This window comes from Oncorhynchus clarkii, chromosome 3, assembly GCF_045791955.1.
Source record: "Oncorhynchus clarkii lewisi isolate Uvic-CL-2024 chromosome 3, UVic_Ocla_1.0, whole genome shotgun sequence".
NCBI lineage: Eukaryota > Metazoa > Chordata > Actinopteri > Salmoniformes > Salmonidae > Oncorhynchus > Oncorhynchus clarkii.
In genome coordinates this window covers 84949580-85055305 of record NC_092149.1, presented here as the reverse complement: position 1 = coordinate 85055305, position 105726 = coordinate 84949580, and the positions used below count along the sequence as shown (strand labels likewise).

At 43.2% G+C, this 105726-nt stretch overlaps 2 protein-coding genes across 3 annotated transcripts; one reads left to right on the top strand and one right to left on the bottom strand.

Moving 5' to 3' along the window:
• Positions 1-5802: 5802 nt before the first annotated feature.
• LOC139406189 (interferon-induced GTP-binding protein Mx-like) lies at positions 5803-16926 on the bottom strand. Its single transcript, XM_071148691.1, has 13 exons — positions 16904-16926; positions 16421-16602; positions 15745-15879; positions 14155-14309; positions 13397-13535; positions 13112-13310; positions 12586-12664; positions 12349-12471; positions 11037-11169; positions 10697-10855; positions 7343-7419; positions 6814-7008; positions 5803-6033 (listed from the first exon to the last, which is right to left on the bottom strand). Exons 1-13 carry the CDS (start codon positions 16924-16926, stop codon positions 5812-5814), a joined length of 1821 nt encoding a protein of 606 aa, XP_071004792.1. The 3' UTR covers positions 5803-5811.
• Positions 16927-36553: 19627 nt separating this feature from the next.
• Positions 36554-62484, top strand: LOC139406188 (interferon-induced GTP-binding protein Mx-like). 2 transcript variants are annotated; one of them, XM_071148689.1, is made up of 15 exons: positions 36554-36922; positions 46504-46538; positions 46871-47052; positions 47459-47593; positions 50261-50415; positions 50782-50920; positions 51007-51205; positions 51653-51731; positions 51842-51964; positions 54443-54575; positions 54757-54915; positions 58085-58161; positions 58496-58714; positions 59489-59714; positions 60568-62484. In XM_071148689.1, the coding sequence occupies exons 2-14, from the start codon at positions 46516-46518 to the stop codon at positions 59708-59710; spliced, it is 1845 nt and encodes a 614-aa protein (XP_071004790.1). In that variant the 5' UTR covers positions 36554-36922; positions 46504-46515; the 3' UTR covers positions 59711-59714; positions 60568-62484. The 2 variants fall into 2 exon arrangements, with proteins under 2 accessions (XP_071004790.1, XP_071004789.1); XM_071148688.1 differs by having other exon boundaries at positions 36571-36840.
• The last annotated feature ends 43242 nt before the right edge of the window (positions 62485-105726 follow it).

The following is a 105726-nucleotide window of genomic DNA, read 5'->3' as shown; positions in this document are numbered from 1 at the left end:
AATGACAGGTAATCAGTTCTAACACAGGCAAGTACCATGGCCTTAACCACATATGAGGACACCGAGGTCAAGACCTCTGTCATTTTTTTTCTAATTTGAAGATAATAATAATAATACAAAGATATATTTTGTACACAATAAAGAAAATCAATTTCAGTTCAACATCTAAATAGGCTATTTCTCATTGATCAAAACTCAGAACGCATATATTATAGATCTGACTGAGTTCTATTACCGCCTGCCTCTTTGTGAACGAGTGGAATCAGTGGTTTGTGCATTATGTTTGCCTGAATCCTGGATTGCCATCTGGATTTGTTTCTTAACAGCACACTCACCACTCTCACAAATGGCTGAAACATGAAACGAACTGTCGCATCTCACTGTCGGCTCTGCTGATGTCGGACAAAAGGCCATTTAAAAGCGTCCCATGTCTCCTGCCGTGTCTACATATATCCCCCAAATAAACAAAAAATGACTCTTATAAAATTAGCAGACAACTGATAAATAGTCTCTTATTGATATTCCAGTCAGTCAGGTGACGGCAGACTTCTACTGCAGTAACGTTGAAGGGCTCTGGATAGTATTACTTAGCCAGCTAGAAGGATGAATTAAGAAGCTAACGCTAAACGGAGCCTACCACAACAGGAGCAAAACATCTGACACTAAGTTCTCATAATAACATTTTTTTTCACAGAGTATAGGCTACTGAGACAGACAGTCATGTGGCACTAAGTTGTGAGGCTGAGGCATGCTGCAATGCATGCAGGAGGAAGCAGAAGAGACGGAACGAGAAAGTAAGCAAGCAGAGAGAGTGGTTAGTACCGTGGATCCCTGACTTGGGGTAGGTGGCCATGTATGGTCCCCTGAGAAAATCTGTACTAATCTTATCAAACTTCTTAAAAAGAAGATATGTTTCAATATGAACATCTCCACAGGACCTATCTTCCCTATAGGCCGACATTAAAATGCAATCAACATGCAACCAATACAGTTCTAGCAAAATGCTTGGCGCACAGAATTAAAAAAGTATTGTCAGATATTACTCATTCTAATCGGACAAGTTTTTTACATGGATGAGACATTGGAGATAATATAAGACAAGTACTGGAAACAATAGACAACTATGAAATATCGGGGACACCAGGCCCGGTTTTCATAGCTGACTTTGAAAAGGCTTTTAATAAAGTACAACTAGAGTTTATTTATAAATGCCTAGAATATTTCAATTTTAGAGAATCTCTTATAAAATGGGTTAAAGTTATGTATAGCAACCCTAGGTGTAAAATAGTAAATAATGGCTACATCTCAGAACGTTTTAACCTATCTAGAGGAGTAAAACAAGGTTGTCCACTATCGGCATATCTATTTATTATTGCCATTGGAATGTTAGCTGTTGAAATTAGATCAAACAATAATATTAAGGGATTAGAAATTCGGGGCCTAGAAACTAAGGTGTCATTGTACGCTGATGATTCATGTTTTCTTTTTAAACCACATTTAGAATCTCTCCACGGCCTTATAGACGATCTAGATACATTTGCTAACCAAATTATGAAACGTCTCCTGCCGTATTGGATCACTAAAAAAATGCTAATTTTACATTACCCTTTATTTTACCAATTAAATGGTTTGACGGAGATGTGGACATACTCGGTATACAAATCCCAAAAGAAAGAAATAGAAAGTTAGCAAAAATAGATAAGATCTTGGAACCATGGAAAGGCAAATACCTGTCTATTTGTGGAAAAATCACCCTGATTAACTCTTTAGTCATATCACAGTTTACCTATTTGCTTATAGTTTTGCCCACACCTAGTGACCTGCTTTTTAAATTATATGAACAAAAAAAAATTATATTATATATGGAACTGCAAGCCAGACAAAATTAAAAGGACCTATTTACATACAGAATATGAATTCAGAGGGCAGAAATGATTAAATATTAAAGCATTAGACCTCTCACTAAAGGCATCAGTCATACAAAAGTTATACTTAAATCCAAACTGGTTCTCTAGTAAATTGGTAAGAATGTCTCATCCTATGTTCAAGAAGGGCCTTTTCCCCTTTATTCATGTATTCAACTTTTGGTTGTTTGAAAAGGAAATAATCTCCAAAATATCAAAAAAGCCTTAGAAAGTTGGCTGCAATTTCAGTTTAATCAATAATAATAAACCTGAAAAGACAGAACAAATAATACAACAAATATTGTGGTTAAACTCGTGAATGTATATAGATATATATTTTTAACCAAAAAACATGGGGGATTGGAAATGATGCAAACAATTACATTGATGGAAGCAACATTCTTTCTGCAATATTAAGCTGATCCAGCCCTTTAAAAAATATATATGTATATTTTATATAAAAAAAATAAAAAAAATACAGTTCTATAAATGTATTACATTTTCATTTCGTCGCTGATCCTACGTGTCAGCGTGAATAATTCATCACATTTCCCTCTTTCAGGAGTACAACATTACAATTGCATAGTTAATATGCTGTGTGTTTGTAGATGGACTGAGGTGAATGAACCCACAGCAGCCAAGGCGATAATGGCTGGTGTTATTTTTTAAATTGTTTTTGCTGTTCTACAAGTAGCATTTGAATGCGTTTTTACTGAATAGAAAGGCAGTAAAACAATGTCCTTCCAGTTCTCAGTAAAAGTCAAACCCTGTTTGTTACCAGCCCTGGTTAATTATAAGGTTCTCCATCTCTGCAGGTGATCTGTCTAGCTGGTCAAGATCATGGACACAGGTCCCCCTCTCTCTGGTAATACATATAGAGAGAGCTGGATTCAAATTAAGCCTTTTTTATATTGGCCCCAGAATACCAATACACCAATACACCAATACAGCTCAGTGTAGATTTACAGCGTATCTGGACTGGAGTTTTCTCTGGTATTTATATCATTAGCAGACTTTTACATTGCATTCAGAAAGTATTGAGACACGCTTGACTTTGTTACAGCCTTATTCTAAAATGGATGAAATAGTATTTTTTCCCCTCAATCTTCAGACAATACCCCACGATGAAACTTTTTAAAATGTATTAAAAATTAAAAGCACAAATATCCCATTTACATTGGTATTCAGACTCAGTACTTTGTTGAAGCACGTTTGGAAGCGATTACAGTCTCATGTCTTCTTGGGTATGAAGCTACAAGCTTGGCACACCTCTATTTGGGGACTTTCTCTCATTCTTCTCTGCAGATCCCCTGTGTCAGGTTGGATTGGGAGCATCGCTACACAGCTATTTTCAGGTCTCTCCAGAGATGTTCGATTAGGAACAATCTTAAAATGATCTACTTTGCTTTACAGACAAGCATCATGAAACCTTGAACACAGTACATTCATTTGACTTCGTTAAAAAAAAAATGTTTGGGGCCAAATATACACAATTTCACTTCAATGTCCAAATGAAGACGCAGGGACACATTGTGCCTTCAAAAACGCATCACTAAACTAAGGACCCTGGGACTAAACACCTCCTTCTGCAACTTAGACCTGGACTTATTGAAGAAGAACCTGACATCATCACAACCACACATTGTGCCTTCAAAAACGCATCACTAAACTAAGGACCCTGGGACTAAACACCTCCTTCTGCAACTTAGACCTGGACTTATTGAAGAAGAACCTGACATCATCACAACCACACATTGTGCCTTCAAAAACGCATCACTAAGCTAAGGACCCTGGGACTAAAAACCTCCTTCTGCAACTTAGACCTGGACTTATTGAAGAAGAACCTGACATCATCACAACCACACATTGTGCCTTCAAAAACGCATCACTAAGCTAAGGACCCTGGGACTAAACACCTCCCTCTGCATCTTAGACCTGGACTTCCTGACGGGCCGTCCCCAGGTGGTAAGGGTAGGTAACAACACAACCGTCATGCTGATTCTCAACACGTTTAAAAAAACAGGCATCAAGTTATTATAATGCCATTATGCAATTATTCTCAACATTGATCTGCTCTGACCAATCAGAAAATGGATACAACCTTCATTTCATTTGTCACTTTCTATTATGTTATCAACCATCTTCACATATTTCCTCCGTAAATTTTGAGATGAAAACATATAACAGAATGCAGATATGTGATGATACAACTGTCACATCATTTTCTTTTAAACACATTTTTGATCAAATGTAGAGATGCCCAACATATAAAATGTAGCGATGCCCAACCTATAAAATGTAGAGATGCCCAATATAAAAAATGTAGAGATGCCCAAGATATAAAATGTAGCGATGCCCAACATATAAAATGTAGAGATGCCCAACATATAAAATGTCCTGTATGCTGATAAATGCAGGTATAATTATTGCAGGCTTTGTTGGCTACATCTCAGAGTTTCTGCAATGACAAATTGTCAACCACAGTCTAATAATCTTGTCATTGGCCAGTCAAAGACAAACCGCTTGTCATTGGCCAGTCAAAGGTGATCCGCTTGTCATTGGCCAGTCAAAGACGATCCGCTTGTCATTGGCCAGTCCAAGGTGATCCGCTTGTCATTGGCCAGTCAAAGACGATCCGCTTGTCATTGGCCAGTCAAAGACGATCCGCTTGGTCCCACAACCTTTTACGTTTCCGGCCGAAATCTGGTTTCTCCTGTAGGATTTCACTGGGGTCGTCTCTACAGCATCTCACTGATCTTAGCCGTTCTTATACATTTGTTGAATAAAAAATATACAAAACATATCTTATTTAAATAAATAGCATTTAGCCGAAAGTGACCTTTCCAACAATCTGGTTATACTTCTATAAATCGGTTTAATTTTCAAGATCTCTGAATATTGTAACTGACAAGACATCACCTTCTCAGAGGCTGCTGATTTTGTAACTGACAAGACATCACCTTCTCAGAGGCTGCTGATTTTGTAACTGACAAGACATCACCTTCTCAGAGGCTGCTGATTTTGTAACTGACAAGACATCACCTTCTCAGAGGCTGCTGATTTTGTAACTGACAAGACATCACCTTCTCAGAGGCTGCTGATTTTGTAACTGACAAGACATCACCTTCTCAGAGGCTGCTGATTTTGTAACTGACAAGACATCACCTTCTCAGAGGCTGCTGATTTTGTAACTGACAAGACATCACCTTCTCAGAGGCTGCTGATTTTGTAACTGACAAGACATCACCTTCTCAGAGGCTGCTGATTTTGTAACTGACAAGACATCACCTTCTCAGAGGCTGCTGATTTTGTAACTGACAAGACATCACCTTCTCAGAGGCTGCTGATATTGTAACTGACAAGACATCACCTTCTCAGAGGCTGCTGATTTTGTAACTGACAAGACATCACCTTCTCAGAGGCTGCTGATTTTGTAACTGACAAGACATCACCTTCTCAGAGGCTGCTGATTTTGTAACTGACAAGACATCACCTTCTCAGAGGCTGCTGATTTTGTAACTGACAAGACATCACCTTCTCAGAGGCTGCTGATTTTGTAACTGACAAGACATCACCTTCTCAGAGGCTGCTGATTTTGTAACTGACAAGACATCACCTTCTCAGAGGCTGCTGATTTTGTAACTGACAAGACATCACCTTCTCAGAGGCTGCTGATTTTGTAACTGACAAGACATCACCTTCTCAGAGGCTGCTGATTTTGTAACTGACAAGACATCACCTTCTCAGAGGCTGCTGATATTGTAACTGACAAGACATCACCTTCTCAGAGGCTGCTGATTTTGTAACTGACAAGACATCACCTTCTCAGAGGATGCTGATTTTGTAACTGACAAGACATCACCTTCTCAGAGGCTGCTGATTTTGTAACTGACAAGACATCACCTTCTCAGAGGCTGCTGATTTTGTCATTGGCCAGTATAAGGCGATCCGCTTGGGCTTGCAACTTTGCACGATACTGTCCGATCTCTGAATCCTCCTGTAGGATGTTATCAGTGTCATCACTGTGTAGCAGATCCAGCATTTCACTGCACACAATCTTGGCTGACTGCTTCAGGATGAAGTAACGGATCAGCATGGGTACCTGGTCAGCCAGTCTTTGCACCACAATCTGCGAGAGAGGTGAGGTGGGATGGAGAGTGAGGGCTAGAAGTGATGAGATGGCCACAAGGCAACCAAAAGATTACCAAATGACAACAAAGGCTCAGCAAGGTGAACATATAGACTTCAGAGTTTGATAGGTCTGCAAAATGCAATATACCATAATGCAACCCTGCCACAACAATGTATTTTGGAAACAATTGTCTTATTAAGGAATTAATTACAGATCTGATCATCCCATTGATGATGTCATGGATTCATTGTACAGACTGGAGCAGAGCTATATAATGTACACTAACGTTCAAAAGATTGGGGCCACTTAGAAATGTCCTTGTTTTTGACATTTTTTGTCCATTAAAATAACATCAAGTTGATCAGAAATACAGTGTAGACATTGTTAATGTTGTAAATGACTATTGTAGCTGGAAATATCTACAGAGGCGTACAGAGGCCCATTATCAGAAACCATCACTCCTGCGTTCCAATGGCACGTTCTGTTAGCTAATTCAAGTTTATCATTTTAAAAGGCTAATTGATCATTAGAAAACCCTTTTGCAACGATGTTAGCACAGCTGAAAACTGTTGTCCTGATTAAAGAAGCAATAAAACCGGCCTTCTTTAGATTAGTTGAGTATCTGGAGCTTCAGCATTAGTGATGAGAAAGTGTGTGAGTTTGTCGATAAGCAAGCTACATAACATGCCAGTTTTATGTTAGCTGCACGTTTAGTAAATTATATTTTATTTTTGGAACATTCTATACATACTGCACAGTAGATGTGTTGCATTGTACCTCATAGTATGCCTTGAGCAGCCCAGGGTACTTGCTCCTGGTGTCGTGATCTGAGCCTTCTGCTGTTCCCTCCTTTCGACTCTGTTTGTTGAAGATTTCATCCTGTGTGTAGACCTGCATCTCCATCTCAAACTGCTCCACGATCCTCTCCTTCACAATGTTTGACTGCTTTTCCTGGATTGTTTCAATGTTTTTCTGAGTTCAAACAAAGATGAAGATTCCATGAGAACATAAAGAATCGTGGATGCAGGGAGGCAGTGAAATATTGTTACTGTTTCAGAACAAGGTTCAGTTCGACATGATCTAAGTGTCTGTTGAACAGTTCAAGCTACAATCCAGCATGGGACAACATGTCAATTGTAATTCTTCATAAACATGTATTGTGATTTTTAAGTGCTGCTTTGCCTCATGTTTCTCTCTCTTCCTGCTAGTGCCACTAACTAAGAATTTAATTTTAGCCTAAAATCACAACATAGAGAATTGTATGATTATCATGTCAGAGCGCTTAACAGTTTACAATTGTCATTACCTTTGAGACCAGATGAAGATAAGGATAATTCTTAAAGCTCTCTCTGGACAAATGATCAAATTGCTTTTGCACCATGTCTGAAAAACCAAAACAAATGTATTTGGCAAAGAGATGTTAAAAGAGACAAATGTATTTGGTAAATATATTCCACAAAACGTTTTTATTTAAAGGGATAGTTCAGCCAAATTACAAGTCAATAATCCCAATATTATAATTTGTTTGTGCTTCATGTCCAAACAATCATTGAGTAACTTCATTGAGCTACACAATCAATTTGAGATACATTAGGATCATTTGGACATGAAGAGTGAAAAATGGAAACAGGTAAATTAAACCAAAGCATGGATTGATGTCACACCTTGTCCATAGACTGCTTCCAGGCTAAGGAAACCAATATGTCATTTTGTCATTTGAGTGAACAATCCCTTCAACATGTCCTATTTAGTCATTTAAAGTTAAAATGTCACGTGCACAAGTACAATGAAATGCCGATCTTGCAAACTCTAAACCCAACAATAAAGTATTATAAAAATAACATCAAGTAGGACAAAAACACGAAGAAGAAGAAGAACGCGAGAAATTAAGTAAGCTATATACAGGGACAGTTCCAGGGTCAGTAGCTGTATACATGGACAGTTCCAGGGTCAGTAGTTATATACAGGGTCAGTACTTATATACATGGACAGTTCCAGGGTCAGTAGTTATATACAGGGACAGTTCCAGGGTCAGTAGTTATATACATGGACAGTTCCAGGGTCAGTAGTTATATACATGGACAGTTCCAGGGTCAGTTCCAGTACCATATGTACAATGTGAAGGGATACTGAATTGGTATGGTTAGATACTGTATGTATAGTGGTAAATTGACTAGGCATCAGGGTATATGATAAACAGAGTAGCATCTGTTTGTGTGTGTTTAGAGTCAGTATAAATGTGTGTAGATGTTACGTGGTTGAGAAAATGAAGTGTGTGTGTGTGTATGTGTGTTGGAGTGACAGTGTGTGCATGTGTATGATGGAATGACCGTGTGTGTGCATCTGTAGAGTTCTGACAGTGTGTGTGTGTGTGTGTTTTTGTGTGTGTGTGTGTGTGTGTGTTGGCGTGACAGCGTGCATAGAGATGGTGCAAAGATACAAATAAATAAAGGAGTCGACTCAGATAGTCCGGTAGCCATTTTGTTTGCTAGTTAGCAATCTCATGGCTTGGAGATAGAAGCTGTTCTGGAGCCTGTTCAGGAACCGTTTGTCGTGCAGAAGCAGAGAGAACAGTCTATGGCTTGGGTGGCTGTGGTCTTTAACAATTTTCCGGGCTGCAGCTGGTCAAGATGCTCTCAATGTTGCAGCTGTATAACTTTGTTGAGGATTTGAGGGCCCATGACAAAGCTTTTCAACCTCCTGAGGGGGTGCTGTCTCGCCATCCTCATTACTGTGGGCATGTGTGGACCACTTTAACTCATTAGCCTTTTGGACACGGAGGAACTTAATGCTCTCGACGTGCTCCACTTCAGCCCTGATGGTGTGGTTGGGGGTGTGATTCACCAATACCTGCTTTCTTGGGTGTTAATGCTTAATATAATAGGCATGTTTGTCTTCTCAGAAGTACCATAAGAGACCCATGAATGATGTACAATAAAGGGGCTTTTGGAAGAACACATCGACCCTAGAGCTGTAACGTGTACGCTAATAAACAGGAAGCAAGTACAGGGGGTGAATTTAAAGGAATAAACGAACACGGAACAAAAAAATAAACACGATTAGCGCACAGACATGAAACACAGGAACAGAAACAATAAGGTGTAATAATGAAATAATTGGTGACAGAGAGCACCAGAGAGGCGGAGCGGGAGTAGACATGACAGTACCCCCTCCCTGCCATGCGCTGTTCCAGCCGCAGGACGCCGATCAGAGGGATGGTACCGAGGACCAGGAGCAGGGGCCGGTCGCTTCTGCTGAGGCGCGAAAACCTGTAGAACCGGCTGAGGCTCGGGAACCTGTAGAACCGGATGAGGCGCGGGAACCTGTAGAGCCAGCTGAGGCACAAGAACCAGTAGAACCGGCTGAGGCTAGGGAACCTGTAGAACCGGCTGAGGCGCAGGATCCTGTTCAGCCAGCTGAGGAACGGGAACAAGTAGAATCGGCTGATGCGCGGGAACCTGTAGAGCCGGCAGAGGCATGGAAACCAGTAGAGCCGGCTGAGGCGCAGGAACCTGTAGAGCCGGCTGAGACATGGGTGCCTGACGAGCTAGAGAACCTGTTGAGCCAGCAGAATCATAGAAGCCTGACGAGCCAGCTGAGGCATCCCCAGTAACCTTGGCAATGGAAGCCTGACGAGCCAGCTGAGGCATCCCCAGTAGCTTTGGCAATGGAAGCCTGACGAGCCAGCTGAGGCATCCCCAGTAGCTTTGGCAATGGAAGCCTGACGAGCCAGCTGAGGCATCCCCAGTAGCTTTGGCAATGGAAGCCTGACGAGCCAGCTGAGGCATCCCCAGTAGCTTTGGCAATGGAAGCCTGACGAGCCAGCTGAGGCATCCCCAGTAGCTTTGACAATGGAAGCCTGATGAGCCAGCTGAGGCATCCCCAGTAGCTTTGACAATGGAAGCCTGACGAGCCAGCTGAGGCATCCCCAGTAGCTTTGGCAATTGGAAACCTGACGAGCCAGCTGAGGCATCCCCAGTAGCTTTGGCAATGGGAAGCCTGACGAGCCAGCTGAGGCATCCCCAGTAGCTTTGGCAATGGAAGCCTGACGAGCCAGCTGAGGCATCCCCAGTAGCTTTGGCAATGGAAGCCTGACGAGCCAGCTGAGGCATCCCCAGTAGCTTTGGCAATGGAAGCCTGACGAACCAGCTGAGGCATCCCCAGTAGCTTTGGCAATGGGAAGCCTGACGAGCCAGCTGAGGCATCCCCGGTTGCTTTGACAATGGGAAGCCTGACAAGCCAGCTGAAGCATCCCCGGTTGCTTCGGCAGTTGCACTTGGACCAAATGTCACCAGTAAAAAAGCCCCAGAAAACCCTGTTCCTTCTCTTTGGTGAGGTGTATTTCTATAACATGTACACTAATAAACAGGAAGCAAGTACAGGAAGTGAATAGAATAAACAAATCAACATGAAACAAAACAAGAAACATGAGTAGTACAGACAGAAACACAGAACAGAAACAATAACGCATGAGGAAAGAACCAAAGGGAGTGACAGAAATAGGGGAGGTAATCAGGAAGGTGATGGAGTCCAGATGAGTTTGAGGCGCAGGTGCGCGTAACGATGGTGACAGGTGTGCGTAATAATGAATAAACTGGTGACAACAAGCGCCAGAGGGGGAGAGATGGAGTAGACATGAACATGGGTTTTGGTCACTTACCTCTGATTGTCTGTAGTGTCGACATAGCTGGTCTCTTAAGTTCAGCCACTAGTTTCTGAACAACATGTTGAAATACCCTGTAGTTACTGAATCCTGGCAGCTCACTTCCCCTGTGCTCCTGATCATATTCATCCACCACTTGTTGCACTACTTCGTGGTCTAAATTCAGGAAAACAATGTCAATCGTTTATTGGAGATTATAATCACTGTTGTATGACATAGCTATTAGTAGTGTAATAATTATATCAGTAAATATTATGGATATTTAGAAACATAAATATTTATTGGTTATACAAGGTATCATGATGAGCAATACTTGGGCTATTCAAATTGTACCTACAATGTGATTTGGCATTTTTGAGACATTCCATCCACTCTGTAAATTCCTTTCGCATGAGCTCAAATAGATTCTCCTCAACGATAATATCCCCTTTGGACAGTTGGGTAATCTGCTCATTGAAATCTGTTATGACCTGAAGAAGGAAACATAACACAATGAAACCTGTTAAAATGTTTCATATTTAGGTATTTTAGATGACTGTTTAATAAAATGTCTCCACAAGACCCATACAACCTTACGTCTAATACAGATATTAAAACTTCTTACGTCTTTTACAGATATTAAAACTCCTTACGTCTTCTACAGATATTAAAACTCCTTACGTCTTCTACAGATATTAAAACTTCTTACGTCTTCTACAGATATTAAAACTCCTTACGTCTTCTACAGATATTAAAACTCCTTACGTCTTCTACAGATATTAAAACAACTTACGTCTTCTACAGATATTCAAACTTCTTACGTCTTCTACAGATATTAAAACTCCTTACGTCTTCTACAGATATTAAAACTCCTTACGTCTTCTACAGATATTAAAACTCCTTACGTCTTCTACAGATATTAAAACTCCTTACGTCCTCTACAGATATTAAAACTCCTTACGTCTTCTACAGATATTAAAACTCCTTACGTCTTCTACAGATATTAAAACTCCTTACGTCTTCTACAGATATTAAAACTCCTTACGTCTTCAACAGATATTAAAACTCCTTACGTCTTCTACAGATATTAAAACTCCTTACGTCTTCTACAGATATTAAAACTCCTTACGTCTTCTACAGATATTAAAACTCCTTACGTCTTCTACAGATATTAAAACTCCTTACGTCTTCTACAGATATTAAAACTTCTTACGTCTTCTACAGATCTTAAACAAGAACTATCTTACAGTGGCTTGTCCAAGTGTTTTTGTAAAATAAGCTGTCAAGGTAAAGTATTGTTTAACCTGGTGACAAACATAATCAGTTGCATATAAAGGAAGGAGAGTGGAGGAAGTGGGAGAGGAGAACATTTAAATGCTGTTTTATATATCTTTCTGGACAGTACGTTTACTCTTACACCTGTGTTGCAAATCTGACCAATCCAAATGGCAGAGGATGTGCAACAGAGCTGATGCCTTTACACCAGGTACCATTGCCCAAATTCTCTATAGAACATTATCCTGACAATTTACCAAACCATGACAATAACACACCTGGACTACTGTGCAACAGTATTGCTTCCAACCCTAAATCATACGTTTTTATAGAAATGTTGTACAAAAGAAGAAGTTTACGAAGCTGAAAGACGGAAAGGTGAAAGATGTACTCACCTGAATGAGGTACTTCCTCTTCTCTTCAGGTTCAAGGGGAGGCCCGCCCTCTAATTTACTCAACGAATGCTTTACCTCCCCCAGCTGCTCCTTTATCTTCTCTGACATCTGGGGCAGATATGTCTGACCAGGAGCAAACATACAAGTTAACTATTAATAGGTACCAGACCACATGTTTTCCAGTGTGCACTGGGTGTAGGGGGAACAGATAACCATAGGGTATGTGGTTGGACTAACCTTGATCTGTTTGACCAGGGCATTGCTGAGCTTTTTGGCTAGGCACTTGGTGGTTGCCTTCTCCTCACGCACGAGGGATCTATACATTGTAAGGGAGAGAAATATAACAAACACAGTATTTCATCCCAACAATTGGCCATAATCTGGTATGGTAAAACCTTTGGCCTACAATGGTCACGCCCCCACAGATATCTAATTAACATAATAAATGCAAAAAAATAAGTCCATCTGTTTCAGCTAGAGATATGTGCTAAGCTAACGTATGGAATTGTTTTATGATTATACCAAGGATCATTTAGCCATTTCATTTTGAATGTTAAAAAGTACAATTTGCAGAAATGTAAGAGAAGGGAGGGACTCTCATTCATCAACACTATATGGAACTACTCTCAAAGGATATCTGGAAAAATATTATTTTTCATAAAATCCTGAAATCCACAGTTTGGGGCCCTGAACATTTTCAGATATAAAGCCATCAAAAACAAAGATGCAAGTTTACTTAACACATGGCAAGAACACATTTTACCTGAAGTGCTCGTGATTTTGGAAGAATTCCAACTCCTCCTCAATCGCACGGGCTATTGACATGTTTTCATCAATTTGCTTTTGACCACGACATTTCACAATGACATAGCCCATACTGAGAAAGATGACTCTATTGTGGACAATTTCCAACACATTCTTCTCTGCTCCCGGGTCTATCAGGTCTGGCTTTGTCAGAATGGCTTGAAGACAAATTAAAAAGATTATGATAACTTTACTAATACCAAAACCGTATAAAAAAATAGATCTGTATATACAATTTCTTTACCCAGAGTTCTTGTGCCTTCAGGATCCACTTGTTGTGCCATTTTCAGAGCCTCTGTTGTTGCTATGTCAACATTGCATGGTACCACCGCCAAAATAATGGTTCTCTTATTCTTTATGAATTTCGAAATGAGATTATTGATCTAGCAAAAAAAGGAAGAAGAATGTGACAAAGCAGTCAGGATGCAAGCCTTTGAACGAGTTATGTGATTAATCCACGAGAGGGTATCAGACCGCTTGTTACCGGGATATCGCCCTGTGTGGGGCACTTGGTAGGGCAGGAGATTAGAACCAGGTAGAGGGAGTGAAGGTTATGAGAGGGTATCAGACCCTGTGTGGGGCACTTGGTAGGGCAGGAGATTAGAACCAGGTAGAGGGAGTGAAGGTTATGAGAGGGTATCAGACCCTGTGTGGGGCACTTGGTAGGGCAGGAGATTAGAACCAGGTAGGGGGAGTGAAGGTTATGAGAGGGTATCAGACCCTGTGTGGGGCACTTGGTAGGGCAGGCGATTTGGTAGGGCACTCTCTTCTTTATGGTTCTGACCCTCAACCTTCCTCAACGTCAACACATTCAAAGTGCCTTTCACCAGAATCAACCATCATAGCTACATGTACCTTGCTGCAATTATGGTATAAAGTCTGTACACGTGGCTAAAACAATTCATCCTTAGTGAATCATGAGATGAGAACCAAGAGTCATGAGATAACCAAACAACGTACTGGACCAAGTCCAAAAGCTATACACTCTAACGACAGACTTACTTGGACTCCAATGTCTTCTGGTTGTCCTTTCACTGCCACCCTGGTGATCCCTGGTAAGTCAATCAGACTGAGGTCACACACCATGGAGGATGTGATCTTTAGAGTGATCAGGTCTTCACATATCCCCACTCCCTTTCCAGCTAACGTGTTCTGAGCTGTTAAATCAATGGGAAAATATTGATGAGTTTATTGTTTGTTTGTTTGTCTGTCTTATACCCAGATAGAACTAATCTTATTATAATATATATTCTGTAGTTAAATTATAATAGATATGTCAATGTCAGTGGCAGTATGTGCCGTTTAAGATAAGGGAGAACAATATATATTTATATATATTTCTATTACAACCTATTGCATGACTGTCATTCATATTCCATTCACCCAGTTCAATGTACCTCTGATAGGTTTAGGCTACTACACCATACTCATCATACTACAACCTAGCCTATGAATGAAAGTTTACAACGCAGGTGCAGATGTTGAGAGAATGTTTAGTAGTCAAGGTGACAGACACCGACACATTAAATACCATCTTACACACTCTTGCCTGCATCTAGGTGTTATCATTAGTCCAACAGTTGCAAACGAGAGTTTCTATTGGACAAATTCAGGTATGTTTATCCTTGTTTTGTTTCCGTTTGCGTCCGTTTAAGAAACATTTTTCAACAGAATTGGTGGAATGAAAACACCCCTGATCACAGGCAATCACAGTTCACTTTCAGAGTAGCCAAATACAAACAGCATGATCCCTTTGATCATTGTATGTATACATCCTCCTCCCATCTACGCGCTCCCTTCCTCTCACCTTTACCCTTTGCTTGTGGACTTCAGTGCACAACACATCAGCTGTCTGTGACCAGCCGAAAAAACCTTTCCAAGCCAAACCTTCATATCAGCGCTACACACAGCCGACATCGTTGTCACCATATTATACCATCATAGTCAACATAGCTACTAGAGCTAACACGTTAGTAAACCTGCTACAATCATGCAGTACAACATGCAGTACAACTGACTGAACACAACAGTGTTCAGTCAGCAGCAAGCAGTTTAGCAGTTACATCGGGAGGGAATCAGTGGCTAACAATTCATTAAACTTACCTTGACATGGAGGAGTTACTTCGTTGGATAGCCATAGCCATCACTCTCTGTTTGGGCCTGGTGTCTGAGTGGGCTAAACTAGCTAGCTAACTTCACAAGCTAAGCAAGTGAAAGTGAAAATAATATGAAATATAGCTAGCTCTCTTTCTCTCTATTTCAATAACCTACTATGTTATGTATTGCAGTGCTAGCTAGCTGCAGATTATGCACTCTGTACTATATTCATTCTCTGATCCTTTGATTGGGTGGACATAGGGCTAAATTTAGTATAGTTCTATTTTAAAAAAATATACGTTTTTAAATGTTTCTGAAATTCACTGAGGAGGATGGTCCTCCCCTTCCTCCTCTGAGGAGCCTCCTCTGGTTAATGTACAGTATAGAATAATATGTCTGTGTGTGTCTGTGTGTTTGTGTGTGTGTCTGTGTGTGTGTTTCTGTGTGTGTGTCTGTGGGTGTCTGTGTGTTTGTGTGTGTTCGTTCCCATCTTACCTTGTTCAACATGTCTCACAACTTCTGAAGGTTCGTCAAATTCAATGATTTTCCCTCCGTATGAGATGACAGCATCCCATTTCACTGTCCTGTCGTTACAGAGTTTAAGTAGCAGTGGGCACCTGGTGACAATACCTGGAAACAAGGAAGTACCAATGACAGATCATTATACTGTATTACAGAATAATCAATGCAACAATCAATATGACAGTACAGTCAACAATGGACCGGGACATGAATTTCATGATAAATATATAACTTCTGCAAGGTTGCTCTAATGTTCAGAAAGCATGTCAGACATTTACGGTGTCTGAATAAATGGTTAGAAAACTCATGTACAGTTAACATTTTCTGTAAAGTTTTGCTGTGGTAATCTAGAAAGGTTCAAAACATTTCAGTAATATCCGTGTCTCTGTGGTTCTATTGTACTGCCTGTTTCCTGACCTCGTCTATGGACAAGGACAGTGTGAAAACCTGCTTCACGGTTGTTTACCTAGCCACTGGCATCAATCGCCAACTTCAGCATCTTCGAACCAAAAACGAGTCAATGCCCAAATCATGTCTAAGCTACACAACCACTTTCAGAGACTTTGGGTGATTTAGGAATGACATTTAAAATGCTAATATTGATTTTAATTGTTTTTTTGTATATTCAGAAAACAATACCGAATCTCACCGGTCCCTCTGGGCAGCGCCACCCCAGAAAGGGTCTCAAGCACAGAGCTCTTTCCTGAACTCTGGTCTCCCACCACAGCAATGGTTGGCAGTGGCAGCTCCTTATCTATCCCTATGGATCTCATGTCGTCTATTAAGTCTATGAAGGGCCGGACCTTCTCCGCCAGCTGGTCTTGGAACGTCCTGGTCAGGGGTACAAAACAATACCATTATGAATTGTTAGTTTGTTGATAGACATGCAATGCTAAATTCATTATTTTACACAGTTTTTCTAGTTAGTAACTAACTATAATTTGGCGTACGAGAAAAATTATTCCTTAAATATGTTAATGTTGCACCATTAACAACATTTCACACAATTTCACACTGTATAAATAATCACCATAACATTCAGAATATTAGGATCATAGTATTGTGGTAGAGTGTAGTACAGAGTAGTACTGCAAGGGTGCAATAACAAGTGGAAAATGAATTCATGTCCCACCTCGGTCCATCATCATGAGACATTTCTTTCTCCCCCTGAAATAAAAGAGAATGAAAGCTAAACCATTTCATTGAAAATACAGAATAACAGCAATGTATCTGTATTTTGAACTAAAGTTATTATAATGTAAATCATCACATCACTATACCATAAGAGGAGACAGTCTCACATGCCCAGTTCGGAACCTCACAATTTGCCCAGTTCGGAACCTCACAATTTGCCCAGTTCGGAACCTCACAATTTGCCCAGTTCGGAACCTCACAATTTGCCAACTGTAAAACACTGGGTATACCAAACATTAAGAACACCTTCCTGAATGATATACAGAATTATACACTGATCTCCCAGGAACAGGCCCAGATCCCTGTGATTTTACAGAATGATATACTGCTCTCCCAGGAACAGGCCCAGATCCCTGTGATTTTACAGAATGATACACTGCTCTCCCAGGAACAGGCCCAGATCCCTGTGATTTTACAGAATGATATACTGCTCTCCCAGGAACAGGCCCAGATCCCTGTGATTTTACTGAATGATATACTGCTCTCCCAGGAACAGGCCCAGATCCCTGTGATTTTACAGAATGATATACTGCTCTCCCAGGAACAGGCCCAGATCCCTGTGATTTTACAGAATGATATACTGCTCTCCCAGGAACAGACCCAGATCCCTGTGATTTTACAGAATTATATACTGCTCTCCCAGGAACAGGCCCAGATCCCTGTGATTTTACAGAATGATATACTGCTCTCCCAGGAACAGGCCCAGATCCTTGTGATTTTACTGAATGATACACTGCTCTCCCAGGAACAGGCCCAGATCCCTGTGATTTTACAGAATGATATACTGCTCTCCCAGGAACAGGCCCAGATCCCTGTGATTTTACAGAATGATACACTGCTCTCCCAGGAACAGGCCCAGATCCCTGTGATTTTACTGAATGATATACTGCTCTCCCAGGAATAGGCCCAGGTCCCTGTGATTTGCCGGAAGAGAAGGAGGAGAAAAAGGGGCCAAAGAGCGGGGCTGCCTTCTGATAATTCGTAGGCGATCCAATAAACCCTTATTCCTTCTGTTCTGCAAGCAAACATGCAATCTTTGTACAATAAAATATATGACCTACGCGGAAGATTGAACTACAAACGGGACATTCAAAACTGTAATATCTTATGATTCACGGAGTCGTGGCTGAACAACAACACTATCAACATACAGATGGCTGGTTATACGCTGTACCAGCAGGATAGAACAGTGGTGTGGTGTTGATGTGAGTCATGACCAGCCTTTCAAATAACCCCCCTGTATATAGTCTCGCTATTGTTATTTTACTGCCTCCAACCGCAAGGCACTAATGGTAAGACAAGAGGCCGCAGACTATGTATTTTTGTAAATAACAGCTGGTGCACGATATCGAAGGATGTCTCCAGCTATTGCTTGCCTGAGGTAGAGTATCTCATGATAAGCTGTAGACCACACTATCTACCTAGAGAGTTTTCATCTGTATTTTCGTAGCTGTTTTACATACCACCACAGACAGAGGCTGGCACTAAGACTGCATTGAATGAGCTGTATTCTGCCATTAGAAAACAACCAAATGCTCACCCTAGTAGCCGGGGACTTTAATGCAGGGAAACATAAATCCGTTTTACCAAATTTCTATCAGCATGTTACATGTGCAACCAGAGGGAAATAATCTCTGGACCAACTTTACTCCACACACAGAGAAGCATACAAAGCTCTCCCACGCCCTCCATTTGGCAAATCTGACTATAATTATATTCCCCTGATTCCTGCTTACAAGCAAAAATTAAAGCAGGAAGCACCAGTGACTCAATCAATAAACATATGATCAGATGAAGCAGATGACAAGCTACAAGATGTTTTGCTACCACAGACTGGAATATGTTCTGGGATTCCTCTGATGGCATTGAGGAGTACACCACATCAGTCATTGTCTGGATCGATGACGTCATCCCCACAGTGACCGTACGTACCCCAACCAGAAGCCATCGATTAACAGGCAACATCCACACTGAGCTAAAACGCTAGAGCTGACGCTTTCAAAGAGAGGGACTCTAACCCGGAAGCGTATAAGAAATCCCACTATGCCCTCCGACGAACCATCAAACAGGCAAACCGTCAATACAGGACCAAGATCGAATCGTACTTCACCGGCTCTGATGCTCATCGGATGTGGCAGGGCTTGAAAACCATTACAGACTACAAAGGGAAGCACAGTCGAGAGCTGCTCAGTGACACGAGGCTACCAGAGGAGCTAAACTACTTCTATGCTCGCTTCGAGGCAAATAACACTGAAACATGCATGAGAGAGCACTAGCTGTTCCGGAAGACTGTGTGATCACAATCTCCTCAGCCGATGTGAGTAAGACCTTTAAACAGGTCAACATTCACAAGGCCGCAGGGCCAGACGGATTACCAGGACGTGTACTGCGAGCATGCATTGACCAACTGACAAGTGTCTTCACTGACATTTTCAACCTCTCCCTGCAATACACAGACCACCATAGTTCCTGTGCCCAAGAACACTAAGGTAACCTGCCTAAATGACTACCGCCCTGTTGCACTCACGTCTGTAGCCATGAAGTGCTTTGAAAGGCTGGTCATGGCTTACATCAACACCATTATCCCAGAAACCATAGACCCACCCCAATTTGCATACCGCCCCAACAGATCCACAGATGATGCAATCTCTATTTCACTCCACACTGCCCTTTCCCACCCGGACAAAAGGAACATCTATGTGAGAACGCTATTTATTGGCTACAGCTCAGCATACAACACATCCGCGACGCTGATCCTCATCACAGTGGTTCCTCAGGGGTGCGTGCTCAGTCCCCTCCTGGACTCCCTGTTCAGTCATGACTGCACGGCCAGGCACAACTCCAACACCATCATTAAGATTGCTGATGACACAACAGTGGTATGTATGCCTGATCACCGACATTGATGAGACAGCCTATCGGGAGGAGGTCAGAGACCTGGACGTGTGGTGCCAGGCAAAGACCTCTACCCCAACGTGATCAAGACAAACGAGATGATTGTGGACTACAGGAAAAAGAGGACTGAGCACGCCCCCATTCTCATCAATGGGGCTGTAGAGGAGCAGGTTGAGAGCTTCAAGTTCCTTGGTGTCCACATCACCAACAAACTAACATGGTCCAAGAACACCAAGACAGTCAGAAAGAGGGCACAACAATACCTATTCCCCCTCAGGAGACTGAAAAGATTTGGCATAGGTCCTCAGATCCTCAAAATGTTCTACAGCTGCGCAATCAAGAGCCACCTGACTGTTTGTATCACCGCCCGATATTGCAACTGTCTGGCCTCCGACCGCAAGGCATTACAGAGTGTAGTATGAACGGCCCAGTACATCACTGGGGCCAAGCTTCCTGAAATCCAGGACCTCTATACCAGGCAGTGTCAGAAGAAGGCCTTACAAATTGTCAAAGACTCTAACCACCCTAGTCATAGACTGTTCTCTCTGCTACCACACGGCAAGAGGTACTGGAGCGCCAAGTTTAGGTCCAAGAGGCTTCCGAACAGCTTCAACCCCCAAGCCTTAAGACTCCTGAACATCTAATCAAATGGATACCCTGACAATTTGCATTGCCCCCCCCCCCCCCCCTCTTTTACACCACTGCTACTCTCTGTTGTTATCATCTATGCATTGTCACTTTAATAACTCTACCTACATGTACATATTACCTTAACTAACTGCTGCCATTACACATTGACTCTGTACCGGGAGTGGCACCGGTTAGATGAGGTAATATGGAGATTGCATCATAAATAGAGGTTGCATCATCTGCGGATCTGTTGGGGCGGTATGCAAATTGGGGTGGGTCTAGGGTTTCTGGGATAATGGTGTTGATGTGAGTCATGACCAGCCTTTCAAATAACCCCTCTGTATATAGTCTCGCTATTGTTATTTTACTGCCTCCAACCGCAAGGCACTAATTGACTCTGTACCGGTACCCCCTGTATATAGCCTCCACATTGACTCTGTATCGGTACCCCCTGTATATAGCCTCCACATTGACTCTGTACCAGTACCCCCTGTATATATCCTCCACATTGACTCTGTACCAGTACCCCCTGTATATATCCTCCACATTGACTCTGTACCAGTACCCCCTGTACAGTGCCTTGCGAAAGTATTCGGCCCCCTTGAACTTTGCGACCTTTTGCCACATTTCAGGCTTCAAACATAAAGATATAAAACTGTATTTTTTGTGAAGAATCAACAACAAGTGGGACACAATCATGAAGTGGAACGACATTTATTGGATATTTCAAACTTTTTTAACAAATCAAAAACTGAAAAATTGGGCGTGCAAAATTATTCAGCCCCCTTAAGTTAATACTTTGTAGCGCCCCCTTTTGCTGCGATTACAGCTGTAAGTCGCTTGGGGTATGTCTCTATCAGTTTTGCACATCGAGAGACTGAAATTTTTTCCCATTCCTCCTTGCAAAACAGCTCGAGCTCAGTGAGGTTGGATGGAGAGCATTTGTGAACAGCAGTTTTCAGTTCTTTCCAGATTCTCGATTGGATTCAGGTCTGGACTTTGACTTGGCCATTCTAACACCTGGATATGTTTATTTTTGAACCATTCCATTGTAGATTTTGCTTTATGTTTTGGATCATTGTCTTGTTGGAAGACAAATCTCCGTCCCAGTCTCAGGTCTTTTGCAGACTCCATCAGGTTTTCTTCCAGAATGGTCCTGTATTTGGCTCCATCCATCTTCCCATCAATTTTAACCATCTTCCCTGTCCCTGCTGAAGAAAAGCAGGCCCAAACCATGATGCTGCCACCACCATGTTTGACAGTGGGGATGGTGTGTTCAGCTGTGTTGAGCTGTGTTGCTTTTACGCCAAACATAACGTTTTGCATTGTTGCCAAAAAGTTCAATTTTGGTTTCATCTGACCAGAGCACCTTCTTCCATATGTTTGGTGTGTCTCCCAGGTGGCTTGTGGCAAACTTTAAACAACACTTTTTATGGATATCTTTAAGAAATGGCTTTCTTCCATAAAGGCCAGATTTGTGCAATATACGACTGATTGTTGTCCTATGGACAGAGTCTCCCACCTCAGCTGTAGATCTCTGCAGTTCATCCAGAGTGATCATGGGCCATTGGCTGCATCTCTGATCAGTCTTCTCCTTGTATGAGCTGAAAGTTTAGAGGGACGGCCAGGTCTTGGTAGATTTGCAGTGGTCTGATACTCCTTCCATTTCAATATTATCGCTTGCAAAGTGCTCCTTGGGATGTTTAAAGCTTGGGAAATATTTTTGTATCCAAATCCGGCTTTAAACTTCTTCACAACAGTATCTCGGACCTGCCTGGTGTGTTCCTTGTTCTTCATGATGCTCTCTGCGCTTTTAACGGACCTCTGAGACTATCACAGTGCAGTTGCATTTATACGGAGACTTGATTACACACAGGTGGATTGTATTTATCATCATTAGTCATTTAGGTCAACATTGGATCATTCAGAGATCCTCACTGAACTTCTGGAGAGAGTTTGCTGCACTGAAAGTAAAGGGGCTGAATAATTTTGCACGCCCAATTTTTCAGTTTTTGATTTGTTAAAAAAGTTTGAAATATCCAATAAATGTCGTTCCACTTCATGATTGTGTCCCACTTGTTGTTGATTCTTCACAAAAAAATACAGTTTTATATCTTTATGTTTGAAGCCTGAAATGTGGCAAAAGGTCGCAAAGTTCAACGGGGCCGAATACTTTCGCAAGGCACTGTATAGAGCCTCCACATTGACTCTGTACCAGTACCCCCTGTATAGAGCCTCCACATTGACTCTGTACCGGTGCTCCCTGTATATAGCCTCCACATTGACTCTGTACCGGTGCTCCCTGTATATAGCCTCCACATTGACTCTGTACCAGTACCCCCTGTATATATCCTCCACATTGACTCTGTACCGGTACCCCCTGTATATAGCCTCCACATTGACTCTGTACCAGTACCCCCTGTATATAGCCTCCACATTGACTCTGTACCAGTACCCCCTGTATATAGCCTCCACATTGACTCTGTACAGGTACCCCCTGTATATAGCCTCCACATTGACGCTGTACCAGTACCCCCTGTATATAGCCTCCACATTGACTCTGTACCAGTACCCCCTGTATATATCCTCCACATTGACTCTGTACCGGTACCCCCTGTATATAGCCTCCACATTGACTCTGTACCAGTACCCCCTGTATATATCCTCCACATTGACTCTGTACCAGTACCCCCTGTATATATCCTCCACATTGACTCTGTACCGGTACCCCCTGTATATAGCCTCCACATTGACTCTGTACCAGTACCCCCTGTATATATCCTCCACATTGACTCTGTACCAGTACCCCCTGTATATAGCCTCCACATTGACTCTGTACCAGTACCCCTGTATATATCTTCCACATTGACTCTGTACCAGTACCCCCTGTATATATCCTCCACATTGACTCTGTACCGTAACACCCTGTATATAGCCTCCACATTGACTCTGTACCAGTACCCCCTGTATATAGCCTCCACATTGACTCTGTACCGGTACCCCCTGTATATAGCCTCCACATTGACTCTGTACCAATACCCCCTGTATATAGCCTCCACATTGACTCTGTACCAGTACCCTCTGTATATAGCCTCCACATTGACTCTGTACCAGTACCCCCTGTATATAGCCTCCACATTGACTCTGTACCAGTTCCCCCTGTATATAGCCTCCACATTGACTCTGTACCGTAATACCCTGTATATAGTCTCCACATTGACTCTGTACCGTAATACCCTGTATATAGCCTCCACATTGACTCTGTACCAGTACCCCCTGTATATAGCCTCCACATTGACTCTGTACCGTAATACCCCCCTGTATATAGTCTCCACATTGACTCTGTACCAGTACCCCCTGTATATAGCCTCCACGTTGACTCTGTACCAGTTCCTCCTGTATATAGTCTCCACATTGACTCTGTACCAATACCCCCTGTATATAGCCTCCACATTGACTCTGTACCAATACCTCCTGTATATAGCCTCCACATTGACTCTGTACCAGTACCCCCTGTATATAGCCTCCACATTGACTCTGTATCAATACCCCCTGTATATAGTCTCCACATTGACTCTGTACCAGTACCTCCTGTATATAGCCTCCACATTGACTCTGTACCAGTACCCCCTGTATATAGCCTCCACATTGACTCTGTACCAGTACCTCCTGTATATAGCCTCCACATTGACTCTGTACCAGTACCCCCTGTATATAGCCTCCACATTGACTCTGTACCAGTACCCCCTGTATATATCCTCCACATTGACTCTGTACCAGTACCTCCTGTATATAGCCTCCACATTGACTCTGTACCAGTACCCCCTGTATATAGCCTCCACATTGACTCTGTACCAGTACCCCCTGTATATAGCCTCCACATTGACTCTGTACCAGTACCCCCTGTATAAAGTCTCCACATTGACTCTGTACCAGTACCCCCTGTATATAGCCTCCACATTGACTCTGTACCAATACCCCCTGTATATAGTCTCCACATTGACTCTGTACCGTAATACCCTGTATATAGCCTCCACATTGACTCTGTACCAGTACCCCCTGAATATAGCCTCCACATTGACTCTGTACCGTAATACCCCCCTGTATATAGTCTCCACATTGACTCTGTACCAGTACCCCCTTTATATAGCCTCCACGTTGACTCTGTACCAGTTCCCCCTGTATATAGTCTCCACATTGACTCTGTACCAATACCCACTGTATATAGCCTCCACATTGACTCTGTACCAATACCTCCTGTATATAGCCTCCACATTGACTCTGTACCAGTACCCCCTGTATATAGCCTCCACATTGACTCTGTACCAATACCCCCTGTATATAGTCTCCACATTGACTCTGTACCAGTACCTCCTGTATATAGCCTCCACATTGACTCTGTACCAGTACCCCCTGTATATAGCCTCCACATTGACTCTGTACCAGTACCTCCTGTATATAGCCTCCACATTGACTCTGTACCAGTACCCCCTGTATATAGCCTCCACATTGACTCTGTACCAGTACCCCCTGTATATATCCTCCACATTGACTCTGTACCAGTACCTCCTGTATATAGCCTCCACATTGACTCTGTACCAGTACCCCCTGTATATAGCCTCCACATTGACTCTGTACCAGTACCCCCTGTATATAGCCTCCACATTGACTCTGTACCAGTACCCCCTGTATATAGCCTCCACATTGACTCTGTACCGTAACACCCTGTATATAGCCTCCACATTGACTCTGTACCTGTACCCCCTGTATATAGCCTCCACATTGACTCTGTACCGGTACTTCCTGTATATAGCCTCCACATTGACTCTGTACCAGTACCCCCTGTATATAGCCTCCACATTGACTCTGTACCAGTACCCCCTGTATATATCCTCCACATTGACTCTGTACCGTACACCCTGTATATAGCCTCCACATTGACTCTGTACCAGTACCCCCTGTATATAGCCTCCACATTGACTCTGTACCAATACCCCCTGTATATAGTCTCCACATTGACTCTGTACCAGTACCTCCTGTATATAGCCTCCACATTGACTCTGTACCAGTACCCCCTGTATATAGCCTCCACATTGACTCTGTACCGTAACACCCTGTATATAGCCTCCACATTGACTCTGTACCAGTACCCCCTGTATATAGCCTCCACATTGACTCTGTACCAGTACCCCCTGTATATAGCCTCCACATTGACTCTGTACCGTAACACCCTGTATATAGCCTCCACATTGACTCTGTACCAGTACCCCCTGTATATAGCCTCCACATTGACTCTGTACCGGTACTTCCTGTATATAGCCTCCACATTGACTCTGTACCAGTACCCCCTGTATATAGCCTCCACATTGACTCTGTACCAGTACCCCCTGTATATATCCTCCACATTGACTCTGTACCGTAACACCCTGTATATAGCCTCCACATTGACTCTGTACCAGTACCCCCTGTATATAGCCTCCACATTGACTCTGTATCGGTACCCCCTGTATATAGCCTCCACATTGACTCTGTACCAGTACCCCCTGTATATAGCCTCCACATTGACTCTGTAGCAATACCCCCTGTATATAGTCTCCACATTGACTCTGTACCAGTACCTCCTGTATATAGCCTCCACATTGACTCTGTACCAGTACCCCCTGTATATAGCCTCCACATTGACTCTGTACGGTAACACCCTGTATATAGCCTCCACATTGACTCTGTACCGTAATACCCTGTATATAGCCTCCACATTGACTCTGTACCGTAACACCCTGTATATTGCCTCCACATTGACTCTGTACCGTAATACCCTGTATATAGCCTCCACATTGACTCTGTACCGTAACACCCTGTATATAGCCTCCACATTGACTCTGTACTGGTACCCCCTGTATATAGCCTCCACATTGACTCTGTACCGTAACACCCTGTATATATCCTCCACATTGACTCTGTACCGTAATACCCTGTATATATCCTCCACATTGACTCTGTACCGTAACACCCTGTATATAGCCTCCACATTGACTCTGTACCGTAATACCCTGTATATAGCCTCCACATTGACTCTGTACCGGTACCCCCTGTATATAGCCTCCACATTGACTCTGTACCTGTACCCCCTGTATATAGCCTCCACATTGACTCTGTACCGTAACACCCTGTATATAGCCTCCACATTGACTCTATACCGTAACACCCTGTATATAGCCTCCACATTGACTCTGTACCGTAATACCCTGTATATAGCCTCCACATTGAGTCTGTACCGTAATACCCTTTATATAGCCTCCACATTGACTCTGTACCGTAATACCCTGTATATAGCCTCCACATTGACTCTGTACCGTAACACCCTGTATATAGCCTCCACATTGACTCTGTACCGTAATACCCTGTATATAGCCTCCACATTGACTCTGTACCGTAATACCCTGTATATATCCTCCACATTGACTCTGTACCGTAATACCCTGTATATAGCCTCCACATTGACTCTGTACCGTAATACCCTGTATATAGCCTCCACATTGACTCTGTACCGTAACACCCTGTATATAGCCTCCACATTGACTCTGTACCGTAACACCCTGTATATAGCCTCCACATTGTTATTTTACTGCTGCTCTTTAACCACTTGTTACGTTTATTTCTTATTCTTATCCGTATTTTTGTTAACTGCGTTGTTGGTTAGGGGCTCGTAAGTACGCATTTCACTGTTGTATTCAGGCACACGTGACTAATAAAATGTTATTTTTATTTGAATACTTTGTAGATGCACCTTTGGCAGCGATTAAATTTGTGAGTCTTTCTGGGTAAGTCTCTGAGAGCTTTCCACACCTGAATTGCCGATTAATCTTTCCAAAATCTGTCACGCTCTGTTGAATTGATTGTTGATCATTGTTAGATAACCCTTTTCAGGTCTTGCCATAGATTTCAGTCAAAAAACGTAACTCATCCACTCAAGGACATTCACTGTCTTCTTGGTAAACAACTCCAGTGTAGATTTGGCTTTATGTTTTTATGTTTTTGCCCTCACTGAAAGGTGAATTAATCTTCCAGTGTCTGGTTTAGATACCTTAATAGAAAGTTACTCAAGTAAAAGTAACTCACCCAGTAAAACACTACTTGAGTAAAAGTCTAAAATAATTTGGTTCTGTATATACTTAAGTATCAAAAGTAAATGTAATTGCTAAAATATACTTAAGTATCAAAAGTAAAAGTAGAGTATGAATAATTTAAAATTCCTTATTTTAAGCAAAGCAGATACAACCATTTTCTTGTTTTTTAAATGTATGGAAATTAGATTAGTTTTGATATCAGACCATTTCTTAACTGAACATGTTTCTTAACTTTAAGTTTGTCTTGCCTTCCAGGTTACCCACTTGGTCATTTTGTAAATATATATTGTGTTCTGGAACCATTACATGCACCCATCTCATTGTTATTTACTTATTATATCTATGTATATATAATATAGATACAGTGCCTTGCGAAAGTATTCGGCCCCCTTGAACTTTGCGACCTTTTGCCACATTTCAGGCTTCAAACATAAAGATATAAAACTGTATTTTTTTGTGAAGAATCAACAACAAGTGGGACACAATCATGAAGTGGAACGACATTTATTGGATATTTCAAACTTTTTTAACAAATCAAAAACTGAAAAATTGGGCGTGCATAATTATACTGTCATAACCCTATCATAACATCGTAATAGGTCCACTATTATTCTGCATTATAAGGTATCAGGCTGTGGGTGGGTGTGAGCTGTCATAAGCTGTCATAAGGCTAGAAAATACAGCAATATCTTTGTCATAACACGATCATGACATATTTATGTCCGTTTATGACATGTGTTATGAACCTTTATGACATGTGTTATGAACCTTTATGACATGTGTTATGAACCTTTATGACATGTGTTATGAACCTTTATGACATGTTCAAAGAAATTGTTACCCAAAAGGTTGGCAAGCAATTCCCCCAATTACCAATAATGAAATGTACAGCATTGGACCAATCAGATCTCATTATTAAGTATTACAGAGCTGCGATTATTCTAAAGAAGTGCCTTTAATAATTGAAAACAGACCTCAGCTCTCTTGTTCAGAAAATACTTTCTCAGATTTAAAAAAAAATACCAATGTTCAGTACATGGGCTAGTTTATCTGGACATTTTCTGACAAGTTATAAATAGTTATATGATGACAAGTTATAAATGGCTCTCTAAGGTATAAAATGACTGACATGAGAAGAGTAAAACTGGTGATGCACTCTCCAATATTATTCTACTATTACAACATTCAAGAATAAGTTGAAAGCCAGACTGAGTTAATAAAAATAAATGAACTCCTCCACCGACTGCCCCGCCCCACTGTTTGGAATGCACCAGAGGTGGAATAAGTACCCCATTGTCCTACTTGACTAAAGTCTAAAATAATTTGGTTCTGTATATACTTAAGTATCAAAAGTAAAAGTAGAGTATGAATAATTTAAAATTCCTTATTTTAAGCAAAGCAGATACAACCATTTTCTTGTTTTTTAAATGTATGGATGGCCAGGGTCACACTCCAACACTCAGACATCATTTACAAAAGATGCACGTCTGTTTAGTGAGTCCCCCAGATCAGAGGCAGAAGGGAGGACCATGTGTTGTCTTGATAAGTGCGTGAATTGGACCATTTTCCTGTCCTGCCAAGCTTTCAAAACATAACGAGTACTTTTGGGTGTCAGGTAAAATGTATGGAGTAAAAATTACATTATTTTCTTTAGGAATGTAGTGAAGTAAAAGTAAAAGTATACAAATATAAATAGTCAAGTACAGATCAGTGGAAACCACTGATATAAATGTGCACCATTATTTCTACAGTTTCATTTGGTTTTAGTCCTTTCAATGTAGATTGAGGTAACCCTGCCTTAGATGATAACAACACCACCTTCAATGGAACTGAACAGAGTTAAGGATTCTTAGGGGTTCTTAAACTTTTTCAGCTAGAGACCCACATTAGAAACTGACCGTCATCCCATGACCCAAATCTTCCTCCAGAGACTCAAATTAGGAAGAAATAGTGTGCGATTATATATTTATTTTATATAACTTGCGACTCACCTCTCACTCGCTCACGGCCCACTTTGGATCCCGACCTATAGTTTAAGAAACCCTGATCTTGTCCATTTAAATGCAGACTTACTTTGAAATCGTTGACACTTTCAGACAAGCAGGCTGTGCGTTGAGCCAGGGTCACAGAGCAGTATAGGTCTACAGCTTGAGTCTATCACCTTTCATGTAAAGCAAAATGAAAGTGAAACGTTTTGATGGTCCATTCTGGGAAATCATACCGTTATTCTGAATCTGTTACACAGTGCCTAATCACATCTCAGATACAACCTCATTGGTTCTTAAGGGTCACATGATTTCCCAGAAAGTAAAATGAAGTCCAGGTAGTTTCTCAAAGTGCATACACAGATAGACACAATAAAACGGATGACATCCCACTGTGGACTTTACAATGGGGGAATGTTTACACTGCACAGCCTGGTGGATGGATGGATTGGGAATCCCCATGAAATGGGATATCTCCTCAGTGACATTCACAGGACACAACTGTGTAGAGTTTACACAAATTCTAGCATTTTAGCTGCAGGACTTTGTGAGAAATCAGCTCACTACACAGCCTAATGTGCATATTGAACATACAGATTGGACTGTACAGTGTAAACTAGAGATTGCACTCCCATGAACTGGGTATCAGCCTACTCAGTGACACTCACAGAACTATGTACAGTTTACACACATATTAGCATCTTAGCTCCTATTGTGCCCCTCCCTCCACTTCCCTTTTTTTAATACCTTTATTTAACTAGGCAAGTCAAATTCTTATTTTCAATGACAGCCTAAGAACAGTGGGTTAACTGCCTGTTCAGAGGCAGAACGACAGATTTGTACCTTGTCAGCTCGGGGGTTTGAACTTGCAACCTTCCGGTTACTAGTCCAACACTCTAACCACTAGGCTACCCTGCCGCCCCATTAAATGGGGCTCTGTTGTTTCATCGCCCTCAAATGAAAAGCCCTATACATATTGACCAACTACGGTTTGGACCCTATCGTGCAGAACAGGTGGTTGGAGTTCATCGGTCCCCAGTGCAGTGGTGGTGAGTAAACTGGTAGCTAGACCGTAGACTGATGGTTATGTATCTGGTTGTGTATATTTGAACAGTTGTATTTAAAAAAAAACCTGGTTTGATAAATTCCCAAGCCAAGGAGATACAACTAGTAGAGTCATTTTGGCTGTGAAGTGCATTAGCAAAAAGCTTAGTTCTTTCTTTACAACAAAATGCAATTGACCACTTGGCCGTCTATTGTACCTCCCAGTCACAATCTCATAAGATTGCCTGCTGTAGTTGTTCGAGAGATGTCAAGTTCGCAGCCAAACCTGCAGAATAGAGAGAACCAGCAAGGGGGCAATCATCAGCATCATCTGTGTGTTTGTGACTGAACCGGTCTCTTTAATGAGGGGCCAGCAGCTGATCTACACTGATATACCCATCAATGGGGCTCTGGCCAAAGACTTCACCTCCAGCCTCACCAATGGTCGTCGATGGGGAGATCATAATCGGGTAGGTTTTTATCTGACCTGTTCAATCTTCAACATAATACCTGTTTGTGTGTCAGATATCACCTATCCTAACTGCCATTGGTAATAGAACAGTGACTATGTGTGTATGTGTTCACAGAAACATGTATTGAGCCAGCACATTGAGACTTGCAAGATGATGTGATGAAGTTCAGACTGTCTGACGAGCTTGAAACTGATGTCTCTGAATGGAGAGAGACCTGGCACTCTTGACAGGCAGGCTTGATACTGATGTCTCTGAATGGAGAGAGACCTGGCACTCTGACAGATAGGCTTGATACTGATGTCTCTGAATGGAGAGAGACCTGGCACTCTGACAGATAGGCTTGATACTGATGTCTCTGAATGGAGAGAGACCTGGCACTTGGGATTCAAGAAACAACCAAATCAAACCACACCCCCACGCCAACTCATGTTTGGCTTCTGTCATGGTCGCCAGCATTTCTTGAGGAGCCAGCCAAAAGACAAGGACAAATCAGCAGGTTCAATAACCATTGATATTGAAAAAAAGAAAAATGACTAAGTTAGAAGTAGGGAGTGCGAAGCCGAGTGCCTTCTCTACCCGGGCTCTACCAAGGTTTTCCAGCACACAACTTTGACCTACTACAGCAACTACGTTGGTCTATTGTACTGCAAACAATGTGTGGGCAGGTTGTTTGGGATTCAAACCTTCTCAAAGAGCCGAATTCATACTCTTCAGTTGAATATTTGACTTTACGGTGTCCTGCTATTAAACTAATATACAGTATCATCTATACATCATTAGGATGTATGCATTAGTGTATCTACAGGCCTATTGTAAATGTGTATAATAGTAGCGTCACCATCTTTACTGCAAAAATAAATACAAATATCTTTATTAGAACATTTGAAAGGAAAAATGTTTTTCCCCTAATTTTCCAAAGTTTGGTTTTGGAATATGTTGGGAGCTGCAAAGATCTATGTGTCTATCTACGTTAATGAACCATCAGTACTGTACAGTACTGTGGGAGTTGGACATGAATGAATTTGCAAAAGCAACATTTAATTAATCAATGATAATGATTAATCATACCTGGATAGGCTATCTGGGAATTAAACGTTATAATTAACCTGGGAAGTTGGTTCATCTGGGTTACTATTGCAAAGTTTAAGATGTCTCTTTTAATTGGAAGAACCTAGAAAGATATGTTCGACAATTTAAATACATATATTGAATGAGACGATGACGATACCCAAGTTATTGAGATTGCTGGATTATCATAAAGATAATGTCAGGTACATTTACCACTATGGTACACTTTCCCCTCGGGTCAAAGCCATATGGGATTCCCACTGGAGGCGGGACTGATTGATTGTGCTTTGCAAAAGCAGATTTTACTGATTGATCAAATTTAATGAATAATCAAACCTGTATAGCTTATCTGGGAATTAAACTTTAAATTAACCTGAGAGCTTTGCTTAATCGAAGTTAATGTGGAAAAAGTTCATATTGTCTCATTGTAGAAGCCCAATCAATTTGCATATTATTTAAAATCATTTATTTACTAATTGTAATTAATTCACAGAAATGCATCACACAAACAGTAGATGGTTACAAGGAAATAATAGCGGAGCTTCCCTAGTGGGATAAACCGGCATCGCGGCTTGGTGTACAAAAGGGAAGTGGGGGTCGACTTGAGATAAAACAACACACAGTTGATAATTCTAACAATTGAAATGCTAATCCTTTGCACATGAACGCTCACTCATTCAGGAATAATTGCAATCAATATATATATTTATATATATACACAGTGGGGCAAAAAAATAGTTAGTCAGCCACCAATTGTGCAAGTTCTCCTACTTAAAAAGATGAGAGAGGCCTGTAATTTTCATCATAGGTACACTTCAACTATGACAGACCAAATGAGAAAAAAACAGAAAATCACATTGTAGTATTTTTTATGAATTTATTTGCAAATGATGGTGGAAAATAAGTATTTGGTCAATAACAAAAGTTTATCTCAATACTTTGTTATATACCCTTTGTTGGCAATGACAGAGGTCAAACGTTTTCTGTAAGTCTTCACAAGGTTTTCACACACTGTTGCTGGTATTTTGGCCCATTCCTCCATGCAGATCTTTTTCTTCAAACCAAGCTGCTTACCTATTGCAGATTCAGTCTTCCCAGCCTGGTGCAGGTCTACAATTTTGTTTCTGGTGTCCTTTGACAGCTCTTTGGTCTTGGCCATAGTGGAGTTTGGAGTGTGACTGTTTGAGGTTGTGGACAGGTGTCTTTTATACTGATAACAAGTTCAAACAGGTGCCATTAATACAGGTAACGAGTGGTGGACAGAGGAGCCTCTTAAAGAAGAAGTTACAGGTCTGTGAGAGCCAGAAATCTTGCTTGTTTGTAGGTGACCAAATACTTATTTTCCACCATAATTAGGAAATAAATTCATAAAAAATCCTACAATGTGATTTTCTGGATTTTATTTTTCTAATTTTGTCTGTCATAGTTGAAGTGTACCTATGATGAAAATTACAGGCCTCTCTCATCTTTTTAAGTGGGAGAACTTGCACAATTGGTTGCTGACTAAATACTTTTTTGCCCCACTGTAAATCAATCAGGCTTTTAAGATTTCATATTAAAAGGTAGTTCAAAATTCAAAAGGCACTTGCATATCTGAGCTATCTTTTTCTCGGTGCATGGTAACAGTTGACTAAAATGTGAAAAAAGAAGAAACCCACACACTGCTCTTGATGGTTTCACTGCTCTTGATGGTATCACTGCTCTTGATAGTATCACTGATCTTGATGGTATCACTGCTCTTGATAGTATCACTGATCTTGATGGTATCACTGCTCTTGATAGTATCACTGATCTTTAATAGTATCACTGCTCTTTAATAGTATCACTGATCTTGATGGTATCACTGCTCTTGATAGTATCACTGATCTTTAATAGTATCACTGCTCTTGATAGTATCACTGCTCTTGATAGTATCACTGCTCTTTAATAAGCGTTATGTATGGCCATAGTCAGAGCTTTTGTACGTTTCTTAAATTAGCACCCTTATATAGACCTAGCCCCACCCACATCCGTTCCATGAATTTCATCAACATGAAAATAAAGTGTGTGCATAAAACGTATTAAACACTTCTGTTAAACCACAATGAGGACTTCGACCTACCAAGCAAGTTTTCAAAATTCTAAATCAAGAAAAACGTCAGAGTAATCTGGAATAGGGGCATAATGCATGTTCACATTTACAACATAACATATATAGGCATTTCATCATGAATACCTTTAGGGAATAATATCTGGAAGGTGAAAATCCCCAAAACATTCTCTTTTTCCCAGATTATTATTTATATCACCTCCCCTGTCTGATATCTAGACGTTCTCTATGGCACAAAATCGTAGAATTATCGTAGAAGTAGAATTATGTTTAGGTCATTAAAATGTACTGGGACTGGATAATCCCTGTCGTGTCTCCTAATTTAATTTATGTTCGCATATTCTCTGTTTGAGAGAACGAGAGGTTTTACCTACATAGCACAGCGCACATGGACATTTAATAATGTAGATAACATGGGTGGTGGAGCACGTAATAATGTCATTATTTTGAACCGTTTTCCTGTATGTGGGTGGTAGAAATATTCACTCTTCATGTTGTTGCACTGTGCGCAACCTCTGCATGTTTATCTGCCATTCGGAAGAGGGTGTAAAAGAGCCTGGCTGATTTTCTTTTGTGGCTGGCAGTTGGACAAATGTATCGAGTATATTGCGACCTCTCCTATATTCAATAAGTGGTGGATTCTTAAATTCAGCAGGCTGGGTCTGATGATAAAACATGTCAGTGTTTCTTGACCGCATCCCCCACTTTTCGCGAGGTCAAAGTATATGTGGTTGTGAACATTACACAGTGTTCTTTAGATCTAGTGGGTCTTTTTTTTGTAGCAGTTCATCTCGTGTTTTCCCCGATGCCAAATGAAAAGCTTCATCCACACTTTATGGAGAGTAGCCACTTCTTAGAAACCTATTGCGCATCTCCGCTTCCCTTTTCAATGTAGTCCTCTCTGGAGTGGCATATACGGCGCAGTCTGAAGAACTGGCATCTTGGAAGTCCTGTTTTTAATGGCTCAGTTTGGAAGCTGTCCATCTGTTATAGAGTATTTCTGTCCGTTTATTTTCCATATAAATGTAATCTTGCAAAATCATTTAAACAGATCTACTTTAGTATCACATTGTTTGGTCTGTACATGTAGGTACAAAAGAGAGGCCCTTAGATAAGACAGACTTGCGCGTCAGTAAGCTCTTTTTTGGAGAGGTTAATTACCGCGACCTGCTATAGCTCCGTGTCCATGGCCTGTGTTCCTGGTCCCCTTTTTGACCGTTTGTCTCTCCCACATCGTTTATTTTCTTTCGTGGATCCTTGTTGTGCTGCTGTCAGTAGGTAATTAGCTCTCAGTGGATACCTCTGTGTCTACGTTTCCATGTCCTCCCGCTGCTGTGTTTCTGCGTCCCCCGGTCAGTGGTGCCTGCCGAACGTTGGACTCTCGGTGTTCCCGTCCTTGAGCCTTCCCATGCGTACACCTGGTTGAGCTGGTAGTCCTCTGTGTCTCGCTGATATTTCTTGATCTTTTGTTGCTTGTAGGAAGTCTCAGTATTATTTATCTCACATCCCCTGCTTGATAGCTTAACTTTCTCTATGCCACAAAATCTTTAGGTAGAAAGAATTTTCAGTTGGGGGCGATGAAACAACAGAGTGCCATTCAATGAAGGGAAGTGAATTGCGCGGAGGGGCACAATAAGAGCTAAGATGCTAATATGTCTGTAAACTGTACATTTATTTCATTTTATTTTGTTTTACCAGGCAAGTCAGTTAAAAACAAATTCTTATTTTCAATGACGGCCTAGGAACAGTGGGTTAACTGGTCTAGGAACAGTGGATTAACTGCCTGTTCAGGGACAGAACGACAGATTTGCACCTTGTCAGCTCGGGGTTTGAACTGGCAACCTTCCGGTCCAACTAGTCCAACGCTCTAACCACTAGGTTACCCTGCCGCCCCATAGTTCTGTGAGTGTCACTGAGTAGGCTGATACCCATTTCATGGGAGCACAATCTCTAGTTTACACTGTACAGTCCAATCTGTATGTTCAATATGTACATTAGGCTGTGTAGTGAGCTGATTTCTCACAAAGTCCTGCAGCTAAAACGCTAGAATTTGTGTAAACTCTACACAGTTGTGTCCTGTGAATGTCACTGAGGAGATATCCCATTTCACACAATCCATAGGATAGGCTGTGCAGTGTAAACATTTCCCCCATTGTAAAGTCTATTACATCCACAGTGGGATGTCATCCATTTTATTGTGTCTATCTGTGTATGCACTTTGAGAAACTACCTGGACTTCATTTTACTTTCTGGGAAATCATGTGACCCTTAAGAACCAATGAGGTTGTATCTGAGATTCAGAATAATGGTATGATTTCCCAGAATGGACCATCAAAACGTTTCACTTTCATTTTGCTTTACATGAAAGGTGATAGACTCAAGCTGTAGACCTATACTGCTCTGTGACCCTGACTCAAGCTGTAGACCTATACTGCTCTGTGACCCTGACTCAAGCTGTAGACCTATACTGCTCTGTGACCCTGACTCAAGCTGTAGACCTATACTGCTCTGTGACCCTGACTCAACACACAACCTGCTTGTCTGAAAGTGTCAACGATTTCCAAGTAAGTGTGCATTTAAATGGACAAGATCAGGGTTTCTTAAACTATAGGTCGGGATCCAAAGTGGGCCGTGAGCGAGTGAGAGGTGAGTCGCAAGTTATATAAAATAAATATATAATCGCACACTATTTCTTCCTAATCTGAGTCTCTGGAGGATGATTTGGGTCATGGGATGACGGTCAGTTTCTAATTTGGGTCTCTAGCTGAAAAAGTTTAAGAACCCCTAAGAATCCTTAACTCTGTTCAGTTCCATTGAAGGTGGTGTTGTAATCATCTAAGGCAGGGTTAACTCAATCTACATTGAAAGGACTAAAACCAAATGAAACTGTAGAAATAATGGACCACGTTTATTCCAGTGATTTCCAGTACTTAAGTAAAACTACTTTAAAATAGTACTTTAGTCGCTGTTTGGGTATCTGTACTTCACTATTTATATTTTTGACAACTTTTACTTTTACTTCACTACATTCCTAAAGAAAATAATGTACTTTTTACTCCATACATTTTACCTGACAACCCAAAAGTACTCGTTACATTTTGAATGCTTATCAGGACAGAAAAATGGTCCAATTCACGCACTTATCAAGACAACACATGGTCCTCCCTTCTGCCTCTGATCTGGGGGACTCACTAAACAGACATGCATCTTTTGTAAATTATGTCTGAGTGTTGGAGTGTGACCCTGGCTATCTGAGTGTTGGAGTGTGACCCTGGCTATCCATACATTTTAAAACAAGAAAATGGTTGTATCTGCTTTGCTTAAAGTAAGGAATTTAAAATGATTTATACTTTTACTTTTGATACTAAAGTATATTTTAGCAAACACATTTACTTTTTGATACTTAAGTATATTTAAAACCAAATACTTTTAGACTTTTACTCAAGTAGTATTTTACTAGGTGAGTTACTTTTCACTGAGTAACTTTCTATTGAGGTATCTAAACTTTTACTCAAGTAGGACAATGGGTACTTATTCCACCACTGGTGCATTCCAAACAGTGGGGCGGGGCTGTCGGTGGAGGAGTTCATTTATTTGTATTAACTCAGTCTGGCTTTCAACTTATTCTTGAATGTTGTAATAGTAGAATAATATTGGAGAGTGATTCACCAATTTCACTCTTCTTATGTCAGTCATTTTATACCTTAGAGAGCCATTTATAACTTGTCAGAAATGTCCAGATCATTTATTTTAGCTAGAATTTAAATCAAAGTATTGAAAATTTGATTGGTAATTGGAGAAATTGTTTAACAACATTTTTGGCAACAGTTTAGTAACCTGGTAACCTTATAACACAGCATAATAGTGGACCTATTACGATGTTATGACAGTGTTGTGACAGTGTTGTGACAGTGTTATGACAGTGTTATGATAGTGTTATGACAGTGTTATGACAGTGTTATGACAGTGTTATGATAGTGTTATGACAGTGTTATGATAGTGTTATGATGGTGTTATGATAGTGTTATGACGGTGTTATGATAGTGTTATGACAGTGTTAAGACAGTGTTATGATGCAGAACATTGCTGTCTGTCTGAAATTCAGTGAAACCCATTGCCCTTCAATAAGCCTTGTTATTATAGTCACGCCTATATTAGGTTTAGATCGGCCAATGCATGTTAAAGTGAGTCTTCCCCACTTTTCTCCATCAATACTCAGTATTCCTGAACCACATTTGGGACCTTGGTTGTGGGTCTTTGGCAATGGACAGGGGCAGACCTGTCACTGGGGATGGGGGGACATGACCCAACCCACATTCCGAAATGGCATTTTTGTCCCCCAGAGTTTTTGTAAAGTTTTTTATTGAAACTTTAATTAACGAGGCAAGTCAGTTATGAACAAAATCGTATTTACAATGAAGGCCTTCCCCGGACGACGCTGGGCCACTTGTGTGCCACCCCATGGGACTCCCAATCACGACCGGATTTTTAACAAATCAAAAACTGAAAAATTGGGCGTGCAAAATTATTCAGCCCCTTTACTTTCAGTGCAGCAAACTCTCTCCAGAAGTTCAGTGAGGATCTCTGAATGATCCACTGTTGACCTAAATGACTAATGATGATAAATACAATCCACCTGTGTGTAATCAAGTCTCCGTATCAATGCACCTGCACTGTGATAGTCTCAGAGGTCCGTTAAAAGCGCAGAGAGCATCATGAAGAACAAGGAACACACCAGGCAGGTTCGAGATACTGTTGTGAAGATGTTTAAAGATACAAAAAAGATTTCCCAAGCTTTAAACATCCCAAGGAGCACTGTGCAAGCGATAATATTGAAATGGAAGGAGTATCAGACCACTGCAAATCTACCAAGACCTGGCCGTCCCTCTAAACTTTCAGCTCATACAAGGAGAAGACTGATCAGAGATGCAGCCAAGAGGCCCATGATCACTCTGGATGAACTGCAGAGATCTACAGCTGAGGTGGGAGACTCTGTCCATAGGACAATAATCATTCGTATATTGCACAAATCTGGCCTTTATGGAAGAGTGGCAAGAAGAAAGCCATTTCTTAAAGATATCCATAAAAAGTGTTGTTTAAAACCTGTTGATGCCAGGAGTTCCTCTAGAGGAACGTTACAGAAATCGCACACTATTCCATATGCTGAGACAGCGCTCAGTTCCAAGCTACATTTCCACGTAATGTTGGAGTCAACAGAAACACAGATTTAAGCATAAATATTCCCTTACCTTCGATGGTCTTCGTTCAGAATGTTCTGGAAGGGTTCATACTTACCCAATACATCGTTTGGTTTCAAGTCTTGCGTCTTTGTATTAGCTACTGCTAATAACATCAGCTGAAATGCACCCAAAACGTCCTCCGGTCCGGAAACGTTGCGCATCAAAACTTCAAAATTACATATTATATGTCGACTAAACAGGTCAAACTAAGTGCAGAAGCAAGCTTTATGATGTTTTTAACACACAAAACAAATTTCAATTCAACCGGGCATCGTTTGCTCTTCCCAGGAGTGCTGGAACAAAGGAATGGCTGTGACCAATTCGCGCCCTAACGCACAGGTTTTTTTCTCGCGACACTTACTCCAATCACTCCTATAGGGCCAATTCTCGCGCGATTTGAACGATTGAACGCTCTAAAGAAAGAGGACATCTAGTGGAAGAGATGGAAAGTGTCCCCAGATCCATAAGTGGTCGGGAAGGGTGGGGGGCCATGACGTCAAAGTTGCTCCAACTTTCATGGCCACAAAAACTAGTTTGGAAGAATGCATGCCTTGTGAGTTCTGCTATACTTACAGACATAATTCCAACGGTTTTAGAAGCTTTAGAGTGTTTTCTATCCAATAATAATTATTATATGCATATATTAGCAATTTTTGATAATTTTTTTTTCAGTTTACTAGGGGTACCCAATTTCTCCAAAGGGGGCGTAAATCTGCCATGCCCTCAAAAGGATTTATTAAAGTTTGCCACAAGCCACCTGGAAGACACACCAAACATGTGGAAGGAGGTGCTCTGGTCAGATGAAACCAAAATTGAACTTTTGGCAACAATGCAAAACGTTATGTTTGGCGTAAAAGCAACACAGCTGAACACACCATCCCCACTGTCAAACATGGTGGTGGCAGCATCATGGTTTGGGCCTGCTTTTCTTCAGCAGGGACAGGGAAGATGGTTAAAATTGATGGGAAGATGGATGGAGCCAAATACAGGACCATTCTGGAAGAAAACCTGAGTCTGCAAAAGACCTGAGACTAGGATGGAGATTTGTCTTCCAACAAGACAATGATCCAAAACATAAAGCAAAATCTACAATGGAATGGTTCAAAAATAAACATATCCAGGTGTTAGAATGGCCAAGTCAAAGTCCAGACCTGAATCCAATCGGGAATCTGTGGAAAGAACTGAAAACTGCTGTTCACAAATGCTCTCCATCCAACCTCACTGAGCTCGAGCTGTTTTGCAAATGGGGAATGGGAAAAAATGTCAGTCTCTCGATGTGCAAAACTGATAGAGACATACCCCAAGCGACTTACAGCTGTAATCGCAGCAAAAGGTGGCGCTACAAAGTATTAACTTAAGGGGGCTGAATAATTTTGCACGCCCAATTTTTCAGTTTTTGATTTGTTAAAAAAGTTTGAAATATCCAATAAATGTCGTTCCACTTCATGATTGTGTCCCACTTGTTGTTGATTCTTCACAAAAAATACAGTTTTATATATTTATGTTTGAAGCCTGAAATGTGGCAAAAGGTCGCAAAGTTCAAGGGGGCCGAATACTTTCGCAAGGCACTGTATATATAGATAGAAGTTACTATCAGCCATTAAAATGTACTATCAGCCATCAAATCAAATCAAATGTAGTTATATAGCCCTTCGTACATCAGCTGATATCTCAAAGTGCTGTACAGAAACCCAGCCTAAAACCCCAAACAGAAAGCAATGCAGGTGTAGAAGCACGGTGGCTAGGAAAAACTCCCTAGAAAGGCCAAAACCTAGGAAGAAACCTAGAGAGGAACCAGGCTATGTGGGGTGGCCAGTCCTCTTCTGGCTGTGCCGGGTGGAGATTATAACAGAACATGGCCAAGATGTTCAAATGTTCATAAATGACCAGCATGGTCCAATAATAATAAGGCAGAACAGTTGAAACTGTAGCAGCAGCACGGCCAGGTGGACTGGGGGACAGCAAGGAGTCATCATGTCAGGTAGTCCTGAGGCATGGTCCTAGGGCTCAGGTCCTCCGAGAGCGAGAAAGAAAGAGAGAATTAGAGAGAGCACACTTAAAGTCACACAGGACACCGAATAGGACAGGAGAAGTACTCCAGATATAACAAAGTGACCCTAGCCCCCCGACACATAAACTACTGCAGCATAAATACTGGAGGCTGAGACAGGAGGGGTCAGGAGACACTGTGGCCCCATCCGAGGACACCCCCGGACAGGGCCAAAGCCATAAGTTCATGTTTGTGTCAATTTCAATAAGAAATGCTATAGGTTAAAAATGTATGAAAAATAACCATGCGTCAACATCACATTGTAGCTCGAGCACAATATTTTGCCTTACAATATTAATCAGACTAAAATGGATGACATAATAGCTACATTAACCATCATTTTCTCTTCTTACCTTAATGGAAATCCAGTAGGATATATTTTTTTTTTACAATTTTCAATGACTATTCATGCTTAGCCCAACCAATCAGGTACGCTCAAGCTGTCCTTGTCATGCGCGCTTCTCGGGTCTTGATAGAATTAACCAGGACCGGAGCCAGAACCAATCAGTTGGACGGGCCTTTGTTTTCCCTAGGCGGACATGTTTTTCACGGGATTTGTGTGTACGCGTTTTTCTGCTGGTGTAATAAGCAACTTGTGAATTTCAAGTTTGGGCAAGCTTACAACTTATCCTACTATTTGTACCCATCATACGTGTCAGTGATGATTATTTTTATATTCTCATTTTAATGGAACAGTTTCATTTCAAACTGAACGTTTCCCTTTCTCAAAATCATTGTTACGTGGTTAATCATAAAAATCTGAAGTAAAATTATAAAAAATCTAAAAGTTTAAATTCAACCACGGCGTGAGCGTCAGCCTCTGGCATATGGACACATGGATACACTGTGAAGAAATAAAAGCATAGAACTCAGAGACAGCCAATAGGCTAGAGCAACAGTAGGCTAGAGCAACAGCAGGCTAGAGCAACAGTAGGCTAGAGCAACAGTAGGCCTGGACCTTGCATCATCAACTAAGTAAAATACATAGGCCTAAAACCGACAAATGTGACTCAACCTCCTGGATTCGGTCTTATGTAGTAAAATGTGAAATTGTGTTTTTTACATTGACTCAGACTCAGAGCTACAAAATGATACAACATACACTGCATGTGAGGAACAATGGGAAAGTAATTCTGCTTTGAAAGTTGATGTAACGGTTGTAGACGGTGAAAGAAGGAGAGGACCAAAGCGCAGCGTGGTTAGTGTTCATCTTAATTTAATAATAATAAAATAATAATAAAACAAACTGAACACTTTAAATTACAAAACAACAAACAGTGACAACCGAAACAGTTTTATCTGGTGCAGACACACAAAGACTGAAAACAACCACTCACAAACCCCAACAGAAAACAGGCTACCTAAATATGGTTCCCAATCAGAGACAATGACTAACACCTGCCTCTGATTGAAAACCATCTCAGGCCAAACAAGAAACCCCACATAGAAACAGAAAACATAGACTGCCCACCCAACTCACGCCCTGACCAACACTAAAACAAAGAAAATACAAAAGAACTATGGTCAGAACGTGACAGTTGATCAACTTGTCAATCTACATTTTTTTGAAAAATCTCCTTAGAATGTTTTGGTATCTAATGAACAGCTCTTCTTTGTCTACACCCATTCAGCATCGTTCACATCCTCTTAAGCTTTAGTCCCACGCATCTCGTTTAGTTTTCGTGGCCCACTTGACGCTCTGGCCAATGATTTGTTTACCTCTGGATAACATGACAACAGCCTAACCAGCTCTCCTGTCAACAATTGCATTACTCTTTTAAGCAGACTTTTACTGACACCGGCCATATTCAATGAGTGTTATACACACGTAATGTTAGCTAACGAGCCAGCCAGCTAACGTTAGCTCATTATACAACAATGAACTAAGTGCCAACAATGAACAAAGTGGCAACAATGCCTATTGTTAGGCTCTAACTAGAAAAACAAACAGCTCTGGGGAAACACATAATAACGTCTGCTAGGGAGCCAGCCAGCTAACGTTAACTAGTTAAACAACAATGAGCAACGTTCCAACAATGCCACATTGCTGGCAGCTAACCAACCATGTTCAATGTTAGCTAGCTAACATTAGGCTCTAACTAGAATAGCAAACAGCTCTGGGGAAACAAATAATGAAGTCCGCTAGGGAGCTAGCCAGCTAAAGTTAGCTAGCTAAACAACAATGAACAACGTTCCAACGATGCCACATTGCTGGCAGCTAACCAACCATGTTCAATGTTAGCTAGCTAACATTAGGCTCTAACTAGAATAGCAAGCGGCTCTGGGGAAACACATAATAACGTCTGCTAGGGAGCCAGCCAGCTAACGTTAACTAGTTATACAACAATGAACAACGTTCCAACAATGCCACATTGCTGGCAGCTAACCAACCATGTTCAATGTTAGCTAGCTAACATTAGGCTCTAACTAGAATAGCAAGCGGCTCTGGGGAAACAAATAATAAAGTCCGCTAGGGAGCCAGCCAGCTAACGTTAGCTAGCTAGCTGAAGTACACTTTAGCGTGAAATGAAACCACTTTTCTGTCAAAATTAGAAGCGTAATATCTCAAATAGGTGTATACATGTATACATCATGATGCAAGATGGACACATCTCCCTGTCAGGGAATGCAATACCACGGTTGCTCTTAGTTTGAAGATGTAATCCGGGCACAGGTGTTTTCTCCATCTCTTTAGCTATCATACTTTAATTCCACTGATTTCAAAACTCCAGAACGTGGAGAGCAAGACTTATGCAGCTCCACTACACAATACATTTAAAAAAAGCTGCGTTAGACAGGATTACTAACACAGACTGACAAGCTCAAATAGACAGAGGCCTTCAATATGGCAGACTAATCAGAACTCCTCTCTCGGCATGTCCAGCCCATTCATTACCTCAGCCAATAATGGCTAGTAGGAAGGTCGTTAACTTTTTCTGTGGCTTAACCAACAAGGCTCGTAATTTAACAATTTACTTTGTATTTACAGATGGCATACAAGTTTGTTATTAAGGCACATGAAAGTTCACATGTTCGAGAAGGCCTTTCTGCCCCCCCAAAATATATTTTACATTCAAACGGCTCTCCTGTGAAGTTTCTTGAGGCATACGCCTAGTTTCCTGAATCGGGTCACAAATATGAAAACAGTAGAAAATATCCTGATGAAAATTCTGGTTCTTTCAATCACATGCATCTCTCTACTCCGCCTGTCTGACTTGACTTGTGCTTTTGCTAGCGAACTTGCAACATTATATCAACTAGCCTCTTCCGTGCACCTCAGAGTTTCCTGCGCCAGTGAGCTGGGGATAGACAGCTGTTTTTTGTGTGCCAAATGGATATATGGGATCAGCAGATCATGATATTACTGAGGATCTATCATTCGCAAACAATGTTAACACTTCTTAGGGATAGGCCCCAAACCTGTAATTCTGGTTGTGAATAGGGTTAGGGGTTAGGGTTAGGGTTAGGGGTTAGGGATAGGGATTAGGGATAGGGGTTAGGGATAGGGGTTAGGGATAGGGTTAGGGATAGGGGTTAGGGATAGGGTTAGGGATAGGGGTTAGGGATAGGGTTAGGGATAGGGGTTAGGGTTAGGGTTATGGTTAGGGTTAGGGGTTAGGGGTTAGGGTTAGGGTTAGGGGTTAGGGTTAGGGTTAGGGATAGGGGTTAGGGATAGGGATAGGGTTAGGGTTAGGGTTAGGGGTTAGGGTTAGGGTTAGGGTTAGGGTTAGGGGATAGGGGTTAGGGGTTAGGGTTAGGGGTTAGGGTTAGGGTTAGGGATAGGGTTAAGGGTTAGGGGTTAGGGTTAGGGGTTAGGGTTAGGGGTTAGCATTAGGGGTTAGCGTTAGGGGTTAGAGGTTAGAGTTAGGGGTTAGGGGTTAGAGTTAGGGGTTAGGGTTAGGGGTTAGGGTTAGGGGTTAGGGGTTAGAGTTAGGCCCCAAATCTGTCATTCTGGCACCGAACACAGCAGTTTACCTACTGTTCCTAGGCTGTCGTTAAAAATAAGAATTTGTTGTTAAATATAGGTAATAAAATAGTTTTAAAAAAAAATCATAATTTTATTGAGTGAATTCAGAAGGAATATCGACCGAATTAGCAACGATGTACTGTAGGCTAAGAAGATAAATTGGGTTTTCCATCAAAATAATAATACTTGCGAGTTTAAGGATATGTTCCAATAGAAAATATAATTAGACTTTATTAAACTCATCAAATCATTTTCTATCAATGTCCATTTTAGTTTTTTTGACTGCTATGATTAAGCAATAAGGCCCGATTTAGGTGTGGTATATGGCAAATATACAACAGCTATTGGCTGTTCTTAGGACACATCTTTGACGAACTGGTTTGTTCTTGACTTGCTGGAAAGGTGGCTTTCTATGACGGTGCCACGTTGAAAGTCACTGAGCACTTCAGTAAGGCCATTCTTCTGCCAATGTTTTTTCTATGGAGATTGCATGGCGGTGTGCTTGATTTTATAAACCTGTCAGCAACGGGTGGGGCTGAAATAGCTGAATCCACGAATTTGAAGGGGTGTCCACAAACCTTTGTACAGGCATATATAGTGTACCAAGTTATGCTCCAATAGACATTGACCTGGGGGATAAATACATTCTAATCTAATAGTCTAGTCTAATGTTTAAAATCATATAAGGATTTTACTTATTCAGTTACTGCCCTACTCTTTCATTTTTACTAGATTCTCATCTAGCAACTCAACATCAGGAAGGTGTTCTTAATGTTTGGTATACCCAGTATTTTACAGTTGGCAAATTGTAAGGTTCCGAACTGGGCATGTGAGACTGTATCTCCTCTTATGTTATATTTATGTAATGTTATGATTTAGATTATTATAACTTCAGTTCAAAATACAGATACATTGCTGTTATTCTGTTTTTTCAACAAAATGGTTTAGCTTTCATTCTCTTTTATTTCAGAGGAAGAGAGACATGTCTTATGATGATGGACCGAGGTGGGACATGAATTCAGTTTTCGTTTTTTAAAAGATGAAGGCCTCCATTTTCCACTTGTTATTGCACCCTTGCAGTACTACTCAGTACTACACTCTACCACAATACTATGATCCTAATATTGTTGATGGTGATTATTTACACAGTAAATTGTGTGGTGCAGTATATATATATTTTTTTTGGGGGGGGTTACATTTTCTCGTCCCGTGTTGTCCAAATGATAGTTAACTACTATCTAGAAAAACTGTGTAAAATAATGAATTTAGCATTGCATGTCTATCAACAAACTAACAATTAAGAATTGCATTGTTTTGTACACCTCACATACCCTCAGTATGTTCCAAGACCAGCTGGCGGAGAAGGTCCGGCCCTTCATAGACTTAATAGACGACATGAGATCCATAGGGATAGATAAGGAGCTGCCACTGCCAACCATTGCTGTGGTGGGAGACCAGAGTTCAGGAAAAAGCTCTGTGCTTGAGACCCTTTCTGGGGTGGCGCTGCCCAGAGGGACTGGTGAGATTCTGTATTGTTTTCTGAACATACAAAAAACTATTAATATCAATATTAGCATTTTAAATGTCATTCCCAAAACACCCAAAGTCCATAGACAAGGTCAGGAAACAGACAGTACAATGGGACCACAGAGACTCGGACATTACTGAAATGTTGAGAACCGTTCTAGATTACCACAGCAAACCTTTACAGAAAATGTTAACTGTACATGAGTTTTCTAACCATTTATTCAGACACCGTAAATGTCTGACATGCTTTCTGAACATTAGAGCAACCTTGCAGAAGTTATATATTTATCATGAAATTCATGTCCCGGTCCATTGTTGACTGTACTGTCATATTTTATTGTATTGATTGTTCTGTAATACAGTATAATGATCTGTCATTGGTCCTTCCTTGTTTCCAGGTATTGTCACCAGGTGCCCACTGCTACTTAAACTCTGTAACGACAGGACAGTGAAATGGGATGCTGTCATCTCATATGGAGGGAAAGTCTTTGAATTTGACGAACCTTCAGAAGTAGTTAGACATGTTGAACAAGGTGAGATGGGAACGAACACACACAAACACACAGACACACACAGACACACGCACAAACACACAGACACACACACACACAGACACACACACGCACAGACACACACAGACACACAGACACACACAGACACACACACACACACAGACACACACAGACACACACACACACACACACAGACACACACAGACACATGGACACACACAGACACACACACAGACACACACACACAAACACACACACAAACACACACACAAACACACAGACATCTTATTCGATACTGTACATTAACCAGTGGAGGCTCCTCAGAGGAGGAAGGGGAGGACCAATCCTCCTCAGTGAATAAAACTAAATGTAAAAAATATTTAAAAAATATATATTTAAAAAAAAATTATACTTAAAATATTTACATCACAAAATAATTGAATAATACACACTGTTTTGCAATGAAACCCTATAGTAGCCTCAACAGCACTCTGTAGGCTAGAACCATGGCGTAGCCGGAGGACAGCTAGTTTCCATCTTCTTCTGGTTATCTTGACTTCAATACAAAATCTTGGAGGCTCGTGATTCTCCCTGCCTTCCATAGACTTACACAGAAAGTATGACAACTTCTGGAGGACGTCCTCCAACCTATCGGAGCTCTTGAAATATGAACTGAGATGTTGGCCACCCAGTCAAAGGACGTCTATTACAGAAAGCATAAGCTACAGCTAGCTAGCACTGCAATACCTAACATTTTGTGAGTAGGTTACCAAAATAGAGAAAAAGACAAGAGGAACAGTTCTGAAAAAACATTAAAAAAAAAAAATTAAGGACACTTTCAGTTACTGAGCTAGCTAAGTTAGCTAGCTAGTTTAGCCTACTCAGACACCAGGCTCAAACAGAGAGGGATGCTATGTTAGCTAGCTGGCTATGACTATCCAACAGAGAGGGATGCTATGTTAGCTAGCTGGCTATGGCTATCCAACAGAGAGGGATGCTATGTTAGCTAGCTGGCTATGACTATCCAACAGAGAGGGATGCTATGTTAGCTAGCTGGCTATGACTCCAACAGAGAGGGATGCTATGTTAGCTAGCTGGCTATGACTATCAAACAGAGAGGGATGCTATGTTAGCTAGCTGGCTATGGCTATCCAACAGAGAGGGATGCTATGTTAGCTAGCTGGCTATGGCTATCCAACAGAGAGGGATGCTATGTTAGCTAGCTGGCTATAACTATCCAACAGAGAGGGATGCTATGTTAGCTAGCTGGCTATGACTATCCAACAGAGAGGGATGCTATGTTAGCTAGCTGGCTATGACTATCAAACAGAGAGGGATGCTATGTTAGCTAGCTGGCTATGACTATCCAACAGAGAGGGATGCTATGTTAGCTAGCTGGCTATGACTATCCAACAGAGAGGGATGCTATGTTAGCTAGCTGGCTATGACTATCCAACAGAGAGGGATGCTATGTTAGCTAGCTGGCTATGACTATCAAACAGAGAGGGATGCTATGTTAGCTAGCTGGCTATGACTATCCAACAGAGAGGGATGCTATGTTAGCTAGCTGGCTATGACTATCCAACAGAGAGGGATGCTATGTTAGCTAGCTGGCTATGACTATCCAACACTGGAACTCTTCCAAGTCAATGTAAGTTTTTAGGTTTTATAAATTGTTAGCCACTGGTGCCCGCCGGTGTAACTTCTAAACTGCCTGCTGCTGACTGAATGTTGCTCACTGTACTGCATGATTGTAACAGGTTTACTAATGTGTTAGCTCTAGTAGCTATGTTGACTATGATGGTATAATATGGTGACAACTATGTCGGCTGTGTGTAGCGCTGATTTGAAGGTTTGGCTTGGAAAGGTTTTTTCGTCTGGTCACAGACAGCTGATGTGTTGTGCACTGAAGTCCACAAGCAAAGGGTAAAGGTGAGAGGAGGGGAGCGCGTAGATGGGAGGAAGAATTATATATACAATGATCAAAAGCATCATACTTTTTGGAAGCAAACGGAACAAAACAGGGATAAACATACTTGAATTTGTCCAATAGAAACTCTTGTTTGCAACAGACTAATTGGAATGTATTGGATGTGTCAGTGTCTGTCACCTTGATTACTAAAAATGCTCTCAACTTTTGCACCTGCATTGTTAACTTTCATTCATAGGCTAGGTTGTAGTATCATGTAGTAGCCTAAACCTATCGCTGTTACATTGAACTGGGTGAATATGAATGACAGTAACCTAAACCTGTCACTGTTACATTGAACTGGGTGAATATGAATGACAGTAACCTAAACCTGTCACTGTTACATTGAACTGGGTGAATATGAATGACAGTAACCTAAACCTATCACTGTTACATTGGGCTGGGTGAATATGAATGACAGTAACCTAAACCCATAACTGTTACATTGAACTGGGTGAATGGAATATGAATGACAGTCATATGCTGTAATAGTAATAGAAATAAGGCCATGCTCATAAAAAATACATTATTGTCCCTAATCTTAAATGGTACCAACCGCCATTGGCAAATCTCTTATAATTTATTGTGGAAAAGATTGTATGGCATTTACCATAGAGAACTACATAATATATATTATAATAAGATTAGTTCTATCTGGGTATAAGACAGACAAACAAACAAACAATAAACTCATCAATATTTTCCCATTGATTTAACAGCTCAGAACACGTTAGCTGGAAAGGGAGTGGGGATATGTGAAGACCTGATCACTCTAAAGATCACATCCTCCACGGTGTGTGACCTCAGTCTGATTGACTTACCAGGGATCACCAGGGTGGCAGTGAAAGGACAACCAGAAGACATTGGAGTCCAAGTAAGTCTGTCGTTAGAGTGTATAGCTTTTGGACTTGGTCCAGTACGTTGTTTGGTTATCTCATGACTCTTGGTTCTCATCTCATGATTCACTAAGGATGAATTGTTTTAGCCACATGTACAGACTTTATACCATAATTGCTAGCAAGGTACATGTAGCTATGATGGTTGATTCTGGTGAAATGTACTTGGAATGTGTTTGATTTGAGGAAAGTTGAGCGTCAGAACCATAAAGTACAGAGTGCCCCACACAGGGCGATATCCCGGTAACAAGCGGTCTGATACCCTCTCGTGGATTAATCACATAACTCGTTCAAAGGCTTGCATCCTGACTGCTTTGTCACATTCTTCTTCCTTTTTTTGCTAGATCAATAATCTCATTTCGAAATTCATAAAGAATAAGAGAACCATTATTTTGGCGGTGGTACCATGTAATGTTGACATAGCAACAACAGAGGCTCTGAAAATGGCACAACAAGTGGATCCTGAAGGCACAAGAACTCTGGGTAAAGAAATTGTATATACGGATCTATTTTTTTATACGGTTTTGGTATTAGTAAAGTTATCATCATCTTTTTAATTTGTCTTCAAGCCATTCTGACAAAGCCAGACCTGATAGACCCGGGAGCAGAGAAGAATGTGTTGGAAATTGTCCACAATAGAGTCATATTTCTCAGTATGGGCTATGTCATTGTGAAATGTCGTGGTCAAAAGCAAATTGATGAAAACATGTCAATAGCCCGTGCGATTGAGGAGGAGTTGGAATTCTTCCAAAATCACGAGCACTTCAGGTAAAATGTGTTCTTGCCATGTGTTAAGTAAACTTGCATCTTTGTTTTTGATGGCTTTACATCTGAAAATGTTCAGGGCCCCAAACTGTGGATTTCAGGATTTTATGAAAAATAATATTTTTCCAGATATCCTTTGAGAGTAGTTCCATATAGTGTTGATGAATGAGAGTCTCTCCCTTCTCTTACATTTCTGCAAATTGTACTTTTTAACATTCAAAATGAAATGGCTAAATGATCCTTGGTATAATCATAAAACAATTCCATACGTTAGCTTAGCACATATCTCTAGCTGAAACAGATGGACTTATTTTTTGGTATTTATTATGTTAATTAGATATCTGTGGGGGCGTGACCATTGTAGGCCAAAGGTTATACCATACCAGGTTATGGCCAATTTTTGGGATGAAATACTGTGTTTGTTATATTTCTCTCCCTTACAATGTATAGATCCCTCGTGCGTGAGGAGAAGGCAACCACCAAGTGCCTAGCCAAAAAGCTCACCAATGCCCTGGTCAAACAGATCAAGGTTAGTCCAACCACATACCCTACAGTTATCTGTTCCCCCTACACCCAGTGCACACTGGAAAACATGTGGTCTGGTACCTATTAACTTGTTGTATGTTTGCTCCTGGTCAGACATATCTGCCCCAGATGTCAGAGAAGATAAAGGAGCAGCTGGGAGAGGTAAAGCATTCGTTGAGTAAATTAGAGGGCGGGCCTCCCCTTGAACCTGAAGAGAAGAGGAAGTACCTCATTCAGGTGAGTACATCTTTCACCTTTCTGTCTTTCAGCTTCGTAAACTTCTTCTTTTGTACAACATTTCTATAAAAACGTATGATTTAGGGTTGGAAGCAATACTGTTGCACAGTAGTCCAGGTGTGTTAATGTCATTGTTTTGGTAAATTGTCAGTAGAATGTCCTATAGAGAATTTGGGCAATGGTACTTGGTGTAAAAGCATCAGTTCTGTTGCACATCCTCTGCCATTTGGATTGGTCAGATTTGCAACACAGGTGTAAGAGTAAACGTACTGTCCAGAAAGATAAATAAAACAGCATTTAAATGTTCTCCTCTCCCACTTCCTCCATTCTCCTTCTTTAATTTCCCCTGATTATGTTTGTCACCAGGTTAAACAATACTTTACCTTGACAGCTGATTTTACGAAAACACTTGGACAAGCCACTGTAAGATAGTTCTTGTTTAAACTTCTTATGTCTGGGGGCAGTATTGAGTAGCTTGGATGAATAAGGAGCCCAGAGTAAACTCCCTGCTACTCAGTCCCAGAAGCTAAGATATACATATGATTAGTATATTTGAATATATAACACTCTGAAGTTTCTAAAACTGTTTGAATGATGTCTGTGAGTATAACAGAACTCATATGGCAGGCAAAAACCCGGGAAAAAATCCAACCAGGAAGTAGGAAATCTGAGGTTTGTCGTTTTTCAACTCATTCCCTATTGAAGATAGAGTGGGATATTGGTCATGTTGCACTAAGGCTTCCACTAGATGTCAACAGTCTTTAGAACCGTGTTTGATGCTTCTACTGTGAGGTGGGGGCGAATGAGAGTGGAATGGGTCAGAGGTCTGCCGGAGAGCCACGAGCTCAGTTTCGCGCGTTCACGTGATAGCGAGCTCTGTTCAATTGCATTTCTACTGAGAAAGGAATTCTCCGGTTGGAACATTATTGAAAATATATGTAAAAAACATCCTAAAGATTGATTCTATACATCGTTTGGCATGTTTCTACGGACTATAACGGAACTTTTTGACTTTTTGTCTGCTCTTAGTGAACGAGCGTCATGAATTTTGATTTGTTTACCAAACGCGTTAACAAAAAGAGATATTTTGACATAAATGATGGACATTATCGAACAAAACAAACATTTATTGTGGAACTGGGATTCCTGGGAGTGCATTCTGATGAAGATCATCAAGGGTAAGTGAATATTTATAATGCTATTTCTGACTTCTGTTGACTCCACAACATGGCGAATATCTGTATGTCTTGTTTGGGCGCTGAGCGCTGTACTATTGCATGGTTTGCTTTTTCGTTAAAGTTTTTTTGAAATCTGACACAGCGGTTGCATTAAGGAGAAGTTTATCTAAAGTTCCATGTATAATTCTTGTATTTTCATCAATATTTATGATGAGTTTTTCTGTAAATTGATGTGGCTCTCTACAAAATCACTGGATGTTTTTGGAACTTCTGAACATAACGCGCCAATGTATACTGAGATTTTTTGATATAAATATGAACTTTATCGAACAAAACATACATATTGTATAACATGAAGTCCTATGAGTGTCTTCTCATGAAGATCATCAAAGGTTAGTGATTAATTTATCTCTATTGCTGCTTTTTGTGACTCCTCTCTTTGGCTGAAAAAATGGCTGTGTTTTTCTGTGAATAGGCCCTCACCAAACATAATCGTTTGTGGTGCATTTCTGTAAAGCCTATTTGAAATCGGACACTGTGGTGGGATTAACAAGAAGTGTATCTTTAAATTGGTGTGAAATACTGGTATGTTTGAGGAATTTTAATTATGAGATTTCTGTTGTTTTGAATTTGGTGCCCTGCACTTTCACTGGCTGTTGTCATATCGATCCCGTTAACGGGATCGCAGCCGTAAGAAGTTTTAATATCTGTAGAAGACGTAAGGAGTTTTAATATCTGTAGAAGACGTAAGGAGTTTTAATATCTGTAGAAGACGTAAGGAGTTTTAATATCTGTAGAAGACGTAAGGAGTTTTAATATCTGTAGAAGACGTAAGGAGTTTTAATATCTGTAGAAGACGTAAGGAGTTTTAATATCTGTAGAAGACGTAAGGAGTTTTAATATCTGTAGAAGACGTAAGGAGTTTTAATATTTGTAGAAGACGTAAGGAGTTTTAATATCTGTAGAAGACGTAAGGAGTTTTAATATCTGTAGAAGACGTAAGGAGTTTTAATATCTGTAGAAGACGTAAGGAGTTTTAATATCTGTAGAAGACGTAAGGAGTTTTAATATCTGTAGAAGACGTAAGGAGTTTTAATATCTGTAGAAGACGTAAGGAGTTTTAATATCTGTAGAAGTTGTAAGGAGTTTTAATATCTGTAGAAGCCGTAAGGAGTTTTAATATCTGTAGAAGACGTAAGGTTGGATGGGTCTTGTGGAGACATTTTATTAAACAGTCATCTAAAATACCTAAATATTAAACATTTTAACAGGTTTCATTGTGTAATGTTTCCTTCTTCAGGTCATAACAGATTTCAATGAGCAGATTACCCAACTGTCCAAAGGGGATATTATCGTTGAGGAGAATCTGTTTGTTCTCATGCGAAAGGAATTTACACAGTGGATGAAATGTTTGGAATATGACAAATCAAACTGTAGGTATAATTTGAATAGCCCAAGTTTTGCTCATCTCAATACCATGTATAACCAATGAATATTTATGTTTCTAAATATCCATAATATTTACTGATATAATTATTACACTACTAATAGCTATTTCAATCAACAGTGATTATAATTTCCAATAAATGATTAACATTGTTTTCCTGAATTTAGACCACGAAGTAGTGCAACAAGTGGTGGATGAATATGATCAGGAGCACAGGGGAAGTGAGCTGCCAGGATTCAGTAACTACAGGGTATTTCAACATGTTGTTCAGAAACTAGTGGCTGAACTTAAGAGACCAGCTATGTCGACACTACAGAAAATCAGAGGTAAGTGACCAAAACCCATGGTCATGTCTACTCCATCTCTCCCCCTCTGGCACTTGTTGTCACCAGTTTATTCATTATTACGCACACCTGTCACCATCATTACGCGCACCTGTACCTCATGAAACTCACCTGGACTCCATCACCTTCCTGATTACCTCCCCTATTTCTGTCACTCCCTTTGGTTCTTTCCTCATGCGTTATTGTTTCTGTTCTGTGTTTCATGTCTGTACTCTACTCATGTGTCTTGTTTTGTTCCATGTTCGTTTATTCATTAAATTCACTCCCTGTACTTGCTTCCTGTTTATTAGAGTACACGTTACAGCCCTAGGGTCGATGTGTTCTTCCAAAAGCCCCTTTATTGTACATCATTCACGGGTCTCTATGGTACTTCTGACAAGACAAACATGCCTATTATATTAAGCATTAACACCCAAGAAAGCAGGTATTGGTGAATCACACCCCCAACCACACCATCAGGGCTGAAGTGGAGCACGTCGAGAGCATTAAGTTCCTCCGTGTCCAAAAGGCTAATGAGTTAAAGTGGTCCACACATGCCCACAGTAATGAGGATGGCGAGACAGCACCCCCCCCAGGAGGTTGAAAAGCTTTGTCATGGGCCCTCAAATCCTCAACAAAGTTATACAGCTGCACCATTGAGAGCATCTTGACCAGCTGCAGCCCGGAAAATTGTTAAAGACCACAGCCACCCAAGCCATAGACTGTTCTCTCTGCTTCTGCACGACAAACGGTTCCTGAACAGGCTCCAGAACAGCTTCTATCCCCAAGCCATGAGACTGCTAACTAGCAAACAAAATGGCTACCGGACTATCTGAGTCGACTCCTTTATTTATTTGTATCTTTGCACCATCTCTATGCACGCTGTCACGCCAACACACACACACACACACACACACACACACACACACACACACACACACGCACATGCACACACACACGCACACGCACACACACACACACACACACACACACACTTCATTTTCTCAACCACGTAACATCTACACACATGTATACTGACTCTAAACACACACAAACAGATGCTACTCTGTTTATCATATACCCTGACGCCTAGTCAATTTACCACTATACATACAGTATCTAACCATACCACTTCAGTATCCCTTCACATTGTACATATGGTACTGGAACTGACCCTGGAACTGTCCATGTATATAACTACTGACCCTGGAACTGTCCATGTATATAACTACTGACCCTGGAACTGTCCCTGTATATAACTACTGACCCTGGAACTCTCCCTGTATATAGCTACTGACCCTGGAACTGTCCCTGGAACTGTCCCTGGAACTGACCCTGGAACTGTCCATGTATATAACTACTGACCCTGGAACTGTCCCTGGAATTTACCCTTGAACTGTCCCTATACATAAGTACTGACCCTGGAACTGTCCCTGTATATAACTACTGACCCTGGAACTGTCCCTGGAACTGACCCTGGAACTGTCCATGTATATAGCTACTGACCCTGGAACTGTCCCTGTATATAAGTACTGACCCTGGAACTGTCCATGTATATAGCTACTGACCCTGGAACTTTCCCTGTATATAACTACTGACCCTGGAACTGACCCAGGGACTGTCCCTGTATATAGCTACTGACCCTGTATATAGCTACTGACCCTGGAACTGTCCCTATATATAACTACTGACCCAGGGACTGTCCCTGTATATAGCTACTGACCCGGGAACTGACCCTGTATATAGCTACTGACCCTGGAACTGACCCAGGGACTGTCCCTGTAAATAGCTACTGACCCTGTATATAGCTACTGACCCTGGAACTGTCCCTATATATAACTACTGACCCAGGGACTGTCCCTGTATATAGCTACTGACCCTGGAACTGACCCTGTATATAACTACTGACCCTGGAACTGTCCCTGTATATAACTACTGACCCTGGAACTGTCCCTGTATATAGCTACTGACCCTGGAACTGACCCTGTATATAACTACTGACCCTGGAACTGTCCCTGTATATAACTACTGACCCTGGAACTGTCCCTGTATATAACTACTGACCCTGGAACTGTCCCTGTATATAACTACTAACCCTGGAACTGTCCATGTTTATAAGTACTGACCCTGTATATAACTACTGACCCTGGAACTGTCCATGTATATAACTACTGACCCTGGAACTGCCCATGTTTTTAACTACTGACCCTGGAACTGTCCCTGTATATAAGTACTGACCCTGGAACTGTCCATGTATACAGCTACTGACCCTGGAACTGTCCCTGTATATAGCTACTGACCCTGGAACTGTCCCTGTATATAGCTACTGACCCTGGAACTGTCCCTGTATATAACTACTGACCCTGGAACTGTCCCTGTATATAGCTACTGACCCTGGAACTGTCCCTGTATATAACTACTGACCCTGGAACTGTCCCTGTATATAACTACTGACCCTGGAACTGTCCCTGTATATAACTACTGACCCTGGAACTGTCCCTGTATATAACTACTGACCCTGGAACTGTCCCTGTATATAACTACTGACCCTGGAACTGTCCCTGTATATAACTACTGACCCTGGAACTGTCCCTGTATATAACTACTGACCCTGGAACTGTCCCTGTATATAACTACTGACCCTGGAACTGTCCCTGTATATAACTACTGACCCTGGAACTGACCCTGTATATAACTACTGACCCTGGAACTGACCCTGTATATAGCTACTGACCCTGGAACTGACCAGTTTGCAAGATCGGCATTTCATTGTACTTGTGCACGTGACATTTTAACTTTAATTGACTAAATAGGACATGTTGAAGGGATTGTTCACTCAAATGACAAAATGACATATTGGTTTCCTTACCCTGGAAGCAGTCTATGGACAAGGTGTGACATCAATCCATGCTTTGGTTTAATTTACCTGTTTCCATTTGTCCTCTTCATGTCCAAATGATCCTAATGTATCTCAAATTGATTGTGTAGCTCAATGAAGTTACTCAATGATTGTTTGGACATGAAGCACAAACAAATTATAATATTGGGATTATTGACTTGTAATTTGGCTGAACTATCCCTTTAAATAAAAACGTTTTGTGGAATATATTTACCAAATACATTTGTCTCTTTTAACATCTCTTTGCCAAATACATTTGTTTTGGTTTTTCAGACATGGTGCAAAAGCAATTTGATCATTTGTCCAGAGAGAGCTTTAAGAATTATCCTTATCTTCATCTGGTCTCAAAGGTAATGACAATTGTAAACTGTTAAGCGCTCTGACATGATAATCATACAATTCTCTATGTTGTGATTTTAGGCAGAAATTGAATTCTTAGTTAGTGGCACTAGCAGGAAGAGAGAGAAACATGAGGCAAAGCAGCACTTAAAAATCACAATATACGTTTATAAAGAATTACAATTGACATGCTGTCCCATGTTGGATTGTAGCTTGAACTGTTCAACAGACACTTAGATCATGTCGAACTGAACCTTGTTCTGAAACAGTAACAATATTTCACTGCCTCCCTGCATCCAAGATTCTTTATGTTCTCATGGAATCTTCATCTTTGTTTGAACTCAGAAAAACATTGAAACAATCCAGGAAAAGCAGTCAAACATAGTGAAGGAGAGGATCGTGGAGCAGTTTGAGATGGAGATGCAGGTCTACACACAGGATGAAATCTTCAACAAAGTTATGCTAGAGGCGAAATCACATATTCTAGAGGAGGGGGAAATAGCAGAAGACAAAGAGCAAGACACCAGGAGCAAGTACCCTGGGCTGCTCAAGGCATACTATGAGGTACAATGCAACACATCTACTGTGCAGTATGTATAGAATGTTCCAGAAATAAAATCTAATTTACTAAACCTGCAATTAACATAAAACTGTTATGTTATGTAGCTTACTTATCGACAAACTCACACACTTTCTCATCACAAATGCTGAAGCTCCAGATACTCAACTAGTCTAAAGAAGGCCGGTTTTATTGCTTCTTTAATCAGGACAACAGTTTTCAGCTGTGCTAACATAATTGCAAAAGGTTTTTCTAATGATCAATTAGCCTTTTAAAATTATAAACTTTGATTAGCTAACAGAACGTGCCATTGGAACACAGGAGTGATGGTTGCTGATAATGGGCCTCTGTACCCCTCTGTAGATATTTCCAGCTACAATAGTCATTTACAACATTAACAATGTCTACACTGTATTTCTGATCAACTTGATGTTATTTTAATGGACAAAAAATTGTCAAAAACAAGGACATTTCTAAGTGGCCCCAATCTTTTGAACGGTAGTGTACATTATATAGCTCTGCTCCAGTCTGTACAATGAATCCATGACATCATCAATGGGATGATCAGATCTCTAATTTTTTAAGACAATTGTTTCAAACATACATTGTTGTGGCAGGGTTGCATTATGGTATATTGCATTTTGCAGACCAATCCAACTCTGAGGTCTATATGTTCACCTTGCTGAGTCTTTGTTGTCATTTGGTAATCATTTGGTTGCCTTGTGGCCATCTCATCACTTCTAGCCCTCACTCTCCATCCCACCTCACCTCTCTCGCAGATTGTGGTGCAAAGACTGGCTGACCAGGTGCCCATGATGATCTGTTACTTCATCCTGAAGCAGTCAGCCAAGATTGTGTGCAGTGAAATGCTGGATCTGCTACACAGTGATGACACTGATAACATCCTACAGGAGGATTCAGAGATCGGACAGTATCGTGCAAAGTTGCAAGCCCAAGCGGATCGCCTTATACTGGCCAATGACAAAATCAGCAGCCTCTGAGAAGGTGATGTCTTGTCAGTTACAAAATCAGCAGCCTCTGAGAAGGTGATGTCTTGTCAGTTACAAAATCAGCAGCCTCTGAGAAGGTGATGTCTTGTCAGTTACAATATTCAGAGATCTTGAAAATGAAACCGATTTATAGAAGTATAACCAGATTGTTGGAAAGGTCACTTTCGGCTAAATGCTATTTATTTTAAATAAGCAGTAAAATAAGATGTATTTTGTATATTTGTCTTCAACAAATGTATAAGAATGGCTAAGATCAGTGAGATGCTGTACAGACGACCCCAGTGAAATGTAAAAGGTTGTGGGACTGTCGTGGAAATTTCCTCTATTTACCAAATCATGAGAGCAAACCACACACAAGTCAGAGTTAGTTATCACAAAGTCCATCTTTAATTATATGAGCTCCATCACAACCCTGTGACTCTCAGATCAATTCAGTGTCTATAAATTAATTCTCTGAGAGTCCCTTACACATTGCAACTGAGATCCTTTATAGCAAAGACACACATAGCCAGACAGCATTGGCATAATTTATCGTTCAGCTTTTATTTTCTCAAACTCAGAACCATAAACAAATCCTCCATATCAACAGGCATATATCAAATCCATCCTATCTTGACAAGATCACAGAGACACATTAACTGGCACACAGACATTGTGGAGCCAAGAGATACACGCTTGACCTCTCCCCTCTCTGCGGCCCAAGCAACTTAGCCTTGACAGAGAACAGATAACTGCAACCCCGCCACAGTATTATACAAAAATAAACATTCTGATGAGAAGAAACTTACAAACATATGATGAATATAAAACATCTATGTTACCAACTAATTCTGATTATTCCCCAACAGGGACCAAGCGGATCGTCTTTGACTGGCCAATGACAAGCGGATCACCTTGGACTGGCCAATGACAAGATTAGTAGACTAGGTTGACAATTTGTCAATGCAGAAATTCTGAGATGTAGCCAACAAAGCCTGCAATAATTATACCTACATTTAATCAGCATACAGGACATTTTATATGTTGGGCATCTCTACATTTGATCAAAAATGTGTTTAAAAGAAAATGATGTGACAGTTGTATCATCACATATCTGCATTGTGTTTTATGTTTTCATCTCAAAATTTACTGAGGAAATATGTGAAGATGGTTGATAACATAATATAAAGTGACAAATGAAATGAAGGTTGTATCCATTTTCTGATTGGTCAGAGCAGATCAATGTTGAGAATAATTGTATAATGGCATTATAATGACTTGACGCCTTTTTTATTAAACATGTTGAGGATCAGCGTGGCGGTTGTGTTGTTACCTACCCTTACCACCTGAGGGCGGCCCGTCAGGAAGTCCAGGATCCAGTTGCAGAGGGAGGTGTTTAGTCCCAGGATCCTTAGCTTAGTGATGAGCTTTGAGGGTACTATGGTGTTGAACGCTGAGCTGTAGTCAATGAATAGCATTCTCACATAAGTGTTCCTTTTTCCAGGTGGGAAAGGGCATGTATGACGTTCCTTGTAGTCAGTAATATCATTTTTGTATGTTCTCTATACATACGTACTTGAACATTTGCACACATACCGCTGCCATCTGGTGGCGCAAATCTAAATTGCGCCTAGACTCATATCATTTTATGGCCTTTCTGAGATGATGAAAAAAATTATAATTTGAAATCATGTTTTTTTGTTTGTATTATCTTTTACCAGATCTAATGTGTTATATTCTATTACATTAATTTCACATTTCCACAACCTTCAAAAATGTTTCCTTTCAAATGGTATCAATAATATGCATATCCTCGAAGGTCTGAGCTACAGGCAGTTAGATTTAAAAATTCTTAAATCTAAATGGTACTACAATCAAATGATAGTAAATCAGCTTTTTAGTACCCATGTGGTACTTTATTTAAGGAAACATTTTATATTTTAGTTTTACAGAACATGCAAATTTAACTGTTATTTTGCTGGAAAAAAAAACACTTTTTTAATTAGATTTTTTTTAGGTAACATTATTTACATATCATGATGTTTTGATAAGAATGTTGTCACATGGAATGTGGGGTTTGTTGTCACTATCAGCTCCATTATAACCATATCGTTCCGGAACATTGCCACGGCCAGTATATAATGAATGCCTGTAGAAGGAAAAAGGAAGCCATTTGGGAAGCAGATAAACGTCTCCCCGTGTTCCTAATAATCAGTGTTATGGTGTCTCTGTCACTAGCCACCACTCTGATAGAACAAATATGGCCTTTGAGGACAAAGGTACACTTCAAACACTCATGTACACTTCAAACATTCAAGATTAGCCATCCTGTGTGAGTGGTGCACGTACCCACTATACCCACTCCCACAAGTATGGTAGTATAGAAATGCAATGTGGTTGTGTTGCCCTCTGGTGGTTGAGTTAAGTAAGTGCGGTGGAGGAGAGGAGTTTAATTGAGTGAATGAGTTGAGTCTCAGTTTGTGTATCCTACTCTATGTAATAGAGGAGATTGTATGAAAGGGCAGAGGATTTGGATGAGGTTTTGTTCTCCATGTTAATGCTGGATCTAACTTTCCTTTCCTTTGATTTGTTCTTGTTGTTTCTTCATATTAATCTAATCATTATTTTCACCATATTTGTTATATTTATGATCCTGTATCTGTGTAGTCATGTTATTATTTCATATTATGGATATTTACGATTATTTTATTGTTTTTGTTTCTTATTTAATTCTGTACTATCAGATATTGGCCTAACATTAAAACTAATTAATATACAGGTTTAAATGAGAACACTTCATTGTCATGGTAATGTCACATCATTTGTTTTTTGTCAAAGTATTTCTGCCACACCTTCTTGCATTCAGAGACATCCTCCAACGTCACCGCCACTTCCATCAAAACGCCAGAACCCTGGTTGTTGTTCGAGTTAGTCTTGCCCCAACCAGCTACGGAGCATTTGGGGGATGCTGGGAAATGTTCTTCCTCCTTTGGGAGTCCAATGACCTTCACATACTCGGTTAGACGAGCTGTGGTCCTTAACTATAAGAGGAAAAAAATAAAATAAAATTAGATTAAATTATTATATTCTATTTGTATAATTCAGAATAAACCTTGAATAAAACTGTATAAATATTCATGTCAGTGAAGATAATCAGTATCAATTGAATGCATTTCTTATAAGGCCCTGCATTCAATTAAAGTTCATACGAAATAAGTACTACATACTGTAGAAAGGAGACGTTAGGGGTGTCTTGAAGATTACCTTCAGTAGCATGAGTGGCAGTCATAACTGATCTGCGTTGTATTCTCATGTAATGGATGCCGAAGGTAATGGGACACCTGAACTTTCTGACAACTCTTCTTCCACCTCTTTAAGTCGTGGGCTCCAAGCACCACCGTTAAAGGATAAGCACTAACAGATAATCAAAACGGGTCGCAAGACATAGAATGAAATAGGTGTAGAAGCACGGTGGCTAGGAAAAACTCCCTAGAAAGGCCAAAACCTAGGAAGAAACCTAGAGAGGAACCGGGCTATGTGGGGTGGAGATTATAACAGAACATGGCCAAGATGTTCAAATGTTCATAAATGACCAGCATGGTCGAATAATAATAAGGCAGAACAGTTGAAACTGGAGCAGCAGCACGGCCAGGTGGACTGGGGACAGCAAGGAGTCATCATGTCAGGTAGTCCTGGGGCATGGTCCTAGGGCTCAGGTCCTCCGAGAGAGAGAAAGAAAGACAGAAATAGAGAATTAGAGAGAGCACACTTAAATTCACACAGGACACCGAATAGGACAGGAGAAGTACTCCAGATATAACAAACTGACTCTAGCCCCCCGACACATAAACTACTGCAGCATAAATACTGGAGGCTGAGACAGGAGGGGTCAGGAGACACTGTGGCCCCATCCGAGGACACCCCCAGACAGGGCCAAACAGGAAGGATATAACCCCACCCACTTTGCCAAAGAACAGCCCCCACACCACTAGAGGGATATCTTCAACCACCAACTTACCATCCAGAGACAAGGCCGAGTATAGCCCACAAAGATCTCCGCCACGGCACAACCCAAGGGGGGGGCGCCAACCCAGACAGGATGACCACATCAGTGAATCAACCCACTCAGGTGACGCACCCCTTCCAGGGACGGTATGAGAGAGCCCCAGTAAGCCAGTGACTCAGCCCCTGTAATAGGGTTAGAGGCAGAGAATCCCAGTGGAAAGAGGGGAACCGGCCAGGCAGAGACAGCAAGGGCGGTTCGTTGCTCCAGAGCCTTTCCGTTCACCTTCCCACTCCTGGGCCAGACTACACTCAATCATATGACCCACTGAAGAGATGAGTCTTCAGTAAAGACTTAAAGGTTGAGACCGAGTTTGCGTCTCTGACATGGGTATGCAGACCGTTCCATACAAATGGAGCTCTATAGGAGAAAGCCCTGCTTCCAGCTGTTTGCTTAGAAATTCTAGGGACAATTAGGAGGCCTGCGTCTTGTGACCGTAGCGTATGTGTAGGTATGTACGGCAGGACCAAATCAGAGAGATAGGTAGGAGCAAGCCCATGTAATGCTTTGTAGGTTAGCAGTAAAACCTTGAAATCAGCCCTTGCTTTGACAGGAAGCCAGTGTAGAGAGGCTAGCACTGGAGTAATATGATCAAATTTTTGGGTTCTAGTCAGGATTCTAGCCGTATTTAGCACTAACTGAAGTTTATTTATTTATTTATTTATTTATTTATTTATGCAGAGTAACGCCGAGGTCCTTCACAGTTTTATTTGAGACAACTGTACAACCATAAAGATTAATTGTCAGATTCAACAGAAGATCTCTTTGTTTCTTGGGACCTAGAACAAGCATCTCTGTTTTGTCCGAGTTTAAAAGTAGAACGTTTGTCATCCGCATAGCAGTGAAAGTTAACATTATGTTTTCGAATGACATCCCCAAGAGGTAAAATATATAGTGAAAACAATAGTGGTCCTAAAACGGAACCTTGAGGAACACCGACATTTACAGTTGATTTGTCAGAGGACAAACTATTCACAGAGACAAACTGATATCTTTCTGACAGATAAGATCTAAACCAGGCCAGAACTTGTCCGTGTAGACCAATTTGGGTTTCCAATCTCTCCAAAAGAATGTGGTGATCGATGGTATCAAAAGCAGCACTAAGGTCTAGGAGCACAAGGACAGATGCAGAGCCTCGGTCTGATGCCATTAAAAGGTCATTTACCACCTTCACATGTACAGTCTCAGTGCTATGATGGGGTCTAAAATGAGACTGAAGCATTTCGTATACATTGTTTGTCTTCAGGAAGGCAGTGAGTTGCTGCGCAACAGCCTTTTCTAAAATTTTAGAGAGGAATGGAAGATTCGATATAGGCTGATAGTTTTTTATATTTTCTGGGTCAAGGTTTGGCTTTTTCAAGAGAGGCTTTATTACTGCCACTTTTAGTGAGTTTGGTACACATTCGGTGGATAGAGAGCCGTTTATTATGTTCAACATAGGAGGGCCAAGCACAGGAAGCAGCTTTTTCAGTAGTTTAGTTGGAATAGGGTCCAGTATGCAGCTTGAAGGTTTAGAGGCCATGATTATTTTCATCATTGTGTCAAGAGATATAGTACTAAAACACTTGAGTGTCTCTCTTGATCCTAGGTCCTGGCAGAGTTGTGCAGACTCAGGACAACTGAGCTTTAAAGGAATACGCAGATTTAAATTCCTCAAGAGGCCTAACAAGATGCAACATAACAAACAGCATCTGGATTCATTTGTTGTCTATGACAAAGAAAGACTCACTTCCTTAAGCAGTGTGCTGAAGTCAGGACAAAGTCCTCCCGGATGAGCAGGTGATGAAATGGAGTGGAAATATCACACATTTTAAGTAGGTTGTAAGTGGCCTCAGATGATTCATACCAAAAAGCACCTTTTAAAACAAAGTACATCATCCATATGTCTCTTTAGAATGTCATTCATATCATTCAAGTTCCAGTCAGGACCTCAACAGGAACAGGAACATTAGAAATACCAAACTGTAGTTGGGCAATACGTATAGGGCTTTTCATTCGGGGGCGATGAAACAACAGAGCCCCATTTAATGAAGGGAAGTGAAGTGTGCGGAGGGGCACAATAGGAGCTAAGATGCTAATATGTGTGTAAACTGTACATAGTTCTGTGAGTGTCACTGAGTAGGCTGATAACCATTTCATGGGAGCACAATCTCTAGTTTAGACTGTACAGTCCAATCTGTATGTTCAATATGCACATTAGGCTGTGTAGTGAGCTGATTTCTCACAAAGTCCCACAGCTAAAACGCTAGAATTTGTGTAAACTCTACACAGTTGTGTCCTGTGAATGTCACTGAGGAGATATACCATTTCATGGGGATACAATCCATAGGTTAGGCTGTGCAGTGTAAACATTCCCCCATTTTAAAGTAAATTACATCCACAGTGGGATTTCATCTGTTTTTGTGTCGATCTGTGTTAGTATGCACTTTGAGAAACAACATTGGTTTTATTTTACTTTCTAGGAAATCATGTGACCCTTAAGAACCAACCGCTGTGTCAGATTTTTTTAAAACTTTACAGAAAAAGCATAATCTGAGAACGGCGCTCAGAGCCCAAAACAGCCAGAGAAATATCCGCCATTTTGGAATCAACAAAAGTTAGAAACAACACCATAAATATTCACTTACCTTTGATGATCTTCATCAGAAGGCACTCCCAGGAATTCCAGTTCTAGAATAAATTACTGATTTGTTCCATAAAGTTCCATCATTTATTTCCAAATAGCCACTTGTTGTTAGCGTGTTCAGCCCAGTAATCCATCTTCATGAGACGCAGGCACTTCATCCAGACAAAAACTCGAAAAGTTCCATTACAGTCCTTTAGAAACATGTCAAACGATGTATGGAATCAATCGTTATGATGTTTTTAACATAAAACATCAATAATGTTCCTAATTCCTTTGTCTTCAGAAAAGCACTGGAACGAGATGTAACTCTGTCGGGAGCGCTTCATGAGACCAAGGCTCTCTGCGAGACCACTGACTCCAAGAGATCTTATGAGCCCCTCCTTTAAAGTAGAATCCTCAAACCAGTTTTTAAAGACGGTTGACATCTAGTGGAAGCCCTAGGAAGTGCATCCTCATCCATATCTCAATGTTTATTCGGTAGGCCAAGCTTTGAAAAACTACAAACCTCAGATGTCCCACTTCCTGGTTGGATTTTTTTCTCAGGTTTTTGCCTGCAATATGAGTTTTGTTATACTCACAGACAGTTTTAGAAACTTCAGAGTGTTTTCTATCCAATACTAATAATAATATTCTTATATTAGCATCTGGGAGAGAGTAGGAGGCAGTTCACTCTGGGCACCCTACTCATCCAAATGTGAAAATGCTGCCCCCTATCCCAAAAAGGTTATGCTAGAGTTAATTTGTGCAACGATAACAAGCTAGTAATAAGCTAACTGAGAAACTTGGCTCCCAAAGTAATGTACACAACACCAGTGATGCTCTGTCTGTCTGTGGCCATACGGCCCGAGGAAAGGTCCTCCTCTGTGCTGACAGGGTGGCTGAGGCTCAGTGACGGAGAGAGGGAGAGGTTGATTTATCTATTCAATGTTTATTAACTTCTTCTCTCATTCCTTTGTTCTCCTGGAGGACTGGCACCTATCCAGGGAGCACTAATGGGATGATGTTTTCCGCTCGCTGCACTGGAAGCTATCCATTACATCTTCTCTGTGTGTGTGTGTGTGTGTGTGTGTGTGTGTGTGTGTGTGTGTGTGTGTGTGTGTGTGTGTGTGTGTGTGTGGTGTGTGTCGACTGGTACACTGCTATTCACATTGTGAATCGAGACAACCGAACCGGAAGGCCTCTGGTTTCTCTCTCAGGTCTCTCCTTCTGATGTCTCTCTCTCTGGTCTCTCTCTCTGGTCTCTCTCTCTGGTCTCTCCTTCTGATGTCTCTCTCTCTGGTCTCTCTCTCTGGTCTCTCTCTCTGGTCTCTCTCTCTGGTCTCTCTCTCTCTCTGGTTTCTCTCTGGTCTCTCCTTCTGATGTCTCTCTCTGGTCTCTCTCTCTGGTCTCTCCTTCTGATGTCTCTCTCTGGTATCTCTCTCTCCGGTCTCTCACTCTCTCTGGTCTCTCTCTCTGATCGCTCTCTCTGGTCTCTCCTTCTGATGTCTCTCTCTATCTCTGGTATCTCTGTCTCCGGTCTCTCTCTCTCTGCTCGCTCTCTCTCTCTGGTCTCTCTCTCTTTGGGTTCTTTCTCCCTGGGTTCTCTCTTTCTGGTCTCTGAGCTCACTCCTCTCTCCGCCCCTCTCTCATTCTCTCTCTGTCTCTCTTTCTCTCTTTCACTCTCCTTGTACTTGACATTAAAGGGAGGTTAAAGTGGGATGGAAGGGCTGGAAGGGCTGTCTGGCTGGGAAGGGCTGGCTGGTAGAGCAGGGCTGGCAGGGAAGGGCTGGCTGGGAAGGGCTGGCTGGCTGGGAAGGGCTGGCTGGTAGAGAAGGGCTGGCTGGTAGAGAAGGGCTGGCAAGGAAGGGCTGGCTGGTGGAGAAGGGCTGGCTGGCAGGGAAGGGCTGGCTGGCAGGGAAGGGCTGGCTGGCAGGGAAGGGCTGGCAAGGAAGGGCTGGCTGGTAGAGAAGGGCTGGCAGGGAAGGGCTGGCTGGTAGAGAAGGGCTGGCAGGGAAGGGCTGGCTGGTAGAGAAGGGCTGGCAAGGAAGGGCTGGCTGGTAGAGAAGGGCTGGCTGGCAGGGAAGGGCTGGCTGGCTGGGAAGGGCTGGCTGGGAAGGGCTGGCTGGGAAGGGCTGGCTGGGAAGAGCTGGCTGGCTGGGAAGGGCATTTCACGGTAAAGTCTACACCTGTTGTATTCAGTGCATGTGACGAATACAATTGGATTTGATAACTGTACCAGACTACAGTGGGCTCCCTCTCAGAGAGTAGCAACACCAGGACAGGCAGTGTTGTTGTATCACTCCATTCTCTATAACTTTCTGTCTGGGTGTCTGGCTGTGTTGCTGTGTTGCTGTCTGGCTGTGTTGCTGTTTTGCTGTCTGGCTGTGTTGTTGTCTGGCTGTCTGGCTGTGTTGCTGTGTTGCTGTCTGGCTGTCTGGCTGTGTTGCTGTCTGGCTGTCTGGCTGTGTTGCTGTCAGGCTGTCTGGCTGTGTTTCTGTCAGGCTGTCTGGCTGTGTTGCTGTGTTGCTGTCTGGCTGTGTTGCTGTTTTGCTGTCTGGCTGTGTTGTTGTCTGGCTGTCTGGCTGTGTTGCTGTGTTGCTGTCTGGCTGTCTGGCTGTGTTGCTGTCTGGCTGTCTGGCTGTGTTGCTGTCAGGCTGTCTGGCTGTGTTGCTGTCAGGCTGTCTGGCTGTGTTGATGTCTGGCTGTCTGGCTGTGTTGCTGTCAGGCTGTCTGGCTGTGTGGCTGTCTGGCTGTCTGGCTGTGTTGTTGTCTGGCTGTCTGGCTGTGTTGCTGTGTTGCTGTCTGGCTGTCTGGCTGTCTGGCTGTCTGGCTGTCTGGCTGTGTTGCTGTCTGGCTGTGTTGCTGTCAGGCTGTCTGGCTGTGTTGCTGTCAGGCTGTCTGGCTGTGTTGATGTCTGGCTGTCTGGCTGTGTTGCTGTCAGGCTGTCTGGCTGTGTGGCTGTCTGGCTGTCTGGCTGTGTTGCTGTCAGGCTGTCTGGCTGTCTGGCTGTGTTGCTGTCTGGCTGTCTGGCTGTGTTGCTGTCAGGCTGTCTGGCTGTGTTGCTGTCAGGCTGTCTGGCTGTGTTGATGTCTGGCTGTCTGGCTGTGTTGCTGTCAGGCTGTCTGGCTGTGTGGCTGTCTGGCTGTCTGGCTGTGTTGCTGTCAGGCTGTCTGGCTGTCTGGCTGTGTTGCTGTCTGGCTGTCTGGCTGTGTTGCTGTCAGGCTGTCTGGCTGTGTTGCTGTCTGGCTGTCTGGCTGTGTTGCTGTCTGGCTGTCTGGCTGTGTTGCTGTCTGGCTGTCTGGCTGTCTGGCTGTGTTGCTGTCTGGCTGTCTGGCTGTTTTGCTGTCAGGCTGTCTGGCTGTGTTGCTGTCAGGCTGTCTGGCTGTGTTGCTGTCTGGCTGTCTGGCTGTCTGGCTGTGTTGCTGTCTGGCTGTCTGGCTGTGTTGCTGTCAGGCTGTCTGGCTGTGTTGCTGTCAGGCTGTCTGGCAGTGTTGCTGTGCTGCTGTCAGGCTGTCTGGCTGTGTTGCTGTCAGGCTGTCTGGCTATTTTGCTGTCAGGCTGTCTGGCTGTGTTGCTGTCTGGCCGTCTGGCTGTGTTGCTGTCAGGCTGTCTGGCTGTGTTGCTGTCAGGCTGTCTGGCTGTGTTGCTGTGTTGCTGTCAGGCTGTCTGGCTGTGTTGCTGTCAGGCTGTCTTGCTGTGTTGCTGTGTTGCTGTCAGGCTGTCTGGCTGTGTTGCTGCCAGGCTGTCTGGCTGTGTTGCTGTCAGGCTGTCTGGCTTTGTTGCTGTCAGGCTGTCTGGCTGTGTTGCTGTGTAGCTTTGTTGCTGTCAGGCTGTCTGGCTGTGTTGCTGTCAGGCTGTCTGGCTGTGTTGCTGTGTTGCTGTCAGGCTGTCTGGCTGTGTTGCTGTCAGGCTGTCTTGCTGTGTTGCTGTGTTGCTGTCAGGCTGTCTGGCTGTGTTGCTGTCAGGCTGTCTGGCTGTGTTGCTGTCAGGCTGTCTGGCTGTGTTGCTGTCAGGCTGTGTTGCTGTCTGGCTGTGTTGCTGTCTGGCTGTCAGGCTGTGTTGCTGTCTGGTTGTGTTGCTGTCTGGCTGTGTTGCTGTCAGGCTGTGTTGCTGTCAGGTTGTGTTGCTGTCTGGCTGTGTTGCTGTCTGGCTGTCAGGCTGTGTTGCTGTCTGGCTGTGTTGCTGTCAGGCTGTGTTGCTGTCAGGCTGTGTTGCTGTCTGGCTGTGTTGCTGTCAGGCTGTCTGGCTGTGTTGCTGTGTTGCTGTCAGGCTGTCTGGCTGTGTTGCTGTCAGGCTGTCTTGCTGTGTTGCTGTGTTGCTGTCAGGCTGTCTGGCTGTGTTGCTGTCAGGCTGTCTGGCTGTGTTGCTGTCAGGCTGTCTGGCTTTGTTGCTGTCAGGCTGTCTGGCTGTGTTGCTGTGTAGCTTTGTTGCTGTCAGGCTGTCTGGCTGTGTTGCTGTCAGGCTGTCTGGCTGTGTTGCTGTCTGGCTGTCAGGCTGTCAGGCTGTGTTGCTGTCAGGCTGTGTTGCTGTCAGGCTGTCAGGCTGTGTTGCTGTCAGTCTGTGTTGCTGTCAGGCTGTGTTGCTGTCTGGCTGTGTTGCTGTCAGGCTGTGTTGCTGTCTGGCTGTGTTGCTGTCTGGCTGTCAGGCTGTGTTGCTGTCTGGCTGTGTTGCTGTCAGGCTGTGTTGCTGTCAGGTTGTGTTGCTGTCTGGCTGTGTTGCTGTCTGGCTGTCAGGCTGTGTTGCTGTCTGGCTGTGTTGCTGTCAGGCTGTGTTGCTGTCAGGCTGTGTTGCTGTCTGGGTGTGTTGCTGTCTGGCTGTGTTGCTGTCAGGCTGTGTTGCTGTCAGGCTGTGTTGCTGTCAGGCTGTCAGGCTGTGTTGCTGTCAGTCTGTGTTGCTGTCAGGCTGTGTTGCTGTCTGGCTATGTTGCTGTCAGGCTGTGTTGCTGTCTGGTTGTGTTGCTGTCTGACTGTGTTGCTGTCTGGCTGTCAGGCTGTGTTGCTGTCTGGCTGTGTTGCTGTCAGGCTGTGTTGCTGTCTGGCTGTGTTGCTGTGTTGCTGTCTGGCTGCCTGGCTGTGTTGCTGTGTTGCTGTCATGCTGTCTGGCTGTGTTGCTGTCAGGCTGTCTGGCTATGTTGCTGTCAGGCTGTCTGGCTGTGTTGCTGTCTGGCTGTCTGGCTGTGTTGCTGTCTGGCTGTGTTGCTGTCTGGCTGTGTTGCTGTCAGGTTCAGAGCTGAGTGGTGGGGAGCTGTGTGGTGGGGAGCTGAGTGGTGGGGAGCTGAGAGGTGGGGAGCTGAGTGGTGGGGAGCTGTGCGGTGGGGAGCTGAGTGGTGGGGAGCTGAGAGGTGGGGAGCTGAGAGGTGGGGAGCTGAGTGGTGGGGAGCTGAGAGGTGGGGAGCTGAGAGGTGGGGAGCTGAGTGGTGGGGAGCTGAGTGGTGGGGAGCTGAGTGGTGGGGAGCTGAGAGGTGGGGAGCTGAGAGGTGGGGAGCTGAGAGGTGGGGAGCTGAGTGGTGGGGAGCTGAGTGGTGGGGAGCTGAGTGGTGGGGAGCTGAGTGGTGCTGAGTGGTGGGGAGCTGAGCGGTGCTGAGTGGTCGGGTGCTGAGTGGTGGGGTGCTGAGTGGTGGGGTGCTGAGTGGTGGGGTGCTGAGTGGTGGGGTGCTGAGTGGTGGGGTGCTGAGCGGTGGGGTGCTGAGCGGTGCTGAGTGGTGGGGTGCTGAGCGGTGGGGTGCTGAGTGGTGGGGAGCTGAGTGGTGGGGTGCTGAGCGGTGGGGTGCTGAGCGGTGGGGAGCTGAGTGGTGGGGTGCTGAGCGGTGGGGTGCTGAGTGGTGGGGATCCGAGCAGACAGAGAGAGAGATACTGGTGGAACTGATGAGTTGACAGACAGAGAGAGAGAGACTGGTGGAGGGGATGAGTAGACAGACAGAGAGAGAGAGATACTGGTGGAAGTGATGAGTTGACAGACAGAGAGAGAGAGACTGGTGGAGGGGATGAGTAAGACAGACAGAGAGACTGGTGGAGGGGATGAGAAGACAGACAGGCAGAGAGAGAGACTGGTGGAGGGGATGAGAAGACAGACAGAGGGACAGAGAGACTGGTGGAGGGGATGAGTAGACAGACATAGAGACTGGTGGAGGGGATGAGAAGACAGACAGGGAGAGAGAGACTGGTGGAGGGGATGAGAAGACAGACAGAGAGACTGGTGGTGGGGATGAGTAGACAGACAGACAGAGAGAGAGACTGATGGAGGGGATGAGAAGACAGACAGAGGGGCAGAGAGACTGGTGGAGGGGATGAGTAGACAGACATAGAGACTGGTGGAGGGGATGAGAAAACAGACAGGGAGAGAGAGACTGGTGGAGGGGATGAGTAGACAGACAGAGAGAGAGAGACTGGTGGAGGGGATGAGTAGACAGACAGAGACTGGTGGAGGGGATGAGTAGACAGACAGAGAGAGAGAGACTGGTGGAGGGGATGAGTAGACAGACATAGAGACTGGTGGAGGTGATGAGAAGACAGACAGTGAGAGAGAGACTGGTGGAGGGGATGAGTAGACAGACACAGAGAGAGAGAGACTGGTGGAGGGATGAATAGACAGACAGAGAGAGAGAGAGACTGGTGGAGGGGATGAGTAGACAGACATAGAGACTGGTGGAGGGGATGAGAAAACAGACAGGGAGAGAGAGACTGGTGGAGGGGATGAGTAGACAGACAGAGAGAGAGAGACTGGTGGAGGGGATGAGTAGACAGACATAGAGACTGGTGGAGGGGATGAGTAGACAGACAGAGAGAGAGAGACTGGTGGAGGGGATGAGTAGACAGACATAGAGACTGGTGGAGGTGATGAGAAGACAGACAGTGAGAGAGAGACTGGTGGAGGGGATGAGTCGACAGACAGAGAGAGAGACTGGTGGAGGGATGAATAGACAGACAGAGAGAGAGAGGGGGATGACCTCTCTTACATACAGTATTTGTTTTTTGTAACTAGAAGAAACTGGGTGGTCTATTCCTGTCCCACACAACCACAAGCTACCTATCTCCAATCAATGTCTGTCCTCACTTTAAAGCTAGGATGTAGCCGTGCTGCGGTCGCATCCCCTTGACACACAAAGACACAGCAGCCATTATTCAATATGGTGTTTTATTCATGTGAGGCCCCACTTGTCATGTCGACCCAAGGACACTGTTTTTTTGGGGAGATTAATATTTAATTTGTGTCATACATGGACAAAGGTTAGCGATGGATCTCCTTAACCCAGGGGTTATCACTTTGTCCCTCCCATGGATAATTTCCTGTTAGGGCAATGGGAAGGAGCTGCTCATCGGCGTGACAGTCATCCTGTTTACTGTTTATATACGGTTGAACAGTAAAACTGATTAGTAAAATTGCACAGTGAGACTTACACACACAAACAGGGCCGGCTCCAGGCATAAGCAACATAAGCGACCTCCAGCCATTTTGGGCCCCAGACAAAATTAAGTAAATAAATAATAATTTAAAAAATAATTAAAATAAATAAATATATATATATATATGTGTGTGTGTGCATATATGTGCAGTACAAGTCAAAGGTTTGGATACACATCTACTCATTCCAGTGCTAAACTATGAACCATCATCTCAACTCATAACGTTACTACCATGCATGAATCTGCAGGTAGCTAACCAACCAGGTTAGCTAACCAACCAGGTTCAATGTTAGCTAGCTAACATTATGCTGTAACTAGCTAACATTAGGCTATAGCTAGCTAACATTATGCCATAACTAGCTATGCAAATGGCTCTGAGATACTAATAATATTACTACACAGATCCTATACGTAACGTTAGTTAGCTAGCCAAGTCAGCTAACGTTAGCTAGCTAACATTATGCCATAACTAGCTATGCAAATGGCTCTGAGATACTAATAATATTACTACTACACAGATCCTATACGTAACGTTAGTTAGCTAGCCAAGTCAGCTAACGTTAGCTAGCTAACATTATGCCATAACTAGCTATGCAAATGGCTCTGAGATACTAATAATATTACTACACAGATCATAGACGTAACGTTAGCTAGCTAGCCAAGTCAGGAACCACACATGCGGAGATCAACCGTTCACCTCTATGCGTCTCATAAAGACACAAACCAAAAATCTCAAATTTGTCTCATCAGACCAAATGACAGATTTCCACTTGTCTAATGTTCATTGCTTGTGTTTCTTGGCCCATGCAAGTCACTTCCTCTTATTGGTGTCTTTTAGTAGTGGTTTCTTTACAGCAATACAACCATGAAGACCTGATTCACATAGTCTCCTCTGAACAGTTGATGTTAAGATGTGTCTGTTACTTGAGCTCTGTGAAGCATATATTTGGGCTGCAATCTGAGGTGCAGTTAACTCTAATGAACTTATCCTCTGCAGCAGAGGTAACTCTGGGTCTTCCTTTCCTGTGGTGGTCCTCATGACAGACAGTTTCATTATAGTGGTTGATGGTTTTTGCGACTGCATTTGAAGAAACTTTCAAAGTTCTTAAAATGTTCCTCAACACAACTGATTGGCTCAAACGCATTAAGGAAGGAAATTCCACAAATTAACCTTTAACTTTGAAATGCATTCATATTTCTCTCTGCTGTCAAGAGGGTGGCCACATTAAATGTTTGCCCTCTTGGTGGGGGTGCCCCTCACATAGGAACCCCAAAATGCTAGAGCCAGCCATGCACACAAACAACTGTATGTTTTTTTTTGTTAAGACATTTGGAACCACACAAATAAATAATCATAACATTTAAATACATAATACTATAGTCTCCCTACTATACCCTCCTGTCCTCTCTACTATACCCTCCTGTCCTCTCTACTATACCCTCCTGTCCTCTCTACTATACCCTCCTGTCCTCTCTACTATACCCTCCTGTTATAACTACTATACCCTCCTGTCCTCTCTACTATACCCTCCTGTCCTCTCTACTATACCCTCCTGTCCTCTCTACTATACCCTCCTGTTATAACTACTATACCCTCCTGTCCTCTCTACTATACCCTCATGTCCTCTCTACTATACCCTCCTGTCCTCTCTACTATACCCTCCTGTCCTCTCTACTATACCCTCCATTCCTCTCTACTATACCCTCCTGTTATATCTACTATACCCTCCTGTTATATCTACTCTACCCTCCTGTCCTCTCTAATTTACCCTCCTGTTATATCTACTATACCCTCCTGTCCTCTCTACTATACCCTCCTGTCCTCTCTACTATACCCTCCTGTCCTCTCTACTATACCCTCCTGTCCTCTCTACTATACCCTCCTGTTATATCTACTATACCCTCCTGTCTTCTCTACTATACCCTCCTGTTATATCTACTATACCCTCCTGTCCTCTCTACTATACCCTCCTGTTATATCTACTATACCCTCATGTCCTCTCTACTATACCCTCCTGTTATATCTACTATACCCTCCTGTCCTCTCTACTATACCCTCCTGTCCTCTCTACTATACCCTCCTGTTATAACTACTATACCCTCCTGTCCTCTCTACTATACCCTCCTGTTATAACTACTATACCCTCCTGTCCTCTCTACTATACCCTCCTGTTATATCGACTATACCCTCATGTCTTCTCTACTATACCCTCCTGTCCTCCCTACTATACCTTCCTGTCCTCTCTACTATACCCTCCTGTTATATCTACTATACCCTCATGTCTTCTCTACTATACCCTCCTGTCCTCTCTACTATACCCTCCAGTCCTCTTTACTATACCCTCCTGTCCTCTCTACTATACCCTCCTGTCCTCTCTACTATACCCTCCTGTTATATCTACTATACCCTCCTGTCATCTCTACTATACCCTCCTGCCCTCTCTACTATACCCTCCTGTCCTCTCTACTATACCCTCCTGCCCTCTCTACTATACCCTCCTGTCCTCTCTACTATACCCTCCTGTTATATCTACTATACCCTCCTGTCCTCTCTACTATACCCTCCTGTTATAACTACTATACCCTCCTGTTATATCTACTATACCCTCCTGTCCTCTCTACTATACCCTCCTGTTAACTACTATACCCTCCTGTCCTCTCTACTATACCCTCCTGTCCTCTCTGCTATACCCTCCTGTTATATCTACTATACCCTCCTGTCCTCTCTACTATACCATCCTGTCCTCCCTACTATACCCTCCCATCCTCTCTACTATACCCTCCTGATATATCTACTATACCCTCCTGTTATATCTGATATACCCTCCTGTCCTCTCTACTATACCCTCCTGTCCTCTCTACTATACCCTCCTGTCCTCCCTACTATACCCTCCTGTCCTCTCTACTATACCCTCCTGTCCTCTCTACTATACCCTCCTGTTATATCTACTATACCCTCCTGTTATAACTACTATACCCTCCTGTCCTCTCTACTAAACCCTCCTGTTATATCTACTATACCCTCCTGTCCTCTCTACTATACCCTCCTGTTATATCTACTATACCCTCCTGTCCTCTCTACTATACCCTCCTGTCCTCCCTACTATACCCTCCTGTCCTCTCTACTATACCCTCCTGTCCTCTCTACTATACCATCCTGTTATATCTACTATACCCTCCTGTCCTCCCTACTATACCCTCTTGTCCTTCTCTACTATACCCTCCTGTTATATCTACTATACCCTCCTGTTATATCTACTATACCCTCCTGTTATAACTACTATACCCTCCTGTCCTCTCTACTATACCCTCCTGTTATAACTACTATACCCTCCTGTCCTCTCTACTATACCCTCCTGTTATAACTACTATACCCTCCTGTTATATCTACTATACCCTCCTGTCCTCTCTACTATACCCTCCTGTTATATCTACTATACCCTCCTGTCCTCTCTACTATACCCTCCTGTCCTCTCTGCTATACCCTCCTGTTATATCTACTATACCCTCCTGTCCTCTCTACTATACCCTCCTGTTATATCTACTATACCCTCCTGTTATATCTACTATACCCTCCTGTCCTCTCTACTATACCCCCCTGTTATATCTACTATACCCTCCTGTCCTCTCTACTATACCCTCCTGTTATATCAAATATACCCTCCTGTCCTCTCTACTATACCCTGCTGTCTTCCCTACTATACCCTCCTGTCCTCTCTACTATACCCTCCTGTCCTCTCTACTATACCCTCCTGTTATATCTACTATACCCTCCTGTCCTCCCTACTATACCCTCTTGTCCTTCTCTACTATACCCTCCTGTTATATCTACTATACCCTCCTGTTATATCTACTATACCCTTCTGTCCTCCCTACTTTACCCTCCTGTCCTCTCTACTATACCCTCCTGTCCTCCCTACTATACCCTCCTGTCCTCTCTTCTATACCCTCTTGTCCTCTCTACTATACCCTCTTGTCCTCTCTACTATACCCTCCTGTCCTCCTGTTTGTGTCCATCCCATACCATTAGTATCATTTTAATCCGTCCCTTCCCATGAGGAATTGCGGTGTTGGTAGATTTCCAACATGGCAAATGAGATTCATAGTGATCCACTCCTATCTACTATAGTGATCCACTCCTATCTACTATAGTGATCCACTCCTATCTACTATAGTGATCCACTCCTCTCTACTATAGTGATCCACTCCTCTCTACTATAGTGATCCACTCCTATCTACTATAGTGATCCACTCCTATCTACTATAGTGATCCACTCCTCTCTACTATAGTGATCCACTCTCCCATGCATCGGAGTCCCGGGTTGCTTTCAGTCAGTGGGATACAATCATGTCAGATCTATGGTCAGCTAGACGTTTCTATCAGCATTGTCCCGGATGTCACGGCATGCTCAACGTGACCACTTTGGATCACAGAGCAAGGAAAGGAAATGATTCGTTAATGAAGTCTCCAGGATACAATAAGCCACTCAATAAAGTGTTCAGGATCAAGCTTAGACCCATTTTTTATTCCATCATGAAACAATGTCTCATCGAATTGTCAATGATAAGTTGCCTTTGTTTATTTGTTCCCACTGAGGGCTACCTGATTCCATCGTTTAAGCAGCCTACACTAATGAAACAGTGTGTCACGTTCTGACCTTTATTTCCTTTGTTTTGTCTTTATTTAGTATGTTCAGGGCGTGAGTTGGGGTGGGCAGTCTATGTCGGTTTTTCTATGATTTGGGTATTTCTATGTTTCGGCCTAGTATGGTTCTCAATCAGAGGCAGATGTTATTAGTTGTCTCTGATTGAGAATCATACTTAGGTAGCCTGGGTTTCACTGTGTGTTTGTGGGTGTTTGTTTCCGTGTCTGTGTTTTTCACCACACGGTACTGTTTTGGGTTTCGTTCATTCCACGGTTATTGTTTTTGTATTCAGTTGTTCATGTGTACATTTTCGTTTTAAAAGAACCATGGACGCTTACCACGCGGCATATTGGTCCTCCGATCCTTTTCGCCTCTCCTCTTCGGAAGAAGAGGAGGAAATCCCTTACACAGTGTAATGAATCTAGGCGGTCTATGATCAGGGATCGTGAATCCCTTGTTAACGAAGCTGAGGCTGGAGCCTCTCACCTTCCCTGTGTCTGTCAGTCTGAACTGGTCTCAGCCCACTCTACCTGCCTTGAAGATCAACGGAGAGATACATTATTTTTAGTTCACAAACATCTGCCTTGACAGCCTGCAGCTGATATGTCACAGTGCAGCTGATATGTCACAGTGCAGCTGAAAGGAGGAGAGAGATGCTGGAGAGAGATGGGAGGAGAGAGATGGAGGAGAGAGATGGGAGGAGGGAGCTGGCAGGAGAGAGATGAAGGAGAGAAATGGAGGAGAGAGATGGAGGAGAGAGATGGGAGGAGGGAGCTGGCAGGAGAGACATGAAGGAGAGAAATGGAGGAGAGAGGAGGAGAGAGCTGAAGGAGATAGTTGGAAGAGAGAGATGGAAGGAGAGAGATGAGAGGAAAAGATGGCAGGAGAGAGATGGCAGGAGAGAGATGGGAGGAGAGAGATGGCAGGAGAGAGATGGGAGGAGAGAGGATGAGGAGAGAGGATGAGGAGAGAGGAGGAGAGAGGAGGAGGAGAGAGGAGGAGGAGAGAGGAGGAGAGTGATGGCAGGAGAGAGCTGGTAGCAGAGAGTTGGGAGGAGAAATGGGAGGAGAGAGATGGTAGGAGAGAGATGGCAGGGGAGAGCTGAAGGAGAGAGATGGCAGGAGAGAGATACAGGAGAGAAATGGAGGAGAGAGCTGAAGGAGAAAGCTGGCAAGAGAGAGATGGTAGCAGAGATGGGAGGAGAGAGATGGCAGCAGAGAGATGGGAGGAGAGATGGTAGCAGAGAGATGGGAGGAGAGAGATGGTAGCAGAGAGTTGGGAGGAGAGAGATGGTAGCAGAGAGATGGGAGGAGAGTAATGGTAGTAGAGAGATGGTAGCAGAAAGATAGTAGCAGAGAGATGGGAGGAGAGATGGCAGCAGAGAGATGGGAGGAGAGATGGTAGCAGAGATGGGAGGAGAGAGATGGAGGAGAGAGATGGGAGGAGAGAGATGGGAGGAGAGAGGTGGGAGGAGAGAGGTGGGAGGAGAGAGATGGAGGAGAGAGATGGGAGGAGAGAGATGGGGGAGAGAGATAAAGGAGAGAGATGACAGGAGAGACACGGAGGAGAGAGATGGAGGAGAGAGATGGGAGGAGAGAGATGGGAGGAGAGAGATGGGAGGAGAGAGATGGGAGGAGAGTAATGGTGGTAGAGAGATGGGAGGCGTGAGATGGTAGCAGAGAGATGGGAGGAGAGATGGGAGCAGAGAGATGGGAGGAGAGATGGGAGCAGAGAGATGGGAGGAGAGATGGGAGGAGAGAGATGGGAGGAGAGAGATGGGAGGAGAGAGAAGGAGAGAGATGGAGAAGAGAGATAAAGGAGAGAGATGGCAGGAGAGAGCTACAGGAGAGAGATGGGAGGAGAGAGATGGAGGAGAGAGATGCAGCAGAGAGATAAAGGAGAAAGGTGGCAGGAGAGAGATGGAAGAGAGAGTAGGCAGGAAAGAGATGGAGGAGAGATGGCAGAAGAGAGATGGAGGAGGGAGCTGGCAGGAGAGAGATGAAGGAGAGAGATGGAGGAGAGAGCTGGCAAGAGAGAGATGGAAGGAGAGAGATGAGAGGAAAAAGGTGGCAGGAGAGAGATGGGAGGAGAGAGATGGAGGAGAGAGATGCAGCAGAGAGATGGGGGAGAGAGATGGATGACGATAGAGATGGAGGAGAAATTGGTGTGGTTGACGAGAGGCTCCCAGTGAGTTGATGTGGTTGACGAGAGGCTCCCAGGAAATTGGTGTGGTTGACGAGAGGCTCCCAGGGAGTTGGTGTGGTTGACGAGAGGCTCCCAGGGATTTGGTGTGGTTGACGAGAGGCTCCCAGGAGAGAGATGGGGGAGAGAGATGGGAGGAGAGAGATGGAGGAGAGAGATGGCAGAAGAGTGCTGGCAGGAGATAGAAAGCAGGAGAGAGATGGCAGAAGAGAGCTGGAAGGAGATAGATGGCAGGAGAGAGATGGCAGGAGATAAATGGCAGGAGAGAGATGGCAGGAGATAGATGCAAGAGAGATTGCTGGAGAGAGCTGAAGGAGACAGATGGAGGAGAGAGATGGAAGAGAGAGATGGGAGGAGAGAGATGGTATTGCCATGGTGTAATGATCTAGAGGTCTTGCCTCCATCTTTTGAATGTTTATTTTTTTATTTTTTTATTTGGCTCCTCTTTGTTCAGACCTCCACCTTCCTCCTCCACCTTCCTCCTCGTCTTCTGGCCTGCTCATAAAAGTCACATGAGTTGGTGTGGTTGACGAGAGGCTCCCAGGAAATTGGTGTGGTTGACGAGAGGCTCCCAGTGAGTTGGTGTGGTTGACGAGAGGCTCCCAGGAAATTGGTGTGGTTGACTAGAGGTTCCCAGGGATTTGGTGTGGTTGACGAGAGGCTCCCAGGGATTCGGTGTGGTTGACGAGAGGCTCCCAGGGATTTGGTGTGGTTGACGAGACGCTCCCAGGGATTCGGTGTGGTTGACGAGAGGCTCCCAGGGATTTGGTGTGGTTGACGAGAGGCTCCCAGGGATTCGGGGACACAGGGACTTGTTTGTTTGTACCCTGCCTGCTTGCCACTGTCTCCTGGCCAAATGAGCACAGTGCCTCATCGGGAAACTACAAATTAAGTTGTTTCTGACATTTTCCTGGCGTTTCTCATTAAGCTAGCAGGTCTCTCATATTGTTTAATTCTATTAGTCACAGGTCTTTTGCATTGGATGATATATTGCTTGCCTGGCTGGCTGATTCTAATCAAAGACCAACCTTTGTGGGAGTGGCCTGTGAAAACACAGTTTAATCTTCGCAAACGTCAACAATATAGAGCGATTAGTACTTCAGCATGACCCCTAATGTTCTCAACAGGGTCCTTTCTGATAAAGTCTTGTTTTGAAAGTGTGCGCTTGCTCTCTGTTAATAAAATGATCTAATTAATCCCACCTCATTAAAAGTGAATCGATGTTCTGATCAATGAGTTTGTGGCTAGAAGTATTTCGCAAATAGTTTGAACGTTTTACCCAATCTCAGTCTCGTACAACTTCCTGTATACTTTATGATGTAGCATGGTACCCAGACAACTACAACAGTTACTGCTAACATTTAGTCACGTAGCTAACCAGACAACAGTTACTGCTAACATTTAGTCCTGTAGCTAACCAGACAACAGTTACTGCTAACATTTAGTCCTGTAGCTAACCAGACAACAGTTACTGCTAACATTTAGTCCTGTAGCTAACCAGACAACAGTTACAACTAACATTTAGTCCCGTAGCTAACCAGACAACAGTTTCTGCTAACATTTAGTCCCGTAGCTAACCAGACAACAGTTTCTGCTAACATTTAGTCCCGTAGCTAACCAGACAACAAATACTGCTAACATTTAGTCCTGTGGCTAACAGGACAACAGTTACTGTTAACATTTAGTCCTGTAGTTAACAGGACAACAGTTACTGCTAACATTTAGTCCTGTAGTTAACAGGACAACAGTTACTGCTAACATTTAGTCCTGTGAATAACAGGACAACAGTTACTGCTAACATTTAGTCCTGTAGTTAACAGGACAACAGTTACTGCTAAACATTTAGTCCTGTTGCTAACTGGACAAGAGTTACTGCTAACATTTATTCACGTGGATAACCAGACAACAGTTACTGCTAACATTTAGTCCTGTTGCTAACTGGACAACAGTTACTGCTAAACATTTAGTCTGGTGGCTAACCATAAAACAGTTACTTCTAACATTTAGTCCTGTAGCTAACCAGACAACAGTTACTGCTAACATTTAGTCCTGTAGCTAACAGGACAACAGTTACTGCTAACATTTAGTCCTGTTGCTAACCGGACAACAGTTACTGCTAACATGTAGTCTGGTGGCTAACCGGCTTCATTGGCATGATATGCACCGACCAGCGGCGTCCAGCAAAACAAAACAAAACACCTTTCATTGCACCTCACAGACACCTATCTTTAAGCAATACCACATATTCATCCATATACAGCCATGCTTCCTTCCATATCTTATTCCCTCTACAGGTCCCCTCCTCTGGGCACGGGCTGGGTTCTCTCCTCCCTGATTTTCTGTGGCTGAGTGGATCCAGAGCCAGAGCCAGACTGGGGTAATGACTGGAGACAGGCTGGAGAAAGGCTGGAGACAGGCTGGAGACAGGCTGGAGACAGACTGGAGACAGACTGGAGACAGACTGGGGTAATGACTGGAGACAGACAGGAGACAGGCTGGAGACAGACTGGAGACAGGCTGGAGACAGACTAGAGACAGACTGGAGACAGGCTGGAGACAGACTGGAGACAGGCTGGAGACAGACTGGAGACAGACTGGAGACAGACTGGGGTAATGACTGGAGACAGACTGGGGTAATGACTGGAGACAGGCTGGAGACAGGCTGGAGACAGGCTGGAGACAGGCTGGAGACAGACTGGAGACAGACTGGAGACAGACTGGAGACAGACTGGGGTAATGACTGGAGACAGACAGGAGACAGGCTGGAGACAGACTGGAGACAGACTAGAGACAGACTCTTCCCATCGGCTCTGCCACATATGGCTGCTCCCTGGGACCCCAAGGATAGAATACTGCTTGCAGGAACATTTCCATCTGCCCGCCATCCACCAGGCAGGCAGGAAGTCATGGCATTATCAGATCTCATCATCATTAGTATGAGTTAGTAATGAAGGGTCAGATTCAGTATGGAAAGAGAAGGGAACCAAATAGTTAGTTTGTAAGCGGTTTCAACGCTGACTGATGCATGACCGGAGAAAACAATAGGATGGATGTTTATTATTGGTTCACGTTCCTATCTTCTTTGTGATTGAGGTCTCAGCCAGAAGAGGACTGGACCCAACCCCTCGTTTCATTTCTAGATTGTTCTTCCTTAGGTTCCTGACTTCCAGGGAGTATGTCCTAGCCACTATGATTCTGCATTACTTTCTCTCTGGGTTTTTTTTTAGCCTGGGTATCTGTAAAGCACTTTGTGACAAACTGATGATGGAAAAGGGGCTTTATAAAACAACATTTTATTGATTGAATGGTCTGTGTAGCTGAATAGGCAATAACGTTTAGTAGGAATAAGATGTAGGAATAAGGAGTATTAGATTTGATTGGACAAGTTTTGTGTGTAATCAACCAATGAAACCAGCAGCTGTCCGTCCATAATGATCGGTCCAGGACAAAGATGGTGGACAGGGGAATACAGAAGTTAAACTTCTCTCTCTGTGTGTGTGTGTGTGTGTGTGTGTGTGTGTGTGTGTGTGTGTGTGTGTGTGTGTGTGTGTCATAGTTGATATTTATTATTTATTTATTTAATATGAATCAACGTTCACTATTAATATGAGTCAACATTCACTATTAATATGAGTCAACATTCACAATTAATATGAGTCAACATTCACTATTAATATGAGTCAACATTCACTATTAATATGAGTCAACATTCACTATTAATATGAATCAATGTTCACTGTTAAAATATGAGTCAACATTCACTACTAATATGAGTCAACATTCATAATTAATATGAATCAATGTTCACTATTAATATGAGTCAACATTCACTGTTAATATGAGTCAACATTCACTATTAATATGAATCAACGTTCACTGTTAATATGAGTCAACATTCACTACTAATATGAGTCAACATTCACTGTTAATATGAGTCAACATTCACTATTAATATGAGTCAACATTCACTGTTAATATGAGTCAACATTCACTATTAAAATGAGTCAACATTCACTATTAATATGCCTCTAGACATACATTCTGCCGCCAGACATACAGTCTACCTCTGTACATACAGTCTGCCTCTAGATATACAGTCTGCCTCCAGACATATAGTCAGACAGTCTACCTCTAGACAGACTGTTTAGCTCTAGGCAGACAGTCTACCTCCATACATAAAGTCTGCCTCTGTACGTACAGTCTACCTCTAGAAATACAGTCTACCTCTAGGCAAACAGTCTACCTCTAGACAGACAGTTTACCTCTAGACAGACAGTCTACCTCTAGACAGACAGTCTACCTCTAGACAGACAGTCTACCTCTAGACAGACAGTCTACCTCTAGACACATACCACCACATTCACCAAAACGGTTTGCTCCTACAGACAGTGATTCACGTGGCAGAGGCTTGCTATATAAAGCAGGCAGACAGCCACTGAGGATTTCAGTTAGTGTCCGATTGAACATTAGAATGGGCAGAACGAACGACCTAAGCGACCTTGAGCGTGGTGTGGTTGTCGGTGCCAGGTTCCAGTATCTCAGAAATGGACAGCCTCCTGGGATTTCCATGCACGACAGTGTCCAGGGTTTACCTAGAATGGTGCAACAAACTAAAAACATTCAGTCAGCGGCAGTCCTGTGGCCGAAAACAGTTAGTTGATGAGAGGTCGAAGGAGAATGGCAAGAACCATGCAAGGTAAACAGAAGTTTTAAAAAAACGTTTTACACTGTTGATCCCAGGTGATATTTATTTATATCAACTTTACGACCCTTAGGTCTTCATCGGGCATCCATATCCCAGGTGGGGGTGGAATGTCCTCAGCAGTACTCAGTGACTTCCTTAAACAGGAGGTAAAAAAATACATAACATAGGTTCACAATATTAACATTCAATGTAGAAAAATATAGTAATGTGATCAATATTTACAGTAATATATACAGTAATATTTACAGTAATATATACAGTAATATTTACAGTAATATATAGAGTAATATATAGAGTAATATATACAGTAATATATAGAGTAATATATACAGTAATATTTACAGTAATATTTACAGTAATATTTACAGTAATATTTACAGTAATATATACAGTAATATTTACAGTAATATATACAGTAATATATACAGTAATATTTACAGTAATATATACAGTAATATATACAGTAATATATACAGTAATATATACAGTAATATTTACAGTAATATATACAGTAATATATACAGTAATATATACAGTAATATATACAGTAATATATAGAGTAATATATAGAGTAATATTTACAGTAATATATACAGTAATATACATTAATATATACAGTAATATATACAGTGCCTTTGGGAAATTTGTCAGACCACTTTACTTTTTCCACATTTGTTTTTTCACTACTCAATTTACGCACAATACCCAATAATTACAAAGCAAAAACAGTTTGTTTTTTGGGGCAAATTTATGAAATATAAAAAAGTGAAATATGACATTTACATAAGTATTCAGACCCTTTACTCAGTACTTTGTTGAAGGATGTTTGCCAACGACTACAGCATTGAGTCTTCTTTATTTGTGGAGTGGAGTGTCTCCCATTCTTCTCTGCAGATCCTCTCAAGTTCTGTTTGGTTTGTTGGGGAACGTCGCTGCACAGCTATTTTCAGAGATGTTCGTTCAGTTTCAAGTCCGGGCTCTGGCCGGGCTACTCAAGGACATTCAGAGACTTTTCCCAAAGCCATTCCTGCATTGTCTTGGCTATGTGCTTAGGGTCATTGTCCTGTTGCTAGATGAACCTTCGTCCCAGTCTGAGGTTCTGAGCGCTGTGGAGCAGGTTTTCATCAAGGATTTCTCTGTACTTTGCTCCGTTCATCTTTCCTTCGGTCCAGACTAGTCTCCCAGTCCCTGCCGCTGAAAAACATCCCCACCACCATGCTTCACCGTAGGGATGGTGACAAGTTTCCTCCAGACGTGACGCTTGGCATTCAGGACAAAAAGTTCAATCTTGCTTTCACCAGACCAGAGAATCTTGTTTCTCATGATCTGAGAGTCCTTTAGATGCCTTTAGGCAAACTCCAAGGGGGCTGTCACGTGCCTTTTACTGAGGAGTGGCTTCCATCTGGCCACTCTACCGTAAAGGCCTGATTGGTGGAGGGCTGCAGAGATGGTTGTACTTCTAGAAGGTTCTCCCATCTCCGTAAAGGAACTCTGGAGCTCTGTCAGTGTCAATTGGGTTCATGGTTCTTAGCTAATGTTAGCGTTAGCCACCTAGCTAGTGTTAGCCATAACAAATTGGAATTGGTAATATATCATACATATTGCAAATCTGTAACATACTGTACGAATTGTAACTCATAACATGTCAAACAAAATGGATGATGGACATCCACAAATGAACAACTACCATACGAAACGTAATATATCATAGTAATTGGGGAGACAGATTTACATTTACTATGTTATGTCTACCCATGAGTCCAGGTAGCCTGCCATCTCTGTGCCTGTCATCTCAGTGCCTGTCATCTCAGTGCCTGTCATATATGTGCCTGTCATCTCAGTGCCTGTCATCTCAGTGCCTATCATATATGAGTCTGTCATCTACGTGCCTGTCATCTCAGTGCCTGTCATCTCAGTTGCCTGCCATTCTCAATGTCTGCCATCTCAGTGCCTGCCATTCTCAGTGCCTGCCATTCTCAATGTCTGCCATCTCAGTGCCTGCCATTCTCAGTGCCTGCCATTCTCAGTGCCTGACATTCTCAGTGCCTGACATTCTCAGTGCCTGTCATCTCAGTGCCTGCCATTCTCAGTGCCTGCCATCTCAGTGCCTGCCATTCTCAGTGCCTGCCATTCTCAGTGCCTGCCATTCTCAGTGCCTACCATTCTCAATGTCTGCCATCTCAGTGCCTGCCATTCTCAGTGCCTGCCATTCTCAATGTCTGCCATCTCAGTGCCTGCCATTCTCAGTGCCTGCCATTCTCAATGTCTGCCATCTCAGTGCCTGCCATTCTCAGTGCCTGCCATTCTCAGTGCCTGCCATCTCAGTGCCTGACATTCTCAGTGCCTGTCATCTCAGTGCCTGCAATTCTCAGTGCCTGCCATCTCAGTGCCTGCCATTCTCAGTGCCTGCCATTCTCAGTGCCTGCCATTCTCAGTGCCTACCATTCTCAATGTCTGCCATCTCAGTGCCTGCCATTCTCAGTGCCTGCCATTCTCAGTGCCTGCCATTCTCAGTGCCTGCCATTCTCAATGTCTGCCATCTCAGTGCCTGCCATTCTCAGTGCCTGCTGAAGATAGGCGTCAACCCTTTAACTGCGTGGTGACTTCTCCTCGCTTAATATAGCTCTATAAAATATTAATAAATGCAATTCTTGATCAATACAACCTAACGTAGTTATGATGAGATGTTCTACATACGGTGGCTGCAATGAGCCAATAAACCTGAGAGGATGAACAGGAGAGAGTGTAAATCTGGACTGTGAGTGTGCTCTGTTCTCTGCTTTTACCTGTGCTTGACGCTGGTTTATGGCATGGATACACTTTAGCTCGGTGGTCTGGAAGTGAATGAGATAACAGCTGATATCAGAGAAACCTACTTTAACCACATCTAATTTTACCTCCTATCAAAAACAATACTAATCCAACCCTTTATTCCCTTATATGAATGCAGAATGTAACATCCATTATTACAAACTCTTTTTTTTTCTTAGTGATTTTAATCTGCATCTAACTAAGCCTCTTGTGTATCTTCATTAATTATATCACAGCTGTGCTAAATGGGCCAAAGTGACTGAAGAGATGAGGATGGTCGCGGTCGTTGTTAATCAACTCAGTAGGGTTGTACTGTTAAATGTATACGTGCAGAGGTCATTTAAAGATGCTGAACATGGAGCTGAGAGTGTGTGAATGAGGGAGAGGGAATAACTGAGTGAGAGAGAAGAACAAACTATGAGGTCAGACTCAGCAAGAATTATTAACACTGAAGGCATGGAAAGTTGTCAGGTGTTCTGGTTAGCCTCTCCTCTCCTCTCCTCTCCTCTCCTCTCCTCTCCGCTACCTCTCTCTTCTTCTCTACCTCTCTCTTCTTCTCTACCTCTCTCTTCTTCTCTACCTCTCTCTTCTTCTCTACCTCTCTCAAGAGGAATACCTATGTGAGAATGCTGTTCATCGACTACAGCTCGGCATTCAACACCATAGTACCCTCCAAGCTCGTCATCAAGCTCGAGACCCTGGGTCTCGACCCCGCCCTGTGCAACTGGGTACTGGACTTCCTGACGGGCCGCCCCCAGGTGGTGAGGGTAGGCAACAACATCTCCTCCCCGCTGATCCTCAACACTGGGGCCCCACAAGGGTGCGTTCTGAGCCCTCTCCTGTACTCCCTGTTCACCCACGACTGCGTGGCCACGCACGCCTCCAACTCAATCATCAAGTTTGCGGACGACACAACAGTGGTAGGCTTGATTACCAACAACGACGAGACGGCCTACAGGGAGGAGGTGAGGGCCCTCGGAGTGTGGTGTCAGGAAAATAACCTCACACTCAACGTCAACAAAACTAAGGAGATGATTGTGGACTTCAGGAAACAGCAGAGGGAACACCCCCCTATCCACATCGATTGAACAGTAGTGGAGAGGGTAGCAAGTTTTAAGTTCCTCGGCATACACATCACAGACAAACTGAATTGGTCCACTCACACAGACAGCATCGTGAAGAAGGCGCAGCAGCGCCTCTTCAACCTCAGGAGGCTGAAGAAATTCGGCTTGTCACCAAAAGCACTCACAAACTTCTACAGATGCACAATCGAGAGCATCCTGGCGGGCTGTATCACCGCCTGGTACGGCAACTGCTCCGCCCTCAACCGTAAGGCTCTCCAGAGGGTAGTGAGGTCTGCACAACGCATCACCGGGGGCAAACTACCTGCCCTCCAGGACACCTACACCACCCGATGTCACAGGAAGGCCTTAAAGATCATCAAGGACATCAACCACCCGAGCCACTGCCTGTTCACCCCGCTATCATCCAGAAGGCGAGGTCAGTACAGGTGCATCAAAGCTGGGACCGAGAGACTGAAAAACAGCTTCTATCTCAAGGCCATCAGACTGTTAAACAGCAACCACTAACACTGAGTGGCTGCTGCCAACACACTGACACTGACTCAACTCCAGCCACTTTAATAATGGGAATTGATGGGAAATGATGTAAATATATCACTAGCCACTTTAAACAATGCTACCTTATATAATGTTACTTACCCTACATTATTCATCTCATATGCATACGTATATACTGTACTCTATATCATCGACTGTATCCTTATGTAATACATGTATCACTAGCCACTTTAAACTATGCCACTTTGTTTACATACTCATCTCATTTGTACATACTGTACTCGATACCATCTACTGTATCTTGCCTATGCTGCTCTGTACCATCACTCATTCATATATCCTTATGTACATATTCTTTATCCCCTTACACTGTGTACAAGACAGTAGTTTTGGAATTGTTAGTTAGATTACTTGTTATTACTGCATTGTCGGAACTAGAAGCACAAGCATTTCGCTACACTCGCATTAACATCTGCTAACCATGTGTATGTGACAAATAAAATTTGATTTGATTTGATTGATTTGATTTATTCTCTACCTCTCTCTTCTTCTCTACCTCTCTCTTCTTCTCTACCTCTCTCTTCTTCTCTATCTCACCACCGGGGTGTGACTTGGATGGAAAATTACTGAGGATTATAGTCGACTATATTGCGACTCCTATTTGCCATGTCTTCGATTTCAGCCTACTAGAAAGTGTGTGCCATCAGGCCTGGAGGGAAGCTAAAGTCATTCCGCTACCCAAGAATAGTAAATCCCCCTTTACTGGCTCAAATAGCCAACCAATCAGCCTGTTACCAACCCTTAGTAAATTTTGGGATAAAATCGTGTTCGACTAGATACATTGCTATTTTACTGTAAACAAATTGACGTTCAGCACGCTTATAGGGAAGGGCACTCAACACGCACACCACTTAAACAAATGACTGATGATTGGCTGAGAGAAATTGATGATAAAAATATTGTGTGGGGGGGGCTGTTTTTGTTACACTTCAGTGTGGCTTTTGACATTATCGATCATAGTCCGCTGCTGGAAAAACACATGTTGTTTTGGCTTTACACCCCCTGCTATACTGTGGATAAAGAGTTACTTGTCTAACAGAACACAGAGGGTATTCTTTAATGGAAGTCTCTCCAACATAATCCAGGTAGAATCAGGAATTCCCCAGGGGCAGCTGTCTAGTTTTACAACACCAGGACTACTGTTCAGTCGTGTGGTCAGGTGCCATAAAAAGGGACACAGAGAGCTAACATTAACAATATGTCATGTTAATCTCTGATGGCTCAAAGTAAAGGAGAAATTGACTTCCCTCACTACTTGTATTTATGGGAGGTATTGACATGTTGAATGCACTGAGCTGTCTGTTTGAACTACTGGAATACAGCTCAGACACCCCTCATGCATACCCCACAAGACATGCCACCAGAGGTCTCTTCTCAGTCCCCAAGTCCAGAACAGACTACGGGAGGCACACAGTACTACATAGAGCCATGACTACATGGAACTCTATTCCACAGTACTACATAGAGCCATGACTACATGGAACTCTATTCCACAGTACTACATAGAGCCATGACTACATGGAACTCTATTCCACAGAACTACATAGAGCCATGACTACATGGAACTCTATTCCACAGAACTACATAGAGCCATGACTACATGGAACTCTATTCCACAGTACTACATAGAGCCACGACTACATGGAACTCTATTCCACAGTACTACATAGAGACATGACTACATGGAACTCTATTCCACAGTACTACATAGAGCCATGACTACATGGAACTCTATTCCACAGTACTACATAGAGCCATGACTACATGGAACTCTATTCCACAGTACTACATACAGCCATGACTACATGGAACTCTATTCCACAGTACTACATAGAGCCACGACTACATGGAACTCTATTCCACAGTACTACATAGAGCCATGACTACATGGAACTCTATTCCACAGTACTACATAGAGCCATGACTACATGGAACTCTATTCCACAGTACTACATAGAGCCATGACTACATGGAACTCTATTCCACAGTACTACATAGAGCCATGACTACATGGAACTCTATTCCACAGTACTACATAGAGCCACGACTACATGGAACTCTATTCCACAGTACTACATAGAGCCATGACTACATGGAACTCTATTCCACAGTACTACATAGAGACATGACTACATGGAACTCTATTCAACAGTACTACATAGAGACATGACTACATGGAACTCTATTCAACAGTACTACATAGAGACATGACTACATGGAACTCTATTCCACAGTACTACATAGAGCCATGACTACATGGAACTCTATTCAACAGTACTACATAGAGCCATAACTACATGGAGCCATAACTACATAGAGTTCCATGTAGTTATAACTATATGGAACTCTATTCCACAGTACAACATAGAGCCATGACTACATGGAACTCTATTCCACAGTACTACATAGAGCCATGACTACATGGAACTCTATTCCACAGTGCTACATAGAGACATGACTACATGGAACTCTATTACACAGAACTACATAGAGACATGACTACATGGAACTCTATTCCACAGTACTACATAGAGCCATGACTACATGGAACTCTATTCCACAGTACTACATAGAGCCATGACTACATGTAACTCTATTCCACAGTACTACATAGAGACATGACTACATGGAACTATATTCCACAGTACTACATAGAGCCATGACTACATGGAACTCTATTCCACAGTACTACATAGAGCCATGACTACATGGAATTCTATTCCACAGTACTACATAGAGACATGACTACATGGAACTCTATTACACAGAACTACATAGAGACATGACTACATGGAACTCTATTCCACAGTACTACATAGAGCCATGACTACATGGAACTCTATTCCACAGTACTACATAGAGCCATGACTACATGTAACTCTATTCCACAGTACTACATAGAGACATGACTACATGGAACTATATTCCACAGTACTACATAGAGCCATGACTACATGGAACTCTATTCCACAGTACTACATAGAGCCATGACTACATGGAACTATATTCCACAGTACTACATAGAGCCATGACTACATGGAACTCTATTCCACAGTACTACATAGAGCCATGACTACATGGAACTATATTCCACAGTACTACATAGAGCCATGACTACATGGAACTCTATTCCACATCAGGTAACTGATGCAATCAGTAGAATCTAAACAATAAAAAAAACACCTTATGGAACAGTGGGGACTGTTAAGCAACACAAATATAGGCCCAGACACATGCATGTCTCTGTCTCCCCAATTACATGTCTCTAATACAGCCCTTATTGTCTCTAATACAGCCCTTATTGTCTCTAATTCAGCCCTTATTGTCTGTAATAAAGCCCTTATTGTCTCTAATACAGCCCTTATTGTCTCTAATACAGCCCTTATTGTCTCTAATGCAGCCCTTATTGTCTCTAATACAGCCCTTATTGTCTCTAATACAGCCCTTATTGTATCTAATGCAGCCCTTATTGTCTCTAATACAGTCCCTTGTTGTCTCTAATACAGTCCCTGTTGTCTCTAATGCAGCCCTTATTGTCTCTAATACAGTCCCTTGTTGTCTCGAATACAGTCCCTGTTGTCTCTAATACAGTCCCTTGTTGTCTCTAATACAGCCCTGTGGCTGCTATTTACAGTAAAGAAACAACTTTCTCTTTGACGATGACCTTTATAGAGAGGGAGAGAGGAGGGCGGACCCCCATGCCTTTCTCCGAAGCACAAACAGCAGCCGCTTGGGCAGATTTAATGGCAGTTTTTCCGTTCATGGTGGAGCGTCAGAAGTGAGCACTTTTCCCACCTCCGGAGTGTCGCTGTGTGGAGCCGGGCTGCAGTGTCACGGATCATTATCCCTAAACGGTGAGTCACTGCTGTGGCCCAGCAGGCCCTCCCACCACCCTTACCCTGACTAAGAAGGCAAGACTAATTCTTGTTAAGTGGCTCTGGATAAGAGCGTTCGCTAAGTGACAAGAAAATCCACGTGTGAGACTGTGAGGCCTTGTCTCTGTCTGAGGTCTGAGGTGTGACACAGGGAACACATGTCTGGAGACTGTGAGGCCTTGTCTCTGTCTGAGGTCTGAGGTGTGACACAGGGAACACATGTCTGGAGACTGTGAGGCCTTGTCTCTGTCTGAGGTCTGAAGTGTGGCACAGGGAACACATGTCTGGAGACTGTGAGGCCTTGTCTCTGTCTGAGGTCTGAGTTGTGACACAGGGAACACATGTCTGGAGACTGTGAGGCCTTGTCTCTGTCTGAGGTCTGAGGTGTGACACAGGGAACACATGTCTGGAGACTGTGAGGCCTTGTCTCTGTCTGAGGTCTGAGATGTGACACAGGGAACACATGTCTGGAGACTGTGAGGCCTTGTCTCTGTCTGAGGTCTGAGGTGTGACACAGGGTACACATGTCTTGAGACTGTGAGGCCTTGTCTCTGTCTGAGGTCTGAGGTGTGACACAGGGAACACATGTCTTGAGACTGTGAGGCCTTGTCTCTGAGGTCTGAGGTGTGACACAGGGTACACATGTCTTGAGACTGTGACTGGTGAATGAGCAGAAAGAAGCCTCAGGCTTGTTGTTTTATCAGCTGCTATCTGGCATTGTATCTGAGGGAACCACGGGGGAAATGGGTTGTAGGGAGATGGATTCAGAGAACAGAACTAGCTCTCTGCTATTCAATCGTTATTTGAGAACCTCACAATTATTTTTTGAATTCACCTTTTATTCAACTAGGCAGGTCAGTTAAGAAACAAATTCTCATTTACAATGACGGTCTAGGAACAGTGGGTTAACTGGTCTAGGAACAGTGGGTTAACTGGTCTAGAAACAGTGGGTTAACTGGTCTAGGAACAGTGGGTTAGCTGGTCTAGGAACAGTGGGTTAACTGGTCTAGGAACAGTGGGTTAACTGGTCTAGGAACAGTGGGTTAACTGGTCTAGGAACAGTGGGGTTAACTGGTCTAGGAACAGTGGGTTAACTGGTCTAGGAACAGTGGGTTAACTGGTCTAGAAACAGTGGGTTAAATGGTCTAGGAACAGTGGATTAACTGGTCTAGAAACAGTGGGTTAACTGGTCTAGGAACAGTGGGTTAACTGGTCTAGGAACAGTGGGTTAACTGGTCTAGGAACAGTGGGTTAACTGGTCTAGGAACAGTGGGTTAACTGGTCTAGGAACAGTGGGTTAACTGGTCTAGGAACAGTGGGTTAACTGGTCTAGGAACAGTGGGTTAACTGGTCTAGGAACAGTGGGTTAACTGGTCTAGGAACAGTGGGTTAACTGGTGTAGGAACAGTGGGTTAACTGGTCTAGGAACAGTGGATTAACTGGTCTAGAAACAGTGGGTTAACTGGTCTAGGAACAGTGGGTTAACTGGTCTAGGAACAGTGGGTTAACTGCCTTGTTCAGGGGAACAGTGGGTTAACTGGTCTAGGAACAGTGGGTTAACTGGTCTAGGAACAGTGGGTTAACTGGTCTAGGAACAGTGGGTTAACTGGTCTAGGAACAGTGGGTTAACTGGTCTAGGAACAGTGGGTTAACTGGTCTAGGAACAGTGGATTAACTGGTCTAGAAACAGTGGGTTAACTGGTCTAGGAACAGTGGGTTAACTGGTCTAGGAACAGTGGGTTAACTGGTCTAGGAACAGTGGGTTAACTGGTCTAGGAACATTGGGTTAACTGGTCTAGGAACAGTGGGTTAACTGGTCTAGGAACAGTGGGTTAACTGGTCTAGGAACAGTGGGTTAACTGGTCTAGGAACAGTGGGTTAACTGGTCTAGGAACAGTGGATTAACTGGTCTAGGAACAGTGGATTAACTGGTCTAGGAACAGTGGGTTAACTGGTCTAGGAACAGTGGGTTAACTGGTCTAGGAACAGTGGGCTAACTGGTCTAGGAACAGTGGGTTAACTGGTCTAGGAACAGTGGGTTAACTGGTCTAGGAACAGTGGGTTAACTGGTCTAGGAACAGTGGGTTAACTGGTCTAGGAACAGTGGGTTAACTGGTCTAGGAACAGTGGGTTAACTGGTCTAGGAACAGTGGGTTAACTGGTCTAGGAACAGTGGGTTAACTGGTCTAGAAACAGTGGGTTAACTGGTCTAGGAACAGTGGGTTAACTGGTCTAGGAACAGTGGGTTAACTGGACTAGGAACAGTGGGTTAACTGTTCTAGGAACAGTGGGTTAACTGGTCTAGGAACAGTGGGTTAACTGGTCTAGAAACAGTGGGTTAACTGGTCTAGGAACAGTGGGTTAACTGGTCTAGGAACAGTGGGTTAACTGGTCTAGAAACAGTGGGTTAACTGGTCTATGAACAGTGGGTTAACTGGTCTAGGAACAGTGGGTTAACTGGTCTAGGAACAGTGGGTTAACTGGTCTAGGAACAGTGGGTTAACTGGTCTAGGAACAGTGGGTTAACTGGTCTAGGAACAGTGGGTTAACTGGTCTAGGAACAGTGGGTTAACTGGTCTAGGAACAGTGGGTTAACTGGTCTAGGAACAGTGGGTTAACTGGTCTAGGAACAGTGGGTTAACTGGTCTAGGAACAGTGGGTTAACTGGTCTAGGAACAGTGGGTTAACTGGTCTAGAAACAGTGGGTTAACTGGTCTAGAAACAGTGGGTTAACTGGTCTAGGAACAGTGGGTTAACTGGTCTAGGAACAGTGGGTTAACTGGTCTAGGAACAGTGGGTTAACTGCCTTGTTCAGGGGAACAGTGGGTTAACTGGTCTAGGAACAGTGGGTTAACTGGTCTAGAAACAGTGGGTTAACTGGTCTAGGAACAGTGGATTAACTGGTCTAGAAACAGTGGGTTAACTGGTCTAGGAACAGTGGGTTAACTGGTCTAGGAACAGTGGGTTAACTGGTCTAGGAACAGTGGGTTAACTGGTCTAGGAACAGTGGGTTAACTGGTCTAGGAACAGTGGGTTAACTGGTCTAGGAACAGTGGGTTAACTGGTCTAGGAACAGTGGGTTAACTGGTCTAGGAACAGTGGGTTAACTGCCTTGTTCAGGGGAACAGTGGGTTAACTGGTCTAGGAACAGTGGGTTAACTGGTCTAGAAACAGTGGGTTAACTGGTCTAGGAACAGTGGATTAACTGGTCTAGAAACAGTGGGTTAACTGGTCTAGGAACAGTGGGTTAACTGGTCTAGGAACAGTGGGTTAACTGGTCTAGGAACAGTGGGTTAACTGGTCTAGGAACAGTGGGTTAACTGGTCTAGGAACAGTGGGTTAACTGGTCTAGGAACAGTGGGTTAACTGGTCTAGGAACAGTGGGTTAACTGGTCTAGGAACAGTGGGTTAACTGCCTGTTCAGGGGCAGAAAGACAGATTTTTACCTTGTCAGCTCGGGGATTCAATCTAGCAACCTTTCGGTTACTGGCCAAATACTCTAACCACTAGGCTACCCTGCCGCCACTAAATATCACAACAAGCCGTGATATGTTAAAGCACGTGATATGTTAAAGCATTGGATTTAGTGACAGATTAAAACACAGTGTGTGTATGTTTGTGTGCTCTTGGTCAAGGGGGCGCTCGGTCAAGGTCAAGGGGCCGCTCGGTCAAGGTCAAGGGGCCGCTCGGTCAAGGTCAAGCGGCTGCTCGGTCAAGGTCAAGGGGCCGCTCAGTCAAGGTCAAGGGGCCGCTCGGTCATGTCTGATGTTTTGTACTTTCCTAATTTCTCTCTCTTTCCTCCTCGTTCTCTCCTGTGAATCTCCAGTTTATCAGAGAATTCCCTGCCTGCCCTTGGTAACAATGGCTGTTTGTGACTTGAGCTATGAGGACAGCTCTCTCTCTCTCTCTCTCTCTGTCTCTCTCTCTCTCTCTGTGACGTAGAAGTCCGTCACTGGCCGCGGGCAGCATTTGGTTCTTTAACGCACACACATATTCACCACTCCTCCCTGCGCCATTATACCATAAGTTAACAATGTGGGTCGACACACAAATTAACTTCTGTCTTGGTATATGCATTTCACACTTGTCAATGTTCATATTTGAGAGATACAATAATTATTATGCTTATCAATGTTGTGGATGGGCGCATTGTTTGTTTGTTCTGTTCCTCTCTCTCCATCTCTGTAGCTTCCGGGTATGCTGGAAAAGGACCCGAGCTAAGGGAATTGGGTTGGCTTTATAGTGCCTGTCCCAAATGGCTCATTAATGCATATGGGCATATTGAAAGATATTGTCAGTAGTGAGGTAATGTTGTAAATGTTATGTTGTGATATTGTTTAAAACCGTGTTGCAATGTATATCCTTTAGTATGTTTAGTTCATGGAAAATGTAGGTTTGTATTGTTAATTGATTAATTAATTAGGGTTAATTGTTCTGAGGGGAGGGGCTAGCCCTACAAAAGGAGCCTCTCTCCAGTCTCTAAGGAGGCATTTTTTGGATTGAGCTGTGGATGGGGCAGCATTGTTTTTAAGCTGTCCCATAAGGTAGACGTTGATGGCAGTACTGTTGTTTTTTGTTCCGGAATCACTTGTAAATAAACACCTTTGCACAGAATAACTTTTGCGGTTCCGCCATCTTTTTATTTTGATAGAGGTTAGGTTATCCAGTTTAGCCTTCTGGCCTACTCTACGTGACATATGGTGGCAGTGGTGGGATGGTGTACCGCAAATCAGTGAATTCCAACAAGAGAGGTAAAGGAATGCGTACAGGATTGCGTTCTCAGCAACTGCAGCAACTGTCAGAAAAGGTACCTGAAGTTGAACCGGGGTGGAATACCATGGAATCGTCTGGAGAAGAAGAGGTCAAGTATGAGAAACTAGGAGCCCGACCGTAGGCCAAAGACAACCAGAACTGGGTGAACTGCTGACTGAAGGAGCAGTTGGGGGACCAGAACCACACCCAACCATGGTAACCCTTTTTCAGCAACTTTTCACCTGCCTTGAGAGGAGGGACGAAGACCTCAAGCAGGAGTTACGTGGCCTACGCCAATCTATCCTCACAGCTCCCCACCAGGCGGAACTCGTCAGTGAGAGCCCAAGATTGGGTCTTCCAACACCAGGACGACAAAGGCTCGATGCAGCAGGGACTTCAACTCCACAGCAGGCACCCCAAGCAGTAATGAGGCCAGCACCAGGAGACCAGTCCAGCAGTGTTAACGTCCATCTTCCAGCATTCCTGAGGAAGGAGCCAAAGATGCCCTCATACCAGCAGGGGGAGGACATTGAAAACTACCTGCTGAGGTTTGAGCGCATGGCTAAGACGTGGCAGTGGCCTGAGGTAGAGTGGGCCTGCAGGCTTGTCCCATTGCTCACGGGCAAGGCCTTAGAGGCTTACACAGCAATGGATGAGGGGCTGGCCAATGTCTACAAGGGCTTGAAGGAAGCGCTGCTGGTGAAGTTTGACATCTCACCGGAAACCTACCGTCAACGCTTCAGAGCTGCATCAACGCCATCGGGTGAGTCACCGACAGAGACGTACCACCGCCTCAAGGGTCTCTACCGACGATGGGTTCGACCGGGGGAGAAGACACAGGACGAAATCGGGGAGGTCATCATCCTCGCAACTTCTACAAGTTCTACCACACGACATTCGAACCTGGGTCCGAGAGCACGAGCCCAAGGACGGGCTTATGGCGGTCAAGCTTGCACTGCAGTATCTTAATGCACGTAAAGGGGGCCCACCACAACCTGCAGCACCCGCTCCAAGGAGTCTCAGAGACACAAGGGACATCAGAAACGCCAGAGATGGTGGAGGTAACTCTGGGGGTTATGTGTCTGGGAGGGAGGTAAGGGATCATGCAGTTCGCTCTGATGGGAGGGGTCTGACCTGTTTTTACTGCCGGCAGCAGGGGCACAAAGCTTCAATGTGTCCGCTACGTAAATCCAAGCTCTCAGGTTACTGTTATGTACCCAGAGAGGGGGATGGTGTTCAGAATAGACAGACTCGGGAAGGGTCATGCTTGGTACCTGTAAAAGTGAATGGTAAAAGTCTTACTGCAATGATTGACACCGGCAGTTCCCTGTCATTGATCAGAAAAGGTAATGTACCTGTTAATGACATTGATTATGGTCATCAGACACTGATCCAATGTGTCCATGGTGACCAGTCACAGCAGCCCACAGCTGAGCTCACAGTTGAGATTCAGGGTCAGAAATACCTCCTCAAAGTTGGGGTAATGGAGAAGCTACCTTTTGAGATTATTTTGGGGAGGGATGTGCCTGTACTCTCTGATCTGTTGGGAAGTGTGGGGGGTCAGCTATATGGGCAGTCAGTTTGCCAGTCTGATGTTCAGATGGCATGTTCAGTTGTCACTCGTGCCCAGGCCAAAGCTGGTTTACAACCACTGCTCGACTTGTGTGATACTCGTTGCGAGGTGGGAACCAAAGGGCCCAGAAAGTCACGCCGCCAGCGGCGTCTTGAGAAGTATGTGGGAACCCCTGTACCTGTAGCTGATGTGTCTGGGTTAGAGGTGCAATGGGATGTTCCACAAAATTTTGCTACACTGCAGAAGTCTGACGCTACCTTGAAATGTTTGTTTGACAAGGCCTTAGCTGGGGACAGTCAATCTTCATGTGGGGGGATTTACACAGTAGACAACCACATACTCTACCTTGGGTCAGAGGCAGATAGCAGGAAGTTGGTGGTGCCATCTACCTGTAGACCGCTTGTTCTCAACCTTGCACATACAGTTCCATGGGCAGGCCATCTAGGGCAACATAAGACCTATCTTAGGCTCCCGTTTCTTTTTGCCCTCCATGTATACTGATGTACAAAAATACTGCAAATCATGCCCCACGTGCCAGAAAACCAGTGCTGTCCGTAGGTCTGAACGGGCTCCTCTATGTTCACTGCCAGTTATCTCTACCCCATTCAAGAGAATTGCAATGGACATTGTTGGACCCTTGGAGAAGAGTAGTGCAGGTTACAAGTATATATTGGTGATCTGTGACTATGCCACCCGGTTCCCAGAAGCCTTCCCACTCCGTTCCATAACCACTCCAAAAATAATCAGTGCTCTTGTTCAGCTCTTCTCTCGTGTAGGAATCCCAGATGAAATCCTGACGGACCAAGGGACAAACTTCACCTCGCGACTGATGGTTCAACTCCACCGACAGCTGGGCATTAAAGGCTTGAGGACTACTCCCTACCATCCCCAAACGGATGGGCTCGTAGAGAGATTCAATCAAACGCTCAAGAACATGCTGAGGAAGTTTGTGGCTGACACTGGTAAAGACTGGGATAAGTGGTTACCCTTTCTGCTTTTTGCTTACAGGGAGGTGCCTCAGGCATCGACAGGTTTCTCGCCATTCGAACTCCTCTATGGATGGCCAGTGCAAGGACCACTGGACCTGCTGAAGAAGTGCTGGGAAGGTTCCCCAGTAGCTACCTCAGGACAGGGGATTGTCCAGTATGTCCTCCAGATGCGAGACAGGTTGGAATGGTACCGAGAGGAAGCTAGAGCAAACCTTCAGCAAGCCCAGAAGAGAGGCTATGACCAGCACGCTCGCCACAGAGAGTTTGAGCCAGGACAGAAAGTCCTGCTCCTCCTTCCCTCGTCTACCAGCAAGCTCCTTGCGCAATGGCAAGGACCGTACCTAATCGGGAGGAAGATGGGCCCAGTGACCTACGAGGTGCTGCACCCGGACAAGGGTAAGAAGAAGCAAACCTACCATGTGAACCTTCTCAAGGCCTGGGAGGAGAAAGAGGAACTCTCCAAAGGAAAGTCCTTTCTGGTCCGCAGAGTAGAAGAGGATGAGTCGGATGGGGTCACAGAGGCATGGAAAGAACGAGCAGAAGTCATACTGGCTCACCTGGAAGAAGACAAGCAAGATGAGCTGAAGCAGCTGTTTGGCAAGTATCCGGCCCTCTTCAGTCAGAGACCAGGAAGAACCAAAGTCCTGGAACACGTCATTCGTTTGAAACCTGGCCAGAACCCTGTCCGCCAGCATCCTTACCGTGTGCCTGAGAGGCTGGTGGTAGCCCTCAAGGAAGAGGTCCACACCATGATAGAGATGGATGTTGTCGAGCCATCTTCAAGTGAATGGAGCAGCCCTATTGTCATTGTCCCAAAGAAGGATGGCTCTTTGCGCGTCTGCATGGACTTCCGTAAGGTGAATGCCATCTCCCAGTTTGATGCCTATCCCATGCCCCGCATTGACGACTTACTGGAGAGAATAGGTAGAGCTCATTACATCACCACATTGGATCTCTGCAAAGGGTACTGGCAGGTGCCCCTGGATGAACAATCCAAGGCCTACACTGCATTCCGGACGCCAATGGGCCGGTTCCAGTTCAAGGTCATGCCGTTTGGCCTTCATGGGGCCCCTGCGACTTTCCAGAGGCTGATGGACAAGGTCCTCCAGGACTGTGACGATTACTGTGCTGCTTACTTGGACGACGTGGTGATCTACAGCCACTCCTGGGAGGAGCACATACAGCATCTTAGCAGCGTCCTGGGGAAGATCCATGAAGCAGGCCTCACGCTTAACCTCCTGAAGTGTGAGTGGGCGAAACAGGAGACAAAGTACCTGGGGTACCAGCTGGGTAAGGGTGAAGTTCGGCCTCAGGTGGAGAAAGTGGAGTCCATCAGGAATAGCCCTCAACCCAGAACCAAGACACAGGTGAAGTCCTTCCTAGGTCTGGCAGGGTGGTACCGGAGATTCATTCCACAGTTTTCGACCATCGCTGTCCCTTTGACCAACCTCACTTCGAAGGGGGCCAGCAACCCTGTGAAGTGGACTGAGGAGTGTGAGGAAGCGTACATGACACTGAAAAAACGACTGCTCATTCCCTGTTCTCCAGACCCCTGATTTTAAGAAGAGATTTCTCGTGCAGGTGGACGCTTCGGCTGTAGGAATTGGAGCTGTACTGGCCCAAGGGGAGCCAAGAGAAGAGCTTCCTGTGCTGTACCTGAGTCGGAAGCTGTTGCCCAGGGAAACCAGGTATTCTACAATCGAAAAGGAGTGCCTGGCTATAAAGTGGGCCCTAGATAGCCTCCGTTACTACCTTCTTGGGAGGGAATTTGACCTGTACACGGACCACAGAGCACTGACCTGGATCCAGACCATGAAGGACCGGAATTCTCGTGTGACCAGGTGGTATCTGGAGCTCCAGCCCTTCAGGTTCTGTGTCCGTCACAAGGCAGGTAAAGAGAACGTTACTGCGGACTACCTATCAAGGCTCCCGAACATGGTCGCTTCGGGAGAGGAGGAAGGTAATGTGACGTAGAAGTCCGTCACTGGCCGCGGGCAGCATTTGGTTCTTTAACGCACACACATATTCACCACTCCTCCCTGCGCCATTATACCATAAGTTAACAATGTGGGTCGACACACAATTTAACTTCTGTCTTGGTATATGCATTTCACACTTGTCAATGTTCATATTTGAGAGATACAATAATTATTATACTTATCAATGTTGTGGATGGGCGCGTTGTTTGTTCTGTTCCTCTCTCTCCATCTCTGTAGCTTCCGGGTATGCTGGAAAAGGACCAGAGCTAAGGGAATTGGGTTGGCTTTATAGTGCCTGTCCCAAATGGCTCATTAATGCATATGGGCATATTGAAAGATATTGTCAGTAGTGATGTAATGTTGTAAATGTTATGTTGTGATATTGTTTAAAACCGTGTTGCAATGTATATCCTTTAGTATGTTTAGTTCATGGAAAATGTAGGTTTGTATTGTTAATTGATTAATTAATTAGGGTTAATTGTTCTGAGGGGAGGGGCTAGCCCTACAAAATGAGCCTCTCTCCAGTCTCTAAGGAGGCATTTTTTGGATTGAGCTGTGGATGGGGCAGCATTGTTTTTAAGCTGTCCCATAAGGTAGACGTTGATGGCAGTACTGTTGTTTTTTGTTCCGGAATCACTTGTAAATAAACACCTTTGCACAGAAGAACTTTTGCGGTTCCGCCATCTTTTTATTTTGATAGAGGTTAGGTTATCCAGTTTAGCCTTCTGGCCTACTCTACGTGACACTCTCTCTCTCTCTCTCTCTGTCTCTCTCTCTCTCTCTCTGTCTCTCTGTCTCTCTCACTGGATCTATGGTCTGTTTTGCCGACCTCTAGTGAAGGGAGAATAAACTCTTTAGTTGCCATTTTGCACAAGAACAGAGATGATGATCTGACCCCATCCCCCCTTAGACAGAGCTAGGATCAGTGCACTCTACACAAATGCTAACCTTAAAAATGGGGTGAAACTCACAAACGAACAGTGCCTAGAAGCAACGTGGTCCTACTCCTAAATTCCCCTTCTAAAGACTCTCTGGGCGGTCACAGACACTGAACCTCTACCACATGGGTAGAGAAGAAACTGTCTGTGGAAGGTAGAATCTATATGGATGAGAGAGGATAGTGAAGAAACATACACTCACTCTGGTAGAGCTAGCTGATAGCAGTATTGATCTGAGGTGAATGGTGGAGCTAGCTGATAGCAGTATTGATCTGAGGTGACTGGTGGAGCTAGCTGATAGCAGTATTGATGTGAGGTGACTGGTGGAGCTAGCTGATAGCAGTATTGATCTGAGTTGACTGGTGGAGCTAGCTGATAGCAGTATTGATCTGAGGTGACTGGTGGAGCTAGCTGATAGCAGTATTGATAATAATGGTGGAGCTAGCTGATAGCAGTATTGATCTGAGGTGACTGGTGGAGCTAGCTGATGGCAGTATTGATAATAATGGTGGAGTTAGCTGATAGCAGTATTGATAATAATGGTGGAGCTAGCTGATAGCAGTATTGATAATAATGGTGGAGCTAGTTGATACCAGTATTGATAATAATGGAGGAGCTAGCTGATACCAGTATTGATAATAATGGTGGAGCTAGCTGATACCAGTATTGATAATAATGGTGGAGCTAGGCTGACACCAGTATTGATAATAATGGTGGAGCTAGCTGATACCAGTATTGATAATAATGGTGGAGCTAGCTGATAGCAGTATTGATAATAATGGTGGAGCTAGGCTGACACCAGTATTGATAATAATGGTGGAGCTAGCTGATACCAGTATTGATAATAATGGTGGAGCTAGCTGATAGCAGTATTGATAATAATGGTGGAGCTAGCTGTTAGCAGTATTGATAATAATGGTGGAGCTAGCTGATACCAGTATTGATAATAATGGTGGAGTTAGCTGTTAGCAGTATTGATAATAATGATGGAGCTAGATGTTAGCAGTATTGATAATAATGGTGGAGCTAGCTGATACCAGTATTGATAATAATGGTGGAGCTAGCTGATAGCATTTTTCATCTTACTGGTGGAGCTAGCTGATAGCATTTTTCATCTTACTGGTGGAGCTAGCTGATAGCATTTTTCATCTTACTGGTGGAGCTAGCTGTTAGCAGTATTGATAATAATGGTGGAGCTAGCTGATACCAGTATTGGTAATAATGGTGGAGCTAGCTGATAGCAGTATTGATAATAATGGAGGAGCTAGCTGATAGCATTTTTCATCTTACTGGTGGAGCTAGCTGTTAGCAGTGTTGATAATAATGGTGGAGCTAGCTGATACCAGTATTGATAATAATGGAGGAGCTAGCTGATAGCAGTATTGATAATAATGGAGGAGCTAGCTGATAGCATTTTCATCTTACTGGTGGAGCTAGCTGTTAGCATTTTTCATCTTACTGGTGGAGCTAGCTGTTAGCAGTATTGATGTCAAGTATGTTTTAACAGTTGCATTTACTTTTTATAATTACATATATTTAGAACCAAATACTTTTAGACTTTTACTCAAGTAGTATTTTACTGGGTGAGTTACTTTTACTTGAGTAACTTTCTATTCAGGTATCTAAACTTTTACTCAAAGTACATGCACTTTTTACACCAGTGAACGTGATTCACTAGACAATGATGTAACTCGTAGAAAAAAAAACAGAAGGTTCCTTTAGACACTGATGTGGCAATAAATACCGTTGCTTAATCAATAGTCATTATGTTATTGTGGTACATTAACTACTGTACCCCCTCTTAATCAATAGTCATTATGTTATTGGGGTACATTAACTACCCTCTC

Bases quoted from the DNA above. Each gene is read 5' to 3' on its own strand.
- LOC139406189 (XM_071148691.1), bottom strand. From the start codon at position 16,926: ATGTCTCATGATGATGGACCGAG. The intron at 14,310-15,744 runs GTAAGATGGGAA...TTGATTTAACAG, and splicing joins TGTGAGACATGTTGAACAAG to CTCAGAACACGTTAGCTGGA. The intron at 13,311-13,396 runs GTAAAGAAATTG...TTTGTCTTCAAG, and splicing joins TGAAGGCACAAGAACTCTGG to CCATTCTGACAAAGCCAGAC.
- LOC139406188 (XM_071148689.1), top strand. From the start codon at position 46,516: ATGTCTTATGATGATGGACCGAG. The intron at 54,576-54,756 runs GTAGGTATAATT...TCCTGAATTTAG, and splicing joins GGAATATGACAAATCAAACT to ACCACGAAGTAGTGCAACAA. The intron at 58,162-58,495 runs GTAATGACAATT...GTTTGAACTCAG, and splicing joins ATCTTCATCTGGTCTCAAAG to AAAAACATTGAAACAATCCA.